General features: G+C 37.4%; 28 protein-coding genes, 2 long non-coding RNA genes, 2 other non-coding genes and 2 pseudogenes across 41 annotated transcripts in view; 20 read left to right on the plus strand and 14 right to left on the minus strand.

Moving 5' to 3' along the window:
- Positions 1-318: 318 nt before the first annotated feature.
- SOX (sulfite oxidase) lies at positions 319-4522 on the minus strand. Of its 2 annotated transcripts, XM_086239634.1 has the most exons (12): positions 4357-4520; positions 4161-4276; positions 4021-4083; positions 3891-3927; positions 3719-3800; positions 3429-3547; positions 3224-3319; positions 2556-2666; positions 2358-2459; positions 2145-2192; positions 1785-2000; positions 319-882 (listed from the first exon to the last, which is right to left on the minus strand). In XM_086239634.1, the coding sequence occupies exons 1-12, from the start codon at positions 4429-4431 to the stop codon at positions 766-768; spliced, it is 1182 nt and encodes a 393-aa protein (XP_086095760.1). In that variant the 5' UTR covers positions 4432-4520; the 3' UTR covers positions 319-765. The 2 variants fall into 2 exon arrangements, with proteins under 2 accessions (XP_086095760.1, XP_086095761.1); XM_086239635.1 differs by lacking the exon at positions 4021-4083 and having other exon boundaries at positions 4357-4522.
- A 536-nt stretch (positions 4523-5058) lies between these two features.
- Positions 5059-8601, minus strand: LOC147288924 (Peptidase family M48 family protein). 3 transcript variants are annotated; one of them, XR_015121742.1, is made up of 10 exons: positions 8302-8601; positions 8067-8124; positions 7918-7985; positions 7608-7787; positions 7371-7467; positions 7078-7187; positions 6846-6979; positions 6587-6767; positions 6048-6145; positions 5059-5344 (listed from the first exon to the last, which is right to left on the minus strand). XR_015121742.1 is itself a non-coding variant. In XM_086240075.1 (9 exons), exons 1-8 carry the CDS (start codon positions 8521-8523, stop codon positions 6614-6616), a joined length of 1023 nt encoding a protein of 340 aa, XP_086096201.1. In that variant the 5' UTR covers positions 8524-8601; the 3' UTR covers positions 5891-6145; positions 6587-6613. The 3 variants fall into 3 exon arrangements, 1 of the variants encoding a protein (XP_086096201.1); XR_015121743.1 differs by lacking the exon at positions 5059-5344 and adding an exon at positions 5876-5909; XM_086240075.1 differs by lacking the exon at positions 5059-5344 and having other exon boundaries at positions 5891-6145.
- A 218-nt stretch (positions 8602-8819) lies between these two features.
- On the plus strand, positions 8820-12581 carry LOC147288925 (transcription/mRNA export factor). The gene is made up of 5 exons (XM_086240076.1): positions 8820-8959; positions 9198-9285; positions 9425-9519; positions 11033-11109; positions 12236-12581. Coding segments are annotated over exons 1-5 (336 nt in total). The 5' UTR covers positions 8820-8957; the 3' UTR covers positions 12310-12581.
- A 3583-nt stretch (positions 12582-16164) lies between these two features.
- LOC147288926 (DCD (Development and Cell Death) domain protein) lies at positions 16165-19844 on the minus strand. Of its 2 annotated transcripts, none has more exons than XM_086239784.1 (6): positions 19708-19844; positions 17609-18190; positions 17081-17181; positions 16874-16957; positions 16658-16768; positions 16165-16557 (listed from the first exon to the last, which is right to left on the minus strand). In XM_086239784.1, the coding sequence occupies exons 2-6, from the start codon at positions 18159-18161 to the stop codon at positions 16510-16512; spliced, it is 897 nt and encodes a 298-aa protein (XP_086095910.1). In that variant the 5' UTR covers positions 18162-18190; positions 19708-19844; the 3' UTR covers positions 16165-16509. The 2 variants fall into 2 exon arrangements, with proteins under 2 accessions (XP_086095910.1, XP_086095911.1); XM_086239785.1 differs by lacking the exon at positions 19708-19844 and adding an exon at positions 19563-19698.
- A 3873-nt stretch (positions 19845-23717) lies between these two features.
- On the plus strand, positions 23718-26190 carry TOM20-3 (translocase of outer membrane 20 kDa subunit 3). The gene is made up of 6 exons (XM_086240255.1): positions 23718-24052; positions 24216-24294; positions 24463-24632; positions 24738-24785; positions 25249-25341; positions 25858-26190. The coding sequence occupies exons 1-6, from the start codon at positions 23954-23956 to the stop codon at positions 25981-25983; spliced, it is 615 nt and encodes a 204-aa protein (XP_086096381.1). The 5' UTR covers positions 23718-23953; the 3' UTR covers positions 25984-26190.
- Positions 26191-27180: 990 nt separating this feature from the next.
- Positions 27181-29708, plus strand: LOC147288928 (DHBP synthase RibB-like alpha/beta domain-containing protein). The gene is made up of 9 exons (XM_086240253.1): positions 27181-27430; positions 27509-27630; positions 27719-27772; positions 27919-27943; positions 28074-28196; positions 28338-28504; positions 28719-28788; positions 28944-29042; positions 29280-29708. The coding sequence occupies exons 1-9, from the start codon at positions 27218-27220 to the stop codon at positions 29364-29366; spliced, it is 960 nt and encodes a 319-aa protein (XP_086096379.1). The 5' UTR covers positions 27181-27217; the 3' UTR covers positions 29367-29708.
- A 1095-nt stretch (positions 29709-30803) lies between these two features.
- On the plus strand, positions 30804-33066 carry LOC147288929 (melianol synthase CYP71BQ5 pseudogene; annotated as a pseudogene). Its single transcript, XR_015121807.1, has 2 exons — positions 30804-31784; positions 32455-33066. The product of XR_015121807.1 is annotated as a melianol synthase CYP71BQ5 pseudogene (transcript).
- A 1445-nt stretch (positions 33067-34511) lies between these two features.
- On the plus strand, positions 34512-39840 carry LOC147288930 (uncharacterized). The gene is made up of 13 exons (XM_086241064.1): positions 34512-34836; positions 34988-35129; positions 35244-35380; positions 35517-35718; positions 35826-36064; positions 36184-36295; positions 36387-36531; positions 36684-36829; positions 37150-37322; positions 37459-37848; positions 37927-37982; positions 38136-38338; positions 38427-39840. The coding sequence occupies exons 1-13, from the start codon at positions 34603-34605 to the stop codon at positions 39731-39733; spliced, it is 3486 nt and encodes a 1161-aa protein (XP_086097190.1). The 5' UTR covers positions 34512-34602; the 3' UTR covers positions 39734-39840.
- Positions 39841-39984: 144 nt separating this feature from the next.
- FLA20 (putative fasciclin-like arabinogalactan protein 20) lies at positions 39985-41405 on the minus strand. Its single transcript, XM_086240501.1, has one exon. It carries the CDS (start codon positions 41315-41317, stop codon positions 40211-40213), a length of 1107 nt encoding a protein of 368 aa, XP_086096627.1. The 5' UTR covers positions 41318-41405; the 3' UTR covers positions 39985-40210.
- A 1022-nt stretch (positions 41406-42427) lies between these two features.
- TSO2 (Ferritin/ribonucleotide reductase-like family protein) lies at positions 42428-44024 on the plus strand. Its single transcript, XM_086240502.1, has one exon. The coding sequence runs from the start codon at positions 42900-42902 to the stop codon at positions 43890-43892; it is 993 nt and encodes a 330-aa protein (XP_086096628.1). The 5' UTR covers positions 42428-42899; the 3' UTR covers positions 43893-44024.
- Positions 44025-44272: 248 nt separating this feature from the next.
- Positions 44273-47483, plus strand: LOC147288933 (plant/protein). Of its 3 annotated transcripts, none has more exons than XM_086240503.1 (7): positions 44273-44489; positions 44591-44631; positions 45580-45637; positions 45821-45914; positions 46482-46566; positions 46644-46709; positions 47227-47483. In XM_086240503.1, the coding sequence occupies exons 1-7, from the start codon at positions 44408-44410 to the stop codon at positions 47338-47340; spliced, it is 540 nt and encodes a 179-aa protein (XP_086096629.1). In that variant the 5' UTR covers positions 44273-44407; the 3' UTR covers positions 47341-47483. The 3 variants fall into 3 exon arrangements, with proteins under 3 accessions (XP_086096629.1, XP_086096630.1, XP_086096631.1); XM_086240504.1 differs by having other exon boundaries at positions 47236-47483; XM_086240505.1 differs by having other exon boundaries at positions 47239-47483.
- Positions 47484-52451: 4968 nt separating this feature from the next.
- Positions 52452-54878, plus strand: LOC147288934 (melianol synthase CYP71BQ5-like). Its single transcript, XM_086240521.1, has 2 exons — positions 52452-53503; positions 53987-54878. The coding sequence occupies exons 1-2, from the start codon at positions 52517-52519 to the stop codon at positions 54599-54601; spliced, it is 1602 nt and encodes a 533-aa protein (XP_086096647.1). The 5' UTR covers positions 52452-52516; the 3' UTR covers positions 54602-54878.
- Positions 54879-55026: 148 nt separating this feature from the next.
- Positions 55027-55098, minus strand: TRNAQ-CUG (transfer RNA glutamine (anticodon CUG)). Its single transcript has one exon. It is a non-coding gene; the product is annotated as a tRNA-Gln (tRNA).
- A 4791-nt stretch (positions 55099-59889) lies between these two features.
- On the plus strand, positions 59890-62396 carry LOC147288936 (melianol synthase CYP71BQ17-like). The gene is made up of 2 exons (XM_086240347.1): positions 59890-60949; positions 61449-62396. The coding sequence occupies exons 1-2, from the start codon at positions 59963-59965 to the stop codon at positions 62058-62060; spliced, it is 1599 nt and encodes a 532-aa protein (XP_086096473.1). The 5' UTR covers positions 59890-59962; the 3' UTR covers positions 62061-62396.
- Positions 62397-63016: 620 nt separating this feature from the next.
- Positions 63017-63899, plus strand: LOC147288937 (uncharacterized). The gene is made up of 3 exons (XR_015121956.1): positions 63017-63234; positions 63327-63379; positions 63775-63899. It is a non-coding gene; the product is annotated as an uncharacterized LOC147288937 (long non-coding RNA).
- A 300-nt stretch (positions 63900-64199) lies between these two features.
- Positions 64200-65247, plus strand: LOC147288938 (melianol synthase CYP71BQ17 pseudogene; annotated as a pseudogene).
- Positions 65248-69794: 4547 nt separating this feature from the next.
- Positions 69795-70820, minus strand: LOC147288939 (uncharacterized). Its single transcript, XM_086241054.1, has 2 exons — positions 70019-70820; positions 69795-69850 (listed from the first exon to the last, which is right to left on the minus strand). Exons 1-2 carry the CDS (start codon positions 70818-70820, stop codon positions 69795-69797), a joined length of 858 nt encoding a protein of 285 aa, XP_086097180.1.
- Positions 70821-75613: 4793 nt separating this feature from the next.
- LOC147288940 (melianol synthase CYP71BQ17-like) lies at positions 75614-78076 on the plus strand. The gene is made up of 2 exons (XM_086241956.1): positions 75614-76629; positions 77125-78076. Exons 1-2 carry the CDS (start codon positions 75652-75654, stop codon positions 77734-77736), a joined length of 1590 nt encoding a protein of 529 aa, XP_086098082.1. The 5' UTR covers positions 75614-75651; the 3' UTR covers positions 77737-78076.
- An 829-nt stretch (positions 78077-78905) lies between these two features.
- On the plus strand, positions 78906-79785 carry LOC147288941 (uncharacterized). Its single transcript, XR_015121810.1, has 3 exons — positions 78906-79120; positions 79213-79265; positions 79661-79785. It is a non-coding gene; the product is annotated as an uncharacterized LOC147288941 (long non-coding RNA).
- Positions 79786-80085: 300 nt separating this feature from the next.
- Positions 80086-82198, plus strand: LOC147288942 (melianol synthase CYP71BQ17-like). Its single transcript, XM_086241106.1, has 2 exons — positions 80086-81124; positions 81549-82198. Exons 1-2 carry the CDS (start codon positions 80141-80143, stop codon positions 82161-82163), a joined length of 1599 nt encoding a protein of 532 aa, XP_086097232.1. The 5' UTR covers positions 80086-80140; the 3' UTR covers positions 82164-82198.
- Positions 82199-86987: 4789 nt separating this feature from the next.
- Positions 86988-88524, plus strand: RPL27 (ribosomal protein large subunit 27). Its single transcript, XM_086241998.1, has 3 exons — positions 86988-87440; positions 87982-88086; positions 88184-88524. Exons 1-3 carry the CDS (start codon positions 87129-87131, stop codon positions 88370-88372), a joined length of 606 nt encoding a protein of 201 aa, XP_086098124.1. The 5' UTR covers positions 86988-87128; the 3' UTR covers positions 88373-88524.
- Positions 88525-88781: 257 nt separating this feature from the next.
- LOC147288944 (protein transport protein Sec61 subunit gamma-like) lies at positions 88782-89856 on the minus strand. Its single transcript, XM_086241512.1, has 3 exons — positions 89679-89856; positions 89447-89562; positions 88782-89068 (listed from the first exon to the last, which is right to left on the minus strand). The coding sequence occupies exons 1-2, from the start codon at positions 89770-89772 to the stop codon at positions 89447-89449; spliced, it is 210 nt and encodes a 69-aa protein (XP_086097638.1). The 5' UTR covers positions 89773-89856; the 3' UTR covers positions 88782-89068.
- Positions 89857-90396: 540 nt separating this feature from the next.
- Positions 90397-92493, minus strand: LOC147288945 (nucleic acid binding / zinc ion binding protein). The gene is made up of 4 exons (XM_086241997.1): positions 92319-92493; positions 92008-92072; positions 91695-91893; positions 90397-91089 (listed from the first exon to the last, which is right to left on the minus strand). Exons 1-4 carry the CDS (start codon positions 92442-92444, stop codon positions 90739-90741), a joined length of 741 nt encoding a protein of 246 aa, XP_086098123.1. The 5' UTR covers positions 92445-92493; the 3' UTR covers positions 90397-90738.
- Positions 92494-94058: 1565 nt separating this feature from the next.
- LOC147288946 (Peroxidase superfamily protein) lies at positions 94059-95372 on the plus strand. Its single transcript, XM_086239730.1, has 3 exons — positions 94059-94271; positions 94373-94564; positions 94679-95372. The coding sequence occupies exons 1-3, from the start codon at positions 94059-94061 to the stop codon at positions 95252-95254; spliced, it is 981 nt and encodes a 326-aa protein (XP_086095856.1). The 3' UTR covers positions 95255-95372.
- A 244-nt stretch (positions 95373-95616) lies between these two features.
- LOC147288947 (Major facilitator superfamily protein) lies at positions 95617-98787 on the minus strand. The gene is made up of 3 exons (XM_086240650.1): positions 98396-98787; positions 96605-97536; positions 95617-96512 (listed from the first exon to the last, which is right to left on the minus strand). Exons 1-3 carry the CDS (start codon positions 98729-98731, stop codon positions 96002-96004), a joined length of 1779 nt encoding a protein of 592 aa, XP_086096776.1. The 5' UTR covers positions 98732-98787; the 3' UTR covers positions 95617-96001.
- Positions 98788-102932: 4145 nt separating this feature from the next.
- Positions 102933-103014, plus strand: TRNAS-UGA (transfer RNA serine (anticodon UGA)). Its single transcript has one exon. It is a non-coding gene; the product is annotated as a tRNA-Ser (tRNA).
- Positions 103015-103446: 432 nt separating this feature from the next.
- Positions 103447-106314, plus strand: LOC147288949 (uncharacterized). 2 transcript variants are annotated; one of them, XM_086241648.1, is made up of 3 exons: positions 103447-103876; positions 104580-104585; positions 105963-106314. In XM_086241648.1, exons 1-3 carry the CDS (start codon positions 103680-103682, stop codon positions 106186-106188), a joined length of 429 nt encoding a protein of 142 aa, XP_086097774.1. In that variant the 5' UTR covers positions 103447-103679; the 3' UTR covers positions 106189-106314. The 2 variants fall into 2 exon arrangements, with proteins under 2 accessions (XP_086097774.1, XP_086097773.1); XM_086241647.1 differs by lacking the exon at positions 105963-106314 and having other exon boundaries at positions 104101-104654.
- On the minus strand, positions 104666-105215 carry LOC147288950 (DUF3339-domain containing protein). Its single transcript, XM_086241649.1, has one exon. The coding sequence runs from the start codon at positions 105078-105080 to the stop codon at positions 104874-104876; it is 207 nt and encodes a 68-aa protein (XP_086097775.1). The 5' UTR covers positions 105081-105215; the 3' UTR covers positions 104666-104873.
- Positions 106315-107155: 841 nt separating the features above from the next.
- Positions 107156-107785, minus strand: LOC147288951 (uncharacterized). The gene has a single exon (XM_086241652.1). It carries the CDS (start codon positions 107472-107474, stop codon positions 107262-107264), a length of 213 nt encoding a protein of 70 aa, XP_086097778.1. The 5' UTR covers positions 107475-107785; the 3' UTR covers positions 107156-107261.
- Positions 107786-110206: 2421 nt separating this feature from the next.
- LOC147288952 (uncharacterized) lies at positions 110207-110589 on the plus strand. The gene has a single exon (XM_086241653.1). It carries the CDS (start codon positions 110304-110306, stop codon positions 110511-110513), a length of 210 nt encoding a protein of 69 aa, XP_086097779.1. The 5' UTR covers positions 110207-110303; the 3' UTR covers positions 110514-110589.
- Positions 110590-111153: 564 nt separating this feature from the next.
- Positions 111154-121956, minus strand: LOC147288953 (agamous-like MADS-box protein AGL27). The gene is made up of 7 exons (XM_086241650.1): positions 121485-121956; positions 115318-115396; positions 114057-114118; positions 113889-113988; positions 112801-112842; positions 112115-112156; positions 111154-111982 (listed from the first exon to the last, which is right to left on the minus strand). The coding sequence occupies exons 1-7, from the start codon at positions 121667-121669 to the stop codon at positions 111803-111805; spliced, it is 690 nt and encodes a 229-aa protein (XP_086097776.1). The 5' UTR covers positions 121670-121956; the 3' UTR covers positions 111154-111802.
- A 2568-nt stretch (positions 121957-124524) lies between these two features.
- On the plus strand, positions 124525-125682 carry LOC147288954 (uncharacterized). Its single transcript, XM_086241055.1, has one exon. It carries the CDS (start codon positions 124525-124527, stop codon positions 125680-125682), a length of 1158 nt encoding a protein of 385 aa, XP_086097181.1.
- A 4165-nt stretch (positions 125683-129847) lies between these two features.
- Positions 129848-131533, minus strand: LOC147288955 (uncharacterized). Its single transcript, XM_086242383.1, has 2 exons — positions 131438-131533; positions 129848-130360 (listed from the first exon to the last, which is right to left on the minus strand). The coding sequence occupies exons 1-2, from the start codon at positions 131531-131533 to the stop codon at positions 129956-129958; spliced, it is 501 nt and encodes a 166-aa protein (XP_086098509.1). The 3' UTR covers positions 129848-129955.
- Positions 131534-134232: 2699 nt separating this feature from the next.
- LOC147288956 (teosinte glume architecture 1-like) overlaps positions 134233-134977 on the minus strand; it is a 2253-nt gene continuing 1508 nt past the window's right edge. The window contains exon 4 of one of the 2 annotated variants that reach the window (XM_086242144.1): positions 134233-134937. In XM_086242144.1, the coding sequence (XP_086098270.1) occupies positions 134539-134937 (399 nt within the window). In that variant the 3' untranslated portion in view covers positions 134233-134538. The other variant, XM_086242143.1, reaches the window with a different exon arrangement.

Raw genomic sequence — 134977 nt, forward strand, 5'->3', positions numbered from 1 at the left:
TTAGAAATCTACAAGGCTAGGATTCCAAATTTGGATTCTAAATAATGGGTTATTATACGTGTATATTTTAATATTGTAAAATAAATTAATCTTAAAGTTAGTCATGTAACTATATCATTTAAAATATAAATTTGAAATTCTTAATATGAAAAAGGATTAATTAATAAAAAGGATTGGTAATAATTAATGGTTCCTTCCCATTCATCATTTAATAAGTTATTACATTGACTCCATTCTCTGTTCACACACGAGTCAATTATGTGGCTGTCGCTGCACTCATCAGTCATCTCTATTTCCCCCAAAAGCATACATATAATAAGACACTTTTAAAATCAGACTTTGTCAAGTAGAGCTTTCGCAAAACTTGTTTGTCTCTTCTTTTTTCTTTTTTCAGGGAACAAAATATCTTTAACAGTGCAACCAAACAACCCACAATTAAAACAGCTTAGACCGAATTTGGCCGTGGGAATAGTTTTTTTTTTTTTGGGCCACTGTGGGAATAGTCATTTTTAAAGTCACAACCAATGGCCCAAACTCAGGGATAACCAGCAATTACATATTCCAAGCAGATACACTTTGCATAATTGGAAAAGACTTCAACAACCCTCTAAAGTCTAAATATCAATGGCACGCTAAAACCATTTTATTAGGTCGTACATGGAAAGCATAAGGTAGTCAATGTTACCCAAAGAGCAAGCGGCAACCCCAGATTACAACATGAGATGATGACCTATTCGATCTTTTACTTTCTTTCTTGTGTTTGGCCTACAAATTTGAGTGACCAACTCGAACTTGCACCCGATGCCATGAAGTGTTCAGTATTCCTCTCAAGTTCCAAATGTCTTCTACTTTTTCAGGTTGGACATTTGCTGCTGAATCCACCTGCACATCAATGATATGGAGGAAAACATGAGCAAGTCCCAACTATAGGCAAAGATATGACACATAATGCAATTCACTAGAAACTAATTTGTACCATCCGTTGATTTTGTATAAAAGAAACTACCAACCCAATAACAAGATATAGCATCAATGACACAGATGCAGTCTATTGCATTTAAAATACTCTTGAGTGAACAGTCTTGAGTCAAGACATGCCAACAAAGCAGGTGACAGGGATAAGAAGTTTCCAAGTCCAAAACACGTGGATAAAACTCAAGTCATAAGCACCTAAAAAGTCTATCAAAAGGTCATGTTCACAGAGTATGTTTGCAACTCAGCCACAAAAGAAAAACAATACTTTGCAGACCAATGCACAATCATATGTCAAAATTTCGAAATATGTGATTAATATTTGTTGTAAAACTTCACGCATATAAATAATGTACCTCTCTATCCATATGACTTGCATTTAAGCATATAATAAACTGTCTTAAAGATAGTCAGCTGCAGGTTATTTGTTGGTTATTTATAAAATAAGAATAATACAATTCTATAAGCCATGCTTGGCAACAAGGATATCATGTGGGGGAAAGGTCCACTGGGCAGACAGTCCAACCACTGGTCAAACTGCCCAACCCTTTGACGGATATTGGTTTCCAGAAATGGGCTAGGTGATGATCCAGGTGAACCATTTGTCTGGATCAGCTTATAAAGAGTTGAGTGAGTCCAAGGTTTGCCAACCTTGTAATCTATTAATGTCACTTATGATATGGGCTATTTTAGATGGCATACATCCTATTTACAAAAATTAGGATTAGATATCAATTGGTGCATGTGAGCTTCCTAGAATGAGAAAATTCCATCATGAAAAATAATATATTAACAGAATCATCTAAACATACTGCTTTTGCAACAATCTCAATGCTCTGTTGGACATCAACCGTGGCCTCAAAAAGCACCCATGCCCATTTATCACTGCTTGTGTCCTCTGCAATGTATGGGATGCCAGTCCTCTGATATCTTGAAGCTTCTACCCAGGTTTTGCCACCATCAACAGACACATCTACTCTCTCGATGCCACGGCCACCTCCTGATGCTGCATACCCACTAATTTTTACCTGCATAATATATGTTTTAAAAGGATTAAAAGATCTGATAAACCCTTGAGGTGTTTGTGCATGCCATACTCCAAAGTAAAAATTAAACATATCCAAATGAATAAAAGATAAAAAACAAAACTTCAAGTTGCAAATAGGACTAACCTTTCCAGGCTTTATTGCATTCACATCCTCTAAAGAACAAATTACACACTGTCAATCAGCAACCTCACTAGTCAGTCAATTGGTAATATAAAACACACTGTAAATCAGAAATTCATTGACAATTCTTGCACAAGATAAATTGTCTTTCCTCAATAAATTTTTAACAAATACAAGTTAAACAACTACACTAGCAGGAATAACAAATGTCCATACCTGAACAGGAAAATCCATTTGTGGCCTCCTGGTGGACCAATTAATGTTATCCCAGTTCACTGAAGGTGGAAACATTTTGTAGTCTCTTTGCATAAAGAAACCCTGCAAGGTTGGGATGTAAATTCGATTTATATAAAAACGTGTGAAAGAAGAAAAAAAGATTAAAGAAAGAAATCAATTGAAGAATCCAATTCCAACCTGACATTCCTCTGCAATTATATTAATAGAATCAAGCCATTTAACCGAGCGGGCTCCAATAACACCAGGGACAACGACACGCAATGGATACCCATGATCCCTGTTTAGGGGCTTTGACATAATAAAAGAATATATTAATTTTTCATGTGCCAAAAACTGAATTACCAAAGAAACTATTAGGCAGAAAGAAAAAGGAGATAATGTCAAAAACACAAGACAGACCCACATGCAACAGGTACATATACAAAATACACAGTTCTGTTGAAGTAAACCTGTCAGTTAAATCACATTAACACTAAAAAAAACACAGGCAACTTATTGCTGAACTCAAAACTCACAATTCACAATCTGCAAGGTCCCTGATTTAGAATAATAACTAAGAGCCTGTTGGTAACATCTTTGCCTTTTGTAATTTTTTTCTTTTTAGTTTAAAGAAAGAGAGGGGACAGGAGGTGAAAAGGAGATTAGAGATGTGAAAGAAAAAAAGAGGAAGAAAACATAGAAAGGTTTTTAAATTAAAAACTAAAAACAGTTTCAAAATAGTTTATAGTTTTCATTTTAATTTTATTTGTTCTCATTCTTTTCTTCTTCCTCTCTCACCTTTCTTGTATTGAGAAGTGGCATACGTTTAGGATAGACAAGCAAAACATCAACTTTCCTAAACTTACCTCTCCATTCATCTCATAAGCAAGTAAAACATCTGCTTCCGGGTTTGTGGCCTGAATTAGTGGAATCGATGCCTTGTAGGGGCCTCCATGTTCCTCCTATAATTTGTAGTCATTCCTCTAACTATCAGAATGGATATAAAATTTCTCTATCAAACAAAACAACAGAAGAGGCTTCGGGGTAACAATTAATTATCCAAGTTTGTACCTTACACTTATCAACGCTTACAAATTCAGCATGTTTTCCACCTGATTTTGTGGCACCTGTGAACTTGGGTATTCCAATGAGTTCGAGAACATCAGCCAATTTTGCACCACCCCAAACAGCTGCAATGAGCTTATATTGTCTAAGATTTCTTTGGCAGTATATTCATAAAATAGTTGGAAAAGAAATATGTATATATATCGTATAAAAAATGTAGTTGAAAATCCGTTAAAAAAATACATGAATGCTTAACACTAAAGTTTGAGGAGGAAAGAAGGAAAAGAGCAACGAACCATTTCCTATGGCAGAAACATCCCACCCTACTCCCTTCACAGTCCGGGTTTTGCTCATAGCCGTCCTTCTATTACCAGCACACTTTGTAACCCATACCAACCAAATCTGATTAAAGTGGAATAAAAACATAAATTGATGCAAAACCGAATGCATAAAAATGGCATAACATACCTGTAATGTGGCAGTGACATTATGCTTGGGAAGCGCCCTGTCATTATGATAACATAGCCGGTGCAAAAAATCCAATTTGTTTAGAAAAAGCATATACAATATACTACGTATCGAAGTGGCAAGAATTCACCTGATATCTTTGAAAAAGAGGTGTTTGGGATCTTCTATTAACCCGGATATGGAAATAGAGTAACTGCTTGGCAAACAAGGTTGGAAGAATTAAAAAATGGAAGATTTAGAATTGAAAGCTTTGGTTGATTGAGATGTGACCTGTGGATGTCGTCGACTACTGGAATAGGACCGTGATTTCTCTTGTAGAACAAATCCACGGGAGTCACGTAGGAGGAACCCAAAGCTGAACGTGGTGGCTCCGCATTGAAAGGTTCCTGTAATTAATTGAAGAAGAATTCAGGAATAATTTTGGATATAGAATCAAAGAGAATGAATTGAAGAAGAAGAGGCTGGCCTTGGCATTGATTTGGAGGCTTGGATGCCGAGCTGGCTCCCGCGAGTAATCTGAAGGCCCTTCCACGCCAGGCATTCTCAAATCTTTCTTCCTTCCACTACTGCCGATTGCCAGACACACTGAGAGAGAAACAGACCAAAAATGTAACTCCTCGGGGCTAACGAATGACAGAGGCCATTTTCTAGGAGTGAGGTGTGCGTTTTTGGACTGTTGCTGTGGTTGGGCCGGAGGTCCAAAACCGTTTATTTTCTATTTAACGCGGACCGCTGTGAAACCATCGGCGCCTTTTGTTTCTCCCAATTTATTCAGTAATGCTGGATATAAATTATGGGAATTACTTTATGCGATCTTGAAAAAAACTTTCCTAATTACCAACCAAAAAAAACTTTCCAAATTTATCATCCGTTAATGCATTGTGTATTTGTGTCTGTCAATTAACTTAATTTTATAAATAAATGAATCACAAAATAAATTTATAAAATTGTATTGTGATCTAATTGATTTGTTGATGCAAACATAGGCTCATGAGAGAGGATCCAAATTTCATTTATTTACTCATATGGGGAAAGTAGATTCAAATTTAAAACATCTCTAATATTGTAGAGAAATACAATTCTACTTAGTAGGTCCGTCCAAATTTCATAGTTCAAGCAACCCAATAATTAATCAGAGAGGGAGACAGAGTACATAAAAGATCAGTCAAACATAAAACACTTATATGCTCTATGAGTATTATTTCAACCACATGTCGTGTCATTATTAATTCTCAAACAGTCGGACACAAAATACAAGTCGATGGCTGTTTATATGTTTCTTCTAAAATCATTATTTATAGAAGTGATTGACATAAATTCATCATTGATCTAACATATTCATTAAACCCTTAGCTTCCGAGACATTGACTGCTGCTGTTCAGTAGGTGCCTCCCTTGCGCACAAAATAGGAGTGGGAGCTTTCATCGCAGCGATTTCAACATCTGAAGCAGAGTCTGCAATTGGAGGATGGAAAAGAGACAATGGTTGATGAGCGGAAGCATAATGAAAAGGAATGAGGATATTCAAAAGGAGAAGAAAAGCCAAGGTAGAGCAAATGCTGGAATGTGGGAAATGGTGGAGGCCATGTTTACTCTAAGCAAATTAAGCAATTTGTGGGTGTTATAACAACTGAATGGGCAAGGGTCTAACAAAGGGTCACTTTTTATAGGGCAGTAGCCAACTTCATGCAATTCATGCCACCAGCATTCCGGCTTATAGGAATACAACCAACACCAAACTTTCCTAATTTTCTCTCTTTTCCCTTTTCCACCCATTTTATGCCTTTAAGTACCAGATTTCTAGTACATAAAAAATGCAGCACTTCTCATACCAATCAAAATCAGACTTTTATTTTGGGCTATGCATGTTATATCATTGCCTTGTGGAGGCATGCCAAAGAATTCCATAAATATATATGTTATTTGACAACAAAAACAATACATCATAGATTCACAGTGCATTTAACTAAAACAAGAATTGGCGCATCTGACTCCATCAAGGAAGTACCAAATAAAATTTCTGATATATAGAAAAAGAAAAAGTGTCCATCAAGAATTATAAACAACCTGATTCTATGAAGAAAGTATTACTATAACTTACAAAAACTATACATCTTTTATATTTGCACAAGATGACAAGCCAAATTACTCAACTTACGAGTTACGACTCATGCATCCTCAACCTGCAGAATCTAGTTACGGCAAGACTTTACAGCAGATAAAACTCTTAGCATATCCCTCTTTATTTCCAGAGCTCTTTGTTGTGACGCAGGGCATAATGAACGTAAAAGGAGCATGTTAGTATATCATAAGAAACAATAACAAAAACCTAAGCAAAGCAACCAAAAGTGAAGTCTAATCAAAGCAAAGCAGTATACATAATTAAGGTGCATGCAATGGTGAATGAGTGTGACCCTAAATTCCATGGTTCATAGTACTTAGAAATCTATGCTTTTTTCTTTTTGGTGGAAGGAGCAACTATCCTAAAGTGGCAAGCAACTTACAAGGACCAGCAAGTCGATTAGTCAGACATATTTCTTTGTTCCATAAAACCATAGATAAAGTAAAATGATTTTTCTTCTTTGTAACATAACCATAGATTTCTTACAAATTTGTTAAGAAAAAGGATATTTCTGCAAGACTATGTCTTCGAAGAGCAAACAGACTTTAAAATGAAACAGAGAAACAAGGTGGCACCTTTTCACACTGCTTCGGATTTTGACTCTATCTGCGGGGTGTTGTTAAAACTTTCTGTGCAGCAGTGATCTCTGTTGCATGTTTCAGAAGAGTTTTGTAATCTTGACTTCTTGACCATTCATCAATTTCACGAGCACGTAGAACCGGCAGAGGATGTGAGAGTTGCCTCGTTTGAGCATTTCTGTACAGCACAAGTTAAAAACCAACCCTAGGATACCACAACATTAGGACCAGGTGCTATATGCATGCTGTTGCTTACCTTATATACCACCCTACTGGGCTTGAAGAAGCTTTGTCATAGGAACGAGCTTGCTCCAAAAATGCATCCACATTTAGTTGATCAGCCATAGATGGGCATCCCCCAGCTAATTTCATCAGAACAGAGATGACCACCTCTTGTGGGCACATCAAAATGGATATCAGATAATCAAGATAACTGATGTGAAACAGCAAGTTAATTGGAAAGCATGTAGCTTCTGGAGGTTGTATACCTTTGGGTCTTGTGCAACAAGAAGAGCTGCACGATCACAAGTTAGCTCTGCTGCTCGAAGCCAACGAAATAACTGTTCTTCTAAACTCTGAGCAATCATTCCACCAAGCCCTATGAATAACACAAGTATTCAAAACATATACATCTCTTTAGGAGGACTGTTGGGGGATCCAAACAATTTTGGGTCAACTATGACTATGACAATAAACATGACATGGGCCTTAATTAACACAATCAAATATAACAAAAGTAACCAAACTGCCTTAACTAAGCACAAGAGTACGAAACACCTACCAGGTATGGTATAAGCTCCAAGGGTAAGAATATTTGCAAATGTCAGCCACACACCATGGTCGCATTTCAGGTGACCCAACTCATGAGCCAAAACAGCCTAAAAGTAAGTTCAACAGTGGAAGTTAATACCTGCATCCTTTGAAAGACAGCATTCACTCCCCCAAAAAAAAAAATTATGAATGAAGTTGCCCATTAAAATAAGGGGTAAACAACAAACTCAAAGAGATAACTGCTGACCTGCAACTCTTCTCGTGTCAAAAGCTCCACAAGGCTAGTATGAACAACAACAAATGGCTTTTTACCACTTATTGCTAAAGTATATGCATTTGGTACAGGACTTTGACGAACATATAGATCAGGAGCATCAATATTGAGAATTTCCGCAGCCTCAACCATCAATTGATGTAGTTCAGAAAGCTGAAAACACAAAAAAATAAGTTAAAAGTATTACATAAGCTGATAGCATTAAATGTCATGCACAATCCGGACTTCCAAAAATAGAATCTGAGATTAATTTGTTTTATATTATACTCAACAATTGAATAACCTGGTTTTTAGAAACGAGAAGGGATGTTCCAATATTCTCAAGAAGCATGACTTGCTCTGCAACAGACCCTGCAATGCCAATCGAACAAGAAAAATTGACAAACACAGCTTAACACAAGTTTAATTCTACACAAATTAGATGCCTATTACCTAAAAGAAACTTTCCAAGTTCATTTAATCCTGGAATCGCCCTCAAAATCAGCGTGTTCTGCATAATAAGGAAAGAAAATTCCAAACCTGTAAGAAAGCTAGTCCTAATGCAAATTGAACTAAAGAACTGAATTAGGCTGTTGCGCTGTGGATTTTGTTTTCATCATATTTACTTTTTCTCGAGAAACAAACGCAACATAACTATTCGGAAAAAGAGTAAAACAATTAACCACACCTGTTTATCGAGAGGGTGCCGAAAATCATCGGCATCGAGGTCGCGAAAGACAACAGAGGCAGCTCTGCAGACCGGAACCCTAACTCTCCCATACTTGTTGATGGTGCTGCCGAATTCAATATTAGGCGAACCACACCTCAAATGATCGGAAGCTATGGAGCTAAAACTGAGAGAATTAGGGTTCTGCGTCAGGGAGAGAGAAGAAAGGGGCACGGAAGCCATAGAAGCGGAGAGACGGAGTCAGAGAGAGTCACAGAGTCGAGGCGCATATGAGCGTCAAGCGTTCGTACGTTTCGCGTTTGTGTCCACAGCCGTTCCTATGGTGACTGTTTGGCGCCATTTCGCTTTCCGTTGGCCGGCGTACGTCATTTTTTTTGAAGGGTAAGGGCCAAGAGGACAATAAGGCCCAGAAGGAGAACCGGCCCAATAAACATTACGTTGGTTTGATAGGGCCCAATTCAAGCCACACCGTTTGACTTTTGGAGACGACATCGTTTATCTGCAGTTTAATCAGTTTCATAATCATTCATCAACCATCGTATTCGTATGACTGACTGGGTGTGCTCATCTACTTTTCTCTCCTCTTCAAGTCGCAGAGTGTTGAGTTCGAGCGAGGCTGCCGATTTCTTGCTCGTGATAGCTAAAAGCATAAAACCATGTTAGTTTCCTAACCGAAGCTAGGGCTTTTTTTTTATTGATGGAAAAGTTTTCCTGGAAAAAAAATTTAAGGAATTACAACGTTAAGGTTTACTGTTTGTTTGAGTAGAGTAGTTCTTGCTGGCTCAGCTAGCTTTATTCTACCTTTTTTTTTTTTTGTATTTTTATTTTGCATATAATATCTCGGAAAGAATGGATTTTTAATAAAATCTCCTCCATCTTTTGTTTATAACAAAAAGGAGGAAATCGGTAAATCGTCCGCCAACGCCGGATGTTGTAGACAATCAAGAAAAAGAGCCCACTCTTCAAGAGCTTATCAATATCGAGGTAAAGATTTGATTTTGATTTTTAATTTTTTTTAGCTGAGGGTCTGACAGTCTGAGGAAAATATTTTCCTTTTTTTTTTTTGGTTTCTTGAGCTAACTTAGAGCTTTCCGGTTTCTGGTTCGAATTTATTGCCTGATAGTTGATTGAGAGCGGTGAAAAAGAGCGATTAATGGAGCTTCTGAGGGAAAGGCTAATGGAGTGTGGGTGGAAGGATGAAATGAAGGCTCTTTGCAGGTATTATTCTACGTTTTTCTGTTTTGAGGCCGCTACTATTCCCTAGTTACTTTCTTTTCACCTAAATTCCTTGAACCACATCAGTCACGATCATTGGAATGATATGGGATTGTTGTTATAATTGGAGTGGTTTTATGGTGCAAAATGACTTGGGATAGATATCAATTACAATTTTGTGATCAATTCATAACGATTACTGACTGTAGCTTCAGTAAGCAGTAATTTTTCTTATTTGATAAGTAATGAGGGGGGTTTATTTCTCAGTAGCAAATTTCTCAAGAAAATCATTATGCTAGTCGATCAAAGAAATAGGATTCTGTTACTACAGTACAACTTCCCATAGAACAATCACATCTCAGAGGAGAGGGGAGTCACTGATGCTTCCTACTTGGGCGATGGTGGAAAATTAGATGAAAGAGGCCCAAGTGTTCATGTACTCTTTACTAGCCCCAAAATTAGCCAATGTGGATTACAGGAGGTACATAACAACACCAGCCTAGCCCATCGAAGGCTCTATCAAACATGCCATGACCGACTCCCACCATCAAGATGTTGACTCTAGAAGTAGCTGAGGAAAGATGCAACAAGTAGCTTTGTTATAATTGTTGAAAGGTGGATACCAGGCAATAGTTGCAAACATAAGACATTATTTCCAATAAAGGGTATACCCTTGAAATAAATGAGGAACATAGGAACCTGAAGATATAGAACAATTTGAAATCTCTTTACATGCCCTCGCTTGATTTATGATGCGTCAAAATCAAGTCCCGTGTTAGAAAAACTTCAGTTACAAATTACAATATCAATTTGGGCAGCCCTCGTAACCTTATAGATTCATCACTTGCACGTAGACTCTATTGCCACACACTTGGGGAAGATCATTTTGAGGTCATGGTGGCTAACAGAAATATGCTCACTTGCACAAGACAGTGCCCATGGTTGCTGGTTACTTTACAAGACTACCAATTCAGGGTTGATTTCCAACTTCTTACTCTAGGTGGCTGCGATGTGGTCCTAGGTGCTCAATGATTCCGTGAACTGGGATCTTGTCTTTGGGATTTCAACATCCTAATGATGGAATTATCTATCAATGGTCAACTACACAGATAATGTGGGACAATGGAGGAACCAAATGGCTAACTATGCTATTGGTGTATGATCATATAACCGGATGCTAGGATAGCTTCAGCCATGGACTATTCAGTATTCAGATAACTTCTTTACCAAACCCTCCATTATGCATGTGCTATGTTGAACATTGCCATCTTGCCTGTTGGTAATGCTACTATGTTTGATGTCATAAATGGTTCACATTCTGTTAATCCGTATGCATATTGCCTCTATGAATGAATTCTTTGCTCCTATAACTTTTCGTTAATTTGAGTTATAAAAGTAAATAGTGAAAATTTGTTTCTATTCATCGAACTTAAAGTTTTCATACACTCGACCAAGTGTTTATTATCAATGTTGCTTTTTGGGCATCTTTAACCCATTTGTATCTTAATAATGGTAGGGCATTTATAAAGAAAAAAGGGAGGAATAATGTTACTGTAGATGACCTTGTACACGTAATCACCCCAAAGGGCAGAGGTAAGTCTTTCTTTCTTTCTTTCTTTTCTTAATTTTTCCTTTTGATTGTCTGCATGGTAGTAATTGATCATGGTTGCATAAAACACCTCGATTTTCTTGGAATTTTTTGCATGGTTTGCTTAAAAATATCACCTTCTTGGAGAACTTGTACATCTTATCTTAACAATTCTCTCTATGCCATACTGTATTTTGTGTGCGTAATGCAGAGGTAGTATTGAGAGCGTAAAACAAAGGTAGTATTGAGAGTCTACAGATGGTGGTGTCTTCATGGGAAGAGAAAGCATGGAGGATGAGTGGGAGGAGTTGGGTCTCTGTAAAATGCCCTAGTGGTGTCCACAAGGGAGCAGGAAATGTCTAGATGGTGGGGTTTCTGTGGATTTGTAATGAAGTAGAGTGGGTGGCGTGGGTCAGAGTGGTGGTCTTGTATTCTGTAGTATGGGTGGGTTAGGCAGCTGCAACTGTGGTTCTGTCAGAGCCAGGGGAAAGTGGCCTTTTGGACCTTGTGGTGACTGGTGATGATGTGGCTGTACTCTGTGGTATTGAACATTAGGGGTCAGCAAAAACTTGTTATGGTACTTTGTGAACTAGGAAATGTAGCTTAAATTTGGTTTCATCTCACCAAGCTCATATACATTTGATCTTTCAGGCAGCACTGAAAGCATCCTATAGGGTGTAATAAATCAAATAATCTTGGCTTTATTAATGCTAGAATTATCCTCAGTACTATTATCTCTACCAGTTTTACCTCCATTCTGAGGGCAATACAGGTTTAGAATATGCCTTTCTATTTTTTTATTCTTGCAACTTTAATTCATTCCTTTCTAATGCAATCCTCTGTAAGTGAGACTGAGCTTCATTTGAACAATTGGGATAATGTGTCATGCCATTTGTCCGAATGAAATTGACCGACTTGATATTGAGTCATTCACAGTCGAATGTAACTTTTAGAATTAAAAGAGATTCAGTTACCTGGATTTGATTTGACACTCTCACCCCACCTTCAAGTAATTCAGTAGTTGATTCCCTGTTTCCCAATTAATCAGCTTTGAATCTTTAAATTTGTTATTTCCTCTTGCATTGTTTTGCTTTAACAATGGTATAACTTGTCAACACTTTGCCCATGCAGCCTCAATTCCTGATTCCATAAAGGCGGAGCTTTTGCAAAGAATTCGTACATTTCTCGTGTCAGCAGCACTTTGATGGGCCATCATGGTCTGGTAACTGTGTAAGTTTAGGAATATGATGAAGCTTTTGCTGAATGAAACTCATTGGAAACTAGTTCAGCATTGAAAAAGTGCCAACATCTGTTGAATTGCTTGGAGGGTGGAGGCAACTGTTATATCTGGGAATTAAAGCTACACGCTTGAGAATTGTCATTGTTCTTATGGAAAGCTACCTTGAAATCACCTATGCCCATGTAATAATAATATACATTTTACATATCTACTGATGGCTGATGGTTTATTTTTTTCTAGGATCATTGTTTTTTTTTTTTTCCTTTTTTCCCTCTTTTTTGTGAGTTGAACTGTGGTGTTAGCGCATGGACATGGAAACATGTAGTTTTTTCAATTTAATTGTTTATAAATGTTGGTTATTGCTAGCCATGGTTCATGAACAACTACAATGAATATCATACTTTTTTCTTTTGTAGGGATATTCATATCCATGCTTGAATGAGACAAAGAAAAAACAAAAGAATTTTTAATTTTTTTTTTTTTTAAAGAAAGAAACTCCATTGGCGGTCACACGGAAATTATAAATAAAGAATCAACTCAATTTACTCAACGATGAGCCGTACGCCCGTACCGCAGCCCGCAAGGGTTTGGGAAAGGAAAGAAAAAAAGAAAAAGAAAAAAGAGAATTCCACTTGTACAGTTGTACCCTTGTACTCGCGTTATAATAGTAAGGAAGCAAATCAAATGATATCTTTTTAATTACCGGTGATTGCCTTGATTGTAAAGGGAAAGATTTGGATTCTTGAATCACAAAACTGATTTTTCGTGGTGATAAATTAACAATTTACTTGTGAAGGTAAAAAAAAAAAAAAATCAATTACTACGATCCACTTTCCTTAATGGTGACGAGAGATGAGACCTCAATGCCTTATGCCTCTTATATAAAGGACCCATAAACCTCCTTCTTTATTCTGCATTGGATCTAATCAAAGCACCGAAGAGAGAAGCCATTAAAACCTTAACGAAGGTAACTTCTCCTTCTTGGCTTCTTGCACTATTGTTTATTGTTCATCACCACTTTGTTTTCTTTCTTACTTCTTTTTTTTCTTATCTTTTACTATATTTCCTGTGGGTTTTGATTTATGTTTGCATTTTGTTCTTGACGAATAAGTAGTTCATTATTCGTGTTTATCTATAGTTTTATCTTGATTAAGACAAAGACCCTATCTCTGCGGCTATGGCCTACTCTTAATCCCAATGGGTCTCTCACTCGGACATAAAGAGGCAATGGACCCATCAAAATCCTTTTTTTTTTTTTGGGGTCTGAAAATTTATTCTTTTAGTTCAATCGATTTGCAATTCTTAGTTTCTTACTAATTTCTTTTTTTCTTTTCTTTTGCAGTTGGTAATATTTTGATATATTTAATTTCGTAGTATATCCAATTTTAAATAGAAAAACATTTAATAGAATGAACCGAAGTAATTTCAGTATAGATTTAATTCTTTGATTTCTTTTTCTTGATTGAATTGGTTCATTTAATTACTACCATTGAATTTAATTCAAAACAATGATTGATCCGTGACATGCTAATTACACAGCATCGATTCTTGATGGATGTATATATGTATAACATGCTTTACATTGCATGATCTTTAATTCTCTAAACCCTAAATATACATGTAGTTTTAATAGTACGTACCGAAGTAGTACTAGTATAGATTTAATTCTTAATTGAATTGATTGATTTACTACCATTGAATTTAATGTAAAACAATGATGACCTTGATAATTATGTTTTTACATTACATGTTCGTTGTGTGTGTACGTACTTTTAATTAATTTATGGTGGCGAAAATCTTGATATTTTTCTTGATTAGATCGATCTGAAATCAAACATGGTACGACGTCGTGCAAGTTTGCCGATGGAGCTAATAGAGAACGAGCGAAATCGCAAGATCACATTTCGAAAGAGAACGAAGGGGTTGCTGAAGAAGGCTTATGAGTTGAGCACACTTTGCGATGTGCAAGTGTGTCTGATCATGTACGAGAACAATGGGCAACTGTCCCATCATCAACCACCTGCTGAGACCTTCCCTGAGAACCCTGAAGAGGTGAAGAACATCATCCACAAGTACAAGTCCAGTGACTCCAAGAAAAGGAGGGTTCAGGGTTTGGCCGACTACTATGCCAACCAAACAAAGCAAATGAACAAAGAGATTGAGAAGCTGAGCAAGGACAGTTTGGAAACCCTGTTTCCCACATGGGACGATCGTCTTGATGAGTTTTCGTTGGAGCAATTGGTTGACCTCTTGCACAAGTTGGAGATCAGAATTGACACTGCGCACAAGTGGTACAATAATAAGCTCATGGCAAATCAGCAATGTGCTGACGCTGCTTTAATGCATGACACTATGCCACCAACTGTGCGTGGCTTCTCTCCAATATCAACTCCCTAATTTTCTCTATTTGTAGCATTACAATTTTGCTTACTAATGTGAATATATATGCATGCATATATACAGGGGTTGCACCCAGATTCTGAGACGCTTGCATTGGGTCAGAGCTCTGGTAATGGTTCAATGATGATGGTGAACGAAAATGGAGGCCTGTCATGGATGGAGCACAACACTGAGTACGCTCCTCCACAAAATGCGTTCAAGTTTAAGGACACAGCAGCTGCATCAACATCATCTACCATGTGGGAGAATCCTGAGATATACTTGTTTGGGAATCATATTAATGTTCACCCTGTGCAGTATGGAAATATGGAACATGATCACAAGGCCATGACACTCTATAATCCTAACGGCTCATCATCAGCATCAGCACCGTCGAATGTTGCGCCAGCATATGATCAACGGCTTCCTCTAATCCTGCAACCAAGCAGTTATGTGCAGTACTGTCCTCCAATGTTGGCAAGTGCTTCATCATCTCAATATCAACAAGGGCTTCCTCCTCTCACCATTCAACCAAGTCATCATAATATGCAAAATATTCCAATCAAGACAAGTGCTGCTGCTTCTTCATCTCAATCCCATTCCCAGTCTTATGATGATGATGACGATGATCAAGTGCGCACGTTCTATGACAGGCTTGACAGCATGTGGATGAATTTCAAATAAAATTATAATAACGAGATTGAAGGCCTCGAGGTACTCGATCGATTGGGTTATGGGTTTTAAGATTCATTTGAATTTGTAATCCCTATATTAGGTTGGACTTGGAGTTTAGACTATAAGAAATGCCTTGCTTTCCTTTATTTTAGTGGCTGCTACAAGTTAAACTTAATTTCAGCCTTGGTTATATTATATGTCACGGATTTCGGAGGTTAATCATGTTATGGATATTTCATCTTTGGTTATGATATGGGTTTGAACAGATTTAGTTCAGCTGACTGAATGTTATGGTTATATTGAAAAGAACACCAAGCACTCTGCTGGGCAACATATTTAGTTCAACACTTGCAGCTTTTTTTAGTTATAAATACTTGATATAAGGATAAGCTTCAAAACATACATCACGGTCAGAAAAGTTTTATTCTTTCTCAAACAATATAAATAAATTACTTGTTCTCTCATACGTAGAATCCACCGTTATAATTAAAAATATTTTATTGAAAACTATATTACTATAAAGATATAAACTTAGTATGAGTAATGAGCCGGCCTTTGATTACGATCTGACACATGCTAATTCAATATTCAATGGAACATATACAACATAACATGGGACACAATTCGAAGTTTAAATCCAAGGAAATATGTTTATAAACGGATCTGATTCTGATTCATGACCTTGACAATTTACCTCCTGAAAAACGTTCAACCCGTAGATACTCTCTGTTTTACCAAACCAAACCAAACACAACGACAAACATGGTCATCCCAAACTCCAGTTTATAGGCACAAATGAAATTAGGGACACATCGAACACTTGACTTTCACAGGTTTTATCATTACACAGTTGGTCATTTCTCTTTTACATCTTGCGACTTTGTTTTTATGTCATAGAAGCTATCAAATGTTATACAGCAACTTAAACAAGTATCTTCAAGATACACACTCACTTATTCAACAGGCTCGCTCACTCACACACGCTAACTATAATATAAAAAACCAGACTTAACCCCCAAGCTTGCGCTCCATGGAAAAGCGGTTAAAAGCACACACAGCTGACATGCACCACAAAACCTACTACATTGACATATTGCAGACAACATTTAGCTTATGCTGCAGAGCCTGCTTGTTCACATAGGTCCAATAGATCCAGGGTCTGCAGAATCATCAATACTCATCAAATAGGTTCTTATGAAAGCCAATAAAACTGAAACAAAAGAAGAAGACAATGATAACCTATTATTTTCCCACCATACCTCAGGAACTGACAGCTCAAGGCGAAACTTGGGACCATCATAGTGATGCAAGACTGGCCTAAAGGCATCTTCTTCCAAAGCCTTGCAGAGTTTTCTAACACGGATCCTTACCTAATGATTATTTCCAAGGGAAGGGCAAACAGTCTCCATCAATAAATTGGATAAATGCCAAACATCAAAAGAAAAAGTTTTCCACTTTATCAATCAAAATTCTACCTGAGCAGGAAATCTTGACTCGCCTTTACACTTCTTGTCTTCCCAAGCAGTTGGATCAATGTTTGAACCACCAAAGCTTGCTGCCTGTACAAAAGTAACAAAACCATTTGAAAAGGGCAGAAATAATAGTCAGCATACATTCTCTGCTGCCAAGAATATTGCAGTCAATATATATGAGTATTATACATAGAAAGTATGAGAACCAACCTCAAAAATGCCATGCAGTTGGTGTGTTGTATAATTGTAAAGAAACAAAGGCAAGCCTGGTGTAATTGCCCGAACAGAATCCCTATACCTTGGAGGTAAACCTGCCAAATAGATGTAATGATTAAAACATACACAAATCACTTGACAGTGTCAGAAAAGGAATATAAATTATATAATTTCAAAGCATAATCTGCATTTATTGGTAATTCCAGTAATTAAGTTGCATGGCTAGAGGAATATGTATAAACATCATAATCATTTATCCAATCATATTATATTTCTATCTATGATATTTAAGCATTCAAATGCCTATGTATATTGCTATTAAGCACTGGGCATAAACTTACAAAACCCTTTACATGAATCTCTGCAAATGCATCATACAAAATATGCCAGCTAAATGCCAGAATCATGTTCACCTATACTTTAAGTCTTTAAGTAATACCCCAGGGTTTCAGCCTAGAAAAGGTTTTAACAGTAAAAAAAATAAAGAGTTTCTTAAGAGAGATAAGAAGGAATCAAAATTACCAAACAATTGTCTCTTCAAATCTTCTTGCATTGTGTCATTGTTACACACAAAGATGTAACCTCCAAGCACCTCATTTCGTGGGAGTGTCTCGGTTGCCGGCAAGGTCTTGAACCTTTTCTCAACTGTAGCAGTTTCATTGTTATTGTTGTTATTGCTGTTGTTGGCTTCCTTGTTGCTGAGGCTATGGCCATTGTACTTGTTACCAGCCATGTTTCCCACAATGCTTGCATTGTTTTTCTGGTAAACTGCATTCATGTTATAAATACCATTCCTAAAGGAACTTTTGCTCACATTTTCATTTACTTTAGAGTCCAAGTTCAGCATGTTAAAGTTAAGGTTTTCGAATTTGTTATCTTCCTGGAACCCAAATTTATCCCTTGCCCTTGTTTCAGTAGAGCCCTTTGAAAGGTCAAGGTTATTCATGCGCTCGCCCTTTGCCCTTGTCTGTTCAGCCAATTTTGAAGCAGCCATTAACCATTTGTGATCCTCTGCGACTTTTGACTGTCCTCGAAGCTCATCACCCAATTGCCAATAGCTTTGCATGCTCTCCATCTTGCAAAACCTACTCAGATTGACAGATCCTATAAGACAGTTCAGAAACGAGAACAGAATATCAGTTAAACCCAAAAGGTTAAAGCATAGAGTAAATATACACAACAAGAAAAAGTACATCTATTTCATTTTTAAAGCACCAAGGAAGTAAGTACTGAACAAATGGCAAAAGCAACTTCCATTAAAGATTATCAACGGCAGATTCCATAAAATAAGAAAGAAACAATTGACAACATTCATAATTGAGTCATATAAATAGCATGTACTGATAACATGAGATCTAATAGTTCAATGATGTGCTCAATTAACACCATTCAAATTAAGAACATAATCCACCCCCACAAGAAAAGAAAAAAAAAAAAACAAAACCCAAAAGAGCAAGGGAATAAGGGAATCATGACATCATCTCATATGTTCCCGATAAATTGGCCTACAGAGTAATAATAACTTTCATAACCAAATCAAGACACCATTTAATAAGTGCAACATAACTAATAATCAGTAGACAAGTACAAAGCTTTAAAAATATTTCTTTAACACGCTAAAAATCCTCCCAGAAACACATTCCTAGAATGATACTCAGCAAGCATTATCATCATTTCCCTCTAAAAAGAGACAGTATGGTTTTAAAAGTAAACTAAACATACGATCAATATTCAAAAGGCTACCTAGATAATTTTAAGATATTTATACCAATGCACAGCATGTAACATATCCAAATCAACTCTTAGCAGAAATACATCTGCACATAATTAGAGAAAGTGCGCACATTAAAACTTCCAATTTATTAAACTTTAGCTTCCTAACATTTTTCCATACACAAAATCGATACTCGATAGTTTCAAACATTTCCAACTGAGTTTGCAAAAAAATTTACTCCACTATAAAATGGGATGCCATTTCTCTGCATTTTTCCACTAAAAGAGATTTTCCTCTCAAGATTTTAAGGATTTGGAAATAAACCGGCAGCTGGAAAACGAAGTTTTATCAAAGTTTACTTAACATTTGATTTCCCATGAAACAAACAGAGCCTAAAAGCCCCAGATACCTGAAGAAGTTTAAAATTTGAGTACCAGATTTCTATTTCATCGTTCACTCCGTTTTCTAACCAACCAAACAAGCAAAAGAACGAATTTACACAAGCTTAAAAGTCAACCAAATGACAGAAAAAAAAAAAATGGAACTACCCCAGTTTTAACTACCAACATGACTCCAAATCTGGACCTGAAAATGAACTAATCAGCTAAGAAAACACACAAATCAAAAAGCTTTCCCTGCACATCAATATAGACTAACCAAATCGAAGATCCAAAGCACGCATTTCAGAGAAAAAAAAAAGTGTAGAGCAACCGAAATTGAAGACGAACAAGATGCAATTTGCAAAATGTGCTGAGTAATTACCAAATAATAGTTTGAGTAAACAAAAAGAAGCTCAATTGATAGGTTTAAAGACGAAACTGAAAGCCCTGAAGGCCTTGATTTTGGGGAATAACAGTGATCTTTGCTCTAGTTAGAGAACCCTAGATTTGGGGATCAGATGGTGTACCTTTTATCTGCTTGCCCTGTGAAAGCGGAAGACACGACAGAGGAGGAGACCAGCTGGACTATTATTCCCGTATATATAACATAGTTTTCCGTAACTACCCTTGTCTGTTTACTGAGTTACATCTGTTGCCACTTTGGATTTTGAATCTCTTTTGTGGTCATGAGGCGCACTGACACAGTGACACGTACCATTGATCAATTCATCTTTTTATGTATAACTGTAATACTGTATACTGTATTCAATTTAGACACCGGCTAGTAGGTAGGCCAATTAGACAACCACTTTATAGTTTATACCTCAAAATATTAAGAACCTTCAATTTTAGACCCTTTTTATTTTTAAAATACTGGTAGACTTTTTTTTTTTTTGCCAAGGAATACTATGGTAGACTTAAGTAATGTAAATGGATGTAAAAAGGTTCCAAAATTTGGAAACTGAGTTTAGACTTTAGAGTATATACTGTTGTTAGAGCAAAAAAAAAAAAAAAATCACTTCTCATGCTTATATATACTTATGAATTTTTATGTTTAAAAGGGATTTTTTTCCTTAACTATGATACTTCGGGTTAGGCTTTTTTTTTTTTAAGCATGCCAAATTACTTAAATGATCTCTAAAAATATTCTGAAGTAAATGATATTTTTTGTTTATGGTAAATTAATGTCTGTTTGACAAGTGTCACGTGCCAACTTGGCTTGGTAGGGAAAGGTTGTTTACGTGATTAATTCATGTCGGCGGCAATGATAAAGAACAAAATGTTATTTAATCATCATCCACTTTCCATAAAAATGAAGGAAATCCCACTACTTATTTGATACCTTATAGTTTGACGTTAAATCAATTGAATGCTATTCAAAGCAAAAGATCGATGTTATAGCCAAATGATAGCTAGTGCATGTGACAACCACTCCTACATTAATTTTGAACCCTATCATGCATTGCATTATTGGAATATATAAAGGTGATTACTTTTTGACATTGGCATTTTTTAAGTTAAATACACAAATTACATAGTACTGCTCCAACTAAATTCATGTGTTTATTGTGAATATTGAACTGTAAAGACTAAAAGGAAACATCATGTACAGCCAATTTGGATGAGTTCGAAATTAGATTCCAGTATTCCACTTTGGAGTACGTGTTCTCGGTCTGAGTGTCGGCAACCCAGGAGACTAAGAGAGAATACAATGCATAGTAGCCTTGCAGGGTCCAACCTTGACGTCACACTGCCACATGACAATGTGCTTCATCCGCATATGAGCTTTGTCTTTTTCCATGCGTGCATTCTCAATGTGGTTGGTGTAACCATGAAATATCTTTGCTGGCGTATAGCTTTCTTGGTAATCTACTGTGTCTATATCTACACTTGTAGAATATGCCAATATCTACACTTGTATTAATCCATAATCCAGATAATTTTGTCTATCAATTAATTATTACTATTATTATATGAACAACCCCTGTTATGTCTGGTGAGCTGCAGACCACAATTTGTTTTATAATATCAGCAACTTGTAATCATCTTCAAATGGTGATATATGTTTATGTGTCATTTTTAATATAGTTGGTGAGATTGGTTGCCATGTAACGTACGGGGTGTGGAATCCACATCAAAAACGCCTTTAATGTGTCTTCACACTTTTCTGTGAGTCTGTGACCAAACTCTTATTAATATGGAATGAATTTCAATATTATATATGATCCATTTGCGATATAGAGTTTGTAAAACGTTAGGACATCATATCTCTTCCAACTCCATTATCCACCATAAGTTTTTTTTTCTTTGGTTCAACAACTGAAAGCTAGCTATAAGCTTCCTTTTTTACAATGAAGAGGTATAAGTTTATAGTTTATAGGTACCTTTTCTTCTCAATGTGAAGAGGTCTCAAATTTCTCTCCCTCCTTATGCCAAAAAAAAAAAAAAAGTTTGAAGTTATCTTTAATTTGAAATTTTCAATTGATTCTTAAAAAAGAAAAGAAATTTTGAATTGCCCAGCACAAAATATCTCAACGGCACAAAATATCTCAATGGCTGTTTTCGGGCCGAAATGTTTATAGCCTTTTAGGCTGAATTTGTAGCATGTGATGGGCTTGGGTTAACGTTATCATCCGATGGCATCGGGTTGGCCTTAGAATGCCTCCATAAGCATCAAATAGCTGCTCTTTATTGGTAACGTCTGCTACTCCAAGCCGTAAGCAGATGGTAGATTATAACAATGGGGGGGGGAGGTTGGTATTCAGATTCAGACCATCCAAAAATGCTGAGCTGAGTTGACCACACTCTTAAATTTTACCTCTTTTTGTTCATTTTGCCCCTGTATTAAAAAAAAAAAAAACCATTTCTCCAATTTTGGCTGGTCACCCCTCCTCACCGCCGGCGCAACCCCACCCCCTCCCCACTGCTGGTGCGACGCGACCCCACCCATTCCTCCCCTTCTCCTGCGCGACCCACCCACCCAGGCGAAGACCCGATCTTCCTTTTCCGACAGAGTTGAGACGCCGGACCACTTGGGTTTTGTTCCCCAGGTCACGGCGAGTCCAACCTTGGTGGTCCGGTGAGGGAGGGAGGCAGAGAGAGGGGAGAGAGAGGGAGGCAGAGAGAAGGGAGAGGGGGGCGGTTGGTATTCAGACCACCCAAAAATGCTAAGTTGACCACCTCCTTAAATTTTTACCTTTTTTTGTTCATTTTGCCCCTGTATTAAAAAAAAAAACCATTTCTCCAATTTTGGCCGGTCACCCCTCCCCGCCGCCGGCGCAACCCCACCCCCTCCCCACTGCTGGTGTGACGCGACCCCACCCCTCCTCTTCTCCGGTCGACCCATTCCTCCCCTTCTCCTGCGCGACCCACCCACCCAGGCGAAGACCCGATCTTCCTTTTCCGGCAGAGTTGAGACGCCGGACCACTTGGGTTTTGTTCCCCAGGTCACGGCGAGTCCAACCTTGGTGGTCCGGTGAGGGAGGGAGGCAGAGAGAGGGGAGAGAGAGGAGAAGGCAGAGAGAGGGAAGAGAGAGAGAGAAGAGAGATCGGGCGAATGGGGGGTGGGTGGGTCGCGCCGGCGGTGGGGAAGGGGAAGGGTGGGGTCGTGCCGGCGGCTAGGAAGGGTGGGGTTGCGCCGGCCACCCTTGATGGTCCGGTGAGGGAGGGAGGCAGAGAGAGGAGAGAGAGAGGGAAGAAGGCAGAGAGAGAGAAGGGAGATCGGGGTAGGTGGCCGGAAGGGGAGGGGTGGGGTCGCGCCGGTGGTGGGGAGGGGGTAGGGTTGTGTCGACGGTGGGGAGGCGTGGTCGGCCAAAACTGAGTGTTTTTTATGCAGGGGCAAAATGGGCAAAAAAGGGAACAAAATTAATGGGGTGGTCAACTTAGTGGGTTTGGGTGGTCTAAACAGCCCCCCTATAACAATACACACGCGTCTCCATGTTTGCTGCACTCGTGTCATTTTTGATATCCATATATTTTCTTTCTTTTTTTGGTAAAGACTAAAGAGATATCCATATATTTCTCCCAAAAGATACAACGGTGTATTTTTTCATTTTTTTAAGACGTTTTTTATTTTGCTAACTTTTAAGACATGTTATGATAATGGCAATATTATAGAGCTCAATCCTTTTCTTAATCTTCTTTTCCGTTTTTTTTTTAAATTACATTGGATTTTTACCGTAGTTTTACAATATCCTAATTGTTTGAAAAATGACACTTTTAGCTTTTGTATTTTTATGAAATTTTCATTTTGATTATATATTTTTATTTTTGTAATTTTGATCATATATTTTTTATAGGATAGTAATTAAGTTCAAATAGTTAATATCGTTTAAACAATTAATATATATTTTAATTTACCTAGATGTCTATTTAAGCCTCTTATCTCCATTTAATATATTCTAATATTAAAATTTTTTATTCTTTTTTATTAATTATGTATAAAGACGGATATAAATTTATATAGGCATTTATATAAAATAAAATGTCTGAAATATCACTTATGTGAGGGGATGCATATAGAATTTTCAATCATCGAACATGTATTTATCAAAAAAAAAAAAAAAACAGGAAAATAAGAAAGCCATTAGGGCCATTTACAAGCACGGACCACGGGGTTTAGCGCAAGGCAACTAGAAAACAGCTTAAACCTTGCTTGCTTACCGTGCCGTCACAGCAGTTGAGGAAGAAGAGCCGCCTCAGTGTACCATCTTCCCCCGTGAAGCCCTACTGTCCGCACAGAGCAGAAACGAAACCCTAAAAAATTCCATTGCCATGGATATGCAGCAGAGCGACTTCGATCGGATCCTCTTCTTCGAACACGCCCGTAAGACCGCCGAAGCTACCTACGCTAAGAACCCTCTCGATGCCGATGTTCGTATCTCCATCTTCATCCTTTATTCTTCTGTCTCACCACTTGATTGCTACTTTTCAGTGCTAAGTTCCAACTTGTTTTAATTTAATTCAGTGTTCACTGGAGTTTCTGAGAATTTGTGTTTTAACATGAAATTTTAACATTTCTATTTTCTAAATGCAGAACTTGACTAGGTGGGCTGGAGCTTTATTAGAGTTGTCTCAGTTTCAGAATGTCCCTGATTCGAAAAAGATGATTCAAGGTGCTAACTTTTTAATTAGTAATGTGTTGGGGCAAAACATATTTAGTGATGTGTGTGTGTGTGTTTATTTTAGCTTTATGAGTCATCGATAGCCTTCAGTTTTATTGAGTAATTTGCAAGTTTTGAATTTGTAAATGCGGGTTTGTGATTGCCTGATTGGTTGCACAGATGCAATTTCAAAGTTGGAGGAGGCATTGTTGGTTAATCCTGAGAAACATGATGCCCTCTGGTGCTTGGGAAATGCGCATACTTCAAATGCATTTTTGACTCCGGACCAGGATGAGGCAAAGGACTATTTTGATAAAGCGGCTCACTACTTCCAGCAAGCTTTTGACGAGGTACTTCTCCTGCTGAATCTCAGTGGAACTGTATGCTTGCCAAAGTATTTAATTTTCTTTTACTGTTCTATGTATAATTAGTATTTTATTTGTATGTTTTTGTAGGAGCCAGGAAATGATCTCTATCGAAAGTCTTTGGAAGTGTCTGCTAAGGTGCTTTCTTACTTGATCTGGTGATAATGCTTGTTTATGTTGTTGAAATCATATGTTGGGTGTTGGCATCTTTAATTGTGGTGGCGTTGGGGCTGACAATTACAACTTTGAGTGATTTTAATCTGCAAGCAATAGAACCTATATAGTACCTAGCTAGAAGAGAGAGAGTCAGAGAGAAGGTTACAAGCTGTTGGATATTGATTTTAACTTGTTCAATACAAATATTAGTCTGCCATGATATCTACCATTCTGCTAGTTTACAGGATGCATTCTTGAGAGATGGCAGGCTTGAAACAATGGAGTACAAGTAGCACCATACTTATAGACTTTTCAACTGACTCTAGTTTTCATGAGAATTCGGTTATACTTGGTTGAGTGTTTCTGTAAACTGTGTTCTGGCTATAGTTTTGTGAGTTTGATAAGCTAATATACATTATTGAAGTTATTAATACTGTGTTTCTAGGCCCCTGAATTGCACATGGAAATCCATAAGCATGGTTTTGGTCAACAGGCGATGGGAGCTGCTGCTGGACCTTCCACTTCATCGGGTGCAAAGGTGAATTGGAAATCTCATGGTTCTCTTTTTCTTGACATTTTGTTCTTTTTGTTTCTGGTTTTATTTTCTAAATGATATTAGTCTTTGCCAATTTAATTATTTTTATTTTGTGTGTTTATGAATTCATGGAATCATGGATGTAGGCTGTGTGGCTGATATGTAGTTGATGAAAGATTAACTTCAGTGCATTGCATTTGCAGTTACATATGGTTCAACTCAAATGCTTTTTGAATACCAAGCAATGTGACAGATAGCATGCCAATATCTTATTTTTTAAAGATAAATGAGTTCTTGTGGCCAAAAAAAAAAAAAAAGAGTTCACATGAGTGGTACCAAATATGAAACACCACTTGGTATCCAAATTTGGGATTTATTTTAGTGCTTGTAGAATTTCTGATTTTTTACATGTAACATGCTTGAAGTTTAATTATGTACAGCAGTCTGTCTCTGTGTTCTTATATTATGGTTAGTTTCTTCATCTGTTGATGAATTATTACTGTTTCCCCTTCTCTACAGGCTACAAAGAAAAAGAAGAGCAGTGATCTCAAGTATGACATATTTGGTTGGATAATCCTTGCTGTTGGAATTGTCGCTTGGGTAGGATTTGCAAAATCCCATGTGCCTCCCCCACCTCCGCGGTGAGCATAGCATTTGGTTGGTCATAATCTTTGGCACTCTGGAAGGCAGTTTGGAGATTAATCATTCATCAGCAGGTGGAATTCATGTGAAATTGATTCATATTTGGCTGACCATCCATAAGTTAATTTTTGCCTTGGTCACCAATGTAACCGATAGGTAACAATATTGATTTATCTCTAGTGAAATATATTGAAGTTTGAGGGCTGAGGTTGAGCAGCTAGTTTTCTGGATGTTGGTTTGTCTTTGCAGATTCAATTCCATGGTTTGAAATGCCCATCATGACCAATATTTTCTCTCTTATGCAATCGGAATTTTAGAGGATACTTTCGTATGCTCTGTATATCATGTGTACTGAGGTGTAATTCTGATTCTCTGCGTTTTTCAGTGTGCAGTTCACTGGAGGTAGAAACAACAATGAACTCTAGGCTCTACTCGTTTTTTTTATCGTTATACTGAATGCTTTAAGCTCCTCATTTCAATAATTGGTGCGTGGATTTTGAATGCTTAGCGATGAGATTGTACCAGTACAACACAGGGCCTCCCATACAGGTTTTGCAGCTAGTAGGGTGGGTCGGCTGCCAATGCAAATTTTTCTTTTCGCCCGGTTAATCCATCAAACAAGCAAAAACACCACATTTGAGCTCATCTTAAGCCCAAATTAATTAAGCCGCAAAGGCATGGGCTGGTTGCTTGCTTGTGACTTCGGAGGCTAAACTCATAAGTTTTGGTTTTCCTCCTTTTTTTTTTTTTGGGGTTCATACTGAACTTTGTAAGTTTGTAAATGAGTAGTACCACATGCATCAAATAAATCCCAAACTTTTGAATCCCAACTGATCTGGGGCTTATCTTATCTGTCATATTGGTAATAAAAATCTAGGAAAAATCTAGTATTATTGGGTTTGTGGTTTGTGATTGCTCTTGGGCCCAGGTGCTTTCCAGTCATAGGCCTGCATTTTAAATTTCAAACTGGATCAAGACAAAAGACCCTAAGGATTAAATCAAACTTGATACGTCAAAAAGGGCGGCCACAACACATCTGTATACGTGTTGTTTCTCCTGTAAACGACGTCGTTTCCCATGAGAACCTCGAAGTTTCTATATGGCGGCTGGTAATCCGTCAACGTTGCCACGTTGGTGGCAGACTGGCAGTATTCTGATCGCTGCTTGGGTGTGGCGCCAAATATAAACGCCAAAGGCTCTTTGTCTTTGCAATATTCCCTCCCCAAATTTAGAGATAATGGCTTGCTGTTGCAGATACCAAACGAAACTGTACAGTGGCGACTTAGCTTCATCTTTCAGCTTCTCGCGGTCTCCGGCAACACCTGGTTTTGGCCCATATTCAGGCCGTGTCAACTTGGACGCGCCCAAAAGCCGGCGGTTCCAAGTCTTAGCTCTTGCTGTGAAGCGAAGCCCTAAGCGTCTCAAATACTCGAGTCCTCGCTTCACCAAGGTCCTCTCTCACTCTCACTCTTTAAATTGGGCGTTTGAGTATCCAATGTTCCTGAAATTTATTGACTAATAATATCAGGAGGATGAGTTGCTTTATGTTGAAGTTGATCCATCACAGTCTGGAGCGGATAGCTGGAAATTGGACCCAGCTGTTGATCTTTTGAAACAAGGAGCCGTTGGGGTTATTCCTACTGATACTGTGTAAGTGATAAATTAGTGTCTGTATGTTATGAATGGCACTCTGTGTTTTGTTGCTCATTTGGACTTGACCCTATTCATTGTATTGTAGATATGCAATAGTTTGTGATTTGAGAAACCACTCTGCCATTGAACGTCTTCGTAGGTAGGTAGATATTATAGATGCCACGTTTCCTAGTGTTGTTGTTCACTTATTTACGAATATTTACTGTTAAATTAAATGCATTATTTCTTTCATGACTGATCTTGTGACAAGGATCTTCTTGTGTTTTCAATGCTTTCACATTGCAGAATCAAGAAAATTGAATCCCCAAAGGCAAGGATCATGGCTTTCCTTTACTCCTTACTTTAATATGCTTGATTACCCCTGTTGATCACAATTTCATACTTTGTTTTTGCCATTTACATTTTAATTTATGCTTTTAAACATGGACTAATTGGTGCAGCCCCTTAGCTTCTTATGCCACTCCTTCCACGACATTGATACGTTTACAACAGGGTTCCCTCGGGGTGATGGCCAAGGTCATTCAAATACATTCCGAGCTGTTAAGCATTGCTTACCTGGGCCTGTAAGTTTGTTCATTGCTTGCCTTATTGTTATTGCCTGTAAGAACAAATTTAAGGTAGTCAGCAATAGCAACAACTACACCTAACTCTAAGCACTACTAAGGTAGATGATTTGGCCTATAACAGAGCGCTTTATGTAACAGTATACTTTCATCTTAACTGCAACCAAAGAGCTACCTAAACAGTGTATAAGGTATGGGACAACAGTTGCCAAATACACATCAAGGAAAAATGTGGGTGTTCGTATGCCTGATGATGCCTTATGTCAAGCAATACTGGAGAAGATGGGTTCACCATTGATTTCCACAAGGTAAGTCTGATTTGTATATATTTGTATACTTATTCCTCCTTTTGAGAAGGTGATGGCTGAAACTAGATATTTTTTATACCTTTAATGATGTGAATAACTGTAAGAAGATGAGAAACTCTTTACATAATTGATTTTAAAGAAACATATAAGAGATGCTTCTTCTGTTGTAATTCAAATTATTATGGTGTTATACTGACAGTTTATTTGTTTTTAGTGTCAAGTGCCCGAAGGAAAATGAGTGGATGTTAGATCCGGTCGCTATAGCTGATACCTATGGACCAGAGGTATGGGTTTATCACATGAAGGTTGTTTTAGTTCGTATTCTAAAATCAAACTATTTGTAGGGTTCTTATCATTGATTTTGTGCTTCTATATACTATAGGCATGGGTCAAACTCTTTCTTTTCATAGCTCTTGATTGTGTATTCAAACTCATTTAGGGCCTTGATTTTGTGGTTGATGGCGGGGTAAGAGTGGCTGATCCTTCAACTGTAGTTGACATGACAGTGATTCCTCCCAAAATCATACGACAAGGAAAGGTAATGGGTCATCCATGAAATATGGTTTCAAAATGAATGAATTATTTTCTATTAAACAATATGAGTATAGCACTCTCGGAATATGATGATTTTCGGTTTCCCCTATTACCATCTGTAAGTGGGTGTTATAAAATGCGATTTTGATGAATATTACTTCTTAAATAGTGATGCTCGGTATATTTTGATCTTGGTATGGATGACTTCTGTTTTTGGTTTGTGTATTATATTTACGTTCAGGGACCTAAATTACACTGGATGGTGGAAGATTACAATGAATCTGCTGAGTCGAAGGAAAGCTCATCTCATCTATCAGTTGGAAGATAAATCATTCTTCTTGGTGAATCCTGTGGTGAACCAGTTTTTGGATATGCTAAATGTCGCACTGGTCTTGCATCTCTTGCTGCTCACTTGAGGATTTTGGTTACAGATTGACCACCATACTTAAGAGGATAGAAAAGAAATTCGTATATTGTGATACTTTGTAGTCTTTGTATAAAAACGTTGTACAGTGGAAAACTTTACAATGTGAAATTGTGAACCAAAAAGGAGGGCTAACCTAACAGTGCATGCCATGTGTCAGCATTAGCTTTCATTTTAATCAATGTGATTTGTAATTTGATCCTTTTTCAGAGCAACTACAATGATAATTTGGTTGATTAACTACAATGATAATTTGGTTGATTGCATTCATTCAAGGGGGCATGTACTATATAAACTTTTTGGAACACACAAAATATCTAGTATTGATTAATAATTCTTTTGTGTGTTATAAGCATAATATTTTTCCTTTTATAAGTCTTCTAATTTTAAGAATATTATATGATAACTTCATTGTTTTGAATGTACAATTGTTTCTCTCAAGACATTCATAACAATAAAAATCATTTTTACATAATTAGAACTATTTTTACAAATAAAAAATTTAAGAGAATTAACTTGTTCTTAAATTAATTAATCATTAAGTATTTTCAACAAAAATAAGGATTTTTTTATTTATAAAATGAGCAAGATAGATCAACTTTTACCATTAAAAACAAGATATAATGATCATTTGAATTTATACATGTTAAATAAGAAACTATTTTATTTTTTATATCAAAAATAATTATTTAAAAAATATGTCATATATATTAACAAAAATAATAGAAAAATCAACAAGAAAAGTCAATTAATTAGAGGTGAGGGTGCCTCTGTCCCCCCTGTCCCTAAGTGGCTCCGCCACCGCTTACAAACAAGTTAGGTGGGTGTATAAATAAACGATAAATGATCAGATACCCATAATTACAATAAAAGGGACCCTACTATTATTGGAAGAAAAATCGTGCAGCATTTACAAGCTATATATATAAATATTGCATGCATATCATTACTCATTGTCTACTGTGCTTACCAAGAAAAAAATGAAAAAACTCAATTTTCGCTGAGTAGTTTATTGCCCACTTGTTAAAGATAGTCAGCTATCTGGTAATGCATTCCACATATTCAATCCGTTCTTAATGCTGATACGCTAACAAATAGAAAAATGGACATGCTGACTTTGTTGCTCATATATTCAACAAATGAGTCAAATGACTAATGAATACAACGTCGTTTGGAGTCCCATCAATCGACATATATTATTAATAAATTCCCATGGTTTTATTTTAGCATTCCAAAACAAGTATAAGTTGAACCCAGGAGCAGAAGAAGCACATTCACATTCAAAGGCTTTGAATTGAATTGCATGCATGCACTATCACAGCTAGCTAGATTCTCCAATTTATGGCTCTAATGCTCCAAATTTCAGAGTACTACTTTCCTCTTTTCACTTCTCTCCTCCTTGTCCTGGTTATTTTCTGGAAGAGATCCAGATCAAAATTAGGCAGTGGCCTAATCCACAAGTCTCCCCCAGGGCCATGGAAGCTGCCTATCATAGGGAACTTGCATCAGTTGGCTGCAGCTGGTGCTGCGCTACCACATCATTTATTGAGTGACTGGGCCAAGAAATATGGACCCATTATGCATCTGCAACTGGGTCAGATGGAGGCTATAATAATTTCATCCAGCAAAGTAGCCCAAGAGGTGTTAAAGACTCATGAGCTTGTTTTTGCTCAGAGGCCTATGGTTTTGGCAGTAGAAGTTATGTCCTTTGGCCAAGGAAGTATTGTTTTCGCTCCTTATGGAGATTTCTGGAGGGAGGTGCGCAAGATTTGTGTTTCCGAACTCCTTAGTGCTAAACGTGTGCAGTCATTTCGATACATAAGAGAAGAAGAAATATGGAATCTTGTAGATTCCATTAAATATTCCTCGTCAACCCAATTATCCCAATCCATAAATATAAGTGAGAAGATTTTCAGCCTGACAAATGGGATAGTAGCAAGAGCAGCATTTGGCAAAAAGTGCAAAGACGAAAAAGAGTTCTCTTCACTGCTTGAGGAAGCAATCAAACTCGTTGGAGGCTTTGCCATACCTGATATGTTTCCTTCACTCAGATTTCTTGGTTACGTTACTGGGTCCATACCTGCAATGAAAAAGTTACAAAACAAGCTCGGAAACATTCTTGACAGTATCATCAACGACCATAAGATGAAAACATCATCATCATCATCAAATTTTGACTTCACCACTGGCAATCACGACAAACCTGCTGCTGCTGATCATGGTCAGGAGGAGGAAGATTTTGTTGATGTACTTCTAAAATTCCAGGAATCCAATAAGCTGGAATTCAATTTCAAAACCAATCAGATCAAAGATGTCATTCTGGTACGTACGTCATATGAATATATGATCGACTTTACTTGCAGCTAGCCATAGATCGATATATCTGCATCACTTTGATTATGTCTCACATGTATGTATATTAATAAATCAAACCTATAGACTATAGTGATGTTAACTAGACTGAATTATTTGGGGAGTTAATTACATTTACACCTCATGAGGTTTATCGTTTTTTTACATATATCCTCTAAGGTTTCAAAAATTACACATATACCCCATGAGGTATGTGTAATTTTTGAAAACCCAGGGAGTGTATGTGAAAAAACGATAAACTTCAGAGGGTATAAGTGTAATTAACTTATTATTTGGGTAACGCATTTTAACAAAAAGTCTCCACCTAATAAAATTTTCGAAGTCTCAATTTAATAATATAACATGTTAAGCTGTCTTAGCAACGAATCCGAATATTTTACTAATTTTTTTGATGCACGTAAATTTATGTTATTTAACCTTTCATTTAATATTTTTCTAAAATAAATCCTAACACACAAATAGTTACCATTAAACTTAAATGTAAATGAGGTCGTTTTGGTTTTGGAGACAAGTACAAATCCCCTCTAAATAGATTATTAGAGAACCTAGCTTAATTTCTCTAACAACCACCTATTATACATTGAGATTTGAGATAGGCATTTTTTTTTTGTTTCATCAGGACATCTTCTCTGCAGGCAGTGAGACTACAGCTACTACCATAGATTGGGCAATGTCGGAGCTGATGAGAAACCCAAGAGTAATGAAGAGGGCCCAAGCTGAGGTGCGACAAGTCCTTGAAGGAAAGGAAAAAATTGAGGAAAAAGATGTGGAAAAAATGGATTACTTGAAAGCAGTTGTGAAAGAAACTCTGCGATTGCACCCTCCAGGCCCCTTCATTCCAAGAGAAGCAAGGGAAAGATGTGAAATCGGTGGATATGAGTTACCAGCTAAAATAAAGATAATTATCAATGACTGGGCAATAGGAAGAGATCCAGAGCATTGGGTTGATCCAGAGTCGTTTAAGCCAGAGAGGTTCTTTGGTTCTTCCATTGACTTCAAAGGGTTCAACTCTGAGTTCCTTCCATTTGGGGCTGGTAGAAGAATGTGTCCGGGTATAACATTCGGTATTGCAATTGTAGAACTTGCTCTTTCTCAATTGCTCTGCCATTTTGATTGGGAACTGCCAAATGGGATCAAACCAGATGAACTTGACATAGCAGAGACTTTTGGAATAACGTGTAGGAGGAAGAATGATTTGTATGTGATTGCCACCCCTCGTTTAGGCCTTTGAGATGTACCAATTATCATTACCTCACAAAAACAAAAATAAGTGAAGATTTGATAAATGTCCAAAATTACCAGATAAAGTGGTAGGTGACACAATAAATATCTTCACACAGAAAAAGTTACTACATTCCTCATTTTATGAACAATGCCGGCATATGATATATTGATTTAGTGAGGAATAAAGTTCTTACTTCTTACAAACAAACAAGTTTAGTTGGTGTAAACGACAAATGATCATCAGGTGCCTACAAATGCAATAAGGGACCTAATATTTTAGAATTCGAAAAAAAGAGAAAGGAAGAAAACTTGTGCAGCAAACACACACACACACACATATATATATATATATACACAAGCTATAATATTCAAAGAAAAGAGGTGCAATCTGGACAATGAGTTCTGACTGCACATATATTGCCTACTCATAACTCATTGTCTACTGTGCTTACCAACTCCAAGAAAAGAAATTAAAAAACTCACTGAGTATCGATAATTCACGTTGACAACTTGACATAATACTGAGCATTCTGGTAATATATTCGTATATTGTGATACTCTGTATAAAAACGTGGTACGGTGGAAAACTTTACAATGTGAACCAAAAAGGAGGGCTAACCTAACAGTGCATGCCATGTGTCAGCATTAGCTTTCATTTTAATCAATGTGATTTGTAATTTGATCCTTTTTCAGAGCAACTACAATGATAATTTGGTTGAGAGCCCAATTAATTGCATTATGGACTGAATTGACTATTGGAATCTTGGGGTAATTATGCCAGGGGTTCTGCTGTATGAAACCCTGAATTATGCCAGAAATCTTGCAGCGACAATCTGTTTGGTGTGTACCATACTACCATGTTCATTTGCGACTTCGTATTTAGTAAGATCAAATAGAAACAGGGATACGGTAATCAATTATCAAAGTGTTTTTTTGGCAAATCAATTATTAAAGTTGATAAAAAATTTTACGCAAACCCATACCAAAACAAGAGATCTTTAAGTTGAATTAGTCTATGTTATTATCTAGCCTAAACTATATGTTTGGTCCTTGAGTTTCAATTTCAACAAATTTATCGTTACAGTTTCTTAGCACTTCTTATGTGGTACAACAAAAAATGGGTGCATGGTTGATGGTTGGACATGATTCCATGAAAAATGTCCCAACATTAGGTGGATGTGTAGTGGCTCATGAATTGGAAGCTCAAGTTAACCCAGCAAGCTCATCGTGCTCTATTCCCGAAAAGGAGAAATGACAGGTACTGAAGCACAGGTAGGTTGGTGAGTGGTAGTTAATGATGTGTGTGAGCTTCATTAAATAAGCAGTTATGAGACTTTGATCAACAAGGGCTGTGGTGGTTGACACTCTTGCTTACCTTTACATAGCTAGACTAGTCTTCAATTTATAAAGCCGAATAAACAGTTAAACACAACATTGAACTGCTTTCAAGTTTCAACCTCTGCTTTGGGATCCCAGGAACCACAATCTTCTTCTTTTATTCCTCCTCCTCCAAGTCCTAGATTTGGACTTAAATGTGCCTTACATGGCCGTCCTTGAAAAGGGTTTTCTCAAGTTTCTTCAATTGTATGCTTTTAATGTGGTTATTGGGGTGGTACTCTTGGTACCAAACTTGGCTGAGTCAACGGTCCTCATTCGTTTTGATAGAGCTCCTCCGGCACGGTCAAGGTACTCTTACGCAGTTTTCCGGTACTCATTTCTGAAGCCTAATGGTTCCAATGCATGCAACGAAAAGTATTTGTGTTCCATTCACTGTCAGGTGCGTAGTACTAGTACTCATGCTCTTCATTAAGTTCTGCGTTTTAGCTCATAAGTCATAGCAAGTACTAGTCAGTTTGCTTAAGTAGGAGATAGCATTAGCTGCATAATCATTGTACTTGTTCATAGTGATTTTATCTGTTTATGGACAGCTTGATGGCCAAATTTTGAGTCCATGTCCAGCTAAGTTCATAGTATTCAAAAACTTGACTGTCAACCGTGACCACAAACTTCTTCTCAACGTCACAACATGGGATGGATACACAAACTTTTCAGCTTATTCTTGGTTCATTGGTAAGTACTAGCCCCAAACTATTTTCTTTTCTTCTTTTTTTTTTTTTCTCTTAAACTTTTGTACAGGGGACCTTACAGCTCTTTTTTTTTTTTTTTTTTTTTTTTATCTGATAGATACAATACCACCAACTGCAACAATTTTCAGCGAACAGAATCATACAAGTGCTGAAAAAATATCCATTGATGTCACGTTTAATGAAGCTTGCACTGGAAAGGGTGGCTTCAGGTGTGTGAACTCATCAAACTGTGATGTAAGTGTATTTCTCACTTATGTTTTATCAATATAATTTCAATAAATGAAGTTTTTATTGCCAGAAACCATAGAAAGTGATACACAATTGAGGTAAACTTCATGCTTTAATTATAACGCAGTTTGCAATTCTGTAGGTGATAATAAATGGTCCCGCCAGTGTAGAGGCATCTTCCTTACGCATGATTAAACCTACAATCAGTTATAGACTTGATGTAATTCTCTCCTCGAGAATTATGTATGGGCGTGTTGTAATTAGAATGGCAGATAATTTTTGTACAGATGAGGCAGGAAACAGCTTTACAAGGACAAATGGTTCCACTATAACCATTCATTTTGGTAAGACATGATAAGTCACAAATGTACTTCCATTATGTTTTCAAATGAAATGTTATTTTGACTCTCTGTCTCTTACTGACTGTTCATATTTGTAATGAGTGTCTTAGATAGAAGAGCAGTGCTAGCAGATTTGTGGACCTCTGTTCCAGCCTACGAGTTGGTGATTAATGGGGTCCCAAGAACTGTCTTTGCTACTAACCAAATGGAGGACTTGAAGATATTTTTGGACTTCAGCATTCCCATTATAAACACAACAGAACAGGTCCAGAATGCATTAGTAGTGAATTCGGGTAACTTAATACCTATTCAACGCAGAAATCAAGGCAACCGCCGATTTAATTTCCAAGTAAGCAGAAAACTGCTGCTTTGCATAATAATAAAATTCTCTTAGCTATTAAACACCGTTGTTATCTATCAAATTCTCTTAGCTAGAACAATTATTTGTGTGTCTCTGTGTGTGTGTAGATCAGGAATATATCTAGAACTGAAATCATCATGATTGAATTACAAGCTGGATTAATAATTGGCAGGACAGGCACTCCTGTCTCACCAGTTTCCTCAATTACGTTTCTTTATGGTATGATATTTCCCAGTTTAATACTCTCCAAAGTTAGTTCTGGGAGTCATTTGGTAGCTTTATGGAGCTAATTGTTTCACGTTTCTCTTAGATTCCATGAAGACCAGCGTAGGGCTGAGTACCAGTTCTCCAAATGTTACAAAGGACCACCACATCAATGTAATAGTTGAGTTTACAAAGCCGGTTTTTGGCTTTCAGGCCTCCATGGTAAAAGTGGTCGGGGGTAGAATAACAAGGCAGGTGCATATGGTTACTCATAAAACTGCTGATATCATAATTTACTATTAAGAATGTTCATTTCTTAGATTGCTGCATACACGTGGAAGAATATTTGATTAAAATGCCTATTGCCTAAGTAATGTCAAAATTTTGTACTTTGCTTTTGTAGGTTAAGGGAACTTTCAAGAGCTCTGTACTCAATGACTGTCTTGGCAGTATCCGATAATATGGTGTCAGTTGCTGTCCCTGCAGGGAAGGTATATGATATATCAGGAAATCTCAACATGGCATCTAACCAACTTGAAGTGAAACACTGTATGAATCATTTCTTCCTTCTTTTGTTATGTTCTTCATATCTATTCATTCTTCACCTTTCCTTTTGCCTTGACTTTTTGGTGATGGTTCACTAGATTTTACTCTCCAACCAGATTTAAAACTTTGAGAGAGAGGAAGATATGCAGGAGTTTTCAACTTTCATAGCCATCTAATTTATTCAGTGACATTTTGTTTCACTAAAGCCTTCTATTTAAGAAATCAGAGACTCAGAGAAAAGGATGTGCATTGTTACACACACACACACACACACACACATATATGTCTGCTTAATTCTCTGCTTGACCCTCTATTCTGCGCAGACATAACCCCTGCAATATCAATTGCATTGCACTCTTTTGTTACTGCGGGTATATTAGCAACATCACTAGCAGCTGCTCTTCTTTCAATTTCATCTGCACATCTTGAAGCAGTAGGCATTCTTGCTTCTGAGAGAACCAATATGTTGACCTCTGACTCCTCAATGAATCTACAAGTAAGATTCAAATTGTTCAGTAGATGCAAATATCCAGGTGGACACTGGACAGTTTTTGCTGTATCTAATTTTGTATTCCCTCACTGTTCATCCCCTTTTCAATCATTAAGGTTCAATTAAAATATCTGTAAAATAGGGTCTGGTCGGACACCTTCAAGTTTTTGCCCTCTCAGACTGGCTCTCAGTTAATCAACCAATTGAATATTCCGAGACAACGAAAGGTCTTCGGTGGCTCATACCTCGTCAACAGCTTCCATGGAAAAAGGATAGTGCTTCAGTTTGGCCTCGCCATGTCCATTCGACTGAAGAGAAGCTTGAGAGGAAGTTTAGTGCCTTGTCTATAGGATGGTCTTCACATGAAGAGGGAAGCAATCAAATTGATTCATATCTAACCAACTTTTCTTATATGAGGCCGGTGCCAATTGAGATGGACCCCAAGTCTGGTTGGCTTCTTGGGCAGCAAAACATGCATATGACTCCTTATGGGGTACCTCTTCATTCCAATGAATATTTCATTTATTTCTTGGTGAGTATCTATTTAATGCATTCAGACTTGTTTTCCTCTTTGATGAAACCTTTCAACAGCTAATCATTTTTCTTACAGAGAGGAGAGCCATTGTCTGCAAGCAATGTCGTCAAGGGAATGGAAAATTACAGAGGGTAGTAGCTCCACAGTTACTGTTATATTTAGTGCTCTTATATTAAAATGAGAGGACTTTCCAATTGAAAGAAATATACATATCTGTGATATCTAAAAGTAACAAAGATATCGGAACTAAGCTAATGTTATCATACCTAACGAACTTTTAACAGGTGGGAAGACCTGCAAATGAACTTGTTTTGGCTTGGTATTGGAGGAGGCAGTTTAGTCATAATCCATGTGCTGATATTACTTTCCCTAAGATGGAGAACAGGGAAACCAGCTTATGGTATGCTCGCAGTGCCCAGATTCGAGCTCTTTCTTCTGATTCTCATGCTACCTTGTATCTCTCAGTCCTCAACATTTGTTATGAAAGGTAAGGAGCCAAGTTTGTTCTTTCTAAGTCCAATTGTTTTGATTGCCTCTCAAGGATGTTTTGAACTCAAGACTACTCTAATTCACAGGTGGTACACCAGGGGGAATCATTACAGGGGCTTTATTGCTGGCTATCCCTGCAGCTCTTATTTTATCCGTTTGCCTTTTTCAAATAATTGCAATCTTCTCTACCAGCTTTTTTCAGTACAAAGAAGTCAAGCATGTAGCTAGAAAAGAACCGTGGTACACAAAGCTTTGGTATTTTCTTACAGGGAGACCTAGTGCTGGAAAGTGGTTTTATAGGGAAGGGATTCCTTCATCTTTTCTTCCACGATTCGGGATTCTCTTTGAGAGTTTGCAGGGTCCTCCATTATTCGTCTTTGTTGATCAAAATGAACCAAACAGCATATCCAAGTGGACTGGAAGTGGCCATAGTGGGATTGGGAGAATGCAACCAGTCAGCTTGGATGACAGCAATGCAGAAACTAGGATTTCCATATCCGAAAGGCTCTTGGGCTGTGCTAGATCTTCCTATATTATCATTGATCTTTTAAGACGGGTCTTCTTGGGGATTATATCTGGAGCTTACTCATCAAGGAAATCAAGCCAAAGCCTCTATGCATTGACCATTACACTGGTACAGTTTGTGTATCTATTTACTCTGAAACCATACATCAAGAGGGGAGTCCATGTGGTGGAAAGTGTTTCTCTATTGTGTGAGGTGGGCATATTTGCTCTATTTATTAGTATTAATGGCTCAAATCCTGTCGAAGCAAGAAAGTTAGGATTTGAAATGCTAGCTCTCCTCTTCTTTACCTTTGTTACCCAAATTATAAATGAGTGGTATGCTCTGATAAAATCCCTACTAAGACTCTCACAGCCTCAAAATAATTCGTTCAAGCTTGGATTGAAGTTTGCTGTTAAGGGTCTTGTCCTCCCATTCCTTCCAAAGAAGCAATGGTCAAGAATCATACGTGCATCCTCCCAGCTGAAAATAGGCCTAGCTCCAGTCCTTCCTCTAAGTCCAGATACAAAATTTGAAGGAAGAGAAATGAGAGCACCGCGCACTGACCCAATTGGCGCTATGACTGCAACTGTAGTCCCTGTGCTCAGCAGCCCTGAATCACCTGGCCCTGATGTTCTTCAAATGACAGGCTCCACTAATCTGGAGACAACCCTCAACAGGCAGAGAGAAGTGGAAGCAAAACAGCTAAAGGGACTTAAATTAGAGCCGAAAAGTGATCTGAAGAAACTAAGGGAGTTGGCAAGGGCAAGTTTTTCAGGGGATTCAAATTTTGAGGAAGCTAGTACCAGCTATGGTTGTAGGGTGCAACCTTTATCTGGTAAACTTTCACTGCAAACTCCTCAAGCATCCACTTCTAGAATAAAACACTAGTATAGTAATTGTAAGGGTGACCCATAGGGCATTTTGCTTAAGTTTGTTCTTCAGCACAGAATTTTGTTTATATCACCTCTAAAATTGTTATCTAATTCACCTAAGCATTCATGTGAGTTTACGATCTGGCAGACAATTTTATGTTGATTCATAATAGTCTAAAGATGCTCATACCAGTAGACAATTAATTTGCAGAAAGATCTCACATATTGGAAACAGAAAAAGATGATTGATTCAATTCAAAGGTCTAAAATGGCTGCTCTCAACAAAAATTTTTGGTTACAAAGAAAAGTTTCTTTAAAAGTACAAGTCATGTATCTAACAATTACTGCAACCACTTCACACTTCAACATACATCAGAGAAGGTAAGGATGGCTAATGTCTTCATGGCTTGACTGGTCAGGTGAAGATTATCTATCTAATCCAATTCTTGATGTACTGAAAACAGAGACAAGTTGTAAAATCTTCATATATGCCTCAGTGATAATCACCATAATCTTGATGACCATTCTGACCAAGATAACTGGAAACATATCCATCATTGAAAGTATCTTGATCAGCATCAATTGGGTCTTGCTTGGGCGGTTGAGATGTAAGCAAGCGACGAAGTCCATGCACAACCATCCAACGATTGCGATACATATCTTGCAGCACCACCCGAACATCATTAAGCACAGGAACATTACCCAACTTGATCACATTGATCACAAACCCTTCTGAAAAAGTTGGCAACATTGTACCATCATCAAGCGCAAGCAAATCTTGGTATGGAAGCAATCTTGAAACAACATGCTGGCGAAAAATCAAAGAGTAATCGGTGGTATTCCTCAGATAATCTTCAATTGCTTCATCAACTGGTGCGAACACTGTCAGCCTTGTCTTCCTATTAAACCCCACCAGTTGCGCATCAAGAAATGAGGCCATTATTGAATACCCTTTGGACCTCAGCAAATCCGCAACCACCTCAAAAGATTCAGGACCAGGCCAACGCGATTCACCCTCCATTAATGAATTCGAAGCCGTATCATCTCCGGCACTACTCGGACCAGGGCTTGGCGGGTCAGGACCCAAACCGGAGCTCAACCCAATAGCCGGTTCGGGAGCCAGCGAGAAAGATGAATTAAAGAAGTCGTCGATTCCGTATACAATCACCGACCCATCATCCAAAACCGCATTCTCATCAATCCTGACGTTGTTGATCGACAATTGGCCTTGATTTGCCGGAGAAGCAGTGACGGTGAGTGTGTGATTCGGAAGCAGAGTTGGGATTCTTGTGCCGCGGTGAAGATAGTTGAGGGTTTTGACGGAGAGTCTCTTTGGGGAGACGTGGTACTGAAGCAGAGGCAGAGAGGGTTGGCCCAATCGAAAGAAAGCTGGGTCCAGAGGAGCGAATATGGTGGCGGTTGGGGACTCGAATTCGAGGGTTTTGGAGACAAGTTGGAGGGTGAGCGACATGGAGAGGTAGCCAGAGTTTGAGAGGACCTTGGCTGCGTTGAGGAGGGTCACGGAGGATGCAGGGGCGGAGGAACAGAGGGAAAGGAGGATGAGGAAGAAGAGAATCAAGGTCGCTATTGGAGACTTCATTGAAGCTCGTTCTTGCTTTGTACTTTGATCGATCTTGTGTTAGTTTTCAGCGATGAGAGAATGAGGATCTGTTGGTTTAAAGCAGAGGACTTGAGGGAGGAGTTATTAGCGCGGGAAATCAAGAAATGGGTTTGTTGGTTCGTTAGGTGGTTATAGCTGTGGCCAAACAAAGAAGAACGCTTTCGTGCGCATTGCTAAGCGTGTGCTCCGCACGTGCAAATGCGTGCGAGGGCAATTCAAGCGTGTGATTCCACAATTGCACACGTGTTTACATTACATAATCACACTATTATCACACTTACATGCACGGATGCACCCCACAGATTGTGTGGTAATTTGCATGGACTCAATTGTGATGTCAATTTTTTATGTTAGAAAAAACTTGAATGTATTTTTATTTTTAGTTTTCTTCTTATTTTACATTTTGGAGTATTCTAGAGACAACTTGGATGATTTAATGCAATAATCCATTTGTTGTTTTACTTAATTAGGGAGGCTCGCATCACTATGTGGTATGTTGTACATGTAAAAGGGAGGGTAGTACACAATTTGCACATGATTCCCACTATTACGGCCCACTATGAATTTGCAACATATTAAATACTAATCCCCTTCTTAATTTCCTTTTTATAAGGCTTATCATTTTACTTATACAAGTAGAGGATTGCCAGCCAGACAGTTTGTGTAAACATTACAACATCATGAAAATCGGAGTGGAAAGATAAAAGATCAGGTGTAAAAATGAACCAGAAAGTGAATTAATGAAAAAGGTAGAGCAATGAACCATGATTATACTAATTTTTAATCTATTTTTAGCAAATTACTTAAAATTTAAAATTAATTAGAATACAGAAATAGTGTAATATTTTAATGTGGGGCCTATGTTTCTTGATAAAGAGTTAAGGACCAAACATAGTGAAATTTGGATTCAACAAATCATTAAATTCATTGCTATAGACTATAGGGTATAGAAATAGGAGCCAGCCAAGGCTTTAAAGTTTAAACCCCTTCCAAATTCCAAATTTCAAACTGGCGCCAAAAGAATTCCCGCTACAACATAAAATTTTCAAAGCAGGCATCCTTCACCTAAGCTTCCCTCGCAAGCCTGCGTTGCTCCCTAAAATTTCAAAACAGTTTTACCAAAACACCCTTCACCTAATCAAATTTCAAGCCCAGTACTTATTCTACATTCGCAATTCTTCTCAAAACCAAGGGTATAGAATTAAGTATGATATCAAATGACCGTTATACCTTCATCTCGTCCATATCATCCTAATCCAGTGGCCAAAAACGGAGACCACAGAAATCGGGTTGAGCGCCTTCTCATACAATTTTCCTGAACTCCCCAAAATACCCTTGCTTGGGTTTATTCTCCCGCAAGCTTCTCAACCCACCAAAAATTTAAATCACCCGCTCCACCGTATTCAAAACCCTCGCTCTCTCTCCTTTCTTCAACAATCTTCTTCCTTATATATATCCCCACACAAACCCACTCAATTCTCACAGACTTCGAAGACTTGAAAAACTCAAACACCAATTTCGTCCGCCATTAATAAATCTCTGAAAGCCTGCCTGCCTCATAATGCCTGCCATCCCAGAAGAGCCATTGCTAGCTCCGAACCCTGATCGGTTCTGTATGTTCCCGATCCAGTACCCGGAAATCTGGGAGATGTACAAGAAAGCCGAGGCCTCCTTCTGGACTGCCGAGGAGGTCGACCTCTGCCAGGACCTCCGTCACTGGGAGACCCTAACTCCCGGCGAGAAGCACTTCATCACCCACGTCCTCGCCTTCTTCGCCGCCTCAGACGGCATCGTTTTGGAGAATCTCGCCGGAAGGTTCATGAAGGAGGTCCAGGTCGCCGAGGCGCGCGCCTTCTACGGCTTCCAGATCGCCATCGAGAACATCCACTCCGAGATGTACAGCCTCCTGCTCGAGACCTACATCAAGGACCCCAACGAGAAGAGCCGCCTGTTCCGCGCCATCGATACCGTCCCTTGCGTCGCCAAGAAGGCCAACTGGGCCCTGCACTGGATCGACGGCTCCGAGACATTCGCGGAGCGAATCGTGGCCTTCGCTTGCGTGGAGGGGATCTTCTTCTCGGGGAGTTTTTGCGCGATATTTTGGCTGAAGAAGCGCGGGTTGATGCCGGGACTGACGTTCTCGAACGAGTTGATCTCGCGAGATGAGGGTTTGCACTGCGACTTCGCGTGCTTGCTGTACTCGCTGCTGAGGATGAAGCTGAGCGAGGAGCGCGTGAAGGCGATTGTGAAAAACGCGGTGGAGATAGAGAGAGAGTTCGTGTGCGACGCTTTACCGTGCGCTCTGGTGGGGATGAACGGCGATTTGATGAGTCAGTACATCGAGTTCGTGGCGGATAGGCTGTTGGGCGCGTTGGGATACGGGAAGATGTACAATGCGGTGAACCCGTTCGATTGGATGGAGTTGATTAGTCTTCAGGGGAAGACCAATTTCTTTGAGAAGAGAGTTGGGGAGTACCAGAAGGCTTCGGTCATGTCTAGCATCAATGGCAATGGTGGTGGGACCCATGTCTTTAAGATGGACGAGGATTTCTAATCCTCCCTTCTCATTCTGATTCATGTAGGGATGGGATGTGTTTGTGTAATACTAGTGCTTTTTACTTTCTTTTTTTTTTTTCTCTTAAATTTTATTTTTAGGTTTAATATGTTTGTTCAATTTGTTATTTTCTTGCTCCAGAAATGATAAATGAAATAATTCATTAAAACTTTGTTGTTTATTGTGTCTTTATTTTTGGCATAAATTGTTCCTCTCTTATATTTGGTTCAAGAATTGAACGACGAAATGGAAATCTACTAAAGTTTTTAATGTGGGATTAATTGATAATTTTGGAGTGGAAATTGAAGTTCCATGGCATAGATTTGGGGGTTGTTGGGGTTTAATGAGAAAATGAGAGGGTTTTTTATTTTTCATTTTTTGATTTGATTGGGAAAAGGGAAGGGTGTCCGTCCGTGTCCCTTTCTCGACCTCATCAAAAGCAATGCTTGTTTGTTTTTAAGCACTGGAGAGAGAATACAATAGCATTGGAGATTGATGAAAGCTGAAGCTCTAAAATGAATTCCCAGCCCGAAATGCTCTCAAGGGAACAGTTGCTCCATCTCTTCGATCGATTCGCTTTCCTCACCTCTCAGCCTGGTTGGTACCTTTTTCTCTTTTTCCCGCTTTCCCTATCTTTTTATTTCTTTTTTTTATTCCCTTTTTTGGGGTTGGGGTGGTTTAATCATTTGCATTTGCAGACGTGAAGAAAAGAGTTGCAGATGGTGTCGAGGACAAACAGGTGAAATTACCCTTCTATTCCAAATTTATAGTTCGTATTTCCTTTTACTTATCTCTAATTTGGTCTTAAGATATCTTTTCCTGGGTTTAATTAAGATATCTTTTCCTGAGACAAAATGCTTTTCGAGGTTAATTATGGGTTTTATGTTCTGTCTGAGTTTGTTGCTCCTATGAACTGAGTTCAATATTTTTCTTATTCCATTTTTATCCTGACATCTATTCGATCCTTTGTACTCATTTATCCAAAATAACAACACAGTATTTCCCACGATGGAAAAGCCCCCACTAGGCACTAGCAGATGGTGCCCCAATATAGCTTTTGGCTTCACAATCACAGTAATGGTTGATGAAATTAAAGAAAAACCACAAATTAGCGACCCAGCTTGCAATTTCTCTGCTGCAATGGAAGTATATGATAACATATCTGTTGTAGTGTAATTTGGCTAGGCGGTAGGTTAGGCAAACATACAACAAACACGAGATGTATAGTGTTTCACCACAATCCATGTGATCGGGCTACGTCTACTTAGGTTTTTTGGGTTTTCATTATGAATAAATGTGTTACATTGTTCAAAGGGAGCATGAGAGCTCTAGAGAGAAAATGAGAGCTAGGTCTAAAGATGAGAGAGAGGAGATAGGTGAAAGCCCCCTTTCTATGTGGGTAAGGGTCCCTATTTATAGAAGATAGGGAGCCCCTTCTCCTTACAATTGTCCAAGTGTGGGACTTTAATATCAATAATGCCCAACTAAAGCCCAATACAACATAGAGGCCTAAATACACTCATTGGTCCCGAACCTTCGGTGGGCGAGTGTTCGTCTTCTTGTCATGGGTAGTTCTGCTCAGTGATACATATTTCTGCTTGGTACGCATATATGTATCAACAATTTCCACTGTCAATTTTGCTTCTATTTGTTCCTTTCATTATCTATATCTAATAACCGTATGCAGGAAGCTGTAGCTGTAACCACTGCTATCCAGGAAGAGATATTTTTGGAGATGGGAATTGGTAAGTTTGTCCTTCAAATGCTAACTATAATTCTTGTTTTATGGGCAATGTTGGTTTGAAAATTTTGATTTAGCAATGTTGTTTTCTACAATCAGATGAATCTAGTATTCTATGGGCACCTGTGAGCTTTATACCACAAACATGGTACAACCTCACTAAAGGTAAATGTTTTCCTCATTACAGATCCAAGGTTTGGCATATCATGCTTGGGAAAGGTGAATACAAAATTTGAAAATGATCAGGAAATGATGATTCACTATTATAAATTCATTGCAAGGTAATCCTCTCCTCTGCCCATTTATGAAGTTAAACAAGTCTGAACTGGAAATGGCATCCAAATTATCAGCCATATAGGTTTTGCACTTCTGTTTTCTAGTTTTTACCACCCTTCAACCCTTTTAAGACAAAATCTTGTGCCTTTGTGCTGCTCTTATCGCCTTTTGAAGTACCAATTACATGGCGTGCTTGAGTTCATATGCTCCTTCATAGTTCTTCGAAGAAAACTAAAGTTATTTCACTCCTCTCAAGTTCTTGACTACATATTCAGCAAAGACTGTCCTTTTTTTTTTTTCTTGGGAACTTCTGTTATCAATGTGAAAGTTGTATCTTTTTCTTTATTTGTAGAGATTTTAGCTGGTGTAAAGATTCAAGTGTCTAGTAAGCCTTGTGGTCTTAGACTCTTAGCTCAGGTTCTGAGGGTGGGGCGGGCTTGTGCTAGACTTAGACCTTAGATTGGGTTGAAGTTGAAAACAAAAATCTTACCTTAAAACACTAGGGAAGAACAAAAACAAAGGGTCTGATATTAATTCTATGTTGCTGTTAGTACTCATTTATGGAATGACAGGGAAGAGATGGCCTGTGATGAAGCTGAGCTTGGAGCAGATGAATTTGCTGAAAGGATGCGTAGTCAAGAAAACTTACAGGAGCAGGTAATATCTGTCCAAATATGACAAGTACAATGGTAAAGGTGGATGTTTCTAAATTACTATAAGTATATCTTTTTTAGCAACTGGAGATGCTAAAGCACTTGCGCAAATTTCCCCTGGATGATCAATCTGCAATCCTTGAGAAGGTATGTAGCTGTATATAATCTTTTAGCTTTTATTGGATTAGAAAGATTGGATTTATCTAATTGGATTAGAGATTAGGGAGGGGAATCCAATGTCAAAAAGTAGACTTCAAATGTCTGTTTGGTACATGATTTACAAAGGACAAAGCCCATTATTAAATATTAAAATAATCACCTTTGGTTAACTTGTGTAGTGGGCCTAGTGGCTTATGTGATTGCTGAAATTGAATCCTAATATGGGATTTTACAAGAAACATGGTCTCAATGAACCCTTTTAATGGATTCTTGCAAAGAATCCTTGAGGAACTTCTCTGCATAATCTGTATCCCATAAAGAAACCTATTTAACAGTATGGATATGTTAATTATTGTTGTGTGGCTTATCCAATGAATTCTTTTACTTGATTCTCTCTCTCTCTCTCTCTCTCTCTCTCTCTCTCTCTCTCTCTCTCTCTCTCTCTCTCTCAGTATATATATATATGTGTGTGTGTGTATTTTGAAATAACATAACGTTCTTACAGTTGCATCAGCAGATAGAAGATGCCAACTTTGACGATGCTGCATCAGTTTTGTCATCAGAGCAGATTCAGGAGCTTGTTCGAAGGAGGGTGTCACCTTTATTTATGCCAAGGTAGATTGGGATATCCGGATATGTATTGGTGATGCAATGTAGTTTGCTTTTGAGATTGATATGTTGTCTAGGATCTATATGTACCTGTTGTTTGATGTAGTAAGTACTCATGGAATTTAGTTATGGTGTAACTTTGTTTTTCGTTCACCCCCTCCACCTTCATTTTATTTTCCTCTCCTTTTTCATGGAGGAGTTAACAGGTCAGTGAGCTGCTCAAGTTTTGCTTAAAAAGCAGTTAAAAAAAAGTCCTTGGGGCCAAATGGGATCTCCTCTCTCAGAGGGTGAGGTTACTGAATAGCTTGCATCAATTAATGATCATCATTCACTTTAACCATGTAAACCTAATACGTGATTTTTTTAGTTTATCTGTTCTGAGCTGCAGCTTTTGAGGAAATATCAAATTTCTTTGTGATTGAATTCAATTCGTGGGGAGGGTTGGAAAAATGTGTTCTGGTTTTTCTGAAATGCCTAAAGAATTTCCCTTGGTAAAAAATAACGGCAAGACAAAAAAGTAAAAGGTCCCACCGAGATTTGAACTTGGGTTACTGGATTCAGAGCCCAATGTCCTAACACTAGACCGTGGGACCGTGTTTTGAAAGTTTAAAAAACATTCATAATAACCGTCATTTCTTCATTAAAGAGTGTACACCATCAATATTGGGCCGAAACAAGAGGTTGAAGATAACTATGCATCTATTCACTTTTCTTTTCTTTTTTTCGCTGGGTGGCGTGATTGCATTCATTCACTTCATACGGGCTTTGGCTACATCTAATTTTCAATTTTATTGTCGGTGCACAGTGTCCAATCTGACCACGAAAATGATCATTAACTACTTAACTCATTTATTTAAAACTCAGATTGTAATTTCAACATCAAAGGTGGAAATTTTTATTTAAAGCAAATTACACGGAGGTATTTCAAGCATACACCTTTATTTACTTGAGTATTCTAATAAAAAAAAATTGTTCAGAGGTATTTCAACTACTGATTTTGCACACCCAGGTACTTCCGTCAACTATTCTGTCAGGCTGGTCGTTAACTGCCTACGTAATACACTCACATATCTTTAAAAAAATGTCACGTAGACAGAAAATAAAATAAAATAAACTTTAAAAAATGAAATAATTATTTAAAAAAACTAAAAACAAAAAAAATAAAAAATAAAAAACAAAAAAATAAAGAAAAAAATGGAGTTGAAGGCTTTGCAGCCTCCCTCTGCCTCTCACCCCTCCCTCTGAGACCCACCCAACCCAGCCACCCACCCCTCCGACCCCAGCCACTTTGTTGCTGACCACAGCCACCACGCCGCCGACCCACCCGGCCACCTACCTCCTCTCTTTCCCCGCCGCTCTCTCTCTCTCTCTCTCTCCCCGAAACCCCAACCCAAGCCCAGCCCCGAGCCCTCCTCCCTCTGCCTCCCACCCCTCCTTCTGAGACCCACCCAACCCTTCGACCCCAGCCATCACGCCGTCGACCCATCCCTTCTCTTTCCCCGCCTATCTCTCTCTCTCTCTCTCTCTCCCCGAAACCCCTGACCAAGTCCAACCCCGAGCCCTCCTCCCTCCACCTCCCCCGCGTTGGCCACCCAACCCAGTGACCCACCCACCTCCCTCCCCTCTCCGGCCACCAGCTTCATCTCTCTCTTTTTGTCACTCTCTTTCTCCCTCTGTTTCCCTCTCTCTCTCTCTTAGATCTGAATGAAGGTGGAGCTCGGGACGGGGCGGGTCGGGGCTAGGGTTTCAGGGAGAGAGTGAGGCAGAGAAAGAGGAGAGGGGAGGGGAGAGAGAGGGGATGGGTGGCTTGGTCAGGGAGAGAGAGAGAGAGAGCGAGCGAGCGAGGCAGAGAGAGAAAGTGAAGGGCGGGGAGAGAGAGAGAAAGAGAGAGAGTGAGGCAAAGAGAGAGGAGAGAGGGAGAGAGAGGAGGTGGGTGGCTAGGTTGGGTGGGTCTCGGAGGGAGGGGTGGGAGGCGGAGGGAGGCTGCAAGTCCTGTAACTCCATTTTTTTCTCTTTATTTTTTGGTTTTTGGTTTTTAGTTTTTAATTTTTTTAAATAATTATTTCATTTTTTTAAATCTATTTTGTTTTTTATTATTTTTTTGTCCACGTGGCATTTTTTTTTAAAGGTATGTGAGTGTGCCACGTAGGTAATTAACGGCAGACCTGACGGAATAGTTGACGGAGATACCTAGGTGCTTAAAATCAGTAATTGAGGTACCTTTGAGTAACTTTTTTTTATTGGGGTACTCAAATGAATAAATGGTGTATACTTGAATTACTTGCATGTAATTTGCCCATTTATTTATATGTAAATTCTCCACACATAGGTTGAAATTTTTATTTATATGTTGCTTGTTTTTTCCTTTTTGGTGAGATGTCCCATTTAACAATTTGAACGTAGAAAAAAACAAAGTGCAAGCACACTATTCCAATAACTAGCATCAAAACTTATATTTTAGGCCTTTGAGAAGGTACCATGTATATCAGTTCAAAACAAAAAAGTGATAGGTGAACAATGCCCGTAATGGAGAATGCCATATTGCCATGTATGTATGTTTAAAATAGTAGCTAATAAAATATTTTAGATAAAATTATGTAAATAAGCTCGATATAACTCGAGTTCGTATTATGTTCGATTTTTTTTTTGGCTCGTTCAAGCTCGGCTTGTGTAAGAAAAAAGTCAAGCCAAGCTCAAGCTCTAAAAATTCAAAACAAGCTAAGCTTGAGCATAATAGTATTCGGCTGGGCTCGGCTCGTTTACACCTCTACATATAGCATACTGGTCCATGAAGAAAAAAAGTACTTACAAACAAGTTAGGTTGTTTAGACCAAAAATAAAAAAACAAGTTAGGTTGGTGTACAAATAAACGACAAATGATTAGGTACCTATCTTTTCAGTGTAACTGATACACCACCACATGGTGTAACCAGTGTATATGTCATAATATGAGTGTATGTTATTAATACACTTGTGTAACCAGTGTATGTGTTATAAACATACCGAATATTTAGGATCAGTACGAGATCATCTTGAAAATTACGGGACATAACCGAGATAGAATGAGATGGAATCGGTATGAGTTCAGTATCCCGGTATTATGCCCACCCCTAAAGATAACTATGCATTTATTCACTTTTCTGTTTTTTTTTTTTTTGGCTGGGTTGCATGATTGCACTCATTCACTTCATATGGGCTTTTGCTACATCTAAGGTCCTCCACAGTAAGGCCTTGATTTTGATTATGATTCAAATTTATTGGACTCAAAAATAAAAATCATTACTCACAGTATAGAAATCACTACTCACAATGAGTCGTAGAGAATGATTCTTATTTGGCCTGATACCAATTAGTGATGCGTAGAGAATGATTCTTATTTGGCCTGATACCAATTAGTGATGTCCATATATGAACATCACTAATTCTGATTCCTATCCATTGCGGGCAGGCCCACGTGAAGAGAGAGGAGAGACAAATGGTGCCTGATAGCTGTTGTTGACGCGGAGCCCATGTGTTTAGCCAATCAGAATTCATCATTTCTTTAATTATTTGTTTAAATTAATTAAACTATTGAAAAAACTTCGAAAAAATCAAGAATTTTTTTTTAAAAAAATTATGACATTGAATTTGACGGCTATTTTCACATTTTTTTTCTATAAATACCTCATTTACTTCATTAATCTTTGAAATGAAATAAATTTGTGTGTTGTGTGTGAAATTTTGGTGCATTAATCTTTATTAAATGGTGCATTAGATCAAGATAATTTATTTGTAAATATATGTAAAATTAGACTCTTTTTAAAGAATTTTATTAAAATAATGACATTGGTATAATTTTAATAAATAATTACCTTATAAATTATAAATTAATGATCAATTAATCAAGATTAGTCCTAATGTAATTTGGTTAACAATATTACTCTCAGCACCACTACGGATACAACAAAATCAACTATCAGGTCACTTTTCAAAAAGAAATCAAAATCAAAATCACTTCATCATTGTGGAAGACCTAATTTTCAATTTTATTGTCGGTGCACAGTGTCCAATATGACTAGGAAAATGACCATTAACTATTTAAAACCCAGATTGTAATTTCAACATCAAAGGTGGAAATTTTTATTTATATGTAAATTAATTCTCCACACACAGATTGAAATTTTTATTTATATGTTGCTTTTTTTTGCCTTTTTGGTGAGATATTCCCTTTAACAATTTGAATGTAGAAAAAAAACAAAGTGCAAGCACACTATTGCAATAACTAGCATCAAAAGTTATATATTAGGCCTTTGAGAAGGTACCATATATATCAGTTCAAAACAAAAAAGTGATAGGTGAACAATGCCGGTAATGGAGAATGCCATATTGCCATGTATTTAAGTTTAAAATAGTAGCTAATAAAATATTTTAGATAAAATTATATAAATAAGCTTGATACAGCTCGAGCTCGTATCGGGTTCAATTTTTTTTTTTTGCTTGTTCTAGCTCGGCTCGTATAAGAAACAAGTCAAGCCAAACTCAAGCTTGAAAAATTTAAAACAAGCCAAGCTTGAGCACAGTAGTATTCAGCTTGGCTTGCTTGACTTGTTTACACCCCTACATATAGCATATTGGTCCATAAAGAAAAAAGGTACTTACAAACAAGTTAGGTAGTTTAGACAAAAAAAAAATAAAAAAACAAGTTAGGTTGGCGTACAAATAAAAGACAAATGATTAAGTACCTATAGGCTATATTTGTGAGAGATTTTTCGGTGTAACCGATACACTGCCACGTGTTATAACCAGTATATATGTCATAAATGAGTGGATGTTATTAATACTATATCTTATTAATATAAACATACTGTTCAATAATACCCTTATACGTTAGATTGATTATACCGTGTAACAGTATATCGGTTATATTGAAACAATTCTTACAAACAAGTTAGGTTGTTTAGACCCAAAAAAAAAAAAAAAAAAAAAAGATTGGTGTACAAATAAAGGACAAAAAAGTTAGGTTGGTGTACAAATAAGCGACAATAAAGTTTGGTTGGTGTGCAAATAAACGACAAAAAAGTTAGGTTGGTGTACAAGCTATTTAGGTTGAACCAAGAAGCAGAAGAAGCACATACACAACATATCCACATTCAAAGGCTTTGAATTGTGTTGCATGCAATATCACAACTAGCTAGATTCTCCAATTAATGGCTATAATGCTCGAAATTTCAGAGTACTACTTTCCTCTTTTCACTTCTCTCCTCCTTGTCCTGGTTATTTTCTGGAAGAGATCCAGATCCAGATCAAAATTAGTCAGTGGCCCAATCCACAAGTCTCCCCCAGGGCCATGGAAGCTGCCTATCATAGGGAACTTGCATCAGTTGGCTGCAGCTGGTGCTGCACTACCACATCATTTATTGAGTGACTGGGCCAAGAAATATGGACCCATTATGCATCTGCAACTGGGTGAGATGGAGGCTATAATAATTTCATCCAGCAAAGCAGCCCAAGAGGTGTTAAAGACTCATGAGCTTGCTTTTGCTCAGAGGCCTATGGTTTTGGCAGCAGAAGTTATGTCCTTTGGCCAAGGAAGCATTGTCTTAGCTCCTTATGGAGATTTATGGAGGGAGCTGCGCAAGATTTGTGTTTTCGAACTCCTGACTAACAAACGTGTGCAGTCATTTCGATCCATAAGAGAAGAAGAAATATGGAATCTTGTAGAATCCATTAAATATTCCTCATCAACCCAATTATCCCAACCCATAAATATAAGTGAGAAGATTTTCAGCCTGACAAATGGGATAGTAGCAAGAGCAGCATTTGGCAAAAAGTGCAAAGACGAAAAAGAGTTCATTTCACTGGTGGAGGAAGCAATCAAACACGCTGCAGGCTTTGCCATACCGAATATGTTTCCTTCACTCAAATTTCTTGGTTACGTTACTGGGTCCATACCTGCAATGAAAAAGATACAAAACAAGCTCGGAAACATTCTTGACAGTATCGTCAACGACCATAAGATGAAAACATCATCATCATCATCAAATTTTGACTTCACCACTGGCAGTCATGACAAACCTGGTGCTGCTGATCATGGTCAGGAGGAGGAAGATTTTGTTGATGTACTTCTAAAATTCCAGGAATCCAATAAGCTGGAATTCAATTTCAAAACCAATAAGATGAAAGATGTCATTCTGGTACGTACGTCATATATCTGCATCACTTTGATTATGACTCACATGTAATGTTGAAACATATTTGGGTAATGTCGAAACATATTAATGAATCAAACCTATAGTCTATAGTAATGTTAACTAGTCTGAATTATTTGGGTAACACATTTTAACAAAAAGTCTCCACCTAATCAATGTTTCAAAGTCTCAATTTAACAATATAACATATCAAACTGTCTTAGTAACGAGTTCGAATATTCTACTAGTTTGTTTGGTGCACTTAAAACTATGTAATTTAGGCTTTCATTTAATTTTTTTTTTAAATAAATCCTAAAACACAAAGCATTTGACCATTAAAACTTAAATGATGTCGTTTTGGTTTTGGAGACAAGTATAAGATCCCCTCTAAATAGATTATTAGAGAACCTAGCTTATTTCTCTAACAACCACCTATTATATATACATTGAGATTTGAGATAGGCATTTTTTTTTTTTTGGGTTCATCAGGACATCTTCTCTGGAGGCAGCAAGACTACAGGTACTACCGTAGATTGGGCAATGTCGGAGCTGATGAGAAACCCAAGAGTAATGAAGAGGGCCCAAGCTGAGGTGCGACAAGTCCTTGAAGGAAAGGAAAAAATTGAGGAAAAAGATGTGGAAAAAATGGATTACTTGAAAGCAGTTGTGAAAGAAACTCTGCGATTGCACCCTCCAGCCCCCCTCATGCCAAGAGAAACAAGGGAAAGATGCGAAATCGGTGGATATGAGTTTCCAGCTAAAATAATGGTACTTATCAATTTGTGGGCAATAGGAAGAGATCCAGAGCATTGGGTTGATCCAGAGTCGTTTAAGCCAGAGAGGTTCGTTGGTTCTTCCATTGACTTCAAAGGGTTCAACTTTGAGTTCCTTCCATTTGGGGCTGGTAGAAGAATATGTCCGGGCATAGCATTCGGTATTGCAGTTGTAGAACTTGCTCTTTCTCAATTGCTCTACCATTTTGATTGGGAACTGCCAAATGGGATCAAACCAGATGAACTTGACATCAAGTCAGAGACTTTTGGAATGGCGTGTAGGAGGAAGGATGATTTGTATGTGATTGCCACCCCTCGTGTAGGCCTTTGAGATGTACCAATTATCATTACCACACAAAAACAAAAATAAGTGAAGATTTGATAAATGTCCAAAAATTACCAGATAAAGTGGTAGATTGGGATATGTATCGGTGATGCAACGTAGTTTGCTTTTGAGATTGATATGTTGTTTAGGATCTATATGTACTTGTTGTTTGGTGTAGTAAGTACTCATGGAATTTAGTTATGGTGTAACTTTGTTTTTCTTTCACCCCCTCCACCTTCATTTTATTTTCCTCTCTCCTTATTCATGGAGTTAACAGGTCAATGAGCAGCTTTTGAGGAAATATCAAATTTCTTTGTGATTGAATTCAATTCGTGGGGAGGGTTGGAAAAATGTGTTCTGGACCTCTGGTTTTTCTGAAATGCCTAAAGAATTTCCCTTGGTAAAAAATAACGGCAAGACAAAGAAGTAAAAGGTCCCACCGAGATTTGAACTCGGGTTACTGGATTCAGAGTCCAATGTCCTAACCACTAGACCATGGGACCGTGTTTGTGAATGTTTAAAAATCATTCATAATAACTGCCATTTCTTCAGTAAAGAGTGTACACATCATCAATATTGGGCCGAAACAAGAGGTTGGAGATAACTATGCATCTATTAACTTTTTTTTTTCTTTTTTTATGCTGGGTTTCATGATTGCATTCCTTCACTTCATATGGGCTTTCGCTACATCTAATTTTCAATTTTATTGTCGGTTCACAGTGTCCAATCTGACCAGGAAAATGACCATTAACTCACTAATTTAAAATCCTGATTGTAATTTCAACATCAAAGGTGGAAATTTTTATTTATATGTAAATTCTGCACACAGATTGAAATGTTTATTTATATGTTGCTTTTTATTTTATTTTTTGTTGAGATATCCCATTTAACAATTCGAATGTAGAAAAAAACAAAGTGCAAGTACACTATTGCAATAACTAGCATCAAAAGTTATATTTTACACCTTTAAGAAGGTACCATATATATCAGTTCAAAACAAAAAAGTTATAGGTGAACAATGCCGGTATATGGAGAATGCCATATATGTATGTACTTATAAGTATAGCATACTGATCCATGGAGAAAAAAGGTCCTTACAAACAAATTAGGTTGTTTTTTTTTAAAAAAAAAACAAGTTAGGTTGGTGTACAAATAAATGACAAATAATCAGATACCCATATTTGCAATAAAAAAGACCATACTATTATTTTAGAATTCAAACAAAGCATGGAAGAAAAATCGTGCAATATATAAAAGCTATATATTATAGGTGAACAATGTCAGAATATGGAGAATGCCATGTATGTATGTACATATAAGTATAGCATACTGATCCATGGAAAAAAAGGTATTTAAACAAGTTAGGTTGTTTAGACAAAAAAAAAAAAACAAGTTTGGTTGTTAAAAAAAAAAAAAAAAGTTATGTTGGTGTACAAATAAACGACAAATAATCAGGTACTCATATTTGCAATAAAAGAGACCATACTATTATTTTAGAATTCAAATGGTGCAAGGAAGAAAAATTGTGCAGCATATAAAAGCTATATATTATAGGTAAACAATGCCGGTATATGGAGAATGCCATGTATGTATGTACATATATATAAGTATACCATACTGATCCATGGAGAAAAAAGGTACTTACAAACAAGTTAGGTTGTTTAGACAAAAAAAAAAAAAAACAAGTTAGGTTGGTGTACAAATAAACGACAAATAATCAAGTACCCATATTTACAATAAAAGAAACCATATAAACTATTATTTTAGAATTCAAACGGTGCAAGGAAGAAAAATCGTGCAGCATATAAAAGCTATATATTATAGGTGAACAATGTCGATATATGGAGAATGTCATGTATGTATATATGTACATATAAGTATAGCATATTGATCCATGGAGAAAAAAGGTGCTTCCAAACAAGTTACAGTAGGTTGTACGTTTAGACAAAAAATAAACACAAGTTAAGTTGGTGTACAAATAAACGACAAATAATCAGGTACTCATATTTGCAATAAAAGGGACCATACTATTATTTTAGAATTCAAACGAAGCAAGGAAGAAAAATCGTGCAGCATATAAAAGATATATATTACAGGTGAACAATGCCAATATATGGAGAATGCCATGTATGTATGTACATATAAGTATAGCATACTGATCCATGGAGAAAAAAGGTACTTGCAAACAAGTTAGGTTGTTTAGACAAAAAAAAAAGGTTAAGGTACTCATATTTGCAATAAAAGGGACCATACTATTATTTTAGAATTCAAACGAAGCAAGGAAGAAAAATCGTGCAGCATATAAAAGATATATATTACAGGTGAACAATGCCAATATATGGTGAATGCCATGTATGTATGTACATATAAGTATAGCATACTGATCCATGGAGAAAAAAGGTACTTGCAAACAAGTTAGGTTGTTTAGACAAAAAAAAAAAGGTTAGGTTGGTGTACAGATAAACGACAAATAATAAAGTACCCTTATTTGCAATAAAAGAGACCACACGATTATTTTAAAACTCAAACTGTGCAAGGAAGAAAAATCGTGCAGCATATGAAAGCTATATATTATAGGTGAACAATGTCAATATATGGAGAATGCGATGTATGTATGTACATATAAGTATAACATACTGATACATGGAGAAAAAAGGTACTTACAAACAAGTTAGGTTATTTAGACAAAAAAAAAAAAACAAGTTAGGTTGGTGTACAAATAAACGACAAATAATCTGGTACCTATATTTGCAATAAAATGGATCATACTGTTATCTTAGAATTCAAACGGAGCAAGGAAGAAAAATTGTGCATCATATAAAAGCTATATATTATAGGTGAACAATGCCGGTGTATGGAGAATGTCATGTATGTATGTACATATAAGTATAGCATACTGATCAATGGAGAAAAAAGGTACTTACAAACAAGTTGGGTTGTTTAGACAAAAGAAAAATAAAAAACAAGTTAGGTTCTTTAAACAAAAACAAAAAAACAAAAAAACAAGTTAGGTTGATGTACAAATAAACAATAAATAATCAGGTACCCATATTTGCAATAAAAGGGACCATACTATTAGTTTAGAATTCAAACAGAGCAAGCAAGAAAAATCGTGCAACATATAGAAGCTATATATTATAGGTGAACAATGTCGATATATGGAGAATGTCATGTATGTATGTACATATAAGTATAGCATACTGATCCATGGAGAAAAAAGGTACTTACAAACAAGTTAGGTTGTTTAGACAAAAAAAAAAAAGTTAGGTTGGTGTACAAATAAACGACAAATAATCAGGTACCCATATTTGCAATAAAATGGATCATACTATTATTTTAGAATTCAAACGGAGCAAGGAAGAAAAATTGTGCAGCATATAAAAGCTATATATTATAGGTGAACAATGCCGGTGTATGGAGAATGCCATGTATGTATGTACATATAAGTATAGCATATTGATCCATGGAGAAAAAAGGTACTTACAAACAAGTAAGGTTGTTTAGAAAAAGAAAACAAGTTAGGTTTGTGTACAAATAAACGACAAATAGTCAGGTACCCATATTTGTAATAAAAGAGACCATACTATCATTTTAGAATTCAAATGGTGCAAGGAAGAAAAATCGTGCAGCATATAAAAGCTATATATTATAGGTTACCAATGCCGGTATATGGAGAATGCCATGTATGTATGTATGTATGTATGTACATATAAGTATAGTATACTGATCCATGGAGAAAAAAGGTATTTACAAACAAGTTAGGTTGTTTAGACAAAAAAAAAACAAGTTAGGTTGTTTAAACAAAAAAACAGGAAGTTAGGTTGATGTACAAATAAACGACAAATAATCAAGTACCCATATTTGCAATAAAAAGGACCATACTATTATTTTAGAATTCAAACGGAGCAAGGAAGAAAAATCGTGCTACATATAAAAGCTATATATTATAGGTGAACAATGCCGGTATATGGAGAATGTCATGTATGTGTGTACATATAAGTATAGCATACTGATCCATGGAGAAAAAAGGTACTTACAAACAAGTTAGGTTGTTTAGACAAAAGAAAAAGTTAGGTTGGTGTACAAATAAACGACAAATAATTAGGTACCCATATTTACAATAAAAGGGACCATACTATTATTTTAGAATTCAAATAGAGCAAGGAAGAAAAATCGTCTAGCATATAAAAGCTATATATATTTCATGCATATCATAACTCATTGTCTACTGTGCTTATCAAGAAAAAAATAAGGGTCAAATACAAAAATTGTTCACGAATTTTATTGTGATTCTCAATTTGGTTCATTAACTATAAAAAGTGTTAATTTGGTCCACAAATTTTTTAAGTTGTATCAAATTAGTACAAACGTTAACTTTTATAAAAAAAAATTTAAGCCAAAATGTGATGAATGAATTGAAATAACCCTGAAAATGCACTCACATGTTGTGTACATGACTAGTTATGTTAATTTTATGGACGGAAGTTAATGTTTGTACTGATTTGATACAATTTAAGAAATTCGTGGACCAAATTGACACTTTTTATTATTAATGAACCAAATTGAGAATCATAGTAAAATTCGTGTATTATTTTTCTATTTAACCCAAAAAACAAAAAACTCATTTTTTGCTAAGTAGTTTATTTACCACTTGTTAGGGCCGTTTGATTCAAGTTTTGGAGGTCTGAGAATGAGAAATCAATTTCATTCCCATGTTTGATAAGTATATGGAAGAGAAATCAATTTCTAGCCCAATGGAAAATAAAACCCTTGATTCAGCTTGAGTTTTGTTTTCTCCCTCTTGGGATAATTTATTGCTTTTTTTTTTACAAAACTAACCTTGCTATTATTTCAAAATAAATAATAAATGAGGGGTATAATTGAAAAAAATGACACCTTTTATTTCCAATTTCTAGTTTACTTTCACAAACTTACCAAACAAAAAAAAAATTCACATTCTCTTCCCCCTTGAAAAATGCAAAGGAATTGATTCCGTAAACCAAACGGACCTAAAATAGTTAGCTATCTATTAATGCATTCCAAATATTCAATCCGTTCAAAATGGACATGTTGACCTTGCTAGAGAGAGAGAGAGAGGAACAGATCAAGGATGATTAGAAAGCCACATCATATGGTACCACAAAATGTAGTATAATGACCATGTCCCTTGTGGCGCGCTGCTACTCATATATTCAACAAATGACTAATGAATACAATGTGGTTTGCAGTCCCATCAATAGACATATATTATAAGTATTTAAGTTGAACCCAGAAGCAGAAAAGAAGCACATTCACAACATATCCACATTCAAATGCTTTGAATTGAGTTGCATGCAATATCACAGCTAGCTAGATTCTCCAAAATTAATGGCTCTAATGCTCCAAATTTTAGATTACTACTTCCCTCTTTTCACTTCTCTCTTCCTTGTCTTGATTATTTTCTGGAAGAGATCCAGATCCAGATCAAAATTAGGCAGTGGCCCAATCCACAAGTCTCCCCCAGGGCCATGGAAGCTGCCTATCATAGGGAACTTGCATCAGTTGGCTGCAGCTGGTACTGCACTACCACATCATTTATTGAAAGACTTGGCCAAGAAATATGGACCCATTATGCATCTGCAACTGGGTGAGATGGAGGCTATAATAATTTCATCCAGCAAAGCAGCCCAAGAGGTGTTAAAGACTCATGAGCTTGCTTTTGCTCAGAGGCCTACGGTTTTGGCAGCAGAAGTTATGTCCTTTGGCCAAGGAGGCCTTTTCTTAGCTCCTTATGGAAATTTATGGAGGGAGCTGCGGAAGATTTGTGTTTTCGAACTCCTGGGTGCTAAACGTGTGCAGTCATTTCGATCCATAAGAGAAGAAGAAATATGGAATCTTGTAGAATCTATTAAATATTCCTCATCAACCCAATTATCCCAACCCATAAATATAAGTGAGAAGATTTTCAGCCTGCTAAATGGGATAGTAGCAAGAGCAGCATTTGGCAAAAAGTGCAAAGACGAAAAAGAGTTCATTTCACTGCTAACGGAATCACTCAAGCACGCTGCAGGCTTTGCCATACCTGATATGTTTCCTGCACTCGGATTTCTTGGTTACGTTACTGGGTCCATACCTGCAATGAAAAAGATACAGAACAAGCTCGGAAACATTCTTGACAGTATCATCAACGACCATAAGATGAAAACATCATCATCATCATCAAATTTTGACTTCTCCACTGGCAGTCATGACAAACCTGGTGCTGCTGATCATGGTCAGGAGGAGGAAGATTTTGTTGATGTACTTCTAAAATTCCAGGAATCCAATAAGCTGGAATTCAATTTCAAAACCAATCAGATCAAAGATGTCATTATGGTACGTACGTCATATGATCAACTTTACTTGCAGCTAGCCATAGATCGATATATCTGCATCACTTTGATTATGACTCACATGTATATATATATATATATATATTAATGAATCAAACCTATAGACTATAGTAATGTTAACTAGACTGCATGAATTATTTGGGTAACACATTTTAACAAAAAGTCTCCACCTAAACCACCTACTCAATGTTTCGAAATCTCAGTTTAACAATATAACATGTTAGGCTAGGCTGTTTTAATAAGAAATCTGAATATTTTTTTATTTTTTTGTGCACGTAAATTTATGTTATTTAGCATTTAATATTTTTCTAAAATAAATTCTAAAACACACACATTTTACCGTTAAACTTTTGGTTTTGGAAACAAGTACAAGATCCCCTCTAAATAGTATTAGAGAACCTAGTTTATTTCTCTAACAAGTAACAACCACCTATTATACATTGAGATTTGAGATAGGCATTTTTTTTTTCTTGGTTCATCAGGACATCTTCTCTGCAGGCAGTGAGACTTCAGCTACTACCATAGATTGGGCAATGTCGGAGCTGATGAGAAACCCAAGAGTAATGAAGAGGGCCCAAGCTGAGGTGCGACAAGTCCTTGAAGGAAAGGAAAAAATTGAGGAAAAAGATGTGGAAAAAATGGATTACTTGAAAGCAGTTGTGAAAGAAACTCTGCGATTGCACCCTCCAGGCCCCTTAATTCCAAGAGAAGCAAGGGAAAGATGTGAAATCGGTGGATATGAGTTACCAGCTAAAATAAAGATAATTATCAATGACTGGGCAATAGGAAGAGATCCAGAGCATTGGGTTGATCCAGAGTCGTTTAAGCCAGAGAGGTTCGTTGGTTCTTCCATTGACTTCAAAGGGTTCAACTTTGAGTTCCTTCCATTTGGGGCTGGTAGAAGAATATGTCCGGGCATAACATTTGCTACTGCAGTGATAGAACTTGCTCTTTCTCAATTGCTCTACCATTTTGATTGGGAACTGCCAAATGGGATCAAACCAGATGAATTTGACACAGCAGAGACTTTTGGACTAACGTCTAGGAGGAAGAATGATTTGTATGTGATTGCCACCCCTCGTTTAGGCCTTTGAGATGTACCAATTATCATTACCACACAAAAACAAAAATAAGTGAAGATTTGATAAATGTCCAAAAATTACCAGATAAAGTGGTAGATTGGGATATGTATCGGTGATGCAACGTAGTTTGCTTTTGAGATTGATATGTTGTTTAGGATCTATATGTACCTGTTGTTTGGTGTAGTAAGTACTCATGGAATTTAGTCATGGTGTAACTTTGTTTTTCTTTCACCCCCTCCACCTTCATTTTATTTTCCTCTCCTTATTCATGGAGGAGTTAACAGGTCAGTGAGCTGCTCAAGTTTTGCACAATAAATGTCCAAAAATTACCAGATAAAGTGGTAGGTGACACAATAAATATCTCCACACAGAAATAGTTACTACATTCCTCATTTTATGAACAATGCCGGCATATGATATATTGATTTAGTGAGGAACAAAGTTCTTACTTCTTACAAACAAACAAGTTAATTTAGTTGGTTTAAACGACATATGATCATCAGGTGCCTACAAATGCAATAGGGGACCTAATATTTTAGAATTAAAAAAAAAAAAAAAAAAAAAGAAAGGAAGAAAACTTGTGCAGCAAACATATATAAAAACACAAGCTATAATATTCAAAGAAAAGAGGTGTAATTGGCCAAAAAAAAAAAAAGAGGTGCAATCTGGACAATGAGTTCTGACTGCACATATGTTGCCTATACCATTTTTTTTTTTCAAAACCGATCTCTATACCATTTTACATATCTATTACATTTTCCATTGTGATATCAGTTTTACCCATTTCAACTTATCTATAGTAATTGTAATAACTATGTCTTAACTGTTAAGTTGATTTTGAAAAAATAACCTCTCACTCAAAACACGCTGGTCACTGTTCAACTTAATTTTTTTTTTTTTTTGGGGTCATTTTCTTACTCACACTCACGTCTCACCCCACTTCACTCTTTCTTCAAAACCACCGTAGGAGTGGTCTTCTCATATCCAGAAAGAGATCGAGGGCTACAGCACCGCCGTTCGTCATCGTCACCGGAATGGGCTTCGTTGAGCCAAGGTCAAGAGCCTCGTCTCTCTGTCTCGGAGGTCGGTCGGAGCTGGGCGATTGCCTGTTCCCGGAGGTCGGACGACATCCTCTCGAGGCATAAGCTTGGATCTCAGCCAAACGCGGGTCGCACGAAGATCTAGGGTTTGTTTTGAGAATCAATCTCACTAAAATTTCCCTGTAGCTCCTTATTTAGCAATCGATTCTATTGTTGAATATTGGAACCCTAATTGCAGAAATGGCTACGGCACAGCATTGATTGGCTCCTCGCCCTTCTGACAGAAAATTGGTACTTTTTTTTTTTTGGTTTATTTTCTGGGATTGTCTTTTTATTTTGTTTTTGGGTTTGTGTTGGTGGTGACTGGTGAATTTGTGTTAGTGTATAGGAAGTTATCCCTGTCTTTTCGGTCTTCCTTATACTTCCTTATAATTATGATGTTCCAGTCAAATGAAGCGTAGGCATCCATCTGCCAACTTGCACACTTGATTATTGAGTTAGTCCTTGTTCTCTTCTAATGCTGTTAATTTTCTGATTGGGGTCTAGGCCTTGGCCTTGCTTAATTTGTATTCTCTGTAGTGTTTGGGCTTTGGGTCCGTTTGCCTGTAACTTCTCTTTATGGCCTGGTGTTGTGGCCTTGGTCTTTTTCCTTTTTGCTCCGTTGACTCTTTCAAATGCGTCTGCAGGGGCCATTAGCATGGGCATCGATTGTTGGGCGTTTTAGTTTGGTTTTTAGTTATCTTGACAAATTGAGAATCACAGTAAAGTTGTTTGTATCATTTTTGTATTTAACCCAAAAAAACATTCTTCCTTGGCTGAGTAGTTTATTGCCCACTTGTAAAAATAGACAGCTATCTGGTAATGCATTCCAAATATTCAATACGTTCTTAATGCTGATACGCAAACAAATAGAAAAATGGACATGCTGACCTTGCTGCTAGCTGCTCATATATTCAACAAATGACTAATGAATAAAACGTGGTCTGCAGTCCCATGAATCGACATATATTATAAATGAATTCCCACGCGGTTTTATTTTATCATTCCAAAACAAGTATTTAAGTTGAACCCAGAAGCAGAAGAAGCACATTCACAACATATCCATATTCAAAGGCTTTGAATTGAGTTGCATGCAATATCACAGCTAGCTAGATTCTCCAAAATTAATGGCTCTATTGCTCCAAATTTCAGAGTACTACTTTCCTCTGTTCACTTCTCTCCTCCTTGTCCTGGTTATTTTCTGGAAGAGATCCAGATCCAGATCAAACTTAGGCAGTGGCCCAATCCACAAGTCTCCCCCAGGGCCATGGAAGCTGCCTATCATAGGGAACTTGCATCAGTTGGCTGCAGCTGGTGCTGCACTACCACATCATTTATTGAGAGACTTGGCCAAGAAATATGGACCCATTATGCATCTGCAACTGGGTGAGATGGAGACTATTATAATTTCATCCAGCAAAGTAGCCCAAGAGGTGTTAAAGACTCATGAGCTTGCTTTTGCTCAGAGGCCTATGGTTTTGGCAGTAGAAGTTATGTCCTTTGGCGAAGGAAGCATTGTCTTCGCTCCTTACGGAGATTTCTGGAGGGAGCTGCGCAAGATTTGCGTTTTCGAACTCCTGAGTGCTAAACGTGTGCAGTCATTTCGATCCATAAGAGAAGAAGAAATATGGAATCTTGTAGAATCCATCAAATATTCCTCATCAACCCAATTATCCCAATCCATAAATATAAGTGAGAAGATTTTCAGCCTGACAAATGGGATAGTAGCAAGAGCAGCATTTGGCAAAAAGTGCAAAGACGAAAAAGAGTTCTCTTCACTGCTTGAGGAAGCAATCAAACTCGCTGGAGGCTTTGCCATACCTGATGTGTTTCCTTCACTCAGATTTCTTGGTTACGTTACTGGGTCCATACCTGCAATGAAAAAGATACAAAACAAGCTCGGAAACATTCTGGACAGTATCATCAACGACCATAAGATGAAAACATCATCATCATCAAATTTTGACTTCACCACTGGCAGTCATGACAAACCTGGTGCTGTTGATCATGGTCAGGAGGAGGAAGATTTTGTTGATGTACTTCTAAAATTCCAGGAATCCAATAAGCTGGAATTCAATTTCAAAACCAATCAGATCAAACCTTATTTGTACACCAAATAAGGTTGGTGTACAAATAAACGACAAATAATCAAGTACCTGTTGTAAAATATGTAGAAATTAGGGTTTGTAGAAAAGAGGAGGCAGAGAGAATATGATCAGTCACTTTCATTCATGTTATAAATATCCTTATATAGAAGTAGGGTTTACTAGGTTTTGTATATTTACTAGTATGCCCCTACAACTAATTACAGGGATAGCCACATATAACAATATATTTACAACACTCCCCCTTGGATATTCCATGTCATTAGTGTTGTCTCAACTATGCGCTTCTAAGTTGTCTCGTTAAAACCTTGCCAAGTAATAAAAACCCTGTGGGAACAAAAACAACCTTGGTCGAAGGAAAAAGAGTGCAACGCGCGTGAGTGTGGAGTAGTCGCATCAAAACCTCGAAAGTAGGTGAAGTCATATCTTCTGGATTATAAGCAGATAGTATGTCAATGGGAGCGGGGTGCATTAGAGTTGCTACACCAAAACCTTGCCCGGTAAACCCAATGGGAAAAACCCGTGGTCGAAGGGAAAAGATGAGCAAATGCATATACATCAGATCAACACATCTTCAGGATGTAGTATGAGTAGGGTGACCATGCCAAGATGTGCCTCATTAAAACCTTGCCAGGTAACAAAACCCAGTGGGACAAAATAACCCTGGACGAAGGACAAAAGAGTACACAATGGTCAAGCGAGTATGCTTCGGGATACTCCCCCTGATGTCGACTCCCCCTGAAGACTACATACTAGATAAATTAGCCAATCTACGCGAACCAATACCTCGAACATGCATCAAGAACGTGGACTTTGGCAGTGTCTTGGTGAAGAGGTCTGCATGGTTGTCTTGAGATCGGATCTGCTTGACTTCAATCATCTGATGCTCTTGTTGCTGTTGATTGAAGAAGAACTTCGGTACAATATGCTTGGTGTTGTCTCCTTTGATGAAATCTGTCTTCATCTGCTGGATGCAAGCGGCATTATCCTCATAGATAATCGTTGGTTCATCAGTGGTGGAATTCAGCCCACACGTAGTTCGAACATGCTTGGAAACTGCTCTTAGCCATATACATTCACGAACTGCTTCGTGAAGGGCTAGAATCTCAGCATGATTCGAAGAGGTAGCAACAAAGGTCTGTTTCGTAGACCTCCAAGATATTGTTGTATTCTCAATGGTAAAGACATAACCAGTTTGAGAACGCGCCTTATGCGGGTTTGATAGATACCCTGCGTCAGCATATCCAAAAGGCGGGCATCATTCCGAGGATCGAGGGGGTTCGATCCATTCCTTGATGCGTAGCTAGGGATAGAATAAGCCCATATCCGTCGTATCTTTAAGGTAGCGGAAAAAGTCTTTTATGCCATTCCAGTGGCGGCGTGTTGGCGCAGAGCTATATCTAGCTAACAAGTTCACAGCGAATGAGATGTCCGGTCTATTACATTGAGCCAAGTACAATAATGCGCCTATTGCACTTAGATATGGGACTTCTGGTGCCAATATCTCTTCGTTATCATCTGCGGGATGAAACGGATCCTTCTTAGGATTTAGACTACGGACGATCATGGGCGTGCTAGAAGGCTTCGCTTTATCCTCATTAAAGCGCCTTAACATCTTCTGGATGTAATTCGATTGATGGACTAGAATTCCATCTGCACGGTGCTCGAGCTCCAGGCCGAGACAGAAATTCGTTCTCCCAAGATCTTTCATCTCGAATTCCAACTTCAGGTGTTTAGTTGTTTCCTTGATCTCTTCAGGAGTACCAATTAGATTCATGTCATCGACATAAACAACTACAATAGCAAAACCAGAACTTGTTCTTAATAAACACGCAAGGGCATAGAACATTATTCACATATCCCATCCCGATCAAATACTCACTTTAAACGGTTATACCACCTCCGTCCGGATTGTTTCAATCCATAAAGTGAACGCCTCAAACTAATGGAGAACGTGTTCCGTGGTCTGGAACTATTTGCATCGGGTGTCTTAAGTCCTTCGGGAACTTTCATATATATATCTCTGTATCAAGATCCCCATAGAGATAAGCAGTGACCACATCCATAAGCTGCATACTCAGTTTTTCGGAAACTACCAAACTGATAAGGTAGTGGAACGTTATGACGTCCATTACGGGGGAATACTCTTCCTCGTAATCAATCCCAGGGCGTTGAGAAAATCCTTGCGCCACTAGACGAGCCTTGTATCTCACAATCTCATTTTTCTCATTACGCTTCCTTACAAATACCCATTTAAATTCTACAGGTTTAACATGGGGAAGGTGTAGGAACGACAGGCCCAAACACCTTTCTCTTTGTCAAGGAATCTAATTCGACCTGGATTGCTTCTTTCCATTTTGACCAGTCGTCTCGACGTTGACATTCATCAACGGAGTGAGGTTCGATGTCATCGCTAGTTATGATTTCGGTAGCTACCGCGAATACAAATATATCATCGATGATAATCTCGTTTCAATTCCAGAGCTCACTTAAGCATGCATAATTTATAGAGATCTCTATGTTCTCAGGAGTGGGTTCTAACGTTGGAGCGTCCCCTAACGCCGTCTCTTCTGGGACGGACCCATAATCCGGAACTATTTCGTGAGATGGATCGATTGAGATCTCGATGTCAAGGGGACTCATTTGTGCCAAATGTATCATCTTCCGGGGATAAGAGTCCATCAAATGTATCCTCTTCCGGGGATAAGAGTCCATCGAACCTAGTGGTCAACCTCACTTCTGGGCAGGGACATATGACTGGTTAGCCACTATTGTTGTACCTCGTCCATCTGGAACGACACGTCCTCCTGGGACGACACGTCCTTCGGGGACGGATATCCTTGCAGGCACATTTGCAGCAGGTATATGTGATCTCGTCACTTTAGCTAGATCAGAGAATGCGTCTGGCATATTATGAGTTATACTCTGTAGATCTTGAATTCTCCGCACTTCACTATCACATTGTGCGGTTCGGGGATCGAGATGAGACATAGTGGAGACATTCCACGTCAATTCACGTCGTTCTTCAGGAACGGTGACGTTCATATCTCCCCCTAACGGCGGGAAGACTGTCTCATCAAAGTGACAATCCGCAAATCTAGCGGTAAAGAGATCGCCTGTCAAGGGCTCTAAAAAGCGTATAATGGATGGGGATTCATAATCGACATATATGCCCATCGTTCGTTGAGGACCCATTTTGGTACGTTGTAGCGGCGCAACTGGCACGTAAACTGCATACCCAAATACGCGTAAGTACGAAACGTCAGGTTCGTACCCAGTCACCAGCTGTAACGCGGAGTAAGGTTGGGTAACAGTGGGCCTCAACCGGACCAACATGGCTGCATGCAAGATTGCATAGCCCCACGCAGAAATTGGAAGCTTGGTGCGCATAACCAAGGTTCGTGCGATCATTTGTAATCTTTTAATGAACGCTTCTGCGAGACCATTCTGGGTGTGAACATGGGGAACTCGATGTTCAACATTAATCCCAAGGGGCATGCAATAATCATCGAAAGTTTTCGATGTAAACTCTCCGGCATTATCAAATCTTCTGGACTTTATAGGATAATCCGTGTGGTGAGCCTTCTGGGCGAGAAGTTTAGCAAAAGCAGCGTTTCTTGTGGACAATAGTGTAACATGTGATCACTTTGTCGATGCATCAACCAAAACCATAAAATATTTAAATGGTCCGCATGGTGGTTGGATAAGTCCACAAATATTCCTTTGTATCATTTGCAGGAAAAAGATGAAGTCTTTACTAGTCTTTGCATATGATGGTCTAATATTCAACTTTCTGAGCGAGCAAGTTTGGCATAATGTGTCACTAAACACAAGATCCTTATTAGTAAGGGGATGCCCGTGTGATGAATTGAGGATACAGCGCATCATACTTTGACCTGGGTATCCCAACCGGTCATGCCATAGAAAGAAACTGCTCGAATTGGTTAACTTCTGGTTAACTATGTGATTGGCCTCAATCGATCTAATGGTGGTCATGTAAAGACCGCTTGATAGACATTTCAATTTCTTCAATGTACGCTTCTGGCCATACAAATTGGAGGTTATGCAAAGATATTCCACTCCATTTTCCTCAGTGGTTTCAACGTGATAACCGTTGGCTCGAATATCCTTATAACTCAACAACGTTCTTCTGGAACTTGGAGAATATAAGGCCTCATTAATGGTAATTCAGTACCATTGGACAACATAAAAATGGGCTTTGCCATGGCCCTCTATCAGGTTGGATTAGCCTGATATGGTTGTCACAGAGGTATGAGTAAGCAATAAGTTTGAAAAATACTTCCGATCTTGAAGTATGGTGTGCGTAGTAGCACTGTCTGCCAGACAACAAACTTCCCCACTAAACATGCTTATTCATAAATTTAATTCAATAGATCACATGTATGAAAATAACTTGATTGAATTAAATAATATTCGAGCATAACCAAATTTCCAAAACAAATAATCCAAATCATAAATCACCAAAATAATCCGAATAAGAAAAACATTATTCAGAAAATAAATACGGCACAAGCGCCGATCATATCCATGTCATCGAATTTCTAATCCTCGAAGTGTCTAGTAGCAGTCTGGAAATCAGTGACCTCTAAGGTGGTATCTATAGGAAATGATCCATCAACGAGATTGGTCTCTTGAGTTCCGCGACTGGCGTGATACTCATTTACAGCTTGCGCTGATGCACGGCAGGTGCGGGACCAGTGATCAGTTCCTCCACATCGGTAACAGATATCATTCTGATTCTGATTCTGGTGGCGACAGGCCGGACCAGTGTTCCTCTCATTTCGAGTTCTTGGGGCCGAGGGACCGTGGTTCCTACCACGTGGGCCATGGCCACGTTGGCCTCGGTCATACAGGTCATTCCTCTGAGAACCTTTCCTTCCATATCTCGGGCGGTCAGACTTTGTGCCCTTTCCATGACCTCGGTATCCTCTTTCACGGTTTGAATCGCGATAAGCAACAGCGTTTGCTTCAGGCAATGGTGCTGCTTTAGTACCGACAGGTCGGGCTTGATCATTTCTCATTAATAAGTTGTTGTTCTTTTCAGCGAGCAACAGAGTGGTGATCAATGCCGAGAACTTGGTAAAATTCCTCTCCCTGTATTGTTGCTGCAGGACCAAACAGGAGGCAGGGAAGGTGGAGAAAGTCTTTTCCAATAGGTCAGCTTCGGTGAGCTCCTCCCCACAAAATTTGAGGAGCGACCGGATCCGGCAGATCTCCGAATTATACTCATTCACGGATTTGAAATCCTGGAAACGAATGTTCTGCCAATCATGTCTTGCTTCAAGCAAGAAAATGGTTTTTTGATGGTCAAACCGCTCTTCCAGAGCAACCCAAAGAGCTCGTGGATCCTCTTCAGCGAGGTACTCAACTTGGAGTGCTTCCTCCATATGCTTCCTAATGAAGATCATGGCACTTGCCTTAAGAGATTCTGCGACAACATTGTCTGCATTGATTGTCGATCTCATCTTCTTGGCAGTCAAATGAAGCTTAACATCTTGAGTCCACTTTAGATAGTTTCTTCCGGAAACTTCCAAAGCGACGAAATCAAGCTTGTTGAGATTTGACATTCTTTGGTTGAAAGGAACAAATAATCATGATTAGTGCTTTGGGCAATGACATCCATAAGCAACAAATAAGAACTTCAAGTTCTATAACATGGTATAGACATGCAAAATCTACTGGTTTTATCATGTATGGTGAATTTATGAAGGAAACTTCAGGTTCCTTATACGGCATTATTGAAACTACAAGTTCAATATTTATGTATGAACTACTGGTTCATTAATTACCTGCAATTTCTACACATATATTCTAGTGCAAAAATTTAAACAAGTAAAATATTCATATACCCAAGTAGAACAGAAAAATATCACAAAATTATTTGAATAAAAGTTTCTGGCATTTAGGATATATATATTAAACGGTTTGCATACTAACAATAAACTATCAGCAGCACAGTGGTTAAGGTGCACTCTTGGTACCCAAGAGGTCCTGGGTTCAAACCCCAGGCATGACAAGAATTAACATCTCCTTTTTACAAAGTTTCAGGAGGCTTGCCATGTGTCAGCGTGAGAGTGGCGCATGCGTGGCGCTGACGTGGCAGCGGCATGGTGGGCCTGCTGGGCTGCCTGCGTGGCGGGCCTGCTGGGCTGGCAGCATGGGAGTGGGCCTGCTGGGCCTGCGAGGCGCTGCTGGCCTGGTGGGCTGCTGCTGGGCCTGCGTGGGCAGCAAGGCTGCTGGGCTGCGATGCTGCTGGGTTGCCTGGCCTGGGCTGCACGGGCCTGCTGGGCTGCTGCAAGACCTGCTGGGCTGCGCCTCTGCAAGGCAGCAAGGCCTGCTGGGCTGCAAGGCAGCAGCAAGGCTGGCTGCTCGATAAGGGGCCTGCTGCGCGAGGCTACTGCGAGGGGCTGGCTGCTAGCCGCGAGGGACTGCTTCTGGCAGCGAAGGACTGAGGGGCTGCAAGATGCGCGCAAGGCAGCAAGGCTGCTGGCAGCGGGGCGCGGCTGCTGGCCACGCGCGGGGTGGTTTTCCGATCACCCAAAAATTATTCCTCTTTTTATTTTAATCATTCAATCCAAGAAGACATGTATAAAATATGTAAACCCAAATAAATCAATCACATAAATCTAGGGTTCATGCTTCATGGGGATTTTTCAATCAATCAAGGTTAAATAACCATGAACATAAAATTATTTTATAAAACCTACTTGGTTGAAGAACAAATTGAATGATGATCCTCTTTCGTTTAGCGATCCACAATCCAAAGAGCTTCTCGTGCTGATAACGTGTTGTGAAATATGTAGAAATTAGGGTTTGTAGAAAAGAGGAGGCAGAGAGAATATGATCAGTCACTTTCATTCATGTTATAAATATCCTTATATAGAAGTAGGGTTTACTAGGTTTTGTATATTTACTAGTATGCCCCTACAACTAATTACAGGGATAGCCACATATAACAATATATTTACAACAGTACCCATATTTACAATAAAAGAAACCATATATACTATTATTTTAGAATTCAAACGGTGCAAGAAAGAAAAATCGTGCAGCATATAAAAGCTATATATTATAGGTGAACAATGTCGATATATGGAGAATGTCATGTATGTATATATGTACATATAAGTATAGCATATTGATCCATGGAGAAAAAAGGTGCTTCCAAACAAGTTACAGTAGGTTGTTTAGACAAAAAATAAACACAAGTTAAGTTGGTGTACAAATAAACGACAAATAATCAGGTACTCATATTTGCAATAAAAGGGACCATACTATTATTTTAGAATTCAAACGAAGCAAGGAAGAAAAATCGTGCAGCATATAAAAGATATATATTACAGGTGAACAATGCCAATATATGGAGAATGCCATGTATGTATGTACATATAAGTATAGCATACTGATCCATGGAGAAAAAAGGTACTTGCAAACAAGTTAGGTTGTTTAGACAAAAAAAAAAAGGTTAGGTTGGTGTACAGATAAACGACAAATAATAAAGTACCCTTATTTGCAATAAAAGAGACCACACGATTATTTTAAAACTCAAACTGTGCAAGGAAGAAAAATCGTGCAGCATATGAAAGCTATATATTATAGGTGAACAATGTCAATATATGGAGAATGCGATGTATGTATGTACATATAAGTATAACATACTGATACATGGAGAAAAAAGGTACTTACAAACAAGTTAGGTTATTTAGACCAAAAAAAAAAAAAAACAAGTTAGGTTGGTGTACAAATAAATGACAAATAATCTGGTACCTATATTTGCAATAAAATGGATCATACTGTTATCTTAGAATTCAAACGGAGCAAGGAAGAAAAATTGTGCATCATATAAAAGCTATATATTATAGGTGAACAATGCCGGTGTATGGAGAATGTCATGTATGTATGTACATATAAGTATAGCATACTGATCAATGGAGAAAAAAGGTACTTACAAACAAGTTGGGTTGTTTAGACAAAAGAAAAATAAAAAACAAGTTAGGTTCTTTAAACAAAAACAAAAAACAAAAAAAAAAGTTAGGTTGATGTACAAATAAACAATAAATAATCAGGTACCCATATTTGCAATAAAAGGGACCATTCTATTATTTTAGAATTCAAACAGAGCAAGCAAGAAAAATCGTGCAACATATAGAAGCTATATATTATAGGTGAACAATGTCGATATATGGAGAATGTCATGTATGTATGTACATATAAGTATAGCATACTGATCCATGGAGAAAAAAGGTACTTACAAACAAGTTAGGTTGTTTAGACAAAAAAAAAAAGTTAGGTTGGTGTACAAATAAACGACAAATAATCAGGTACCCATATTTGCAATAAAATGGATCATACTATTATTTTAGAATTCAAACGGAGCAAGGAAGAAAAATTGTGCAGCATATAAAAGCTATATATTATAAGTGAACAATGCCGGTGTATGGAGAATGCCATGTATGTATGTACATATAAGTATAGCATATTGATCCATGGAGAAAAAAGGTACTTACAAACAAGTAAGGTTGTTTAGAAAAAGAAAACAAGTTAGGTTGGTGTACAAATAAATGACAAATAGTCAGGTACCCATATTTGTAATAAAAGAGACCATACTATCATTTTAGAATTCAAATGGTGCGAGGAAGAAAAATCGTGCAGCATATAAAAGCTATATATTATAGGTTACCAATGCCGGTATATGGAGAATGCCATGTATGTATGTATGTATGTATGTACATATAAGTATAGCATACTGATCCATGGAGAAAAAAGGTACGTACAAACAAGTTAGGTTGTTTAGACCAAAAAAAAAACAAGTTAGGTTGTTTAAACAAAAAAACAAGAAGTTAGGTTGATGTACAAATAAACGACAAATAATCAGGTACCTATATTTGCAATAAAAAGGACCATACTATTATTTTAGAATTCAAACGGAGCAAGGAAGAAAAATCGTGCTACATATAAAAGCTATATATTATAGGTGAACAATGCCGGTATATGGAGAATGTCATGTATGTGTGTACATATAAGTATAGCATACTGATCCATGGAGAAAAAAGGTACTTACAAACAATTTAGGTTGTTTAGACAAAAAAAAAAGTTAGGTTGGTGTACAAATAAACGACAAATAATTAGGTATCCATATTTACAATAAAAGGGACCATACTATTATTTTAGAATTCAAATAGAGCAAGGAAGAAAAATCGTCTAGCATATAAAAGCTATATATATTTCATGCATATCATAACTCATTGTCTACTGTGCTTATCAAGAAAAAAATAAGGGTCAAATACAAAAATTGTTCACGAATTTTATTGTGATTCTCAATTTGGTCCATTAACTATAAAAAGTGTTAATTTGGTCCACAAATTTTTCAAGTTGTATCAAATTAGTACAAACATTAACTTTTATAAAAAAAAATTTAAGCCAAAATGTGATGAATGAATTGAAATAACCCTGAAAATGCACTCACATGTTGTGTACATGACTAGTTATGTTAATTTTATGGATGGAAGTTAATGTTTGTACTGATTTGATACAATTTAAGAAATTCGTGGACCAAATTGACACTTTTTATTATTAATGAACCAAATTGAGAATCATAGTAAAATTCGTGTATCATTTTTCTATTTAACCCAAAAAACAAAAAACTCATTTTTTGCTGAGTAGTTTATTTACCACTTGTTAGGGCCGTTTGGTTCAAGTTTTGGAGGTCTGAGAATGAGAAATCAATTTCATTCCCATGTTTGATAAGTATATGGAAGAGAAATCAATTTCTAGCCCAATGGAAAATAAAACCCTTGCTTCAGCTTGAGTTTTGTTTTCTCCCTCTTGGGATAATTTATTGCTTCTTTTTGGACAAAACTAACCTTGCTATTATTTCAAAATAAATAATAAATGAGGGGTATAATTGAAAAAAATGACACCTTTTATTTCCAATTTCTAGTTTACTTTCACAAACTTACCAAACAAAAAAAAAATTCACATTCTCTTCCCCCTTGAAAAATGCAAAGGAATTGATTCCGTAAACCAAACGGACCTAAAATAGTTAGCTATCTAGTAATGCATTCCAAATATTCAATCCGTTCAAAATGGACATGTTGACCTTGCTAGAGAGAGAGAGAGGAACAGATCAAGGATGGTTAGAAAGCCACATCATATGGTACCACAAATGTAGTATAATGACCATGTCCCTTGCGGCGCGCTGCTACTCATATATTCAACAAATGACTAATGAATACAACGTGGTTTGCAGTCCCATCAATAGACATATATTATAAGTATTTAAGTTGAACCCAGAAGCAGAAAAGAAGCACATTCACAACATATCCACATTCAAATGCTTTGAATTGAGTTGCATGCAATATCACAGCTAGCTAGATTCTCCAAAATTAATGTGCTCTAATGCTCCAAATTTTAGATTACTACTTCCCTCTTTTCACTTCTCTCTTCCTTGTCCTGATTATTTTCTGGAAGAGATCCAGATCCAGATCAAAATTAGGCAGTGGCCCAATCCACAAGTCTCCCCCAGGGCCATGGAAGCTGCCTATCATAGGGAACTTGCATCAGTTGGCTGCAGCTGGTGCTGCACTACCACATCATTTATTGAGTGACTGGGCCAAGAAATATGGACCCATTATGCATCTGCAACTGGGTGAGATGGAGGCTATAATAATTTCATCCAGCAAAGCAGCCCAAGAGGTGTTAAAGACTCATGAGCTTGCTTTTGCTCAGAGGCCTATGGTTTTGGCAGCAGAAGTTATGTCCTTTGGCCAAGGAAGCATTGTCTTAGCTCCTTATGGAGATTTATGGAGAGAGCTGCGCAAGATTTGTGTTTTCGAACTCCTGACTAACAAACGTGTGCAGTCATTTCGATCCATAAGAGAAGAAGAAATATGGAATCTTGTAGAATCCATTAAATATTCCTCATCAACCCAATTATCCCAACCCATAAATATAAGTGAGAAGATTTTCAGCCTGACAAATGGGATAGTAGCAAGAGCAGCATTTGGCAAAAAGTGCAAAGACGAAAAAGAGTTCATTTCACTGCTAACGGAATCACTCAAGCACGCTGCAGGCTTTGCCATACCTGATATGTTTCCTGCACTCGGATTTCTTGGTTACGTTACTGGGTCCATACCTGCAATGAAAAAGATACAGAACAAGCTCGGAAACATTCTTGACAGTATCATCAACGACCATAAGATGAAAACATCATCATCATCATCAAATTTTGACTTCTCCACTGGCAGTCATGACAAACCTGGTGCTGCTGATCATGGTCAGGAGGAGGAAGATTTTGTTGATGTACTTCTAAAATTCCAGGAATCCAATAAGCTGGAATTCAATTTCAAAACCAATCAGATCAAAGATGTCATTATGGTACGTACGTCATATGATCAACTTTACTTGCAGCTAGCCATAGATCGATATATCTGCATCACTTTGATTATGACTCACATGTATATATATATATATATTAATGAATCAAACCTATAGACTATAGTAATGTTAACTAGACTGCATGAATTATTTGGGTAACACATTTTAACAAAAAGTCTCCACCTAAACCACCTACTCAATGTTTCGAAATCTCAGTTTAACAATATAACATGTTAGGCTAGGCTGTTTTAATAAGAAATCTGAATATTTTTTTATTTTTTTGTGCACGTAAATTTATGTTATTTAGCATTTAATATTTTTCTAAAATAAATTCTAAAACACACACATTTTACCGTTAAACTTTTGGTTTTGGAAACAAGTACAAGATCCCCTCTAAATAGTATTAGAGAACCTAGTTTATTTCTCTAACAAGTAACAACCACCTATTATACATTGAGATTTGAGATAGGCATTTTTTTTTTCTTGGTTCATCAGGACATCTTCTCTGCAGGCAGTGAGACTTCAGCTACTACCATAGATTGGGCAATGTCGGAGCTGATGAGAAACCCAAGAGTAATGAAGAGGGCCCAAGCTGAGGTGCGACAAGTCCTTGAAGGAAAGGAAAAAATTGAGGAAAAAGATGTGGAAAAAATGGATTACTTGAAAGCAGTTGTGAAAGAAACTCTGCGATTGCACCCTCCAGGCCCCTTAATTCCAAGAGAAGCAAGGGAAAGATGTGAAATCGGTGGATATGAGTTACCAGCTAAAATAAAGATAATTATCAATGACTGGGCAATAGGAAGAGATCCAGAGCATTGGGTTGATCCAGAGTCGTTTAAGCCAGAGAGGTTCGTTGGTTCTTCCATTGACTTCAAAGGGTTCAACTTTGAGTTCCTTCCATTTGGGGCTGGTAGAAGAATATGTCCGGGCATAACATTTGCTACTGCAGTGATAGAACTTGCTCTTTCTCAATTGCTCTACCATTTTGATTGGGAACTGCCAAATGGGATCAAACCAGATGAATTTGACACAGCAGAGACTTTTGGACTAACGTCTAGGAGGAAGAATGATTTGTATGTGATTGCCACCCCTCGTTTAGGCCTTTGAGATGTACCAATTATCATTACCACACAAAAACAAAAATAAGTGAAGATTTGATAAATGTCCAAAAATTACCAGATAAAGTGGTAGATTGGGATATGTATCGGTGATGCAACGTAGTTTGCTTTTGAGATTGATATGTTGTTTAGGATCTATATGTACCTGTTGTTTGGTGTAGTAAGTACTCATGGAATTTAGTCATGGTGTAACTTTGTTTTTCTTTCACCCCCTCCACCTTCATTTTATTTTCCTCTCCTTATTCATGGAGGAGTTAACAGGTCAGTGAGCTGCTCAAGTTTTGCACAATAAATGTCCAAAAATTACCAGATAAAGTGGTAGGTGACACAATAAATATCTCCACACAGAAATAGTTACTACATTCCTCATTTTATGAACAATGCCGGCATATGATATATTGATTTAGTGAGGAACAAAGTTCTTACTTCTTACAAACAAACAAGTTAATTTAGTTGGTTTAAACGACATATGATCATCAGGTGCCTACAAATGCAATAGGGGACCTAATATTTTAGAATTAAAAAAAAAAAAAAAAAAAAGAAAGGAAGAAAACTTGTGCAGCAAACATATATAAAAACACAAGCTATAATATTCAAAGAAAAGAGGTGTAATTGGCCAAAAAAAAAAAAAGAGGTGCAATCTGGACAATGAGTTCTGACTGCACATATGTTGCCTATACCATTTTTTTTTTTCAAAACCGATCTCTATACCATTTTACATATCTATTACATTTTCCATTGTGATATCAGTTTTACCCATTTCAACTTATCTATAGTAATTGTAATAACAGTAGTGCTAGATATACCACATTTTTATACCATAATTTTATACCACCTTATGTGGCAACTTACATGGCATTCATACATTGGATACTAAAAAATAAAAATAAAAACCCAAAATAAAAAAGAAAAACTCTGTCCAATAAAGTAATGACACGTGAGATGGTATAAGAATGTGGTATAAGAAATGTGGTAAGTATAGCATTATTCTTGTAATAACTATGTCTTAACTGTTAAGTTGATTTTGAAAAAATAACCTCTCACTCAAAACACGCTGGTCACTGTTCAACTTAATTTTTTTTTTTTTTTGGGGTCATTTTCTTACTCACACTCACGTCTCACCCCACTTCACTCTTTCTTCAAAACCACCGTAGGAGTGGTCTTCTCATATCCAGAAAGAGATCGAGGGCTACAGCACCGCCGTTCGTCATCGTCACCGGAATGGGCTTCGTTGAGCCAAGGTCAAGAGCCTCGTCTCTCTGTCTCGGAGGTCGGTCGGAGCTGGGCGATTGCCTGTTCCCGGAGGTCGGACGACATCCTCTCGAGGCATAAGCTTGGATCTCAGCCAAACGCGGGTCGCACGAAGATCTAGGGTTTGTTTTGAGAATCAATCTCACTAAAATTTCCCTGTAGCTCCTTATTTAGCAATCGATTCTATTGTTGAATATTGGAACCCTAATTGCAGAAATGGCTACGGCACAGCATTGATTGGCTCCTCGCCCTTCTGACAGAAAATTGGTACTTTTTTTTTTTTGGTTTATTTTCTGGGATTGTCTTTTTATTTTGTTTTTGGGTTTGTGTTGGTGGTGACTGGTGAATTTGTGTTAGTGTATAGGAAGTTATCCCTGTCTTTTCGGTCTTCCTTATACTTCCTTATAATTATGATGTTCCAGTCAAATGAAGCGTAGGCATCCATCTGCCAACTTGCACACTTGATTATTGAGTTAGTCCTTGTTCTCTTCTAATGCTGTTAATTTTCTGATTGGGGTCTAGGCCTTGGCCTTGCTTAATTTGTATTCTCTGTAGTGTTTGGGCTTTGGGTCCGTTTGCCTGTAACTTCTCTTTATGGCCTGGTGTTGTGGCCTTGGTCTTTTTCCTTTTTGCTCCGTTGACTCTTTCAAATGCGTCTGCAGGGGCCATTAGCATGGGCATCGATTGTTGGGCGTTTTAGTTTGGTTTTTAGTTATCTTGACAAATTGAGAATCACAGTAAAGTTGTTTGTATCATTTTTGTATTTAACCCAAAAAAACATTCTTCCTTGGCTGAGTAGTTTATTGCCCACTTGTAAAAATAGACAGCTATCTGGTAATGCATTCCAAATATTCAATACGTTCTTAATGCTGATACGCAAACAAATAGAAAAATGGACATGCTGACCTTGCTGCTAGCTGCTCATATATTCAACAAATGACTAATGAATAAAACGTGGTCTGCAGTCCCATGAATCGACATATATTATAAATGAATTCCCACGCGGTTTTATTTTATCATTCCAAAACAAGTATTTAAGTTGAACCCAGAAGCAGAAGAAGCACATTCACAACATATCCATATTCAAAGGCTTTGAATTGAGTTGCATGCAATATCACAGCTAGCTAGATTCTCCAAAATTAATGGCTCTATTGCTCCAAATTTCAGAGTACTACTTTCCTCTGTTCACTTCTCTCCTCCTTGTCCTGGTTATTTTCTGGAAGAGATCCAGATCCAGATCAAACTTAGGCAGTGGCCCAATCCACAAGTCTCCCCCAGGGCCATGGAAGCTGCCTATCATAGGGAACTTGCATCAGTTGGCTGCAGCTGGTGCTGCACTACCACATCATTTATTGAGAGACTTGGCCAAGAAATATGGACCCATTATGCATCTGCAACTGGGTGAGATGGAGACTATTATAATTTCATCCAGCAAAGTAGCCCAAGAGGTGTTAAAGACTCATGAGCTTGCTTTTGCTCAGAGGCCTATGGTTTTGGCAGTAGAAGTTATGTCCTTTGGCGAAGGAAGCATTGTCTTCGCTCCTTACGGAGATTTCTGGAGGGAGCTGCGCAAGATTTGCGTTTTCGAACTCCTGAGTGCTAAACGTGTGCAGTCATTTCGATCCATAAGAGAAGAAGAAATATGGAATCTTGTAGAATCCATCAAATATTCCTCATCAACCCAATTATCCCAATCCATAAATATAAGTGAGAAGATTTTCAGCCTGACAAATGGGATAGTAGCAAGAGCAGCATTTGGCAAAAAGTGCAAAGACGAAAAAGAGTTCTCTTCACTGCTTGAGGAAGCAATCAAACTCGCTGGAGGCTTTGCCATACCTGATGTGTTTCCTTCACTCAGATTTCTTGGTTACGTTACTGGGTCCATACCTGCAATGAAAAAGATACAAAACAAGCTCGGAAACATTCTGGACAGTATCATCAACGACCATAAGATGAAAACATCATCATCATCAAATTTTGACTTCACCACTGGCAGTCATGACAAACCTGGTGCTGCTGATCATGGTCAGGAGGAGGAAGATTTTGTTGATGTACTTCTAAAATTCCAGGAATCCAATAAGCTGGAATTCAATTTCAAAACCAATCAGATCAAAGATGTCATTATGGTACGTACGTCATATGATCGACTTTACTTGTAGCTATCCATAGATCGATATATCTGCATCACTTTGATTATGACTCACATGTATATATATTAATGAATCAAACCTATAGACTATAGCAATGTTAACTAGACTGAATTATTTGGGTAACACATTTTAACAAAAAGTCTCCACCTAATTAATCAATGTTTTGAAGTCTTAGTTTAAAAATATAACATATCATGATGTCTTACCAACGAGTACGTCTGAATATTCTATTAATCTTTTTTGTGCACATAAATCTATGTTATTTAGGCTTTCATTTAATATTTTTCTAAAATAAATCTAAATAGATTATTAGAGAGCCTATCTTATTTAGTTATTTCTCTAATAACCACCTATTATACCTTGAGATTTGTGATTGGCATTTTTTTTTTTGGTTCAACAGGACATCTTCTCTGCAGGCAGTGAGACTTCAGCTACTACCATAGATTGGGCAATGTCGGAGCTGATGAGAAACCCGAGAGTAATGAAGAGGGCCCAAGCTGAGGTGCGACAAGTCCTTGAAGGAAAGGAAAAAATTGAGGAAAAAGATGTGGAAAAAATGGATTTCTTGAAAGCAGTTGTGAAAGAAACTCTGAGATTGCACCCTCCAACCCCCTTCATTCCAAGAGAAGCAAGGGAAAGATGCAAAATCGGTGGATTTGAGTTACCAGCTAAAATAAAGATAATTATCAATGACTGGGCAATAGGAAGAGATCCAGAGCATTGGGTTGATCCAGAGTCGTTTAAGCCAGAGAGGTTCGTTGGTTCTTCCATTGACTTCAAAGGGTTCAACTTTGAGTTCCTTCCATTTGGGGCTGGTAGAAGAATATGTCCGGGCATAACATTCGGTATTGCAATTGTAGAACTTGCTCTTTCTCAATTGCTCTACCATTTTGATTGGGAACTGCCAAATGGGATCAAACCAGATGAACTTGACATCAAGTCAGAGACTTTTGGAATAACGTGTAGGAGGAAGAATGATTTGTATGTGATTGCCACCCCTCGTTTAGGCCTTTGAGATGTACCAATTATCATTACCTCACAAAAACAAAATAAGTGAAAGATTTGATAAATGTCCAAAAATTACCAGATAAAGTGGTAGGTGAAACAATAAATATCTCCACACAGAAAAAATTACTACATTCCTCATTTTATGAACAATGCCAGCATATGATATATTGATTTAGTGTGGAACAAAGTTCTTACTTCTTACAAACAAACAAGTACGTTTAGTTGGTGTAAACGAAAAATGATCATCAGGTGCCTACAAATGCAATAAGGGACCTAAGATTTTAGAATTCAAAAAAGAGAGAAAGGAAGAAAACTTGTGCAGCAAACATATATATATATATACAAGCTATAATATTCAAAGAAACCATATATTGCCTACTCGTAAGTCGTAACTCATTGTCTACTGTGCTTACCAACTCCAAGAAAAAAAATTAAAAAACTCTTTGACATAATAGTCAGCATTCTGGTAATATATTCCAAATATTCAATCTGCTCTTAATGCGCGCTGATACGCTAACAAATATAAAAATGAGGAGGCTACCTTGGTGTTGAATAAATGCTGCTCATGTATTAAACAATGAGTCAATGACTAATGAATACGCTGACAAATATAAAAATGAACACGCTAACCTCGCTGCTGAATAAATGCTGCTCATAAGTCATATATTAAACTAAACAACGACTAATGAATACTGTAAGTCTGTAAGTAGTACTTGGTAGTTTTATTTATCATTCCAAAACAAGTATTTAAGTTGAACGTACTCAGAAGCAGAAGAAGCACATTCCCAATATAATGCCAGCTTCGCATAGGCAGTAAAAATAAATGGCATCAGACCAATGCATTGAAGCATCCGACTTGTTCTCTGTTTTGCAAGTTCTAAGCTCCTTGGTCTTACTCTCCTTATGTCTCCAAAGGAGCGAAGACAATGCTTTGATCGGCCAAAGGACAACTTCTACGCCAGAACCATAGGCCTCTGAGCCAAAGCAAGCTCATGGGTCTTTTAACACCTTTTGGGCCTGCCTTGTTGGACGAAAGTACTATGGAGCTTGCTTTCGCTCATCCAAAAAAGCAGCCCAAGAAGTGTTAAAGATCCGTGAATCCATCTTTCGCTTAGAGCATTTGATTTTGGCAGCAGAAGTTATGTGCTTTGGCCAATCAAGCATTGTCTTCGCTCTTAAGTGCTAAACATGTGCACATTTCGATCCATAAGTGAATAAGAGGTATGGAATCTTATTCCTCTAAATTCATCATCATCATCCGTGATATCCCAATCCATAAATTTTGGTTTTTGGTACTGTTTTATTAGTTGCCTATACTTCTAAATTTGTTTTACTAACTATATTGACTATTGTAATTGTTGGGTAACGCAGCCGTGTTATTATTGTCCCCTGCACCCAAGTTCATTGACTATTTTGTTCTTGATAAATTTTTCAAGTGCTCGCCACACGGATAAGTTTGATAAAATAATAAACCGACATGAATGAAGCAATGGACTAAAGTGGAATACTACAAAAAGTTTAAGGACAATAAAATTTAAAAAACGACTTTATTAATCATGAGAAAAACTAACCTATAAAAGAGACATGAGCTGACTTGACATTTTAAAAAATAGATTATGTTTTGAGATTAGATAAATTGTTATGTATTGAAGTATAAAAATATAAGTGTTATAATGCTGTTAAATTGGAATACTTAATGGACTAAAGTGGAATACTGCAAAAAGTTTAAAGACAATAAAATTTAAAAAACGAATTTATTAATCATGAGAAAAATTGACCTATAAATGAGATATGAGCTAACTTGACATTTTAAAAAATAGATTATGTTTTGAGATTAGATAAATTGTTATGTGTTGAAGTATAAAAGCATAAGTGTTATAATGCTGTTGAATTGGAATACTTTAAAAAATAGATTATGTTTTGAAATTAGATAAATTATTATATAATGAATTGTTATGTGTTGAAGTATAAAAGCATAAGTGTTATAATACTGTTGAATTGGAATACTTTAAAAAATAGATTATGTTTTGAAATTAGATAAATTATTTAGTGCCTAATTTTAAACCCCCTAACTACATACAAAATTTGCCTAAACCCCCACCCATTTAAAAATTCTTTTAAAACCCCCTAATATTTACAATTCCCTTTTTAACCCCTACAACATAATGCCAAATTGACCTTAACATACGCGCACCAAGACCCACCTTACTCAGCCCATCTGACACACGCGCGAGCCTAACTGATGCAGCCCACCCACCCACTATTTTAATTCAGTAAAAAGTAAATATTTGGCTTCAAAGGGGATTCGAACCCAAGACACAAAGGTTTCAAGAGATTACCCAAACACCTTACCACCTGGACCGAAGACTTTGATGTGCCAAGATAGGTATTTAATGATATTTATACACATTTTAAAAGATAAGAAATCTTTCTTATTTCTATTTTAATTTTAAAAATTGTGTGATTATTTTTTTATTGCTAATTTAGTGTAATTTTTTTTGTTTCAAATTTAGTTTAATTAATTTTTTATTGCAAATTTAATGTAACTATTTTTTATTGCAAATTAGTGTAATTAATTTTTTATTGAAAATTAGTGTAACTATTTTTTGCTCGTGCTTGACTTGGGTTTGAGTCACCTTTAATTGTGTGCAAATTATTATAATTTTTTTCACATATAAAGGCATGTTATATAGTAGTGTGATCGATTCAGTTTCAGTGTGAGATTCAGTTTCAGTATTATCGATTTCGTTTCAGTGTGAGATTCAGTTTCAGTGTGATCGATTCAGTTTCAGTGTCATCAATTCAATCTCAGTGTGACCAATTCAGTTTCAGTGTGATCAATTCAGTTTTAGTGTCATCAATTCAATCTCAATATGACCGATTCAGTTTCAGTATGATCGATTCATTTTCAGTGTGAGCGATTCAGTTTCAGTGTGATCGATTCAGTTTCAGTGTCATCAATTCAATCTCAGTGTGACCAATTCAGTTTCAGTGTGATCGATTCAGTTTGAGTGTCATCAATTCAATCTCAATATGACCGATTCAGTTTCAGTGTGATCGATTCATTTTTCAGTGTGAGCGATTCAGTTTCAGTGTGAGATTCAGTTTCAGTGTGATCGATTCAGTCTCAGTATGATCGATTTAGTTTCAGTATGATCGATTCATTTTCAGTGTGAGCGATTCAGTTTCAGTGTGATCGATTCAGTTTCAGTGTCATCAATTCAATCTCAGTGTGACCAATTCAGTTTCAGTGTGATCGATTCAGTTTGAGTGTCATCAATTCAATCTCAATATGACCGATTCAGTTTCAGTGTGATCGATTCATTTTTCAGTGTGAGCGATTCAGTTTCAGTGTGAGATTCAGTTTCAGTGTGATCGATTCAGTCTCAGTATGATCGATTTAGTTTCAGTGTGATTGATTCAATCTCAGTGTGATTGATTCAATCTCAGTGTGATCGATTCAATCTCAATGTGATCGATTCCGTTTCACTGTGATCAATTCAATGTCAGTGTGGTCGATTCAGTTTCAGTGTGATTGAATCAATCTCAGTGTGATTGAATCAATCTTAGTGTGATCGAATCAATCTCAGTGTGATCGATTCCGTTTCAGTGTGAGATTCAGTTTCAGTGTGATCGATTCAGTTTTAGTGTCATCAATTCAATCTCAGTGCGACCGATTCAGTTTCAGTGTGATCGATTCAGTCTTAGTATAATCGATTCAGTTTCAGTACGTGTGATTGATTCAATCTCAGTGTGATCGATTCAATTTCAGTGTGATCGATTCAATCTCAATGTGATCAATTCCATTTCAATGTGATCAATTCAATGTCAGTGTGGTCGATTCAGTTTCAGTGTGATTGATTCAATCTCAGTGTGATCGATTCCGTTTCAGTGTTAGATTCAGTTTTAATGTGATTGATTCAGTTTCATTGTGATCAATCTAATTTCATTATTATTGATTATGATATGTGTGAAATTGAAATTGGGAAAGTGAAAATGTTGAAATTTTAAAAATCGTAATTGTTTTGTAACAAGCTTGTATATTGTATGTTCGGCCTTTTCGTTTTTTTTTTTTTTTCTGAATTTTAGTTTTAGGTTTTATTAGGCTTATGGGATTTAATTGCATGTTATTGTTTAGTAATTGTGTACAATCTCTATTATAAATATATGATAGTATATAGACTTTTTTTATTGTAATTATTTAATATTTGTTAAACTCTATAAATTAAACTAATCCATTTATTTTTACAACTTATTGTGTAGTTGGGTTGGTTGGGAGTTGTATGTTTATTCCACTTGTCTTGTGTTCTATTCTCCATAGCTGCTTTATTTTCTTTAATTAATTTTTACTGTAACATAGGCTATGTAGCATGTGGGCCAGGATGGAGAAGTAACGCATGAGCTAGTGAGCAGCGCGTAGACCAAGGCACGCATGGGCAACTAAGATTAAACAGCATAATATTGTTTTCATATTGATCAGAGATTTAGGGGGTGGCAACTAAGATTACACCCCAACTAAGGGGGTTTCAATAAATTCTAAAAACACTGGAGGTTTTGAAATAACTCTACTACTAATTGGAGGTTATTAATTATTTATAAATGATTATATAATGAAGTATTGAAGCATAAATATCAGACACACAAAAAGTGACTTACAAGATCAAATTGAGACGTGGGAAAAAAATAGAGGAAGAGAGCAAACCTGCTGCTAAAAAGGCATGAATAGATGACAAAAGGGACCCACATGCATAAGAAAGATCATGCTGACGTGGACGGCACCGATTGATCTTGAGGCTTAGATAGTTATCAGCACGTACCCTATGGAACAGCCTCCAAGTCCAACTGTCCAAGATAAGGTTTCACTCTCCTTCTTCTTCCTCCAAACCCCAACACAATTACACAAAATAACAAATTTCCCAAATTCAATTCATTCTCTTTTGTTATGAAAAATTAAATCTTTGAGGAATCAGAAATGGCGGTTGCTGCGTCCATGAGTTTCAACCTAGTCGGGGCATTCAGAGGGCTATCTGTAAGCCCAAGCCCAAGCTCAAGCTCATCGTCCTCTTTCTTCAGAGGCGATGTGGGTTCCGTACAACTGGGTCCGAAGCTATCCCTTTGGGTCTCACAGAAGAGAGTGCCATTGACGATTCAAAACGCGCACAAGAAAGGAGCTGGGAGTACCAAGAACGGTCGCGATTCCAAAGGCCAAAGGCTTGGCGTCAAGATTTATGGTGACCAGGTCGCCAAGCCTGGCTCCATCATTATCCGCCAGCGTGGTACCAAGGTAATAAATGAATACCATAATGTGCTTGATGTTGATTTTCTTGTACAATTTCAAAGACCATGAGGTTGAATTTGAATATGCCACTGCAGGGTAGGCATAGTGGGGTTTAACTTGTGCTGATTGTGGGATAGCAAAACCCCTGCCCCCTTTTTATCTAACCAGGAAACTAGTTTTGAGTCTTTTGACTATTAACAAGTGTCACTAAAGGGCATCTAGCATTATAGTTTTGCAATATATGTATGTTTCAATGCTTTTACTGGTGGGTGGATTCTAAAGAATGTCCTTTCTCTGAGTGTGTTGTTGGATTAAGAAGGTTACATGATGAGCATCTTTTCTGTGTTTCCAGAATTACATAATTTACATGGTATTCTTTAGTTTTGTTAATGATGTAGCACTCTCCTTAAAGCTTCTTACACTCCTTTAAAGGAATTTTTGCACCCCACTAGAGGAGTGCAGATCTCTCGGTGTGTTTTTGTTACCTTAATGTAGACATCTAGAATCTTATTATGACTTTAGAGTGCATTTCTTGCATCAATTTCAGTTCCATGCGGGGAAGAACGTGGGGCTTGGCAAGGACCACACCATATTCTCTTTGATTGATGGGTTAGTTAAATTTGAGAAGTTTGGACCTGATCACAAGAAGAAGGTTGATTTGAAGTTCCTAAACCTTTCAGTTGGTGGTTTGAAGGGCTGGGTATTCTATACTAACATTAACTCGAATCATTGATTTGTATGGTCGACAGGTGAGTGTTTACCCTCGAGAAGTGCAGCCCGAGAACCCCAACAGCTACAGGGTCAGGAAGAGGGAGAACTTCAGACTACAACGCGAAAAAAAGAAGGCAAGAAAGGAAGGCTATATCATTCAAGCCAAACAACCGGAACTAATACTTGCATCTGCTGCTGATGCTGCAGATTGCAATGCAGTTTGTTGAAGTTGTCCTTTATGCTAGTTTTTCTGCTCTATTGTGATCAACCTTGCAGATAAATTTGAGTTGCTTTTCCTTTTTCGTTTTGTATAATTTTTTGTAAACTTTACTGGAAAATCTCAAGTCATGTATCAAGTATGCAAAATCTAGTTCCTCTCTGTACTGTGCTTATCTCTCCTTTCATTGAAAATTCAAGCTCACTCTTGCAAGTTCACTAATTAAAGGAATCACTGTTATCTTTCAAGGATTTAGCATGTTCAAGACCTTTTCCTGAAGAGAAAGAACACAATGTTACTTTGCTAGATGATGTAATTAGTCTTTTTTTGGTTGTCAAGGATTATGTAATTAGTCTGGCTAACATTCCTCCCACATTATCTTAATCTTTTGGATGTCATAATCTTCAAAATTAGCAGAGTGAAACAGGGAAAGTTTAATTTGGTTCAAATTTGAGCACAAAAATACTATGCCTGAACCCTCTCCCAAAATCACACAACTGACAAAAATTCAAGGACTAGAGCTAGGCTTGTCCAAGACTCAAGAGAGAAGGTGCTAAATGACTAAACAATCTTTGAATTACAATAGAAAAAAGCTAACAGAGTAAAGTCTAGCTGGCGAAGAAACATCAAAATCCATTTGGTAGTAGATCTCATCCCATTTTAGTGTTGATTGACAATTTCCATATTCTTTCAAGTGCCAAATGACCTGCAATACAAACATTTTAGCAAAAACACAATCAATACTCAGGTATCAATTAAAGACATAAATGCATGGACCTCCAGTGCAACTTCCAGTACAAAATTTAGAATATTTTTCCAATCCCAAGTGGAACTAGAAAAACTATAGGGAGGGCTTATAAACAGAAAGAAACAAAAAATACTCAACAATTTCTAGATTACCAAATACCAGTCATTAACATATAACATTATAACGCGGAAGCCTATACAAACACAATGCAGATATGAAATAATTATCACGTAAACAGAGATTAAGGCCAGAATTTGCAGAAGCCATTGCATGCAAAGCGATCAAAGTACGCACGACAGGAGCAAATACAAGTTGAGACTTGAGAGAGGTCCTTACCTAAACAGATCCGACGATGATGTTGTTGATCGGGATGAAGATGAGCTTCACAAAGAAGCCAACGAACCCCATCACCACGAACCCGATGGCCGTACGTAACGCCACCTTTGTGAATTCTGTTACATGAAAAACGCACCGGATTCGATTCGTATAGATCTCAAACACAAAATCAAGAAGCCGGATTGCATATTGAATTGAATTAATGTCGCCACGAAATGGATTGATTGATTACCTTTGCGGTCGGGTTTATGGCAGCGCTTGACGAGGCGAACGCTGTCCTTGGAGAATTCTCTGAGCGGCTCGAACACTGAGTCTATGGCGTCCATTTTTACGCAGGAATTTCAAGATTTTATTTTTTTTATTTTTTGTACAGAGGAGCGTCGGAGGAACAACACCAGGAAGATTGAGCTGAACGCAGAGGAATCAGGAGATTTTATGCCGATCATACTTGGTCCTCCCCGGATGACTCACCATCTCCAATGAAATTATTACACGTGTCATTTCAAAAAATAACGTGTCATTTGTTTTTTAGAAAAAAAATATAAAAAAATCGCAACATCAAATGGGATACATGTAATTTCATCCACCCATTAAATTATTAAACATACGGTACATACCAGACCTATTTCCCGCAGATTTTTAAAAAGAAAAAAAAATTAAAAAAAAAAAAAACTCACAGGCTGTTAGCCCTTTTAACTTTTTAAGTGCAATGAAAAAGAAAAGGAAAATTAAGCCATTGACTACCGCCCAAGTGATGAGAATTTGTGAGGTAAGGCTTAAACTATGTCCATGATTCGATTGGATTCCTCCAATGTAACCAAAAAATACAAAAATTTAAACTCTTGCCAAAATGCAATTGCAATGAAATTGTGTTGAAAAAAAAGTCCATCAGGCATGCAGAAAAACCGAGCAATTTAAAACCAAACAAAAAACACAACAGAAACTCAAGCTGACTGATACAAGGAATCGTTTCAAATCAAATATGAAGCGTCATTTCTCTAAATACGGTCATACAACAATATCCTCCACATAAGTGATGCTAAAACATCCTTGAAATCAGAAGGGGTCAACTAAAACAAGCTGACGACTCCTCACCAGTTCTACCTTAGATTCAGGGGAAATTCCTACAAAACCATTGATCAGCACCTACAGCATTCAAATTCCCCTGCAATCCGTTTCCAAGCTGGCTGCAAGAAGCCATGCCTACCGTTGCTGGAAGAAGTCAAAAAATTATAGCAAATCCTGTGTCCATTGGGTTGTAACTTGTAAGGTTGCTATCTCTTTATTCCAACTTATGTAGAGTCTGGTTTTTTCTCACGTTGAACAGCTCGTGGGACAAATGTCAAGCCCCGAGCATGCCGACGACCAAAGCTGATGGATGAGGGGCTGGAGTCTGAAGTGCTTAATTTGGAGACGGCAGAAACAAGGCCATCAATGGTTTCATTTTCTACTTCCATACTAGATGCATCTGCCTTCTTAACAATAGCTTGTTTACGTTGGCTTTTCTGCCTCTGTTTTTTGGAAGGATGCACCTTCTTGAAAAACTCAAATGAAGTGGGGAATTTATGCTTGTCCACCAGATGCTGTTGCCGACTTTTATAGTTCTTGAACTTCAAATCACAGCCGTATACAAGGCATTCATACTGTTGCAGACAAAACATCCAAACCAAAGTAAAATAACTAAACCAGTACATGTTCAATAACAAGATGGAAAAACATTGCATTCCTTGAATTAGGATCATCCCTTCAGAATTTGAAAACAAGAAAGCATATGTATAAATAAGATGTCTTCTAGCAAAAACCATGAACTTTTACAAATACCAGATCAATTATCCATGCTTCAGTATAATCCCAGTTTGTACTTGCACTTGATTTTTTGAAGGGTAATGATGTTAAGTTGATAATCAAGTCGTATATCAGTGGAATTCAAGCTTGATCCCAGCAAACATGAAGCAACTTCTATGGTAATGATGTTAAGTTGAAGGGTAAGGATGTTAAGTTGTTGATCAAGTCATTATCAGTGAAATTGCAAGCTTGATCCCAGCTTAGCACCCAGAAAGGTAGAAAAGAAAAAAGCATGAAATGACTTGTATGGTCATGCTAGGGCTTTTTTCCTGCTTCACACAAAACCCTAACATTTTAAAAATATGATGATTATATAAAAATGAAAGAGGAACTGTCACAAAAAATGTCAAATGATCACCCTCAGTCAGAAAATGCCAACATAGAAGAAAATGAAGAGTAATACCATGGCATAGCCCCGTGCAACTTTGGCCTGAAAGAAAGAATCATGTGCTTCAGATACATGTATACTTAGCAACCGTGATGTCGGGAAGACTCTAGAGCACACAGAACAAGATGCAGTGTGGCGCGCATTATAATGATCTTCAAAGTCCTCCAAGGAAGTCATGCGAGCACCACAACCAACAATGGGACAGAAAACACCCCTGCACACACATCACATTAAGCCTTCAAAGCTACATCTCTTCAGTCCGTACTTGCAGTTGACAAACAAAAGTGCATTTTATTATCACTGTATAAAAATTTCATGTTATCAATACCTGCCTTCCTCATCAGTCATATTCCGAAGCTGAAGCTTTTCATCTTCAGTTAAATCCAGTGCAACCTGCGCAATTTTACAGAAAATTGATTAAGGAACAAGCAACCAAAATACAAATTCAAATTCATTTGAGCAAAATTTTGAAATTCCAAATGTGTTTGATGCTTAAAAACCTAGTTCAAATTCAGTCTAAAGATGGGCACGGATTGTTTAATAACATCAGAATTGATGAGATTTACAACAAATAAGAAGTTGAGAGGTCACGCCAGAAAGAAAGGAAAGAAAAAGACAACAGAAGGAAACGAAAAGAACCTGTTTGGCGAGGAGTTCCCTTTCGATGTTGCCAGATGCAAAAAAAGGAGATTCAGGACCAAACTTTCGACGGAAAGGTTTCCAATGCGGAAACCCTAATTGTCCTCCTTCAACATCCATCGCCATGGCCTCGTGCTACACTGTTTCCTCTTCCTGCTGTACTGTCAGCGACCCTCACGGAACGTTTAACTCCTTCTAGTACGTACAATGTGTACGAAATTTGGGCCTAACACTGGCCCATATACAAATCATTGTTTTCAAACTGATAATGGGCCTGTTTGCATTTCTCTTATGCGCTGTTTCTCTGGCCTTTTCGCCTTTTTCTTAATTAAAGTATTTTCGACAAAAAAAGTTCATTTTATTTAAATATTGTACAAAATGCATAAATTTTGAAAATTACATGTCTTGACAATGTGTCAAAAATTTGGGTTATTGAAGTTTTTTTTCAACATCAATTCATGTGCATATGATCGATTGTCAATCGTTGATATATGTGAATTATTCAAATTTATAAATAATTAATTATGCATGTGAATCATGTGTGAATAATTGTCGTTAACGAATGAATTGGTCTCGAGAGATTATTATTCTCCAATGATGACAATGGGTCTGGACCTCTTGACATTTCAATTGGATGACTGCAAGGAATCAATAAAAGCATTGGGGGTTTCATGCATTTCTTTGATTTTTAAGTGATGAGTCAATCAGTTTGCAAAGCAATTAATATGATTATAAAAAGAGTTGGTAGAGAATCGAGAGATCATACTGTCTTTTATAATAATTTCCCATACATATCTAAATGCTCTATTTATGCCAACTAGCTAGGGCGTGATATTAATTAACATTTTCTCTGTTGTTAAATGTTGATAAATTGATAATAGTTGTTTAGACATATAGGCAAAAGAATTAAAAGACTTGTTTATAGTATATGGTAGAATTTCTTCTCCACACGCCATTGCAAATTTCAAAATCTGAATATGAAATGAAAGTCGCCTTAGAGTTGTGCAAGCTTACGTTGGATGTGGGGTTTGTTATTTTGTCATTTTCATTTCAAAGCAGTAAGTAATGACAAAAGGGTAAGGGAGTTGCTGCATTGCGAGGGCCGCCCATCCACGCGTTCTAATTGTTTGTCAAAAATAAGAACAAATTCAACCAAACTGATCAAAGAAACATATATAAAATAATAAGAAACCAGGTGCTTGATGCATGTTTCTGAATTTGACTTGAAGGGTTCAACAAAATTAAGGTTTATCAGAGCAGTAAGAGGCTTGTAAGCCGTCGGATCATAACCATGATCAAGTGAAGATAATGACAATATGTACCACATCATTTCACGTCTCAATGAATATGGTTGCATTTTCAAAAGACGAATTAGCATGCAAGAGTCATACTAATTATGGAAATGACAGCTAAAAAGTGTGATAAAGGAGGCTACATATATATGTGATTCATAGATGGCTAGCTTTACAAGACAATGACCTATACCCTACACCCTAGAAGACTAAAAGAGGCCAATTATAGGGTATGGTTACTACCTACTAGAACATTGATTAAAGTCTTGGACTTGAACGCTTGGACCAAGTATGCATGACTAGATCTTAATTATCTATCAAATTAACTAATATATATGGTTTGGAGGTCACCATTGTCTTTCTCATGATCAATTCTCTGGGTATCCTCTATATATAAGAGTCATAGATGGAATACACGCAGAGAGAGACAGAAAGGCTAGAGCAGGAAATGGAGGTATGGAGAAGCTTGTGGTTGGTTTTAGTTTGGATGGTGATTATGCAGGGGAAGGGATCAGAGGGACAATTAGTAGAAAACTTCTATAGCTCAAGTTGTCCAAACGTTGAATCCATAGTGAAGCAGGCTGTCTCCACAAAATTTAGCCAAACCTTTACAACAGCTCCAGCAACTCTAAGACTATTTTTCCATGACTGCTTTGTTGAGGTAGGTTGCATTGCATATTTGCATGCATTAAGTATATGCATGGTGTTTGAAATGTTATAGAACAAGATCATTTTCTTTGGTTGATCAATTTGCAATTGCAGGGATGTGATGCCTCCATCATGATTGCTTCACCAAATGGGGACGCAGAGAAGGATTTTTCGGATAATCTGTCATTAGCAGGAGATGGGTTTGACACCGTAATCAAGGCAAAGCAAGCAGTTGAAGCACAATGCCCTTCTGTTGTCTCTTGTGCTGACATTTTGGCTCTTGCTACCCGCGATGTTGTAGTCCTTGTAAGTACCAGTACGGCAGTACCTAAACTTATTAGATTAATTGAAAGGCATGCAAGTTTCCATTTGAAAGCAAAATTATACTCATATGTTCCCTAAATTGAATTTGTCTCTCAGGCGGGAGGCCCTGCATTCAACGTAGAATTGGGACGTCGGGATGGACTCGTCTCACAAGCCTCTCGTGTCGCTGGGAATTTGCCAGAACCATCCTTTGATCTGAACCAACTCAACACAATGTTTGCCAAACACAATCTTACCCAAACTGATGTCATTGCATTGTCCGGGGCACATACCTTGGGCTTTTCACACTGCAACCGCTTTGCAAACCGCCTCTACTCATTTTCATCATCCTCTCCTGTGGACCCTTCTTTGGATCCTGAATATGCCAAGCAGTTGATGTCAGCCTGCCCCAAAGTTGTAGACCCCAGCATAGCCATCGACATGGACCCTCAAACCACACGAACATTTGACAATGCATATTATCAAAACTTGGTTGCAGGGAAGGGCTTGCTCACTTCGGATGAGGTTCTTTTCTCTGACTCTGCATCTCAGCCTACTGTCATTGATTTTGCCAACAACCCTGGTGACTTCAATGGAGCTTTCATCACTGCCATGAGGAAGCTTGGGAGGGTCGGCGTTAAGACTGGTAAACAAGGGGAGATAAGGACAGACTGCACCACCTTCAATTCATGATCAATCTGATGATAGCTAGCTAGGATCCATCTTGGTATATAACTATAAGGGTTAAGAAGCAGATGATATTGTGGTGTGAAATAATAGTCTCCAATGAAGAATTCATTTCTCAATAATATAAAACAATTTTTACGACCATGGGATTCATTAATTGGAAAGTATAGGTAGGAATGGCTGCAAACCTACAATATATATCTGTTTACAATTAAATTTTGTGGACTATTGAATTTTACTCTTAAAAAAGACAGCTTCTGAACTACTACTATGTGTTCTAAACCAGCAAGAATATCATTGCAACAACGGTAGAGAAAACTGTAAATATCTGAAAATCTAAAGCAAAGAAACTCAGGCAAAACAATACAAGTGATAATTGTTCTATTCATTCATGGAGAATTGTGGACACAAATGACTAGGAAATACAAAAAATTTCAATGTCAACTGAATTTCCAGATTCAGTACAACATTCTAACACTTATTTTTGGAATGATACATTATAACACTTGAAAAGACAATCTTACACAACCAAAGGTAGCACTGAATTGGCACACCAATGGGAGGGAAAACCTTGGTGCCTGGTTTTGACCCTCGAGAGTTCTGGAGAATGCGTGCTTGCCTCCATCACCCTTAATATGTTTACATAAATACAGAAAAATTCTACACAACCTCAGACAAAGTATACAGATATCAAAACAATTTGGACGAAGTGCAGCTCAGAAAATCCAGGATGATTTGGATGACATCCTCTGATTACGAAAGCCCAGATGGACGGGATTTTCCATAGAGGTGGGCATATACAACCTTAGTTCGATGCACCAGAATCATGCTTAAAACAAATGCAACAATGCAGAATCCAGACATAATTACCGAAGTCAAGAAAAAGCATATAGCACCATTGCACTTTGGTGCATCCATTCCAGGCAGGCCTTGTAAAATTGATCCTGAACTCAGGTGATGGTGGTGATGAGCTTGCTTCTCTGCTTCACGGTCATATATTGTGCTAGCAATTAGACCAGAAAAGAGCAACCCACCAGCAGGGTTTGCTATTGTGAGGAAATTGTACAAAGCCCCAAACTTTTTCAAGCCAAACAATTCAGAGGCAGCAGCTGGCACAATTGCCCAATGAGCCCCATAGCCTAACCCAATCAAGATGGTAGCAATGTACATTGCCCCAGGCCATCCAAAAGCAACGAAGATATGCCCAACTGCCATAATGAGTTGTGCCACAGCCATTGCTACCGGTCTTGGATAAGCATAGTCCCTATTGAATATAAAGTGATGGATGATAAGTCGCAAGACCAAATTTTAGTAATATTTATTTAACATCTAGATGAGAATGTAGACAGTTCATACCTCACAATAATCTCAGAGAAGTAACCGCCCCCAACGCGACCAAGAAAGTTCCAAATGCTGACCATGGATACAAATATATGTGTATTATCATAACCTAGAGACTGGCTGATCTGACCCATGTTATCAATCACTGTCAAACCAGATCCTGAACCCAAGAGAAGTGAGAAAAAGATGAGCCAAAAGTCTGCTTTAATCAAAGCTTGTGTCAAGGTGAAGTCCTCCCCTCTATGCGGACCCCTCCTCCTCTTAACCCTCACTGCTCCTTCTGCAGCTGCTTGGAATAGTTTTGCTTGCAAGTGGGCAATTCGTTTTTGCCTTTCTGATGCTGGAAGCAAGTCTACACCCTTAGGCTTCTCATCTTCTACCTCACTGAATATTACCTCATTAGCATCTGGTTCAGATTTGCCAGGTTCTTGTTTCTGTGGCCCAGGTAGGAGTGCCTCTTCTTCTAGAGCTCTTGGCTCTGAGAAAAAACTCAATGAAATAGGAATCACAATGGGAATCAAGATGAGGATAAACAAAACCACTGTAAAAATAGTGATCACAGTGCGGCTCAGACCAATTAGATCTTCAACTAGCATGACCCCCATCAAATAAGCAGCTAACAGGAGGCACACACTATATATAAACGTGAAGCTCATTGCATCAGTTGGCCGGACTTGTCTGTGACCTCCAACTGGTCTGATAATAAACATTAAAGTAATAATCACCATTGCTGGACCAACTGCAACCATGAAAATCAAAGATGCTTGATCTGGGGAATAAATCATCGCATATATCTGGGTCATAATTGCACCGCCCAACCCAGCAAAGCCCTTAAGAATTCCAACCACAGGACCCCGACTTTTTGGGAAGTTTTGCACACAAGAGACCAAAGCAGCTGTATTGAAGTAGGTCTCACCATTTGTTCCCACAAATATAAGAATGCACATCTGCAAAATTGTAATTGTTAAAGATTTAACCAAGGCAAGATGAATAAAGTAAGAATGAATAATTTCATAGTCTACTAAAAGAACGCATGCATCACTCCCCATTGCAAATCATTTTGTTTGGATTGTTTGTAAATTTGTTATGAACAGCGTTACCCTCTCATGAACAAGGTTTAGCAAATTTTGTTATTAAAACATAAGTAGCACAAGAAATGCTATATCTCAGTAGACAATACAAATGGAAAGTTTTGAGAAAATAAATACAAAAAATTAAGGAAGAAAAATACATCATGGACAAAAAAAAAAGAGCAACTTCAAAAAGTTCATTTCAAAAGCCTTTACGCTTTGCTTGGATCGATTCAGAAAAAGTAGAAGAAAATTGCAGAAATGCTGACACCAGGACCCTGATTTCTTAAGGAATTTTCTCTCCATTTTCTTTACCTCTCCCAGGATCCAAACAGAGCCTTAAACAGACTGTATATTCATTTCTTCAATTCAGTGTTTGTGAATGTGACCACTCAGGAAAATTACTGAAAAGTAAAAATGGCATGGTGAAAGGCAAAAGGATGATCCTTTTCCCAAGGAAAAATAACATTGAACTCAGTTTTATCAACTCAAACCAAAGATACCAGAACCAATATCCATTTCCAAAAAAAAAAAAAAAAACGATCCATATCGATATCTTCATTCTTCATATATCATTCAATCAGCATATCCATGAATTGAGTAAATAATCAAATAAAATTGATGAGAAACCAAATACATAGTGAAACTAGATCCATGGACAACAAAACAATTTTCTATTTTAAGAGAAAATCAAGCATCAGAAAAGAAAAGATCAAAGTCTGTGTTTGATACTCACAGCCCACAAAGGCAAAACAGGAGCTCGACCAGTAACAATAAGCCAAACCCAGCCATAGCCTACAAAATTCTTCAAAGCACCAATGAGCAGTGCAGCCCACAAGGGCAAGACCTCGCACAAGGTCCCAGCCAAGAACCCGACACTGTCCCCAAGGTCCTTAGCCACACCCAACCTGGCAATCTGCCTCTGATTATAGTTCAAAGAGCTCTTAATCACCGGTGATATGCTCCCAAATAGGTACCCAATACCCGCACACGATTGCACCCACATTGCAGCCACAAAAACCAGCCATCTGTTGTAAAAGAACAGCCTGAACTTCTCCTGCATCCGACCCATTAATGCCCACAAGCTCTATTTGGGATTGGGCTGTGTTATTGGAATTCGGAAAAAAGATATTTTTCACAATGTGATTATGTTGCCTTTTTTTGGTTTTTATATATACTGTGAAGCAGATAGGTACAGACTGCAGAGAAAGGTAGGCTGGTGATGATGGTGATGTGCTGGATCGGGTCACCGATCGTGGACCAGTGAGTCAGTGACAGGGTTTTTGGGCACGACATGGTATAAAATAAGCATTTGGTGTTCAAGATATTTACGGAAATGGCACTGACGCACCGCGACTGTGACTCCGTGAGTGTTAGTTGGAGGCGGCGTCTGGTAACTGTAGAAGAAAATTTGGCAGCGAATTGAAGGAACATAATAATTACTACAAGCGCAACAATGGTCGTCTCCTTAGTCTTTATTAGTTTATTAGACATTTTGATGGTCGACTGCTTCCTTGCCATGCTCATCAATCATCAATCATCAATCATCATTCATCGTTCCCTTTCGAGTTTTTTCTTCTTTATTCTTGCCTTCTTCGTCATTATTAATTACTTACCCGTTAATTAATTAAATTCAACAGTAGAAAAAGTAATACTAGGAGACTAACTTTTGATATCACTTTTGGATATCACATGATGTGCCTACTTAGATCGCAACGGCAATGCCACATCATTTAATGTGGCTCATTTCAATCTTTTATTTATTTTTCAATACAATTATTAGCACAAGAACAGTTCTATCATTTAGGTTAGGGATAATTTGAAGAAAAAGACTCCAACTTGTATGTCGAAGTCAAATTAAGACTTTTTTTTTAAAGGTGCATTCGTTAGTACTAAAAATTCACTTAAAGGTCAAATAAGGATCTTCCGTCGATTTAATGCAAACGTCCGTTACTTTTAAGGGTAAAATTGTCACTTCACATACTATTAAAAATAATTATAAAATTTATAATATTAATTATTAAAAAATAGGAAAAAAAAATATGTATATCCTCCCTTCCTCACTCTGGCAGCCCTCTACCCCGACCTCCCTCACTCTGGCAGGCTCTTCGCGTCGGCCACCCTCTTTCTCTCTCTCTACCTGGTGTTCCAGATCGGTGGCTTCGAAGAGGCGGGGCTGGGGCTGAGGTGGGTCTTGGGGGGTGGGAAGGGGTTGGTCGAGGCTGGGTAGGGGAGGGAGGAGGGTCGTGATTGGGTCTGGGGGGGAGGGGTGGCTGCGGGAGGGAGGGGCTGGGTGGCTGGGTAAGGGGAGCTGGGTTGGGTATGGGTGGGGCGAGGCGAGGCTGCGGGAAAGAGGAGCTAGGGGAAGGGGTGGCTGCGAGAGGGAGGGGCTAGGTGGAGGTGGAGGTGGAAGAGGGTGGCGACAGGGCTGGGGTGGGTGCGGAGGGGAAAGAATGCGACTGGGCTGGGCTGGGTCTGGGTGGGGCAAGGCTGAGGGTGGAGGAGGGAGGGTTTGCTCCTTGGTCCACCCTTTTTTTTTCCTTTCAATTTGTTTTTTTTTCTGTTTTAGTTTGTTTCTAATTTTGTTATTTTTCTTCTTTTAGTTAGTTTTTTATTTTTTATTAATACTTTTTTTTTAGATTTTTTTTATAAATATTTTAATAGTGAGAAATGTCAATTTTGTCCTTGAAAATTGATCACATGCATGGCACATGATCAATTTTTGACAAAAAGTGTAATAGATTTGACAGAAGACCCTTAATTGAGGCTTAAGTGATTTATTAGATTTAACAGATACACTTTTGAAGGAGAAGTCATGATCTGGTTCTGACACTTAAGTTGAAGTTTTTTTCCTAAAATTAACCCTTTAGGTTATAACTGAAACATTTGAGCACCACTATCTCGGCCACAATACAACTTAGAACATGGATCCCATAACACAAAATCTCACTTTTGTTACTGTCATGGTTGTATGATTGTATCTTTGAATTCCAATAGTAAAAGAAAAACCAACACAATATAGTCTTTGAATTTGTAATATGCATATCAAATTGAAAGTTGAGTAATATCAAGAAATGACTGTAAAATGAAAATTTTGTGTGTATGACAATCACATAGTCACACATAACTTACCTCTCATAACATATATAATCTCATCATAAAAAGAGTATTTGATTTTCATACCATAATTTTTCCAAGAATAATGTTTTTCACAATTATAATATTTTTGAATCCAAAGTAGGACTTTTAAAGGTTGTCTTTACAATACATGAAAGTACTTCGATATTTAATTTTTATGCATCCCCAACCACATGCGAGGTCCAAAGAAAAGCACATGCAATCAGCATTAATTAGAAACAAACACATAAGATCTATACGATATCATTGTTCTTCAGTTCTTATTTCTTAACCTCTTATGAGTTATGAGGTGTTTATAAAGCATAATCACATTCATCAAATAGAACAAAAGAAGTACCCCACGTTTGAAAATCTGTTCATGTTTATAAAGTGAAGAATATTGGATTCAAAATTGTTAAAAAGAAAAAAAAAATCAAAAACCGATTTATAAAAACATTACATGAAGTGCTCAACCCCATGTGTGAAGTAGTTTGTCGTGTTTCCCATTAAGTAGGATAAAGGTCACGCGAAATGTGCGGTCGGTGGCCTACTGGGCTACTGTCCTCAAACTTAAATTAACCTATAAAGAAAAGACATAGATGTCGTCTTCCCAATGATGATTCAAGGACCAGAAGGCAAAAGGTGGCTTGGTTTCCCCCATATTTTTTGTTCAATTAATTTTCTGCTGGATTGGTATCTTTGGTTATTTAAGATTTCACCAATCTTGCAGCTGTTGTCTTTTTCCCTCATATTAATAAATGGGCAATGCTTGGGTCACCCGAGGGTACCTGCCGGTCACCTCATCTTAGGATCAGAATTGTTTATTGTTTAAATCACTTATTAAAAATTATATACGTAAAAAATTAACTCAATTGAAACTCGTTTAGTTATATAACTGTTGTCAAATAAATAAAATAAATAGACGATTTGGTCATGAAACCACTATTTAAATACAGATTATCCATTTATTCAATAACAATTATATAACTAAATGATTGTCGATTGAGTTAATTTTTTACATAAATAATTTTTAATAAGTGATTTAAAAAAATAAACGGTTCTTATCCTAAGCTTGCACTTCCGAATAAGCATTTTTTGGAGTGTGGGTGTATATGGAGAGCACCCCTAGAGTGACCCAAGTATTGTCCTTAGAGCATCTACAGTGGTGAGGTTCATTTCAATTTTATTACAATAAATTAAACTAAAGGTAAAAGAATGACTTGCAGTGGTAGAGTTCATTTCAAATTGGGGATCAATAGTTTTTTTCTGAGATAAACAATATAAACTCTGAAGTGAAATTCATTTAAATAAGCTGGCCTACTATGTGAAAAAGTATATATCTATAGCCTCTCATATGTTGACACATAGACTACATTATATTTCTTTGTCTCTCATCTTAAATTTTTGAACTGAATTATTGAATAACCACTACAATTAAAACTGCAGTTTAGTTCAATAGGTGCCAAAACAATTCACAAAATTGAACTAAACTATTGAACAACCACTACAAATGATCTTCATATATACCACGTTTTGCTCGTAGATCTAATAAATGGTTGGGCTACAAACTGGGAATTAGGAACCAATTGTCTTACAGCTCCAAACATCACAAGACTCACGCTAGGCGGCTAGGGTGTAGTTTAGATTCGAAAATCCAATTTCGGCTGATTTTAATTTTTAATTTTCCAATTTTAAAAGGTCTAAATTATATCCAAAATCTGAAATGACCAAATCGGAATTCCAATTTGAAATTTTCGATTTATTTGAAATTTATATTAATATTATATATTTCTAATTTGTTTGATCTATATATTTCATTGTTTTTTATTTATTTTAAACATATAAATTCATAATATGCTGAAAAATAACACTAATACTATACATATAATTATATGTATGTAAGATATAAATATTTGTGTATTCTATAAAAATATATGCTAATAAACACATACGCATATATATCTTATTTCTAATCTGATCTGATCGAAACTTCGAAACACACACTTAAATCAAACCGAAGAGAGAAAAAAAAAAAATTGAAGGAAACACGTATCGACTATCAAAACATCAAAGGAAATTTCATTAAATAGAATGGTTATTTTGGCCAAAAAGAAGAATGTTTAATTAAAGATATCTACACATGAGGTAACAGCAACGTCGATATGTCCGAGTGGTTAAGGAGACAGACTTGAAATCTGTTGGGCTTCGCCCGCGCAGGTTCGAACCCTGCTGTCGACGATTTGTGAATCTTTTTTTGGATATATATAGCATATGTTCAATCCTACAGGCCTACGGCCCACCTCTCTTTTAATGGACTGTAGTGGAGGGCAAGAGAGGGCTTTTTTCTTTTTTGCTTAAAATTTCCATAGTTAGTTCAGCCCATAGCCCATCTAATCCTTTACCTTTAGCCCACCTCCAGCCCCCATCCTCCTCAACCCCAAGGCCCAGCCTATAAGGATATGTTAAGGAGGTACAAGTCATTATGAATGAGAGGGCAAAATGTCTGGTTGTACTAGCATTAGTGTTATTGTATAAGTTTGGCAGTGAGTCAAGTACATTTTTTGAAATTTGAATATATAATCCATACAGAAAAATGTATTTGTACGTTATGAGTAATAAGTGTTACGTGGGAAGCTTCCTTGGGATGCATGTGAGTTGTGAGGTGTAAACAACTACAAGACTAAAAATGTGTGAATAGGAATAGCTTGATTCTGTAACCTTCACCTTTTCCTAGTCATCGATCCCTTGTCTCTTCCTCCCCAAAGGCAACCATACTCATTATTATAGTAGTCATTGGCAGACAGAGATCGATCCCACTTAACTTAAACAGATTTAGATTTTGGGTTGAGAGTAGTTGAGAGAGATCAAGAAGGCAAGTAGAAGCAGGTAGCAGATCATCGAAGATGTCGGATTGGGGCCCAGTTTTCGTTGCAGTAGTGCTGTTTATACTGCTAACTCCAGGATTGCTGATTCAGATGCCTGGAAAATCCCGATTCGTAGAGTTCGGAAACTTTCAGACAAGTGGAGTTTCTATTCTGGTTCATTCCATCATCTACTTTGCACTCATCTGTATCTTCTTATTAGCTATTGGAGTCCACATGTATGTTGGCTCTTAATTTTTAAACACCAGGCCATCTCAATATTTCTCAACTCGATCTACTACTTGTACCAAATTGTCTGTCTAGAGTTGATTGTACTGTATGTTTCCTCAGGATTTAATTGTCTCTCTCATTTACATTTTCAATTTGATGAGTAATTATGTGCTTGATTAGCTTGTTTGGATTTGATCTTTTTCTAGTAATTACTGGATTTTCTTCTTGCTAGGTATGGATTAGTTGGAATTCATGACAAGAAAGCATCTGTATAGTACTACAACATCAGAGAGTATTTTGTATTAGCTACCATTTTACAACAAGCAAATTCAGAATTTTTGTATGCTAATTCAAACATACAAGTTTGATCAGTAGCAGAACCAACAATTATGTATCATTTATGTGCATATCTTGAGGCTTTAGTACTGGTTTGAGAGTCAGTTAGCAGATTTGCATGAGTTCAGAGCCTCATACCAGGGGAAGTGCAAGAAACAAGGTAGCAAAGAGAAAGACCATAAGTATGGCTTAATTTCATGGTGCATAGGTAGCCTCCATGTAGTAGTAGGGTGAGTTTTTTTGCTAATCTGTGAAGCTTTAATGGGAATCATCTAAATTCATCCACTAATAAAAGGAAAACAAATTCTAAGAACATATGGTTGCCTTTCTGATACATGTCAAAAACATATGCTTTGTGGTTGAGATCCTTGCAAGTTGTAAGCAATTATTTGCGTCTTTAAAGAATTAGATTTATGCAAAGACCTATGCTTGCAAGACCACAACTGCTTGTTTTCCTGCATATTTCAAAGGGAATTTATTCACAATGCATGGCAAAGTAATTGTTCATTTGCACAAAAGCAGAATACATGTAGCTCCACTGCACCAGCAGTAAATGAAAACAAGTAAAAACAACAAAATTAAATCCTTGTGTACTGTAAAGCAGCACTAAGCTGGTCTGCCAAAACTTGAGAATTGAGAATTGACATGGTCCGGTGGCTCTGGTGTTTCCTAAACATAGATGTGAATGTCAAGAATAACAAGAAGCAGAATAATTAGCAAACCATAGATAACAGTGTGCAAGAATATGGAGGCCACACTGGTCTTCATGTTCATAAATTCGAAGGGGCGCTCCTTGCCTGGCATTTGAAACACCAGCCCTGGTGACAAAAATGCAAACAACGCTGAAGCTATCAGGGGAGCTGCCCAATTTTTCATTCTAAGCTTCTCTGTCTCTCCCCAGATTTCCCTTCACCCTTCTTTGACTATGTAGAAGAATAATGGAAAAAGCATATATAAAAAAAGAGCTTTGGATGCCATAAAATGTATTCTACTGCTTAAAAGAGGGAATGAGAATGAGAGAATCCCATAAAGCTAGAACATGATATAATTATCAACCATCCACTTTGGCCCCTTTTTTAAAATTGAAAATCCTTGGTAGTGCAGCTATTGTTGCTTTGCTTTGTTGAATTATTGGAATTTGGATAAGTAGAGCATCATTTTCTATTGTTGTTGTCAAGGCCATAACTCATGGAAAAGGCAGGCATATAAAATTATAAATAGCATAGGCATAATATTGTTGTTTGCAAATTGCAATGAACAGCAGTTCCATTTCGCACTTATGGGTTGTGGCTGTTACATGCTTCAATCACCGTCCATTTCAGTTTTCAATCCCTGACTGACTGACTCACTGTCTATTTAATTAGGCCACAGAGCTTAAGCCTTTCTCTACAGCAGTCCTAGTTCAATGTAGTGGGGAAGAATAAATAAAAAAAGAAAAAGCTTTCAAGTAGTGGGTGGGCCCATCAGTAGATTGGGCTTATTCGTTTATTCTGGGCCACCGCCAGAGAGTGGGCCCACTTGCGCTCATGTAATCTGCAACCGACAGTAGAGAAACCAAGCTGGTACTAGTAGCTTGCTCCTCCGTCTGTTGGCCATGGTTGCTTAAAACTTGAAAATTGTTTCGAATTCCGAATCCCAAGTGTCACTCTCACTTGCAAATCTCAATAAACAAACAAAAACAAAAGCCTTTGAGTTCCATCCTCATCCCCATCGCGTCAGTCACGGGAAAGCCCAAAAGGCCAAAACCCTCATCGAAATCTCATTTCATCTGAAAATGGCGGACTGGGGGCCCGTGTTGATCGGAGTGGTGCTGTTCATTCTGCTGCAACCGGGACTACTGTTCTCGTTACCGGGAAACAGCAGGCAGGTGGAGTTTGGGAGCATGAAGACCAACGGCAAGGCCATAGCTGTCCACACTCTCATCTTTTTCGCTCTCTATGCCATTCTCACCTTGGCCGTCCACATCCACATCTATACCGGCTGATCCGGTACTCTCACTGCTTTCGTTCTCTTTGTCTGTGTCTGTCTTTTTCTGGGTTCTGTTGTTGTAACTTAATACCTGTTGCTCTTGAAATTTTATATATAAAGCTCAGATCTTTTTGGGTTTCAACTGCTTGGTTATGGTCCTTAATCTTTTCCATTTTCTTATAATCTATGATTTGAGAATCCCTTTTTTTATGATTCTACATATAGGATCTCTGGTGCAATGTAGTGTTGTTGGACTGCTCAAGAGTCGAACCACTACTGAGCTTAAGCTCCTCTAAAAATAGGTAGAATAGCCAATCTACCAAAGGAGGTTGGGGAAGTCGGTGTTGGTTGAGCCCAAAGCTCACGCTTCTTGGCTCAAGCTATTCTGGGCAGCGGGTACATTTGAACCCACTTTTGACACATTGGGTAGGACTAGAAATCTAGAATGACCGAGTCCACCTCTATCATGTGGTCCCAAGACCACCTTAATTGCTTTTCAATTTATTTTTATTATTATGCTTTGATTGAATATTATATTTGAAGAGGGGTTCGAACTTTGAATTAGAGAGCTTTTTAGAGGAGAAGTGTGTGGGGAATGTAGACGTTCTCATTCAACTATTTCTATAAACCCTTATTGTTTCAGTTGGTTATGAATGTCCATGGTTTGGTTTAGGAAATCCTTTTGCTATTAGTTGATATTCGTAATCAGAAATCCTTATACACATGCTTGGATGGTCCTAAGCTCATGCTTTCTGTGTAGCTGATACTACACAACTTAAAATAATGGAAACTTAATCAGATCAAACTCAATATAGAACAACCATGTGGGGTTGAAACTGAAGAGATGCAATTGCAGGGCACCACTTTGAGGAGACAATTCATTATTATGCTCATTTACAATGTCAATTGTGAAGTGAACTAAAACCAATTAGGTAGCGATACAACATTCAACAAGGAGCGCAGTGTAGTTGAAGAGGAAGAAGGAAAGCCAAATAAGGAGTTCATTTAAAAAATCAAAATAGTATTAGAAAACAAGAAAAAGAAAAACAGGGGTTGTGGGTGGTGACTGGTGACTGAAAATGATTTGTATCAGTTGACATGTATGTGAATACCGATTGCAATTATCAAGATGGTGATTATGCAGAAGTATATGACGGCATGGACCAGGATGGCAATCCCACTTGTGCACATGTTTCCGAACTCCATCACCCTTGTCCTTGCTGGTAGTTGGAATAGCAGCCCTGGTGACAGCAGGATGAACAAAACCACTGCAGCGACGACCGGCCCCCAATCAGCACTCATCTTCTCTCTCTCTCTCTCTCTCTCTCTCTCTCTCTCTCTCAAAAGGAATGGAATGGAGGTGTGTGGAAACTTGAGACTTCTCTTCAAATGGGCATATGGACTGTTATGATCTTAACTATTATGTAGAAGGATGTATTCTGTTTCTTAGTGAAGAAGGAGATGGAGGGGGATGCTAAACTTAGTGAGAAGGAAGACAGTGGGGTTAAAAGAGAAGAAAGGTATTAGTATTAGGAGAAGGTGGTGGGTTTGCTTTAATCTTTATGGGGGATGGAAACAAAGGCGTTTGCTTGCTTTCATAAGCTTCCAATAATTGTTCGCCAAGAAGGGCTCTTTTTGCCTGCTTTAGAGATTGATGAAGGCGGTGTCTTCTTTACGGAAATGTCATTAAATAATATTTCGAAAATGAAGTGTAAAGTTGTAGTTTTAGGGTAATGCATGTTTGGAATGCTTTCCTTGTTTGATTTACCTTTCTACAGGAAAAAGCTATAAAGCATATATCAAGGAATGCAGGGAGTACCACAAGTTGAAACGCCAAGAAATTATAATGCAGAAACATGTCTGCTACTTGAATTGACCAAGGTCAACAAAAAAAAAAAAAAAGAATTAGACGTTAGTTGGCCAGCAACAAAGTGATGCTAAGATCAATTATTTGGAATTTGGGGCCCACGAAAGGGAAGCAGTGAAGGACTAAGGAACTTAGGGCTGGGTAAAAATACCGAAATATCGAAAAATACCGATACCGAACCGATTTTATACCGAAAAATACCGATACCGAAAATACCGATGAATTCGGTAACGGTATTGGTTTACAAAACCCGGTACTGACGGTATACCGATACCGACCGCATATTAAAAAAATATAATTAAAATAATTCATTTTTATACATTAATATACTATACTGGTATATCCTAAATATAAAATACTTAGTATTACCTTTCTATATAATTTACAATTTTATATAATACATTTCTAATTTTTTATAATTTATATCAAACATATATAAATTTATAAACCCTAAACCTATAACTTATATGTTTTTTAATTTATATAATACATTTTTATATAAAAACTAATTAAAAATACCCTAAACCCTAATATTATACTAAATTATAAACCCTATATAGTATATAGTATATGTATATGATATCTCATACTAAATTACTAATTTCTATACCCTAATAGTCTAATACTATAAATTTATAATTCATAGATTCATAATTGGTAACTTAGAGTTTGGTATATAGTATATAATATAATACTAATATGATATAATATGGTATAGTATAGTTTAATATGATAATTTTAGTAATTTAGTATATTAATATAATATGATAACACTAGAAATTTAAATTTTTATTCAACTATGGTTTTAAGAGGTTTTTAAAGGATGTTGAATTGTGAAGCCCCGTATTTATTTCCGAAGGTTTATTTTGAAAAGTATTTTAAAGATTTTGGAATTTATTTGGAAAATAAGAAGAGTTTTGATTTAATTTGGGCTTGACTCAAAGTTGACTTTTAAAACTAGTGGACTTTTGATTTTGACTTTTGGCCCATTAGAAAGGTCTCGAGCTTACGATTTCATAGACACGTAGCACACGTTGATCAGAATTACGGTTTAGAAGTTACGGATCATACAAGTGTGGGGCAATTGTGTAAAATTTGCATAAGGGTTTTAAAAACCCATTTTAATTTCTGAAATCCCTCATTCTCTCTCCTCTCTCCAGAAATTTCAACAAGTTTCTCTCTCTCTCTCTCTCTCTCTCTCTCTCTCTCTCTCTCTCTCTCTCTCTCTCTCTCTCTCTCTTATTCTCACTGACTTCTCTCTCTCGGGCAGCACTCCCCTGCGCACAAACATCTCCACCCAAGTCCAGCCCCTCCGACCACTTTCCTCGACAACCCAAGATCATCGGCGGTGAGCTGTTCTCGCCGGCGCCAACCCCCCCAGACCAGTCCCCTTTGCCAGCCCGCCGCTCTCTCTCTCCTCTGTTCTCTCTCTCCTTCGCGCCCCCTGCAAGCGCACATGGCCCAGCCACCATAGCCACCTGACGCCGACCACCTTCCCCGGCCTCTCCTCCAGCCAGCCCAACTCCCCTGCGCGACCCCTGCTCGGGAAACCTCCAACAGGACCGCTGGCTCCTCCAATTTTCCGATCGATCTCCTCTGTCGCACCCCCTTCCCTCTCTCCCTCTCTCTGTCTTATCTCTCCTGTAGTTGGCACCGCCACTCTCCGACCGATACCGAAGTGATCGGTTACCGACCCATATCGGTCGGAATTCGGTATGGGTGTTTCGGTACGGTAACCGTACCGAACCCACCCCTAAAGGAACTGGTATATGATATGAGAAAACAACTGTTACTTACAACGGGCTGAGCTTAGACAAAGAATTGAAAAATGATTAGGCCCAAATCCAGTGAAGCAGGGTCTATTAACTTGGGCCGGAAAGAAGACCCAAATTGTGTATTATTACAGTTAGAGCCGTCCAAAGTGGAAAGAAAACAGGGCACTTGATGCCCTTCCAATGGGGGCGGTCCAAACCAAGATAATGGAAATTAGAGTCAGCCGATTACAACCTTTTGCTTTGTCCTGGAGCTTTCTGTTAGACTCCTAAATTCCAAAATTGTCTTTATACAGGCGACTCTATCTGTTCCCAATTCTCTTTTTATGGCGCTTCCTTGTTGCTGGTCTTTCATTTCCTTACTAGTGTAGCACTAGTACATAGCACTAGTACATACTACAGTCTTGTTCATCAATATTATACTCGATATTTGTTTTTTGCCCAGCATTGCTGGACTTACTGTGACATACCATAGCATATATAGAATAGAAAATGGCGGATTGGGGACCAGTGGTGATAGCAGTGGTGCTGTTTGTGCTGTTGACACCGGGGCTGTTGTTTCAGCTGCCAGGGAACAGCCGAGTGGTGGAGTTTAACAACATGCAGACGAGTGGGGTCTCCATCTTGGTCCACACCATCATTTACTTTGCTCTCGTCACCATTTTTCTCATTGCTATTGGTGTTCACATCTTTACTGGCTAGCAACCTACCTACCACTTTCATGTCCATTTATATGGAGATCGATATTCATATAGCATATTCCACATCCACTGCCCTTGTCCCTGTGGGGTACTACCACATCCACATCCGTTCATTTCAATTACTATGGAATATATCTTCTGTGGGGTACTACTGTTTTGTTGATTACAAATCATTTTATGATTTATGGGTGATTACGGTTATAATTAACAAGTTTCTTTTTGATAAAAATGAATGTCCCCCAACCCCAAGAAAGAAAAAAAGCTCAAGACTATTTAAGATTTGAATTTTAGTTTATACGCCCGGGGTTCCAAGCTTAGCACTGATTAAAGGAAAATGATGGTGACGGCTGCCCAAGGATTTCAACAGGCACCGCTATGATTTCTGGAACTATAAGCCCACAAGTTTACGAAAAATATAGTAGAAGTGTAGACCTAATACAACAAAACTTAAAATTTACAATAAAAAGGGAAACTGACGTGTGCTATTAAAGAGGGAAGAGAGAAGGAATCAAAACGACCTAGTATTATGATTAGCACTGGTCAGCACAATTTGGATTAATAGAGATTTCAAATTCTTCCAAGATATTAACTCTCTATATATACATATATTTGTCCACACACACACCATTAACAACTTAATACTACTTTGATATTATCATCACCATTTTGGCATTGGTCATAACAAATTATTATTAAGTTCTACATGAAAGAAATCAAAGAATGCAATGCAAGCCACGTTGACAACCTCTGAACTCCTGATCGATCAATGCTCTTAGAGCTTACAAGACAAATTAATATACACAATTTTTCGGAATGACATAACAGTCCAGTTGATTTGGGGAGAAGTTTGCACTGGGGCTGGGATGTACCACAATGCATAATTTAGCACTTCTTTCTATTGGGCCGTATAATGTTGCCTTCAAAGACCCAAAACCCATCAGCCCAGCAGCCCAATCCATCATATTGAGGTTGATTTTGTGTTGTCATGTTGAATTGAGAGTTTGAGACACAAAATACACAGAGCATCACACTGAGAACTATTCAACTACATACATACATACATACATACATACATATAGAGGCATAGAGCACGAGAGGTGTCCCACACATACAAAGCGTACAACAAATCAGTCACCGAAGAAAAAAAGCATTGACATCATGCCACTAGTACTATGTACTAGTTGAGTGAGAGTGACACGTGCATGCAGATGCCCCGTCTTAGGCGTACGTGGCAATTCCTGCTTGTGCCACACATATAACACTTTACTTGGATTTGAAAGGTCAAAGGACTCAAAACAAATTAAGCATGGGATGTCGATGATGAGGTTGGTCATTCTCAAAATTCTCGAAATTCATGGCATTCTCATGGTTGTTGTTGTCGTCGTCGTTGGAAGAGGTGCTCTGCTGGACTTCCGGGTCAGCTGCGTCCTTGTCCTTATCCTTGGCCTGCTGCTCCACCATTGCTGCAATCTGAGCCACACAAAACAAGAAAAGCACTTCAAATATTTGTCGGCATAAATCCTTCTGTGAGTTCATTATCAACATAATTTCTAGCCAGTTGCTTTCTGCATGCATATGCAATATAATTTAAACATCCATTACCTCCTTTTCCATACTTTCCTTCTCTTCTCCCAGCCGTTTTCCCTGTTCATTAATGACCACACCAAATACAACAAGTTAATTAGTAATCAATTTGTTAATTGCTTGCTGAATATTAATCTACATATATGCTGCCTGCTCACTCTACACAGTAATGCACTACCACACATGTGTTGGCTCTCAACTCTCAACTCAACTAATGTATACATATATATCAGAAACATAAATTAAACAAGTAGTGAACCAAAACCCATAAAGAATCAGATATTGCAATTAATGGGCAAGAGAACCCCTTCAACGTCCACCAGAATGCCAACAAGACTCTACCATACCAAAAAACAGGTATGAATAAACTAATTACTAGTGAAGTAAACACATGAATACATATTAGATAGAAAAATGTCCCTACAATTTCACTGGACAGTAAACCCCCTTCAATCTCCACTTCGATTCACTAATACTCATGATTAGTATATAATCTTCTCCAGGAACAATATATTTAAGCATGATCTGATCGATCTGCTGGCATAATATTTGACCCTGCTAAGACAACACTCACTCCAAAGAAACCCCATTTTCTTTTCTTTTTTTGAATACTAGGTAGTTACCAAGTTAGCAGTTCACTCATTCCAAGTTTAATATGATGTTAGAAAAATGATGAGAGAGAGAGAGAGAAAAGATAGGCATACCTTCTCAACAAGAGCTTCTACAGTTTCCATCATTATCTGTGTCTGCATCATTTAATAATACTTTAGTGAGTATAACAGTAACACCACCAATCTACTTATCAGACTACACTCCCAATACCATTCATAATAATTATAGCAGTACGTATCTCAAACTCTTACAATACAAAACAAAAGAATTCATGCCAGGTCTTGATTCTACAAGTCATTGAGAATTAATATTCTATATACATATATGTGCTAAAGGAAGAAGATAGAGAGAAAAGGACCCATGGAGAACATATAGTCTGTAGATTTTAGGTTGTTACAGTTGAAGAGTAAAAAATAATCTTAGCTTGGACATTTAACCTTCTGTCATAAAATACTGGTGTTGTTACAGTTGAAATTACAATTTCAGGGATGAATTATATAATGTTTAATCCAAACTTCACCAGAAGCATCAACAAATTACTGAATATCATCATGGAGGAGTCAGAAACAATAGAACTAACGCATAGGTACATGAATTAATATATTGGCCCAGAGGATGAACCAACTTTAAAACTTAGAGGACAGCAACAGAGACAGAACAGAACAGAATAGACATTTGGGACTTTATTGACTATCAATATGATGTCATAGAAAAAGAAACTATTTAATTAAACAGAGTAAATACAGAACAAACCAGAAGAGAACAGAAGAGAACAGACATTCTTTTCTTAAATACAACTACAGATTTGTGTGAAGAAAATGCGAGGTTATACTTTTTCCAATATAGGACAATACTCCACATTCTCACACGCCCCTGCACGTGCGGCATCACTTAAGCCAAACACCTGGACAATTAATACTGGGTGTTGTGGGGCATGTGTGGCCACTCGGCCTAACACACGTGGGTGAACATACTCTAATACCATGAAGAAATCTAGCCATACACCTCAAAACTAATTAGCAATAGGAGGAGTGGCTTAAGACCCTTATAAGCCACTATGTGAGGTTATACTTTTCCAATATAGAACAATACTCCACATTCTCACATTGTGTACTAGTTAATGATAGTGGTCTGATGATAATTAAAGAGGTTGACTGGGAACAGAATAGGAGATAACAACCTTTCTTGATCTTGTTTGTCTTAATGCTGTATCAAGTTGCTTCTCAAGTGCTGTGAGCTCTGTCACATCCAGATTATCAAGGTTTTGTGCCTCAAGTTCACTGCAAACACACAACCAAATGCCAATTATTATAATGAACATAAAGAAGAGTTTGTGCATGAACCGTACCTTTGAACCATTTTCAGTCGGTTAGCGTCTGTGCACAGACCACTCCAATCTGAATGATGCTTCTGAGTTTGACACAAAGTGTAAGAAGAGACTCAGAGAGGTGGTGATAAAGGACAAAACCTCTTCTTATCCAAACATTTTATACAGGCTAAAAATATGGTTGATGAGATTGCAATTATTTAGACACCAATATAAATAAAACCTTGGGTACTAACAGATACAAATTGATATGACTACTATTTGGATAACTGCACTTTCATTTTCTCATGCTCTAGATAAGAGAAGGTTGTCCTCTTAGCTTTGTCATCACCGTTTGTGTAGTGCCAACTTCCAAGATCCCTTTTTATCCTTTAACCTATGAAATGTGCAAAGTACGAAATCCAGCTTTGTGCTTCACAAGAAGTATGTTTTCTTCTTGGGAAAAGAATACAGGGTTACCAAGGAGAGGTACCAGTGAAGATTATCACAGTACATAAATATACTAAAGCATCAGTGATGGTTATATTATTGAAAATATTGTCAAATTTATTTTACCTATGTATAAATAGGTTCAAAGTTGAAGACAAAAAGATATAAATTGGAAATGAGTTATACCATATAAGCTTGTCAATCAATCGAATTAACATCTATCCTTCCTGATATAGGTGTAATTCTATGCAGCTCTTAGAGGTTGAAAGTTTCGACTTCAGAATTTCATGAAATTAGAGTTTTTGATATCATATCAAATAATTATTAGACTGTACGAGTTTAAGTTATTAGAGAATAATCAATAATGTATATTAAACTAACAGTTTGAATAAAAAGTATTAAACTATTAAAATGGACTAACAATGTATATTAAATTAACCATTTGTATGACCGGCCCACAAAAAAAAAAAAACCATTTAAATGAAAAGTATTAAATTATCAGAGAATAACCAACAATGTATACTGAGCTAATCTGACCATTTTAATGAAAGTTTAATTCCTTTCCCTTACTAGGGAAGGGTTTGTTTGGTCCCAAGGTTTCAATAGGCAAGGAAGGGGATGGTTTTAACTTTTAAGTGAAGGCGAGGACTACCCTTGCATCCAATAAAAAAAGAAAGCAAAACAAAGAGCTAGAATATATTTTAAAAGTAAGAGATAATGACCATTATTGGTATTGTCAATTTTATAATCAAGCCTGTAAGCCTGTAATCAAGCCTTATAATGAAGCCTATAATGAAGCCGGTTAAGCTTATAATCAAGTCAATTTTATGTAGGGTCAAAATGTTCCACCAACCTTCGCATCATTAACATTCTGGGGATCAGCAATTTCTTCGTCATTATGTACCTGATAACGCTCAAGAACTTTTCCTAAACTGAAGCACAAGAAAATTCGTAAGCACAAGTATTTTATATATTAAAATGAAAGATGTAAGCATCCATGATATACTTGCAAAGATTAGAAGCCACTTTGTGAATTTAATTTATCTAAAACAGTAATCGAAAAGAAATAACATCAATCTCTAGTAACCAGCAAATAAGAAAAATGTACAATTTTACGCCTAAGAGCAAGTGACATCATAGGGTACTCCTTGCAGAAGTAAAGATACAGTACTGTATATATGAAGGGGTTCGCTGAAACCTATTTCTTTTGCAAGTGAAGAAACGCCATAGAGTAGACCACCCAAATAGAAAAAGAAGGTTGCTATAATGCAGTGTGTTAATTATGACACATGCTATAATGCTATGCATTTTTCTTCATGAGGAAGAGAAAACAAAAAGGTATTTAATTTCTCTCTACTGAGCAAAAGCGAAAACAGCTATGAAATATTGTAGTTATTGACTTGGTAGCTCAATCTTTGTCCTCAACTCATATTCAAAGCAATGTTGACTGTTAAGCTAAAGTTTAAACTGGAAATTTAAAATTGTAATCAGAAAACTTATGCTATTATAATTACCCCAAAATCTACTCCTTACTCAAGTTGACATTTCATTGATTCATTCCAACAATATCAACCATTGATCCACTGAATGAGTATATATAGTTTTATTAGATACTTAGACAATCCAATGTTGGATTTTAGCTCAACATTCTCTCTCACATGGTACTCTTTATTTCAGGTGATTCTATACGTGGACAAATACATCTTTTTTTCAATACCATCATTTTAAGTGGTTCTACATCTCAACAAATAATTCTTCTTTTGAGTGACCAACAGTTTTAATGTGTGGTCTCTATTAACACTTGATGACTATGACGTGATTGTTAAGCTTAGTGAGAATATGTGAGAAAGAATTCATTCATTCTATAGTCTTACACAATGAAAACGATCAGAGGGTTTTACCCTTTTTTGCACTCTAATAACAGGCGTAACTAATCAAGATAATAAGGCCTAACTAATTCAGGTTAAGCTAAACTAACAGCTATATACTGTGCTAACCAAGCTAAGCACGTGGACTACTTAATAGGCACATGACTGCATCCTTATACACCAACCGTGATATTAAATAGAGTAGTAGACATCCTAAATGGCCTTATTTTATTAAAGCACTCATATATCACACTATCACACATAGCGTCAAAGTGGTGAGTGACTCATGGTGTTGTTTACTTCAAAACGCCATATTATGGGCCAATGCAGACATTGAAACGTCCTTTTGCAAACTTGTCAGAAATTGTTTTTTTTTTTTTTTTTTTTTCAAATTTTTGCGCTTCTAAGCTACTACATAAATTGGTCTGCCAATTGTTCTACATCTAATAATACACTTAGCCTAATAAATGTAAGTTTAGTGTTCAACATGTGCAATGACATCTCTCATGTACATCACAAACATATTTACGAGATTGTCATAACATGATTCCTTATGGTGTTCTATCATCACAAGTATGAGTTGCATTCTAACGGGTGGGACTCAAGCTGCGAAAGGAGGTGCTTTTCCGATACTTATAAAATTTCATCTCTCAGGTTATCCCTATTTCACTTCTCAGTCAATATTTGTGATGGGCGATTGAATGGAATAAAATTCCTATTTGGAAAGATAACAATCATTGTTTCTTGACCTTTAATTATAAAAAATAACTTCAAGTATAAGTGGTATCACAAGGTGGTATCACAAGAGAGAGAGAAAAAGAGAAAGAGGGAAGAGAGGGGGATGGGGATGGCAGGGTGCAAGTAAGTTCTTCTCTTAATTATAAACATTTTATATTTGAATCATAATGTGGTTGATTCCTCATCTATATCATGCTTCTATTTCCTATTAATTATTATTGATGTGATGCCGTCTTTCAGAAGGTGGGAAGAATGACCTCATTAATATCATGCTTCTATTTCCTATTAATTATTAATTAAAAGAGTTAAGGGAGTTAAAAAATTATATTAAGAGATGACATTAAGCAATGTTAGATAAAGCAATAATAGATAAAAATCAATGTTAGATGACATTAAGGAATGTTAGATAAGAGATGACATTAATTATATTTAAGTTTGAAATTTTGAATTCTTTGTTTTTAGATAAAAATCAGAAAAAAAAAAAACAAGAAATATCTAGTATTTTCAAAAATGATGTAGGACAGACACAACCAATCCTTTCAAAAGCTATAGCTATTAGAAGAGACACAACCTATTCCTATATATCACCCAGGACCAGACTCGAAAGCGTACTCTCCAAGACTACCCGTTCGGGCTTACGTCCTTATGGACTGTCATAGAGACCTGGAACCATATAGGCCCACCCGCGGGCCCAAGTGATGCTCCTGCATCATTCTCCTACTCTTAGGGAAAATCCCCTCTTCATACCAACTGATGTAGGACAAGCGCAACCAATCCTTCCAAATGCCATAGTTGTTAGAAGAGGCACAACCTATTCTTAGGAATCACTCAGGACCAGACTTGAGAGCACACTCTCCAGGACTACCCGTTTGGGCTTCCACTCTTATGGACTGGCCTAGGTCTCCACGGGACCTAGAACCATATAAGCCCACCCTTGGACCCGAGTGATGCTCCCGCATCATTCTCCCACTCTCAGGGAAAATCCCCCTCTTCAAGGCGCATCCAAGGGAACTTGAACATGAGACCTCCTGCTCTAATACCAACTAATGTAGGACAAGCACAACTAATCCTTTCAAAAGCCTTAGCTGTTAAAAGATACACAACTTATTCCTATAAATCGACCAGACTCGGGAGTGCATTCTCCAAGACTACCCGTTCAGGCTTTTGCCCTTACGGACTGGCTCAGGTCTCCACGGAACCTGAAACCATATTGGCCTACCCTCGAGCCCGAGCGATGCTTCCATATCAAAAAAGCAATATTTATGGAGATGAGTGTGTTTGTAAGAGAGTGAGAGACTTCTAACATGTTAAAAAGGAATGTGGTCTTGAGGGGGATGTTGAGATCCACGGGACAAAGGAATCAAAAGTCAAAATTAGCTTATTTCAAGAGTTGCGAAGAGGACTCATAAAAAAAATATTGGAAAAGAGAGATGAGTTTGTTGACAGTGTTTCATCGCTTCTTCCTTACTTTTTTTTATCAATTCTTTCATTAACTGCTCTTGTTGTACTCTTGTTGGAGGATGTCTTCACATGAAGTTAAAAATTAATCGTCCTGTCAGTCTTTTCAAACTTTATGCAATTTTATGAAAACGCCTGTTAACACAGAAGGCCTTGTTCTAATAAAACAGAGTCTACACATGTACAACATATTTATTGTCTAGAATTAGATTGGCTGAAGGTTAACTCACTAAAGTTAAGCGATATTAAGGTAGGAAATAAAGGTTAACTTTTAATTTTTGTCCAATTTGAAAAAATAATATGGATTAATCATGAGAAAAATTTACCCCTTTCAATCACCATAAAATGATGGGACATTAATCTTTTATAACTAATCCAACTTCTTCCATTAATTGGACAAAATTTATTAGTTAATCTACATTTTCTTCTCCAAATATCTTAAATCTGGTGAGTTAACTTATTCATCTAATCTAGAGGACAAAGAAAGTCATTAGGTTCATAATACAGAGCCTAGATTCTCTCTCTTTCTCGACAAACTCTATCTTTACTTTATCTTACATCATCTATTTGCACATGTTCTGTGTTTTTTTTTTTTTTTTTGACCAATTGTGCACATGTTCTGTGTTAAGTGTAAGGGTTTTGTGTTTAACTCAGGTTGAGTGGTGGTGCTCTTAATCCTTAAAGATAAGAGCCTCATTTTGACCTCTGTTTTAAATAGAGAATTAAGTTTCACATCACATAAGTAACTATCTAACATTGAGAATGTAAAAGATGATATGTTTGTAAGCTAAGGTCTTTTAAGATAAAACCTCACACCTAACTCTATTAGGTGGTTACGTTGGGGTACGAGATAGGAGTTGGACTGTATGAGTTCCTAATATGTGGTATCAAAGTCGGTGGTTTAACTAGACAAAACATAGAATACAACGATTGTAGAATTGGAAGAATCTTGTATGGTTTGCAAAGAAGTATAACACGATGTGAGACTTCCAAGTGCTACAGAAACTAAAAGTGTGGGAGTTGTAAGCATTCCTCTAGATGGCATATCTCGAGATACTAATAGCAACATATGAGGTATCATAGTCCCTAAAAAATGGTATCAGAGTCGGTAGTTCAATTAGACGAAGTATGACATAGCAGAATTGGAAGTCAAAATCATCTTTTATTGTTAGTCCAAAATAGTTAACAAGTCTGAGCAACCTAATTAGTAATTAAAGACTTAAATCATGAAAAAAGAAAAACACACATTTATTGTTATGGATTCCATTTTCTTTTTAATTAGACCTTATTTCCAAATATTAAAAGAACTATAACACTTATAATCCTTGAAATTTAAAGAAAGGTGTAAATGCCACTCCATATAAGAGGTCGTTCTCCTTACTTGAATCCGCGACTACAAGGTCATTTGTGCAGGTGGCACACGAAATAATTTTCTAATATTTAGAATCAATCCCTTTTTTTTTTTTTTAAAGATATCACGAGTTGCTTTTGAATTTTGATACCTTGTCAATTAAAAAGAAAAATGTTGCACTGGCGGTATAAAATTCAAACCATTTCGTAGTTGTTTATATCATATTTGATCGAGCGTGTCATACACACAACAAGACGACTTAAACGCATGTGAAACGACTGTTGCTCAACACTTAAGAACTAAACCAATGATTAAGGATGATTTTACATCCTAAAGTAATCAATCAAACTATAAATCTTTAACCTCCTAAACTATACTATACTTCCCACTTATAAATCCTAATTATAACCTTTAATAAACCTTATAATAAAATAGTTAAAAACTAAAATTGTAACTATTTATAGAGAGTGAAAAATAAAAGAAAAAATGGCCGAGACAAAGAATTAAAGACTATTTGACTTCCATTTAGTCCATTTAGGATTTCTAATAAATTTTTATATAGAAAAGTCACTTACGCGTACAAAAGCACAAGTAAATATATTTTTTAAAAATTATTTATTTGTTTTGTTTTACTATTTTAACTCTTTAAATAATTTTATTTTGTAAAACAATTTTTTAGTAAAAGGTATTTTAAGATGTTCAAAAATTTTAACGATAAGATACCAGTTTATACTGTATTAGAGATAATAAAACCCAGATCATTCATCTTTTTTGTTCGATGCCATATTCTCCTGAGCTTAATTAAGTTGAACAGCATCAACTTAGTTTTCAGAGAATATTGACTACCAAAAAAAAAGAAATAAAAAAGAAGCATCACCTACATTCCTACCTAGCTACGTCCTACTGTCAGAACACTAGTACTGTGTATAGTGATTGAGATGGCATGCAACATTAAACAAGTTAAAGTTTCTGCTTGGCATGCTTGCCAACCCAAGAAAGAAAAAAGTAATCATGACCAAGAAAGTAAAGCAAATTAGAGAAGGTTAATTATTATTTTGATGATGATGATCACCTGGGGTATGTATATTTAGCTACCTAATCAACGGTCGACGATGAATGATGCAATGGGGCTCCAATATTATTCTACACACCATAGTATTGTGATATTTATGGAAACATAACAAGGTTATCTGTAAGGGCTATATATGGTAAAAAGATAAAAAGGTAATAAATTAATGAATAAAATAGTAAAGCGCATACGGAGTAGAGTGGAGTCGGTCGAGAAATGCGAAGGATATATAAAGATGTAAAATTTAAAAAATGGAAGTAAATTAATTATGATCGACGGTGGAAAATACATAGAGATAGTGAGATAGATACATATATACACTATAACTTAGCTCGAATGTTTGATATATTTACAACATGGTCCTACTGTAGTTGCAGATACAGAGGAAAATTAAGATAGGTTGAAAGAAAAGGCCAGCACGCTATAGTGACTCAGCTGCTAGCTACCCAGAGCGAGCCAAGATATTTATGGATCGATCGAAAAGCATAGTAAGCGAGTAAATTAGTAAGGCGGTGCGAAACTTGAAAAGGGCGTACCTCTCGCCGCTACAGAACTCGTACAGCTTTCCCTTGGCGGAGAAAATGATCAGTCCCACCTCCACGCCGCAGAGAACGGAGAGCTCGCGAGCCTTCTTGATCAGCCCACTCCTCCGCTTCGAGAACGTCACCTGCCGCCTGATCTTGTCGTCGATTCGCTTCAGTTGCACCTTCCCTCTCCCCATTTTTAATTCTCAGAAGATAAAACCCTAACCCTAATTAAGCGAACAATCGGCAAAAGAGGGCTTTTTGTCAGCCGCAATCGCTCGCCACCGTCACCCAGTCGCCAAATACTGATAGCTCAGTCAGTTGGTTACTCACTCAATCCCTCTCAGCCGGATATACGGAGCGGAAAGTCTATATCTAAGCTAATTTAATTTCGAGGGCTGCTATGCACACCCTTTTTTTTCTCTTTACACCCCCTCACTTTTAATTAGTAAAATGGCAAGTCTAAGTGTCTAACCCAATACAAAAAGACGATAAAGGATACTACAATCAAAAATAAAACTTACTAGCAACTCAGCTCCAACCTCATGACCTCCGATGTGGGCCGGCGGTTAACTCCCTCTCTCTCTCTCTCTCTCTCTCTCTCTCTCTCTCTCTCTCTCTCTCTCTCTCTCTCTCTCTCTCTCTCTCTCTCTCTCTCTTTCTCTCTCTCTCTCACTCTGCACCTTCTGCCGGAAGGAAATTAAGGATCGCCGGCCTCCAGATCAGAAGTTGCAAACTATCTCCGTCAGCGCCAACACGTCCTCCGTCCACGGCTCTTGAGAACAGAAAAAGGTTCAAAAGGCGTTTTCTTTTCTTCTTTGTATGGTTTGCTAGTTTCACCTTGATACTAAAACCAACTCAATAATTTTATTTTCTATAAATAGTAGTTATTTCCGCAGTTACGCTTATGCCTCAATTGGTAGGTGGGGCCCACACACCCGAGTGATGATATCCTGTCTCAACGTTTATAGTAAGTAAAGTTCAGGAAGTAACTACCAAGCAATGCTTGCCCACGTGGCGAGTTTTTGGTCCGAACTGGTTAGGACTGTCCAATCGTCCAATCCAAAGTTCCAAACGTCATTGACCGTACATATTTATATATTATCCTCGTCTGGGCTCTGCTGTGGTCATTGGCGGTCCAAATGGTGGTGGCGGTGTATCTTACGACAAACGTACAGTCATTTTTGCCTCTCTCTCCCGTAAAATATCTTTTTCTCCTTTTCTACCGACTCAAATACGCTGAGCTGGGCATAGAGATTGTATCCGAGCCGAGGCAGAATCTGACGTGGTACAACTGCGACCGCATAGGACCTACCACAATAAGGCCTTCCACAGTGGTGAGCTTGAGAGTGAGAGTGAGAGTGCCCTGAAACTCTAATTTTGCTACAATGGGCCGGAATAATGAGAGTGAGGGTGAGTGAGGGTTAGAGTTGAGGGTGAGGAGAGGATTTGGTTGAGAGTGAGAGTGTGTGAGTTTTTTATCACAGTGGGTCCCACCGAAATCGAAAAGACGAAAAAGGGCAGAGAGAAGAATTAAAACCCTTCAGCACAGTCCGGAATTTTCGTTATTGGCAGGGGTATTTTTGTACTTGCGGAGGGAGAGAAAACAGTGGCCGACAAGCACTGTTCACCCAATAAAGCACCGGAATGGAAAAGACGAAAAAGGGCTTTTGACAAATTCAAAAAGCTGAGACACGGTCCGGAATTTTAATTATTGGCAGGGGCATATTAGTACTTCGGAGGGAGGGATTCAAGTGGCCGACACGCCACTGTTCATCGCAGGTGCTGCCTCCCACTCGCCCACACGCGCGCTTGCTTCACACCGTTGGCCCAGATCACTTGCCCGTTGCAGATCAACGATCCTCTTTTTAAGCCCGGTTTCAATTAAAAAAAAAAAAAAAAAAAGAAGGCTGCAACACGTGGCAGCGTCTGGAGGCTCAGATGAGTGTATCCGTTGGAGATCAACGGCTAGAATTAATTGACCGTTATAATGCAATTAAAAATACCAAAAAAATACCAAAAAAATTCAAAAAAATATTTAAAAATTCTGAAAAATTTATAACGGCTATTTCATCATTTTTCCTATAAATTGAGCATTCACACTTCATTTTTTCACACATCTATCTATCCAATTCATTCATTTTATCAATCTATTCAAATCACCTCACTTTTCCTAGAAAATTCTTTTTTTCCAATCATGGAAAATGCAAGGAAAAAGAATTGGTCCATTGAAGAAGAGGTAGCGCTTGTTGAAGCTTGGATGGAAAATTCGGAAGATTGTGAAATCGGATCCAATCAAAGAAACATGGAATTTTGGAATAAAGTGTACGATCAATTTATTCGGAAATGTCCTCTCGCCGTGAGGAATGGGCGACAAATTGGGGCGGTCATGGCTCACTTCAAGAAAATAGGGCAAGCCACCTCGAAATATCATAAATGTATCTTGGCGGCCGAACGATCATGCACTAGCGGGCAAAATCAAATTGATACGGTGAGTTTTGCTAATTAAACTCAAAAATTTTTGTTAATTAAATTCACATATTTATGTTTGATTAATATGTGTGTACTCTATTTTAAATTGTGTATACTTTATTTTTGCTAGTTAAACTCAAATATTTTTATTAATTAAATTCACATATTTATGTTTGATTAATATGTGTGTACTTTATTTTAAATTGTGTATACTTTATTTGTGCTAGTTAAACTCAAATATTTTTGTTAATTAAATTCACATATTTATGTTTGATCAATATGTGTGTACTATATTTGAGATTGTGTATACTTTATTTATGCTAGTTAAACTCAAATATTTTTGTTAATTAAATTCACATATTTATGTTTGATCAATATGTGTGTACTATATTTGAGATTGTGTATACTTTATTTTTGCTAGTTAAACTCAAATATTTGTGATAATTAAATTCAAATATTTGAGTACCATTTATAATTCATTAATTTGTTTTCATATTACTAGGTGACCTTTGCCAACGCACGATACCAAGCAATAAACCAGAAAAACTGTCCTTTTGCTTGGCACCATTGTTTTGCTAAGATGCAACACTTTGTGAAGTGGCAACATGCACAAACCGACACCCCCACTGATGCCGATACCGAAGCTGAAGCGGTTCAATTGAGCGCGGATGAGGATGCCCCGGCCTTTCAACCACTTAGCGGTAGTCGCCCGAGGCCACCTGGTAGAAACAACTCCAAGAGGGCCAAACAAGTTGATACTAATGAGCCCTCCGCTGGGTACTCGGCTGATGCCCCAGACGAGGGCTTCCAAATTGCCCAAACCACAGTGCTTGAGTCATTCAAAAAGTTCATAAGAGTTATTCCGGAGGTGTACGGAGCGGAATACCTCCGCACACCAACAGTGGCTGATCTCCAACGGCTATTGCGTAAGGCTAAAAAAAGAGGATTCCCAGGTATGCTAGGGAGTCTGGATTGCATGCATTGGGAATGGAAAAATTGCCCAGTAGGACAACAAGGGGCATATCAAGGCCATTATCATACCCCAACTGTGATATTAGAGGCCGTTGCCGGGTACGACACGTGGATTTGGCATGCCAATTTTGGTTTTCCAGGGAGCAACAATGACATCAACGTATTGGATGGCTCACACCTTTTTGATGATGAGGAGCAGATGCGAAACCATCAGATCAAGTATAAGGTTAATGGCAATGACTACACAATGGGGTATTATCTAGTGGATCGGATCTATCCCAAATGGGCCACGCTTATACAAACAATAACGAATCCGGTAGGAGAGGCAAGTCAGCTATTTGCAAGATATCAAGAGTCCTACCGCAAAGATGTCGAGAGGGCGTTCGGGATTCTGAGGGCTAGATGGGAGATTCTAAAAAAGCCCGCCAGAGGATGGAATGTCAATGATCTGGGCTATATTATGAAGACATGCATAATTTTGCACAACATGATCATTGAGGACGAGCGTCCAGAGAACGAGGACGATGAATCGGACGATGACATTGACCACGTTCAGGAAAGAATCTCCCGGGCTGTGGCACGGTATGACACTGAACCATATGATGGAGGCCAAAGTTATCAGCCAATTCTTTTAGAGCAACGGCTTTCTCGGGTTAGGTTGATACGGTCAACAACACTCCACCGGCAACTGAAGAATGATTTGGTCCAGCACCTTTGGACGCGAGAAGGAAGTCGTGGCCAAGCACGAGGCCGACGCCGGCGATGAACGCCGAAATGTTGAAGATGTCTCCAATACCATTGTGTGTTTGTTTGTGTTTGTGTTTGTGTTTGTGTTTGTGGCTGTCGTTTTGTGTTTGTTTGTGTTTGTTTGTGATTGTTTTTTGTTTTATTTGTTTATGTTTATTTATGTTTGTCTTAAATTTTCTTGTTTTATGTTGGTGAAATGAAATAAAGGTATTGGTGGAGACAAAATATAGAATTTATATTTTAGGTAATAAAATTATAATTTCAAATATAGTCAATATTGACCTTATATTAAAGATCTCTTTAAAATAAAACTAATGGTATAATTTTTATAAATATTTAAACTATAAATTATAACTTAACTATAACTTAATCTAACTTAGGCTTAATTTAATTATATACAATTACATTACTCTCAGCTCTTACTCTCAGCACCACTGTAGCTTCAGCACATATCACTCTCACTCTCAGGACAAAAAATCACTTTTCAGGCCAAAAAATCACTTTTCAGGCTATGTCTTACTCTCACTCTCACTCTCACCACTGTGGATGGCCTAAAGGACTCCATATTCCCATTAGGGCCCCATAATTTGAACCAATATAAATTGTTTGCTAGACTCTAAAATAGATTAGACAACTTGTTGAGCATTTATCTTAAGAACAATATTTGGGTCACCTTTTGGGATACCTCAAGATCACTCTATTTTCTCAAATTTTGATTTCGATAATACTGGCACATGATCAGAACCGTTCACTTTTTAGATCATCTATTATAAATCTTCTCTACAAAAAATTAACTCAATCGGAAATCGTTTAGTTATATAACTATTGTCAATTAAATAAAAAAAATCAACTGTTTGGTAAAAAAATCACTCTTTAATTGAAAACCATCCATTTTTCTATTTAATTAACAACAGTTATATAATCAAACGATTTCTGATTGATTTGATTTTTTTTGCAGAGATGATCTTTAATATGTTATCTAAAAAGTAAACGGTTATGATCATACATCGACATTGCCAAAATTAAAATTTGAGGGGGTGGAGTGACCCAAGTATTGTTCTTATCTTAATTCCGTGTCTCCAACTAGCGTGTTAGAAAGTTACCAAAGCCCTATAAAAAGAAATAGCGTGGCACTACTTACACTAAATAAAAATAATATAAGTAGCCATATAAGATTAAAAAAAAACACGTTGGCTTTACTAAATCATTTTCTTAAGTTTTATATTTACCCTTGACAAAAATAATTTTACTCTTCATTTTGAATTAGGATTCTTCTTTGTTTATTGGTATGTTAATTCAATGTGTTTCTTTGATTTTTTAGGGTTAACAAAATTATCTTTTAGCTCTGTATTCTTGACTTCAAACATATTTATATTCTATTTTATATGATCATACTTTCGAAGAAATGAACAAATGTCTTATTACTTCTTAAAGTTTGCATTTGCTTTATAACTTAGTACTAAGCATAGTTTATTTGTTCTCTTCGTAAAAGTTGTAAATTCATTCCATTTACCTTAATACTAATACATTTTATTGTAACTAAATTTTATAAGTAGACATCTAATATGTTGGAAAAAATAAATTGTATAGTAATGAGGGCCCTTGTTTTAAATTATGCACAGGGCTCCATAAATCTTAGGAATGCCCCTGATCGAAGCGAGGTCGAATTTTCCAATATCATTCCCGTTTTGATCACTGGGTAATCGAAGTCCCTATTGGATAGGCAGAGTTCAATATCTTTTTTTCTTATGGATATAATACCAAAAAATATCAAATATAGCAAATTACATTTAAATCAATAAAACATTTTAATATTACATAATGTTTAATGTGAATTTTTTTTTCCATAAAAGTCAATGAGTTTTAAAATTTTATCCCACTTTAGTCACTAAGCCCAATCCATATGATGATGTTATGTATTTTGATGCGTTAGAAAATATCAATTTACTCATTGTTTTGTATTACTTATAAGCGTAAAATTACGATGTTGCCCTTGATTTAATTTAGGATATAGAAATGACGGTTATGGTATATAAATGAGATTTATGGTTTAGAAATGAAGTTTATGGTTTAGAATTAGAGTTTAATCATTTTGCTACGTAGTAGTTAAACACAAACTTAATACAAATCTAAATATACAGAGTTATGTATGTTTATTGATCTATTGTAATGTATTTTTTTTTTATCGATAATGACTAAAATAAAATTATAATAAAGTGTATTGATTAATATGTAATTTTTTAAAAAATTTATTGATTTATTTGTAATTGGCCGTATAAAAGATATAATTTAATATAAATGATGTACACTAGCGTAAGTTATACAACATTAGAACAACAAACAAAAACAAAGACATAAAATTGAAATATAATTATAAAAATATAATATATAATATATTTATAAAATTAAAGGGGTATATGGGGCAGGGGCAGGGGCAGGGGTAGGGGCAGGGTTGGTATGCCGAGAAATTTTGTCATCCCTAGCCCTAGGTGGGCCCCTTAAAATGAGCCATGAGTAGGCACACAGCACGCTCGTCTTACGAATCATAGAACTGGGCTCAACCTGAGTAATGCCCTGAGGCCCAATTTCCTTTACTACCCAACGTTTGGCATACACTAGACCTGATTGGTGTTGTAGTTTTGGCCCATGGTTTGACGGATTCAAGTTCCAATGCGTCGTAATTTGTTTTCTGGTCATGGACCGGCCTGGCGGCCTTACTTGACATCATATTCCAAGTTAGCCTCCTATCCCAGTATTTATATATCAACCAAGAACTTTAACTTCAGATTGTGAGCATCAGTATAGCTGGAAAAAACTTAAATTCGAAGTTTCTCATTGAGTCATTGATAAGTATATGTATGTGTTCCCTGTTCTAGTAGCTTATTGGGTCATGCCAATTTTAGTTTCAAAATTGGGCTACGATGATAAGGTATGATGTAGTGCACTAGGGGCTGTCCATTTCATTAAAAGACTTAAGAGGTATATTCTGTCTTCGATCAAGGTCTTCTTTTTAAGTGCTGCCCAAAATTTTGATTTGAGGACAGGCAAAGGAAATTAGATGAATTACATAAAAAATACAATATAAGATCCTGTTTGGCCGGTTCGCAATATCCTGTAAAAAAATCAGCAATTACCGACAATGCTCAAAACCCTCGGTAAAGGTCTTTGTTATTAATTATTATTGATGTGATGCCGTCTTTCAGAAGGTGGGAAGAATGACCTCATTAATATCATGCTTCTATTTCCTATTAGTTATTAATTAAAAGAGTTAAGGGAGTTAAAAAAATTATATTAAGAGATGACATTAAGCAATGTTAGATAAAGCAATGGTAGATAAAAATCAATGTTAGATGACATTAAGGAATGCTAGATAAGAGATGACATTAATTATATTTAAGTTTGAAATTTTGAATTCCTTGTTTTTAGATAAAAATCAGCAAAAAAAAAAAAAAGCAAGCAATATCTAGTATTTTCAAAAATGATGTAGGACAAGCGCAACCAATCATTTCAAAAGCCATAGTTGTTAGAAGAGACACAACCTATTCCTATACATCACCTAGGACCAGACTCGAGAGCGCATTCTCCAAGACTACCCGTTTGGGCTTACATCCTTATGGACTGGCATAGAGACCTGGAACCATATAGGTCCACCCGCGGGCTCGAGTGATGCTCCCACATCATTCTCCTACTCGTAGGGAAAATCCCTTCTTCATACCAACTGATGTTGGACAAGTGCAAACAATTCTTTCAAAAGCCATAGCTGTTAGAAGAGACACAACCTATTCTTAGGAATCACTCAGGACCAGACTTGAGATCGCACTCTCCAGGACTACCCGTTTGGGCTTCTACTCTTATGAATTGGCCTAGGTCTCCACGGGACCTGGAACCATATAAGCCCACCTTTGGACCCGAGTACTGATCGTCTATTTATTTGATCTCAATCAGATGATTACATGATTTTCGATTTAGTTGATTTTTTACAATAATGATCTTTGAAGTAGAGCCTATATAATTGATTGTTCGGATTATGAAATTAGTTATGTAGTGGACTCAAAAGCATGGTTAGCTTCATCTTAACTTGTTAACTGGTTAGCTTTAAAACGCTCCTATATATATATATATATATATCACCGACCATGAAAGTAATTATACAAAGACATACTCTATTAATTAAGAGGGATATATATAAGCTAATTACATATGAAATGAATTATTTCAAACAGTTTGGAGATAGAGATTTATGTAAAACAAATGAAATTAAAGCACGCCTTAAAGTAGTGGATATATATGGATCAGAAGTTGATTCTTTCAAGCTTGAAACGTTCTTGGACTGATGAAATATAGGTTGCAGCCTTGAGATCAATACAGTCATCACCTGCAGCAGCGGATGGCACAGTGACACCGTAATTAAGGTTAATTTGGTTATGATCAAACTGCTGCTGCTGCTGCTGCTGCTGGTGATCTGCTGCAGGTACAATAAACGACACCTTCTGTTTAGGCTTAGCAATAACATAGTCCTGGTGCACCACAAACCCCACTGATGCTGCTGATGCATAAGCCTGGCTTGGCTTAACCTTGTTGTTGTTGCTACTGCTGCTGCTATATTGCACACTACTAGGACTTGAGGATGGCGCCTTACGATAGAATGTCATCAACTTCCCCTTCATGAAACCTCTGCGCTTCCGATTCGACTCCATCTATATATGGATCAACTTATAAGCTACTTCTATATACCAAGCTTCGATATGATGATCAACTGACAATGGCAAGTATTTACTGCAACTGAGGGCTCTATTTATAACACTTGGTTGGCAACTTTTCTTTTCTTCTTTTTGGTTGGATATATGATGCATATATGGCAGGGTTGTGGTGGTCCCTCATCAACTAAATATCTGGAAGCATAATCTCTTTAATTTTTTTAAGTCTTGGTCTATATATGTATGGATTCCATATATTTATTCCAAATCCATCATATTGGTTTAGCAAGCACTTTCCAGTTATGCTTTATAAGATATGGAGAGGATTAACTTACCTCTTTATACTTCCAGAACCAATTAATTATAGAACGTCTTTCACATTATAATATCACTTATAGTCAACAATTGGACCTGTATGCCTAATGCACTAGCTAGCTAGCTACCAACTCCGGAAACCTTTCTCTTGGAGCTGGTACCTAAAAGGCTAAAAGTTAGAGTTAGGCTGTACAATAAGCAGAGTACTCTGTTTTCCTTGATAAATATTCTTGATAGCTAGTCAATTGCAATCTGGCAGTGACATATACAGTTAATTATGCTTAAATATCTTTTAAGAAAATACTTGGGCCATAAGCCCTTATAGAGAAGTGCCACATCTAGCTCCTACAAAATTGTGCCATTTTAGGGAATTAAGTAAGAATTACGCTTCCCCCACCACCACAAGTTTGGCTATTAGCTAGCAATTATATCATTCATAACAAAATATTAATATATGCATATATGAATGCAGATATTGCAGCAATATCATATCATATAATATGGATCCTCATGATATATGATTCCCCAATGTTCCAATGTGCTTTGTGATATATATCTTTTGGTTGCTTGATCCAGGAGACGAGCTGGATGTATGAATAAGACAAATAGAAAGTACGTTTCCAAGCAGATAAGCTCGAATGATCTGATTCATGTAAATTAATTTTCAAATAACTGAACATGGAAAAGAATATCATATCGATTATGCATATAATGGATAGGCAGATTGAAAGAATAAGTATAGCTAGCTTAGCTGGGCAGTACCTCATGCTTCTTGTTTGTGTGCTTGCATGAGCCATATAATGGATAATGGTGCTTCCCAGAGACACTAGAGAGCAACCAACTTTTGATTTTTATCATCTTTTTTGGAAAAAAAGATAGAAAAGAAAAACCCAAACTTGCCGGAGAATATTATGTGGTGGATAAGAATGGTGTCTTTTTCAAAGTACACTACGCACTCTCTGATCCCACCAGGTACAAGCAGGTTCAGCAGCACTTTCATCAAATATCACGATTAATTTAATTGCTTTTCATGTACTAAGCAAAGAATGCAAACTCAGAGACACAGACATATCTAATTACAGATATTTATGTTATGTTATAAGCTCAGATGTTAAAGTACTACTGTTTCATTAGTTATATTATATGGGTTTGATATCTTAGAAAACAGGATACACAATATATATATTGAATTAATTAGTTTGAATATTTGGAGATTGATGCAAAGAGAGAGAGAGCATCTGATCTGATCTGTATCTAGGTAGCTACTTTTGCATGATGGATGAAGCTGCGGTTAAGGATACTTGCAAATTGTGTTGGTTTGCTTTAATGGGATATTCATGTGCTAGACAATACGTAGAAAGTGATGATATATAAAGTATCCAACATGCATTTTTTGAACTTTGAACTTTTACGGATAAGATATTCTACCTGCTGCTGATTGACAAGTCCATCGCATGCAATTCCTTCCCACCTCACCTATATGTGCAGCAAGTGGGTGCTTCAGTGCTACTATTGGAATTCTTGTATTTTTTGATTTGTAGACTGAACTGTACGTAAATGGACTTGTATATGTCCTTCCTTGCTCCTACTCCCTGACCATTGATTTATTCTTGTTTTGATGCCTAAGTTTTTGCTGCAATTACATATGTTTGTAGCAGTTGATCATCTCATTTATATTATGGAATTAATGAAAGGAAATTAATTTAAAAAGTGCTTACCTTAACATGACGTACAGTATGACAGCGCGCAGAGATCTCTTTTATACTTTCTTGGGGTCTTAATCGTTAAGGAATTCCAATGGTCCCCCTTCAAAGGCCATGACAATATGACATATACTTCCATCATAATTTACTGAAATTAAGATGTAGTATTTGCATAGCATGGAAGGAGAAAGAGAGCTGATAGAGGAGGTCAAAGGCTTGATGAAATTATTCTTCTTAGTTTCTAGATGGAGTTTGAGGAGGCCAGGGGGTGGTCCAAGTTGGCCCACTCATGTATTCCTTACAAATTTGTTTGGGCTTTGTTCCTTTTGCCTTCTTGGCTTAATACATCACACCAACTAAAATATAGCATTGTCTGATGGGCCAACACCAAAACTTAGGCTGAGGCAAGAAATGGGTTAAAGCCCGATCAAGTTTTCTATTCTAAATGGGCAGCAGCAAGACTGCAAGAGGCAGAGTTTTGCAGGGCCAGAGAGTGAAGCCGTGAAGGTGATATTGGCACGGCTCAATCATATTAAAGGACCCAACCATTGAGGACTTTGATTTGATTGAGCCATGCCAACATCATCATCATCATCATCATTCCACCACAATATTTACTACCTATATTAAACATTAATTAAGGACTTGCATGAAGTAAGTAGGAAAATTTGAGAAAATCCTTACATACAATAGCTAGTCTGAATGTGTGGATGCGTGACTTAACTTCAAATGCTTCTCTTATTCCGCGCCTTGCTCAGAATTGATGAATAGCTAAGGACCAAAGAAAACAGACAATTAATGAACTATGAGAAGCTGAGAAAAGTACTGCATGGTTATGGTTGATATAAGAAAGATGTTGAAATTGAGCAATGAGGAGTGTTGGGATAGAGAGAATGGTTGGGACTTTGAAATGTTTGCTTTTTTATATAGGCAAAGAGCAGAGAATGGGATACAGAAAACAACTCCAAAATCCTAAATACAATAAAAATTAAATTAGTGATTGTCTGGTTGATGTCAAACCTGATTTCTTTTTTATGCCTAATGTAGTTCAGTAGTACTTGTTGGAAAGATATCAAATACTGTACCTATCCCCTAATGAATGGCTCCTAAAGTTTCATTTTCAGGTTTATTGTGTACTATGACTGGTCATGTTAGCATCACCATTGCCCATCTGGTTTTTCTATAAATCCCATCACTTATGAAAACCAAGGTTGAAGTCTTTAAAAGAGTTCCGTCAATCAGGCAGATTCTCAGCTATTAGTTAGTTAATTAGTTACTAGTTACCTTAATTATATGGCTTAAAATGCTGCCTGATTGATGTAATCTAACTGATCGACTGCTTTTTAGGTGGGTCACCAATGGGGTTTAGGTTACATCAATCAGGCAGCATTTTAAGCATTCTAATGGGTCAATTACAATCACTCCGAATTAAGTCGGTCACTGTTTTCTGCTTTTAACTTTAGCTTTAAGTTGAATATTCTGATATGGAAATCTCTTCAAGACTTCAAGGTCTGAGGCTGAGCTCAGCTCTATATCATACACATGTCAGAATTTATATATGTTTGGTCGCATTTTCTGTTCAGAATTCATTCATTCAAACAAGCTATATATGACTAATTGACTAATTGGGATTGTTTGGGAGCAATTGCTTTCATTGCCCCAGAAATTCTAGTGGGTTATGGCATCATTAAAGGTGGTGGCTTAGTGACAATGATTATTGTCTTTACTTCCTCAACCATGGGATTACAGATTACTCCACCAATAAGAGTTGCAAGTTTGCAGTTGCAGAATTCAAACTAACTTTTCATATGCTAGCTAGTGTATCCATCATTTACTCTTAGACTGGTAATCAAATGGAAGAAACATTGTCCATTTCCATAAAAAAGGGAGAGGTAATTACAGAAAGAGGACTAATTTATGCATTAAAACACAAATGCTTCAGAACAACCAGCTGGTATCTGGGAGGAACTAGGAAGGAAGTCAATCCATTCAGAGCTGTGAGCCTGTGACATTACAAATTACAATACCATATATTAAAGGGTTATTGGGGAGTTTTGAAATGGTTGACTTCTCCCAGGTATTTTATTCCACATCAGAAATCAGTAAAGTACAGTAAAGGCAAGTCTACTACAAGTAAGGTTGTATCAGAATTCAGACTGACTACTCCAAGAAAATTGGAAGCCTTTGCGCCCCATTGTCCAACAAGCCATGATCAGGTCCCATAAGAAACATCATTTCTGGATTTACAGGCTTTTCCACCACATCATGAGAGCATGAGAATTGATCAGAGAAACAGTTCATTTGTAGTCTCGAGTAGTCTAGGAGTTGACCTGCTGGATGAGTGACATTAGACTGAACCAAGTGGTTCGGACCCGTCACTGAATTTTGTGTTGGATGAGATGACAGGAGATAGAGAGCACAACCCGAGTCAATGCTGGCTCGAGTTGTATAAGAACCCCTTCTGCTTTCTGCAGGTGAGGCTGCAGTTTTTGGAAGTGGCTGGCACAGGAAAGCTTGACGGGCTGCTTGGTAACTGCCTGCAGCTTTGAGCTCATTTCTCTGCAAGAAAAAGAATTGGTTATCTCCTCCATTGAAAGGT

The sequence above is a fragment of the Dryas octopetala genome, chromosome 4 (assembly GCF_963921425.1).
Source record: "Dryas octopetala chromosome 4, drDryOcto1.1, whole genome shotgun sequence".
NCBI lineage: Eukaryota > Viridiplantae > Streptophyta > Magnoliopsida > Rosales > Rosaceae > Dryas > Dryas octopetala.

Bases quoted from the DNA above. Each gene is read 5' to 3' on its own strand.
- SOX (XM_086239634.1), bottom strand. From the start codon at position 4,431: ATGCCTGGCGTGGAAGGGCCTTCAGATTACTCGCGGGAGCCAGCTCGG. The intron at 3,928-4,020 runs GTGAATTCTTGC...TCATAATGACAG, and splicing joins CTCTTTTTCAAAGATATCAG to GGCGCTTCCCAAGCATAATG. The intron at 2,193-2,357 runs GTATGGACATTT...GCTGATTGACAG, and splicing joins AAATGGATTTTCCTGTTCAG to TGTGTAATTTGTTCTTTAGA.
- LOC147288925 (XM_086240076.1), top strand. The intron at 9,520-11,032 runs GTATTATTCTAC...TAATAATGGTAG, and splicing joins GAAATGAAGGCTCTTTGCAG to GGCATTTATAAAGAAAAAAG. The intron at 11,110-12,235 runs GTAAGTCTTTCT...TTGCCCATGCAG, and splicing joins AATCACCCCAAAGGGCAGAG to CCTCAATTCCTGATTCCATA.
- LOC147288924 (XM_086240075.1), bottom strand. From the start codon at position 8,523: ATGGCTTCCGTGCCCCTTTCTTCTCTCTCCCTGACGCAGAACCCTAAT. The intron at 7,788-7,917 runs GTTATTCAATTG...TTGTGTTTTCAG, and splicing joins TTCTCGTTTCTAAAAACCAG to CTTTCTGAACTACATCAATT. The intron at 6,768-6,845 runs GTAAGCAACAGC...TGTGCTGTACAG, and splicing joins CCAGTAGGGTGGTATATAAG to AAATGCTCAAACGAGGCAAC.
- LOC147288939 (XM_086241054.1), bottom strand. From the start codon at position 70,820: ATGTCAAATCTCAACAAGCTTGATTTCGTCGCTTTGGAAGTTTCCGGA. The intron at 69,851-70,018 runs GTCCGGCCTGTC...CATTTCCTATAG, and splicing joins TCGAAATGAGAGGAACACTG to ATACCACCTTAGAGGTCACT.
- LOC147288951 (XM_086241652.1), bottom strand. From the start codon at position 107,474: ATGAGTGCTGATTGGGGGCCGGTCGTCGCTGCAGTGGTTTTGTTCATC.
- LOC147288934 (XM_086240521.1), top strand. From the start codon at position 52,517: ATGGCTATAATGCTCGAAATTTCAGAGTACTACTTTCCTCTTTTCACT. The intron at 53,504-53,986 runs GTACGTACGTCA...TGGGTTCATCAG, and splicing joins AGATGAAAGATGTCATTCTG to GACATCTTCTCTGGAGGCAG.
- LOC147288955 (XM_086242383.1), bottom strand. From the start codon at position 131,533: ATGATAAAAATCAAAAGTTGGTTGCTCTCTAGTGTCTCTGGGAAGCAC. The intron at 130,361-131,437 runs GTACTGCCCAGC...ATCCATATATAG, and splicing joins ACACAAACAAGAAGCATGAG to ATGGAGTCGAATCGGAAGCG.
- LOC147288936 (XM_086240347.1), top strand. From the start codon at position 59,963: ATGGCTCTAATGCTCCAAATTTTAGATTACTACTTCCCTCTTTTCACT. The intron at 60,950-61,448 runs GTACGTACGTCA...TTGGTTCATCAG, and splicing joins AGATCAAAGATGTCATTATG to GACATCTTCTCTGCAGGCAG.
- LOC147288944 (XM_086241512.1), bottom strand. From the start codon at position 89,772: ATGGACGCCATAGACTCAGTGTTCGAGCCGCTCAGAGAATTCTCCAAG. The intron at 89,563-89,678 runs GTAATCAATCAA...TTCATGTAACAG, and splicing joins CCATAAACCCGACCGCAAAG to AATTCACAAAGGTGGCGTTA.
- LOC147288933 (XM_086240503.1), top strand. From the start codon at position 44,408: ATGAATTCCCAGCCCGAAATGCTCTCAAGGGAACAGTTGCTCCATCTC. The intron at 44,490-44,590 runs GTTGGTACCTTT...TTGCATTTGCAG, and splicing joins TTTCCTCACCTCTCAGCCTG to ACGTGAAGAAAAGAGTTGCA. The intron at 46,710-47,226 runs GTATGTAGCTGT...ACGTTCTTACAG, and splicing joins AATCTGCAATCCTTGAGAAG to TTGCATCAGCAGATAGAAGA.
- LOC147288942 (XM_086241106.1), top strand. From the start codon at position 80,141: ATGGCTCTATTGCTCCAAATTTCAGAGTACTACTTTCCTCTGTTCACT. The intron at 81,125-81,548 runs GTACGTACGTCA...TTGGTTCAACAG, and splicing joins AGATCAAAGATGTCATTATG to GACATCTTCTCTGCAGGCAG.
- LOC147288949 (XM_086241648.1), top strand. From the start codon at position 103,680: ATGTCGGATTGGGGCCCAGTTTTCGTTGCAGTAGTGCTGTTTATACTG.
- LOC147288930 (XM_086241064.1), top strand. From the start codon at position 34,603: ATGGCCGTCCTTGAAAAGGGTTTTCTCAAGTTTCTTCAATTGTATGCT. The intron at 36,830-37,149 runs GTATGAATCATT...TATTCTGCGCAG, and splicing joins CCAACTTGAAGTGAAACACT to ACATAACCCCTGCAATATCA. The intron at 37,983-38,135 runs GTAGTAGCTCCA...AACTTTTAACAG, and splicing joins GGAATGGAAAATTACAGAGG to GTGGGAAGACCTGCAAATGA.
- TSO2 (XM_086240502.1), top strand. From the start codon at position 42,900: ATGCCTGCCATCCCAGAAGAGCCATTGCTAGCTCCGAACCCTGATCGG.
- LOC147288946 (XM_086239730.1), top strand. From the start codon at position 94,059: ATGGAGGTATGGAGAAGCTTGTGGTTGGTTTTAGTTTGGATGGTGATT. The intron at 94,272-94,372 runs GTAGGTTGCATT...TTGCAATTGCAG, and splicing joins TCCATGACTGCTTTGTTGAG to GGATGTGATGCCTCCATCAT. The intron at 94,565-94,678 runs GTAAGTACCAGT...TTTGTCTCTCAG, and splicing joins CCCGCGATGTTGTAGTCCTT to GCGGGAGGCCCTGCATTCAA.
- LOC147288945 (XM_086241997.1), bottom strand. From the start codon at position 92,444: ATGGCGATGGATGTTGAAGGAGGACAATTAGGGTTTCCGCATTGGAAA. The intron at 92,073-92,318 runs GTTCTTTTCGTT...AAAATTGCGCAG, and splicing joins GGGAACTCCTCGCCAAACAG to GTTGCACTGGATTTAACTGA. The intron at 91,090-91,694 runs GTATTACTCTTC...TGTCTGCAACAG, and splicing joins TTGCACGGGGCTATGCCATG to TATGAATGCCTTGTATACGG.
- LOC147288950 (XM_086241649.1), bottom strand. From the start codon at position 105,080: ATGAAAAATTGGGCAGCTCCCCTGATAGCTTCAGCGTTGTTTGCATTT.
- LOC147288947 (XM_086240650.1), bottom strand. From the start codon at position 98,731: ATGGGTCGGATGCAGGAGAAGTTCAGGCTGTTCTTTTACAACAGATGG. The intron at 97,537-98,395 runs GTGAGTATCAAA...ACAATTTTGCAG, and splicing joins CTGTTTTGCCTTTGTGGGCT to ATGTGCATTCTTATATTTGT. The intron at 96,513-96,604 runs GTATGAACTGTC...TATATTCAATAG, and splicing joins TTCTCTGAGATTATTGTGAG to GGACTATGCTTATCCAAGAC.
- RPL27 (XM_086241998.1), top strand. From the start codon at position 87,129: ATGGCGGTTGCTGCGTCCATGAGTTTCAACCTAGTCGGGGCATTCAGA. The intron at 87,441-87,981 runs GTAATAAATGAA...CATCAATTTCAG, and splicing joins TCCGCCAGCGTGGTACCAAG to TTCCATGCGGGGAAGAACGT. The intron at 88,087-88,183 runs GTTGATTTGAAG...TATGGTCGACAG, and splicing joins GACCTGATCACAAGAAGAAG to GTGAGTGTTTACCCTCGAGA.
- LOC147288940 (XM_086241956.1), top strand. From the start codon at position 75,652: ATGCTCCAAATTTTAGATTACTACTTCCCTCTTTTCACTTCTCTCTTC. The intron at 76,630-77,124 runs GTACGTACGTCA...TTGGTTCATCAG, and splicing joins AGATCAAAGATGTCATTATG to GACATCTTCTCTGCAGGCAG.
- LOC147288928 (XM_086240253.1), top strand. From the start codon at position 27,218: ATGGCTTGCTGTTGCAGATACCAAACGAAACTGTACAGTGGCGACTTA. The intron at 27,773-27,918 runs GTAGGTAGATAT...TTCACATTGCAG, and splicing joins GCCATTGAACGTCTTCGTAG to AATCAAGAAAATTGAATCCC. The intron at 27,944-28,073 runs GCAAGGATCATG...TAATTGGTGCAG, and splicing joins AGAAAATTGAATCCCCAAAG to CCCCTTAGCTTCTTATGCCA.
- TOM20-3 (XM_086240255.1), top strand. From the start codon at position 23,954: ATGGATATGCAGCAGAGCGACTTCGATCGGATCCTCTTCTTCGAACAC. The intron at 24,053-24,215 runs GTTCGTATCTCC...TTCTAAATGCAG, and splicing joins AGAACCCTCTCGATGCCGAT to AACTTGACTAGGTGGGCTGG. The intron at 25,342-25,857 runs GTGAATTGGAAA...CCTTCTCTACAG, and splicing joins CCACTTCATCGGGTGCAAAG to GCTACAAAGAAAAAGAAGAG.
- LOC147288926 (XM_086239784.1), bottom strand. From the start codon at position 18,161: ATGGAGAGCATGCAAAGCTATTGGCAATTGGGTGATGAGCTTCGAGGA. The intron at 17,182-17,608 runs GTAATTTTGATT...TCTATTTGGCAG, and splicing joins TTTGAAGAGACAATTGTTTG to GTTTACCTCCAAGGTATAGG. The intron at 16,558-16,657 runs GTATGGTGGGAA...ATGATTCTGCAG, and splicing joins TTGAGCTGTCAGTTCCTGAG to ACCCTGGATCTATTGGACCT.
- FLA20 (XM_086240501.1), bottom strand. From the start codon at position 41,317: ATGAAGTCTCCAATAGCGACCTTGATTCTCTTCTTCCTCATCCTCCTT.
- LOC147288954 (XM_086241055.1), top strand. From the start codon at position 124,525: ATGCAACACTTTGTGAAGTGGCAACATGCACAAACCGACACCCCCACT.
- LOC147288952 (XM_086241653.1), top strand. From the start codon at position 110,304: ATGGCGGATTGGGGACCAGTGGTGATAGCAGTGGTGCTGTTTGTGCTG.
- LOC147288953 (XM_086241650.1), bottom strand. From the start codon at position 121,669: ATGGGGAGAGGGAAGGTGCAACTGAAGCGAATCGACGACAAGATCAGG. The intron at 113,989-114,056 runs GTACGGTTCATG...GTGTGTTTGCAG, and splicing joins CGACTGAAAATGGTTCAAAG to TGAACTTGAGGCACAAAACC. The intron at 112,157-112,800 runs GTATGCCTATCT...ATTAATGAACAG, and splicing joins TAGAAGCTCTTGTTGAGAAG to GGAAAACGGCTGGGAGAAGA.